At 39.0% G+C, this 144,179-nt stretch overlaps 3 protein-coding genes across 22 annotated transcripts in view; 2 read left to right on the forward strand and 1 right to left on the reverse strand.

The window, feature by feature from the left end:
* The first annotated feature begins 217 nt into the window (after positions 1-217).
* On the forward strand, positions 218-72,091 carry DDC (dopa decarboxylase). 6 transcript variants are annotated; one of them, XM_027643971.1, is made up of 15 exons: positions 218-408; positions 21,654-21,890; positions 27,174-27,287; positions 27,966-28,085; positions 32,102-32,236; positions 35,735-35,878; positions 42,289-42,355; positions 44,430-44,524; positions 46,341-46,408; positions 52,663-52,739; positions 56,456-56,475; positions 57,161-57,259; positions 63,946-64,047; positions 67,805-68,047; positions 71,188-72,091. In XM_027643971.1, exons 2-14 carry the CDS (start codon positions 21,690-21,692, stop codon positions 68,018-68,020), a joined length of 1,458 nt encoding a protein of 485 aa, XP_027499772.1. In that variant the 5' UTR covers positions 218-408; positions 21,654-21,689; the 3' UTR covers positions 68,021-68,047; positions 71,188-72,091. The 6 variants fall into 6 exon arrangements, with proteins under 6 accessions (XP_027499772.1, XP_027499769.1, XP_027499771.1 ...); XM_027643968.1 differs by lacking the exon at positions 71,188-72,091 and adding an exon at positions 690-784 and having other exon boundaries at positions 67,805-69,341; XM_027643970.1 differs by lacking the exon at positions 71,188-72,091 and adding an exon at positions 68,229-69,341.
* A 2,006-nt stretch (positions 72,092-74,097) lies between these two features.
* On the forward strand, positions 74,098-79,747 carry FIGNL1 (fidgetin like 1). Of its 5 annotated transcripts, none has more exons than XM_027644038.1 (3): positions 74,098-74,182; positions 75,817-75,926; positions 77,055-79,747. In XM_027644038.1, the coding sequence occupies exon 3, from the start codon at positions 77,063-77,065 to the stop codon at positions 79,136-79,138; it is 2,076 nt and encodes a 691-aa protein (XP_027499839.1). In that variant the 5' UTR covers positions 74,098-74,182; positions 75,817-75,926; positions 77,055-77,062; the 3' UTR covers positions 79,139-79,747. The 5 variants fall into 5 exon arrangements, with proteins under 5 accessions (XP_027499839.1, XP_027499840.1, XP_027499838.1 ...); XM_027644037.1 differs by lacking the exon at positions 74,098-74,182 and adding an exon at positions 74,238-74,350; XM_027644039.1 differs by lacking the exon at positions 75,817-75,926 and having other exon boundaries at positions 74,118-74,182.
* An 18,126-nt stretch (positions 79,748-97,873) lies between these two features.
* The window catches only part of IKZF1 (IKAROS family zinc finger 1), a 109,374-nt gene continuing 63,068 nt past the window's right edge, over positions 97,874-144,179 (reverse strand). For 7 of the 11 annotated variants that reach the window (XM_027643990.1, XM_027643996.1, XM_027643997.1 and 4 more), the window contains 6 exons: positions 118,076-118,135; positions 115,770-116,030; positions 110,195-110,362; positions 108,190-108,315; positions 103,733-103,867; positions 97,874-99,682 (listed from right to left, as the gene is read on the reverse strand). In XM_027643990.1, coding sequence (XP_027499791.1) covers positions 98,979-99,682; positions 103,733-103,867; positions 108,190-108,315; positions 110,195-110,362; positions 115,770-116,030; positions 118,076-118,135 — 1,454 coding nt within the window. In that variant the 3' untranslated portion in view covers positions 97,874-98,978. Of the gene's footprint in view, positions 99,683-103,732; positions 103,868-108,189; positions 108,316-110,194; positions 110,363-115,769; positions 116,031-118,075; positions 118,136-120,183; positions 120,238-144,179 lie in introns of all 11 variants that reach the window. The other 4 variants (XM_027644001.1, XM_027643991.1, XM_027643993.1 and 1 more) reach the window with 4 other exon arrangements.

Here is a 144,179-nt window from a genome sequence, read left to right on the forward strand (position 1 = left end):
GGCGGTATCTGCCGGCGGTCTTGGCTCGCTCTGTCCCTCGCATCGTTGGATTTTACACTTGAGGCTCTGAGAGTAAGTGAAAAGTCCCATGTTCCTACCATCCCACTGCACGTGAAATGCCGCTGAATGAGCTCACAGGTTTCCTGGTTTTCCCTTGTTGAGAAAGAACGGCAGATAAAGCTGAAGAACACAGTGCTGCACGTGGTTAATGGTTAACGAAAGAGTGCAGAGTGAGCACAGCAGAAGTGAAGACCAGATAGTCACTGGAAAATCCTTATAAATTTCTTGAGGTTAAAATTCCTTAGCCACTTCTGGTAACGTCTTCCTCACAGGGTGGGAGACTATAAGAGAACCACAGAAAATACCTGCTTCCAAGGTACCTGGAAAAGGAGTGAAATCTCTTAACAGGTAAGGATAAATTCGGTAATGTCTGAAAGTCGAGTTGCCTCTGCACTTTCACCAAATAATCTGATCCAATGAGTCCACATAATGTGTTAAGTATTAAACTAGTCAGCATTTAGAAGTGCAGCATAATATGCTAGATGTAAATCTATTTTAATTGACATGTGCTTTAAGCCAATTTTGTTGAAACTTCATGAATTCTTGACTATATTTTGAAATCAAAACTCTGCAATTCACAACATTTTTAAGGGAGTCTCTTCTTAACTGCTTCTAAAAATTGACTTGAGGTCACTGCTGGTAAAGTGAAGAAGCCTGAACGGGTGGCAGTAGATCTAAGTGATGGTATACTGGGCAGTCTTGGAGCTGAATCCCAGTTGACAAGGTAATTTTATTAACCTTTTCAAACTTGATCAGAAAAAAAGTTATTATTTGTTTGAAAATTTAGTTCTCCTAGTCCTGTAGCTTTATTTCATTGTAATAGCGTCACATTAGTCTTGTCCCCTTGTAGAGGTCCTGTTTATGACACAGGGACTGGAGCCATCCCCATAAATTTACACTACAATTTTACGTGGGCTAAATGTGAAACAGCAAAAATTACTTCAACGCTGGTAGGGTTCAGAGAGCAAGAAGATAATGAAATTGGAACTACCATTCATAAATATAAAATTGGAAAAGGAAAGGTGGAATAAAATGACAGTTTTTACCAATTACCATTTACATTACAGAAATTTTCTGTTGTGTCAATGGTAAATTAAAGGGGAAAAAAAAGATATTCCAATAAAAGTGTGATGAAAAACAAGTTTCCCATATAACTGTGATACATGCTGAAAGGTTTCCTTGGGTGCGTGACCCTTGATGGAAGAGCATTCTGGCATTCGAAGTGTGGATCCCCCACCAGTGCATCTCCAATTCCAGTGAGGAAACTGGAATTTCTTGCAATTTTGCATGAATAGGGGATTTACTGAGACTAAGGGTGTGGACTGTGGATTTTTAATTATACAGCTGTGTCCTTGCTGCACACATGGTGGGGTAAAACTGTTGTTTCACTGGTAAAATGGAGACTGTCATCTCTCCTGTGTGTCTTGTACTGTGAAGACAGTAGCATGAAATACCAGGACTCGCGTAGGTAGAAGTTTAGAAGATATTATGGAAGTTCTGATAACAAAGAGGTTGCTGAAACCTCATATTTGAGAGTAAGGAGATGGAACAGGGCAGTTCTCAAAGGTTGCTGCAAGCTGGCACATCGTTCACAAGATTATAGTCTTGTGAAAGTGTGGAAAACTTGAGATATATTTTGCCTTGCCCCATTGCCAATCAGCTGGCTTCTGCTGAGCACATGGGAAGTGTGCAGAGCCAAGACAAGCTGGTGAGGGGATGGGTAACGGTGGCTGAGATGGTGTGTTGTTTCACCGTAATGAAAAGAAAATTGCTAAATGTTGTTTAAAGCTGTCAGAGAGTTTCTTTGAATGGTCAGTTGATACGTATCCATGGGAAATTTCTGTGTTGCTTCAGCCGTCCCTTTAGTGTATGTTTCTTACTCTGTTTCTTCCATTATACATTAAAAAGTGGTCACTTCATTCTTCTGAGGCACAAAAAATTATATATTTTTCAATCAGAGGTAATACATTGTGTAATCAGCAAAATATATGGCCAACAGTATTTCATAATTCCATCACTGGTAAGTGAAAAAAAAATTAGTCCAACCTGTACAAAAAACCTTAACGTACTTCGAGCATATCCTAATCACAATCCTGTTATTCATCTCAACTAATTCTGTTGCCTCTGCATATATGCAGTCCTCCAGTGTTTCTCTGTCCCTATCTAGCTAATGTTCGTGCTGCTTACATATTTTATCTTCTGGCAAAGATGTATTACCTGTAGCAAACATTTGGAATGCAGCAACTGTCTTGTTGTACATTTTTCACCTTCTTTCTTGATCCTGTGTAAATTGTATCTTCGTCTATTCAAAACCAAATAACTAAATAGGAGAAGAAATGTTATGATAAATAGTCATTACTTGAAAGGTAAATTGGGATTTTAGTATTGGGTTCTTAGAGAGCTGGCAAGAGCATTGTACACTTAAAAGATTGTTCTTACAGTTTACTATTAAATAATAACATTTTTCTCCCATCTTGTCTTTGAAAGGAACATTTGGTTTGAAAATTGAGGGAAAGTTTGTTAAGCTTTGTCAAGATGTAGTAGAAATTAGTTTTATCCTTCCTGGTTGTGTGTTTTCAAAGGAATTAGATGGTTTCTAGGGAGTCAAATGTAGTTTAATGCTGCTGTTCTTATATTATGTCAGATGTATTACTTTATTCCTGAATATATTCTTTACAATTTCAAAGGCAGACGGTGAGAGAGATTCTGTCTCTAAGAAGATGATGACTGATGTGAGGATTAATGGCAGCACATGATATTTTTTTCATTGATTCTTTATCAGTGAAATGCCATGCCGTAAGTCTCAGTGTAGGAACATGGGATGATTTGAAGGCAAAGATGTGATACCAGTGCTGTGTAACCTATCAAACAGTCCCTATAGAGGATGTTATCTCCCCCCTGTTACATACAGCCTATCTCTACAAGCCTTGGTATGAAGTAGAGAAGTTAGGAAGATTCTGAAGTGATTTGAACAAAGATAACATGGAAAGGTTTCTGTCACTGAAAGGAGGATAAGGAGAGAGGACATGGTACTCTTCTGATCTTAACACTGGAGACAATGGAAGCCATAATAGCAGCAACTGTGCATTTCAGTAGAAGCTGCAATCATAATAATCCTAAGCTAGCGTTATTATTAGCATTTCAGAGTTTCAAGCCAATGGTGCCAGACTTAGGTTTGTGACATTCCTTATGCTTCAGAAAATTCTTTTTTTTTTTATACCGAGTACCGTCTGACTGCTAGGGTTATGTCAATCTCTGGTGTCAGTGTTACTGTCATATAATTTGGAGTTCAAGGGCTAGAGCAGCACGTTGAAATACATAGAAGGAAACTGCAAAAAGGAAGGGAATAATCTCTTCCTGCTTAGTGGACAGGATGTAAATAACAGAGTAAATCTGGGGGAAATAGACATCCTAGAAAAAAAAATGCGCTGGAGTGTATTGTTTAGGGAAGCTATAAATTCAACATCAGTGTAGTGCTCCTGTTAAGTTGCTTATAACACTCCCCTCTGTTTTGGCCTCATTTGTACTCAGTTGTGCTGTTGACAGATTGTTTCATTTAGATGAAAAAGACTTCACAGTTTTAGATTTTTTCTCTGACACATGACAGTGCAGGTACAGTTAACATGATGTAACATAAAAAGAAACAAGCATCATTACTGTGACTACTTAGTCATGTAAAAAAGCAAGATGGGAAATTACAGAGATACTGCATATGGTGCTTTCTGCTTTTAAAAACAATCTGAGCTCATAAAAATAGAAAGCATCCAGCTAATTGTAGAACCAGGTATATAAATTTCAAGGCGTATATACGTTTCCAGATACATGGGACACTCTGAAGGCTGCTGAAATGCCAGCATGCTGGGGAGATGGCTGGCAGACACCTTTTCATCTCGGACAATACCCTAAACAAAGTGATCTTTCAATGGGGCTGATATTGTCCCTTTCTGTGCTGTTTCTTTAAATGGGGGGAGAGAGAATGAATGCAAAGGATTTAGGAGGAGGTGACATTTCTTTAATGGCATCCTGTAGATGCATTATCTCACAGAGACCTTGTTCTTTGTATCTCACTCTGATTAGCACGAGTCTGTGCAGTTTTGAAATGCTTGGACAGTTTCCCTGAAGAAATACATGTGCCTTCCAGCAGCTTTAAATTGCTCTTGATATGTTTGATATCCTTGTACATCTGCAAACCCATCAGAATCTTGCTGAGTTTTTGACTGTAATTCTTTCTGTGGTAATTATATTTTCTGCAGTTTTAACCACAAATGATGTGAAAAAGTGTTTCCCTCTGTCTGTTTTTAATCTACTCTCCTTAATTTCCCTGAGTAATTTCTCTTGGGCTTTTAAAATTTGAAAAACAGAAAGAAGTTCTTTATCTTCTCCCTTTACTCTTTCATTCCCTTATCCTTTCCTTGGTTTCCCTCATGTTGTTCTGTTTTCAAAGCTATCCAGGTCCACTCATTTGAATCTTCCCTAGAGGAGGGCATAAGTGGCTTTGAAGAAAAATCTTCTCTTACACTTCAGGAGGGCAGTGAAGCAAGCGTCTTTGAAAGTGAAAATCTGAGAGAATATTGAATATTCCAGAACTGTTCCAACAATTGATCGAAAGTCCCTAGAATATTTTTCATATAATTCACTGACTTGTTCTTACTCGATCCAAAATTCTTGCTATTCTCGATCATACTACTTACTAAGCAGTTTTCATTCAACAGTGCCACCAAGATTGCTTAGACTAAGTCCATTAGTTTGACCCTTAAGATATTTTCCCCCCTTTGTATGCTGTTACTTCAGAATTAATGTTGAGCTTCCTGCAACTCTATACTGACTATTCAAGAGGTGACATTCCTAGCTCTCCTCCCCAGTTTCTATGGCTGCATCTTTATTAGGAAAAGAAAAAGAAGGGGGAGTGAGATGGGATGGTGAGATGATACCCTTTCACTGCAAGCTTTCATATCTTACTAACAAATATAAAAGCCCCCAGGTATTCCGACTTTCATGTATTTTAGGCAGCTGAGATAGAGAAGTCTAAGAGACCTCCTTGGCAGGAACTGTGATTGAGATGGGACATAGAAAGAATGGACCAGGAGGAATATTCATTGTAGTGATGGGTCGTGACAGGTCTGAGATGGAAGATGATGAATAAGCCTGTACTATAACCAGATAAACTAACATCTAAGAGAATTTGTGGGAGAGAAAGAGGAATATTGTGTGTATTTCTCTTAAAAGGACAGGCCAAGGATCTGGCTCTCAGAGGTGACTTAGAGGGGATCTCATCAATGTCTATAAGTATCTGAAGGGAGGGTTTCAAGAGGATGGAGCTCTTCTTCATGGTGCCGAGCAATAGAACAGGAGGCAACAGGCAGAAACTGAAGCACAGGAAGTTCCACCTGAACATAAGGAAGAACTTCTTTACTGTGTGCGTGACTCTACCCTGGAACAGATTGCTCAGACAGGCTCTGGAGTCTTTCTCACTGGAGATATTCAAGAACTGACAGGACACAATCCTGTGCCACATGCTCTAGGACAGCCCTGCTTCAGCAGGGAGGCTGGACCAGATGACTCACTGTGGTCCCTTCTAACCTGACCCATTCTGTGATTCTGTGGTCTGTTGCCCATGGTTACTGACACATACTGAAGGTGTTTTGTAAGATGATAATATTTTCTGCTGAAGTATAAAAGACCAGTTAATTTTACAGAATTTGCATAGGAAGTGGAAACGCCCAGGGAACAAAAAAACCTGATCTTTGAAAAGAAAGAAACGATGGCTAGAGAATATCTTTTAGAAACATCTGTCATGAAAAGTAGAAAGTAGAAAGGTGTTACAGATGTTTTCATATTAAATAGTAAAAGGTTAATAATTAAAAGCACCTCTAGAGGTGATCTTAATCTATGAGGAAGGCTCCTTCATATCACTAAGTTTCCAAAATAACCTGTAAATAAAATTTAGTATTACAATGTAGAATCAGAGAAAATACTTGATTGTGAGAGCTTGGAAACCTCTGTATGATTGTACTTAACACTATTTAGTATTAAGTAACAATGATAAACTGGTGTATACAGTCAAACTTCCTAACAAATGGAGATATGGAATTATCATTGCCCAGAAATATAAGTTCTGAGACAAAATAAATTTTTTGTTTACATTTACCTTAATTAAGCTGATTAATTCAAACTAACCAATTAAGTAATAGAAAGCATTGGTGAATAATAATAGCATAAGTATATCTTTAAGGAATTGTCTTACTCAAACAGAAAACAGCTCACAATCCAAATAGTGCCAGTACAGGCATCCCTAGGCAGTCACTACCTTAGCAGCAGGGTCGTGCTGCAGTTCTGAGTGGTTTCACCACTGGCTCTGTGGCCTGAGTCAGCAGAAAAAGCAGTAACCTCTAACTGGATGCACGTTATACATACTCCCATGGTTTTCCTTTTTTAATATTTTTTTTAGCATTTTAATCTTTTTTCTTATGGTGTAAACTTCTGTTTCTTCAGTATTCTTTTTCCTCCAAGGAAATTTATATCTAATGTTGGCATCCATCCCTAGAACCCTTCTTTTTATCATATCCTAGAGTTTATTTAATTATTTAGTCATACCTTCTTTTTTTGTTGAGGCTGATGACATACAGCCTTTATTCAGGTAAGTGTGTAAATTCATGCTTATATTTGTTAAGCTTCTGTTACAAGATCTTTCCAGACTCTACGAAGTCCTTTATTTGCTAATTGCTAACATGACAGGTGCCTCACACACTCTCTCTCCTGTTTTCTGTTGCCTTGCACATGCCAGAATTTTTTTCCTTGGCACTGCTCACTGGGGCGACGACTCGTCTCATTTGTCTGCCTTGCCAGCTTTTAAATGGGCCCATATTGTGCCATTATCTTTAGATACCTGGAGACCAGGTACAAAGGTGTTAATTCCCAAACAAGTATTGCAGGGCCACACTCTGAGGCCTGCCACACCTGCCAGGATAGGTGCCTTGTTGTGTTAGGCTACTGAAAATAACATTTATTAGAATGAAAAGTTTGAATTCAAAAAGTAAAACCCAGAGCCTTACAAATGTGTTTCGTGCTAATGAAACATAAGGCACAAAAAAATAGAATACATTATTATGATTATATGTAAGTGTAAGGATTCTCTGTAGCTGCATCAGCAGCTCAGCTAGTTATAAGGCTGATCTCAAGAATATCTGCCCACGGCACACAACTGTTGTGTGAATTCATGCCCAGGGTTGTTCTTACACCTACCTCTGCCTCCTTCTTTTCAAGGTTATTGATACATATTTCTATTGTACATCGTAATGAGTGTGTTTCTACCTTTAGGTGATTTCCATTCTAGCACTATTTGAGAATCTGAGATGCAAACCTATTTTTGTCCGTTTAATCTCCCTTTTAAAAAAAAAAAAAATTTTTTTTTTTTTTACCATTACAGTAATTTGTTACGATGTTGAATATTGTTCTGTTCAGCTCAGTAATTAATTGCGTACTAGTCCTTAAATGACTTTAAGATTGAGTGGTGAACTACTCATTTGCTACTACTGTGGGTTCCTCATGTTTCCTTCCAAGGCTAAAAAAAACCAACAAAAAATGTCATTTGTTTTTTGCTACAGTTGTTGCTTCATTTTGGAGTTCCTTTGGCAATGTTTTTCTAATTTTTCAAGAGCACATTTCTTATTCTTTTGAATATATATTTCTTAAAAATACATTGTGCCCTTTTGGAGCAACAATTTTTGACTTAATGTGTCTTTATGAGTAGTCCATTTTAAAGGTTCATAAATTTGGGTAAAATTTCATATCTGGCAGAAGGAGTTAGATATTAAAGGTTGTATTGGGAAGCCAATGTTACTAATCCTACAAAATAAAAAAATTATTACAGATCAGTAAGTACTGTCTGCTAGCACCTTCTTTCTGAACTGTTCTTAATTTTTCTACTGTTGAAAATGGCTGTTAAAAACCCACCTTTTGGTTATCGTTTTATTTAGAAAGTCATCTCTAACTTGGATGTTTCATTGATTTTGAAACTTAAAATGATCTTGATGTTCTACAGGTTCCTTGGTGGACCTATATACTTTTGCTGTTTTACTAGGAAAGGCATATTCACACATCTTTAATTTTTCTTGGCTTGTTCCTAGCATAGAGTTCCATCACAAATTCTTTTTAAGAACAAGGCTATCAAGGCTATTTGCTGCACATTGCTTTTAAGTATTTCTTTTTAGTGCATGTATGTTTGGTACATAAATTACAAAAAAAAAGTGTGTGAACAAAGGTGTGCTATTCTGAAGCTTTGAATGTTATTGCATCGTGTTACTACAACATAATTAAAATAAAAAGATTATCACATCTTATACAGCTGACCTTGCTACCAGGTTTTGATTTGTCAGCTTTTTGCAGTCTCTACTGCTCAGCACTATTCCATGTTAGAAGTGAATCCATTGCTTGTTTTCAGGAGAGGATTGTTTTTTTGAAAAAAGACAGTTCCTACAGAAAACTGGTAGTTACTTTAATAACAGAAGCCTCTGATAAGTTGTGGAAATGTTTCAAAATTACTATGATGATACATCAAAATTTGTTGTATTCAAAGCAGAATAAAACATTCTTTTGCTCCAGAAAAGTACCTGTAAAGGGAAACTGGAAGGAAAATAGAATAAATGTAGATGTAGAAGTACAATTCATTTGTCTGAAAAACAGCAGAAGGGTTATCTTTTTAACCAAATAGGAAATCTTATGAATAAAAATGGCTTATTCAATAGATATTTAACAGGACAAACAGAGAGAAGTATGAAATGGGTAGTGCTAGATAATGGAGTGTCACTGAGCTCTGAGTAGAGGAGGTTGTGTCCTCTGCTGTAATTTGTACATCATTCTCTGCTTCACTGCACAGTGCCTCTACACTACCAGTTCGATCTCAATCACAATATTCAGCTCATTTTTCCTGGGGAAAAAAAAATTAAGTTTAGATGCCTGATGAGGATGTGAATTCAGCTTCAGTGTAAGAAAACCCACAGCTCCACCTATCTCTATTCCAAATTCAACAGGCAGAGCCATAGCAAATGTTTTGATTCTTAACACAGGTTCTGGATCTCTTATTCCCCAGTCTTTTTCCACATGCTAGTTGAGGACGCTTCTGGTCACCTTGTCATCACGGTTTTACAGCTTGTCTTCCTGGGTAGCAGCAGTAGCAGCCAGCAGAGCTGTAAGCTGCAGAGCTGAAGAGAAGTGTATTGTTTTGAGGATCCAGAAATACAGTCGGGCTTTTTGTGGCAGCTTGCTATTCTAGGATTGGTAAAACCCAACTTTTCTTTGTGAGTATCCATTGAATGTATAGCACTATTTCTCATGGGGTTGTTTTCCAGTGAATAGAAAGTAAGGAGATCATGTAATTCATCTGTCGTTTCACATCACATTGAGGTATTTCCTTTATCTTAGCAATGTTGCAGGCTTAGAATGTGTTTGATATGCATTTATTCACAGCTGAAGAATCTTAAGCTTTTTTTTATATAGTAAATGAATTACTTCAGTTATTCTTGAAGATTACAGTAACATAAAATGTGGACTACTGACCTGGGTTATATGAGTTTATTATTGCATAAGATAAAGTAAATAAATCATAATTTTGGTGAAAGATTAGTGTGATTTTACATGCTGAACATACATATTAAGAAAGAAAATTAACAACCAATGTAAAATGTTAACTGCTATTAAATAATTCACTAGTCAGATACAGAAGAGTTTTCTTAAGGTTTGCTTCAGTGGGCAACAGGAATAGGTTTAGACTGGTGTGTTGTTGAAAGAGAAAAAATATCCTCTAGAATTCAGCAGAAGCTATAGGCAGGTAAGGTATCTTGTTTCAATGTATGTAACATAAAATGTGGTAGCAATTCTCCTTCCCTAAGCATATTTTTCCTCCATTCTGTATTCTCTAAACACTGAAGAAGAGTGAAAAGTTACATTTCTAAACCACTTTCTGCTGAAAAAAGTAGAGATGTAGGGGTAGAAGAGATGTCTCTTAAGACTACACAGATCAAGATCTCTCCTAAATAAAGGAGATAGGGTTTTTTTAAGAGTTGGCAGGAGGGAAAAAACCAGAAATCTCAAAATTTCCCAATTTTTCCTAGATTGTCTTTCAGAGAACAATACAGAATGTCAGACTGCTGTGAAGGCAGGTTGCTTCTGGACTGGCAACAACTGACCTCAGAACGAAGAGGTTCAAAACCTGTGCCTCTGACCGGAGACACTCTCTCAGAGTTCTGGCAGAGTTCAGTGCTGCCACTTTAAACCTGGCCTAGATTAAGGCTGTTTGGATTCCAAATTCAGCTGAAGTCAAATGTGTTAGCACAGAAAAATAAGCTGGAAGAGAACAACCCTTTCTAGCAAAAGATTTTTATGGAAAATTCATCTGAGAACTTACCCAGAATTGCACAGCATACAGCAAAGGCTTACATCTGTACTTGAAAGCAAGAACTTGAACTAAGGTCTCTGAGCATAAATGTAATGAATACATTGGACTGTCCTTCTTATTTAACTGCCTATCTCTGCCAGTCACATGTAAATCCTGCCTAAATGAGAGCCTGCCTCTCCTAGTGGTAATGTGGAAGCTGTGACTATCTGAAGTGTGGAAGGGAACAAGATCATAAGGAGAACAGATGGCAGGCAGTTCTGAGTGGGGATATGGCTGGCTGCACTTTGGTGAAGCTACCTGCAGCAGCTTAAGCTGTTATCTTTTCTGGTACACTGTTTTCCCTCCTAGCTGGAGATGATTGCCTTTCTTGTGGAGCTGGCAGGAGGGATCGTGTGAACACTTGGTGGCTCTGTCACCTAATGCCACAGGGACAGCCAGGTTCTTTTAGGGGTCTTTGGTAGAATGAGAATTGCTCCCAGGGTTTTAGATAAAATTAGACTTTTATTATTACATAAAATACATACTTTTCAACATAGTTTAGTGTTATCTACAATTTTTAGCACTTAGCATAGCTTATTGTTGCACAAAGTTTTTATGAGTTATTATCCTTTAAGCAAAATTTCTAATAATAAGTGTAATGAGTAATGAGCTTTCTTACTGTCTGGAATCTTTAATTACTTACACTTTTAGTCATTTGGACTCTCTGCAGATCGTGTCAAACTCTAAGTAACAGGTGCATGATACAATAATTGTAATCTGGACTCACACTTTACCCAAAAGAACATGAGTCACTCAGTCTTCAGAGGGAGAAAACAATGGTAGCTGCATCCCAGGCCACTGGGGGATCACAGGTTTTGCTGTCCAGCATCAGGACTTGTGACTGCTTGATTTTATGGGCAATATTTCACGTACCGTTACACTTCTGTGTTCCCTAACAGGCAACACCACATCCTGGCAGCAGTACTTGGTGGGCAGATAGTTTTTTCATAATGCTGCCAGGGAATCTGGCTGTTCTATAATGGTGGTCATCACATGTTGGTGACAACTACAGAGGAGGAGGTGACGCATGATTAGCTCACAATTTGTGGCTGTTTGTCTTAGGAAATGGTGTTGGTTATGCTAACTATATTACCTGGAGTCAGGAGCAGGGCATATACAGGTCACATGGCTCCACTGGAAAGCTGTCATCTTAGTGTAAATGTGTCTTCCTGCACAAGCGGTTTAGATGTGTACATATATCACTCCTACCTCTGAGGCAAGGACAGTAATCCACAGCAGAAGGTAGCAAACATTACTTATTGGTTCAGCTGTGAATGTGTGTCCATGACCAGAGAGACCTGTGCATGTGGAGGGTTCAGTTCCCATTCAGTTCTCTGGAGCTCTAGGTTTTTGATATGTGTGAAGTAATTTCTCTTTCTTGGAGAAAGTCCATGTATTCAGCACATTTTATATTATATAAGCATAAACTCTTCAGAAGATTTGCATTTCTTTTCTAGAAAGGTGCATGTGTTAGCACAGACTGAAGGAGAGCCAAAGACACCTTTGCGGCAAAGCTGACAGGGAGGAAGGGCAAGAAACACCAGAATGATCCCTTGCCGTAGTATTTGCTGTAATCTGAGAAAGCTAGGCACCAACATGCTCTTTATGGGGAGACTCTAGTGTTGTTCTCATCCTATAAAGAGTGACTCAAGGCTTATATGGGTGACAAATGCTCTTCGAAGCTTTTTGCAAGTAGGGCATGGTAGTGCATGGCCGTCATGACAAGGCATTAATCACGGTCAGTGACAAAATGTCTTCTCGACTGTCATGTGTTCTTTGATATCTTTGCAGACAGTGATCCAATCAAATCACTTGTGTAAGAACAAGTGCTGCATTATGTTCCCCCTGTATTTCAAGCCATCTTCTTCATGCCTCATCTGGGTCTGTCTTTTCATCCACACAATGGACTATTCCATTCATAAACTAACTGCTATAACTTTCTTTTCTAACATGAGGCCTTCATAGCAGATTTAAGCCCTGATAGCAGTTCATCTATCAGCCACAGCCCCTGTGAGGCTCACAGTAATCAATGCTTGAGAAAATTCTCTCTGCGAGCAATACATGGCTGGACGAGTGCCCTGGCAGTGCCTACGCCTCTAGGTAAGCACATCTTCTCAGCTCACAACAGAAGCTATTCCTATCTCTTTATTGGAAGAATCTGCCTACTGTGATTGCAGCCTGCTCTCACTGTCTCTGCGACTCTTCACAGCCTGTCAGTTTTTCTGTTGACACTTCTTCAGTTCATCACAACCTCTCTCTTTTTGGTAGGCTTGCTTCTGTAAGAGTAATGTACTCAGGCTGCCACGAACCAGCAAGTGGTACAGTAACTCTTCTGAAGCTGTGTGTTTCAGTCTGTGTCCATGTTCACTTTGTTAGCAGTTCCTTTTTATCCTGCTTTGGTTTACCTTCACATGTTCACACAGACAGCAATAGGAACTGAACAGGGAAAACAAGTCACACATAAAATATTCATGAAAGAGAGAATAGTTACTTTCCCAGTTTGTCATCACTGTCTGAGATTCATCTCCTGGCTAATCTGTTGCAAAGTCTACTTATGTTCTGCAGGAGACTTAGGTTTTATCCTCATACGTTGCAAGTAATCCATCTATTTGTGTCTGAAGGCTTTATTTAATTCTTACTTTCTTCCAAAGGAAATGCACCCTTTGTTTAATTTAGAAAATTATTAGTTGCACATTTTGGTTAAAACATTCTCTTCTGTCTTGTCCCATCCTTATGGCTTATGCAGATTTGGACCTTGTTTATGGAACATATAAGGACTTTTCATTCCAGTACATCTGAGTGATTTTCAAGGTTTTTTTTTTTCTTTCTTTTACCTTTTTATAGACAACTTTCTTTTTCATTACTGGTATTTTTACATTCATAGAAGAAAATATTGGGTGGAGGAAAAAAAGAGAAAAATGGGGCTCTACTACTGTTCTCTCTTTGAAGGAGCAACAGCAAGGAAAACAGGAAAAAAAGGCCTTCAGCCTCCAAATAGCGTCCCTGTGCTACAGATAAAACCAAATATTAAGCAACAAACCAGTGTTTTTTCTTATGCTTAGGCAACAGTGACTGTTCCTTTTACGCCAAATGTGGAAAACGGGCACAAACATTGTGCTAATACAATTTCTAATGAGTTGTTTCAAATTGTTTTCTCAATATCTAAAGTACTGATGATATCTGAGTCAATTAAAAGCCCTTCATGTTATAGCTTAGAACAGTATTGTTCAAATAATGTTAGGCTCAGTGAACTACAGCACAAACACACCTTGATCAAATTTAGTAACTAGAGCCATACCAGGAGGCTAACATACAATAAGTGTCAGCCTATTCAGGTGAGGGGAAAAATAAAGTTGAGTGTAAAATCATCTAATTGTGACTGGACTGAAAGCCTGGGAAAACTGCGTTTTCATTTCTAACCTTCATTGTACAGTGGTGGAAGAGGTAAAAACTATTAGAAAGCGGGTACAACTTCCTCTGCTTTGATCCATGTCTTTGCACTTGGACTGACAATGGGACTGCAAAGTCGCTGAAAACACATTGTCTGCATTGTTTTCTGGTGCTGTGCTCAAGCCTCCTGTTCAAACACATTATCTCTCCCACCTTGTTTGCAAACCAAAGGGTTCAGCAATGGTAAGAAATTGATACCATTACTGCATGGGCACAGTACCATTAGATATCATCATCAGGGTGACATACCTCCATGTGCAAAAAACATATTGAAGCTTGTCTCTTGTTAGGTGTGAATAATGCAGTCTGTTGGTTACTTACCAACAAGCCCAGGCCTTTAAACCTTCTGGGATCATCTATTATTTCTCACGCACTTCTATCTTGAATTTTGAAACAGTTTGGCAGTAAAGGGGAGATCTCTATTCACTGTGTTTCAGCAGTAAAATAAGTTATTTTCTGTGAAAAAGCCTGAAGCCCTTCAGAAGACTGAAGGATCTGGAGCAAATTCAGAGGGCCACATCAGGTCTGGCTTAGCCAGCACCTGTGATAGAAAACTTAGTGATCTTGGTTTTGTCCACTACAGAAAGATTCTGTTAAGCCAAAATTTGTGTATTTGCCAGTAGTTGATGATGAGAATTATGAAAGTAGTAGGAGTCAGAAGAATTACTAGAATTGTAGAGAGACATGGAATATGCTTTTTAGAGGTGCATTTAATTTCCCTTTTCCAGCTTGCCTGTTGTACGTCTGACACTTTATTTCCTTTTTCTTCCTGAGGAATTAAAAAAAAAAAAAAAGAAAATGTGATTATTGTCTGTTCACAGGAAGATTTACAGGTACAGCAGAAAAATAAAAACATATCAGGTGGTATTTCAACACTGATGAAACCACCATTTTAGTACTCCAATCTTATTTTTAGTTTCCATTTTTAGTTTCCTTTGAAAGTTATTTACCTTGTGCAAGCCATTTAGGTGAAACATTGAAGTGAGATTTCAATTATCTTTAAGTTTACTAGAAACGTCTTCAGTTTCTGCATCTCTTATACCCTTAAAACAAATTTTGAATTTTCAGCCTTTTTCAGTCAAATTCAAAGAGAAAGAAAAAATAAGAGAAGTATCCAAAACACTTGTTTTCTTATGGGTTCCCAGTATGTCGAGACTGTAACTGTGAACACTCAGGAGTTGATTTGCTGTGGAAAAAAGACCAAAACAACAGAGTCACTAGCAACTGACTCTGAGATTTCTTGATGCATTTTGAGATCATAGACAAATCATTACAGCACCCAGTCTGGGCAATGAGAATGCAAGTCACATCACAGAATAATATCTAGCACAACAAACGTAGTGGAACTAGCAAGTTGACGTGTGGAGTTTAGGTCCTGTTTTTATTTTGAATAGATTCTTCCAGAATTGTACCAGAGTTGTATTTGGTCTTATAACATTAGAAGAGCAAACACAGCCACGACAGTTTTAAAATATATGACAGCCAGGGCTTCTTCCTCCTTCACAAAAAGGTTGGCTGTAATACTGCAGTGTACTGGAGACTGGTGTAGGAGCAGTGACTGTCCCAAATCTACCTGGCTATAAGCTGATCAGGACTGTGAAATGCTGATAGTATTTTTTTTAATTAACTTGAACCACATAAAAATGACAGGAAGTTAGCTGGATTCATCTAGGAAAGAGAACTCCACATAAAACTTTTAGAATAGGAAAACAAATCTTGAACACTTAGTATTGCTTTTAAGTATACATTTGATGAAAGAGAGAAACTGAAAGAAGTTGGATAAAGCATATCCAGGGATGTTAATCCCACATATATACCTGTTCAGAATTAGCAGTCACCTGAGTGGTATTTCAGTCATATCTGTGTTTGTTTCCTGGAAATAATGTTTCATAAAGTGGATCAAAGCATGTGCTCTTACAGCAGCAGCCTCAGCAGAAACGTCCTGGAGTGTGTAACACAGAGCGGGTGCATGTGATCACTCACTGTTAATGAACTCAGACTTGTTAATGGAGTCCCTGGAAGAAAGCACACACCACTCCATAGTTAAGCAGGCAGTGGCCGCTTCTCGATCAGATCCGTCTGCCTTTCGGATGGGTTTTTTTGCTGAGTATATTTTGGAGGAGATGTGGGAGGAGGGAGAGATGCTGCTGCTGCATGTTCAATGCAAAGCCCTTGGCTCTGATAGGCTGAAGGGACATGGATACTCTGCCTATATATGCAGGCAACTGCATCCTCTCCGCTTTATAGCTGTGACAGAGGAGCAAAGAAAGACAGTGAGAAAGACAGAGGAGAAGGAAAAACCAGCTCTGTGTAAGTAACATTCTTTGTCCTTAAGGCTTTGTGGTTATTAAATTCAAGTAGGTACATTTGGATTAATGCAACAATTGGTTACTGAGAGTGGGAGCTCAGCTAATAAACAGCTTGTGTTATTTTAGGCATAATAATAAAAAGAAAAGCATTTATTTTTAATCTAAGTTTGCACAATGTATCGTGTACCTCTCATTTTGATTTTGCTTCTTTTTACATCTGCTGTATGTCAGCTGTAACTGCTTATATACATTTATGCAGAATCCCATGTATGCAAAAAGTTTGTATCTTGTCTTTCCAAATACAGGAGTGCTTGGAATAACCAAGTAGACCTTGGGAAATTCTCTACCAAATATTTTGAATAATAAAATTTCAAGATAAATTAAACGCATAACTTTTTAGGATGAGGTTTTCCTCAGAAATAACCCTTTCTCGTCACTATAGTAAGAACTCAGAAGGGAAAATTACGAAGTTGCAGACTGTGCCAATGACAGCAATGAATACAGTAAGCAACTTCTAACTGGAAAATGTAATTTTTTAAATAAAATATGAGGACTCTTAAGAGATAGTCCTAATTCTTGGCTTTTGCAAAGGTAGAAGCACAGAGTAAATCCAGTTCCTTTTTACTCATGATGAAATAAAATTCATCCTGCAGTCCTTTTTCAGGCAATATCCCATTGCCAATGGTGGAAGTTTAGCTTAGCAGTAGCAAAAACCTTCAGTTAGGTTCAGTAGCAAAAAGTTCTAATAGCTTCAGTGGTGTCACTGTAGCACCATGAGCCTTTAAATTACATTTTGTTCTGCAACAATCAGTTGGCAGAATAGAAAATGCACTTTTCTCATTTATTGGAAAGATACAGAGTTATTACTTTTTTTGAGCAAATACAGCTATCAGTTTTAGGTGCTATTAACGTGTCTATGTGTTCTTCCTGTCTGTATTTAATAGTAGGAGCTGCTAAAAGATTTTATTATGTTAGCTGTTTATTTTACTTTAATGAACTGGAGAACAGGCACACATAAAATTGTAATGTATCAAATATATGTCTCTCTTTTGTTATCCTTTTCCTCTTTTCCCCTTTTTTTCTCTTTTTCATCTTTTTTTTTTTTCTTCCTCATAACAAATTTCCTGGTAGCATTTAGGTATCTTTTACATTTATATTTAGTAAATACAACTCCCCCCCAAACAAACAGAATCTAAAATTATAGACCTTTTAACAGAAATATTGAAAAAGCTGAATTTATCAACATAATATTGTAACTATAAATGTACTGAGTAATTAATTGTGTGTAAACTGCTCATTTGCATGGTTCAGTTTCAAATAAAGCAGAAAACTGTTTGCAAATGAACATATGCAATCTAAAGGCTAACAACAATTTTTGGTAACTCCACTAAAAAAAGGTGTGGCCATGTTCTAATTTCAGTTCACTGAGGTAGAAGGAGTAGTTGAAACAAAGCAGCAAAGGATATGTCAACTTTAGATTGTGTAGTGCTACCCAAATCTTCGTTCGCGAAGCCTAGCCATGAATGAATGAATGAAAGTGTACTTGTCCTCTGACAAATTACAGCAAAATCAAAGATCTAAGAGTTTACATGACTAAATAATACTAAAAAAGATACATTGATATAATTTAAGGTTAACACGATTGTTCTGGTTTTTACCTGCAGTTTAGAGCAGAACTCAATCTTCTCCGGTAAAATAGGATTTGATCCGAAATATGCAGTTGTGACAATAGCCATTGATTCTTGCTGGGAACAAAAATTCTCAGACATAATATATGCTTGGTAAAGTTGTATTCTATCAGAGTGAGACTGTCAATGACTTTGCATACAGACTGTTTACAATGTGGTAGAGGTTGATAATTAGGCAGGGTGCTTCCTGAGAAGCTGCGCTCTCCTTGCTTGGGGTTCAGCAGGCAGATCCTGAATAAGCTGAAATTCATCCTGGAAGGTATGAGATCTCTGGAAGCGTGGAGCCCTCCTCACTCTTTAGGGGCCTTCAAGAAGATAGACCACTATTAAATACTTTAGGGAGAGGCTTAGTTTCTCTGAAATTTCCACTTAGTTTTGGAAACTTGGCCTTCATTATTTTGCAGTTTAAGTTCTTTTGACTTAAGTGGATATTTTGAGTGCACGCAGACTGTAACACTCATCTCTTCAGAAAATACAGATTCTCTTAAACAGTGTTTTCACTTTTAACCCTAAGGACTAAGTTGTCTGACGTATTTTGCTTCTTGGAAAATTACATTCTGTATTTTTAAAATATAGTGGCATAGAGGGAAGGTCTCTATGCATTGTGTTGTTGCATTGTACATGTGCTGAATATGCATGCAGGACGTGGAAATATTCGCTACGGGTAGAGAGGTGAAGTAATTTGTCCTTTGAGAGATTAACTGGTAAGCATTACAACTGTCTGCTGGATGTGGCTTCCAGAGCAAGTAGTAATTTCAAGCAGATGAAGTGAGGTCTGTAGTGAACAGTTCAGGAAGAGAATAAAAATAGGGATGAGAGTGTGAGTCTTGTCACTCACAGAGAAAAAATGTAAAATAGGAGGTGAAAAGGGTGACCACTGTGTTCCTGCAAGGAGTATGCCTTCACAGTTTCCCCATAAGATACATGTATTACAGTAGGTAAGGGATTTTCAGGCAAGGACTTTTAAGAAAGAAGATTCATGGATACAAAAGAAGTAGATTTTTAATTTCTCAGTGCAGCCAAAACAATGCTAGGATGAGCCAGTGGACCTCCAGTTCTTGGGAAGAAGTATAATGAGTAAATAACAAACAAGATCTCAGTGATTATCTAAAATGTGTATTTTGTCAAATTGGACTGACAAATTTCAATTCCAGTTCAGTGTTAGTTTCATTGATAGGATGAAACCACAGAATGTGTATCTAATGTTTAGATATAAATTTTATTTGCTTATCCTGATATCTGAAAAGAACTTTGTCCAAACTTCTAATAATAAAAATGACAATAAATTATATCAGCACACTGTATAGCAACAAGATGACGTATATCATATTTGCAATAGAAATCAATTTCAGACAAAAAAATCTAGGTGGAAGAAAAATGGTCACAAGCTATATAACATACCATCTCTGTTGTGGTAATATGATAAAGTAAATTTATTTTTGTCTATGTGTTTGTGAGCTGTTTTGAGCTTACACACAATGTAATTTAATTTATGCCTTTTGATTTATATTTTGGGAATAGCCCAAGCAATCCATGGAGGTTTCTATGTTAAATGATGTTAATCTATATTTGATTACTATGAAGTAAATCTAGAGGATACTGTAGTAATACTCTTACATACTCTTACCTGTCTTGACATTGTACTTGTGGTTCACTGGATCCACAGATATGGAATGAGATACTCAGATGAACTGATCCATGTGTAAAAGTCTCTCGGAATGACTATAACACTGTAGTGAGCAGCAGTAGTGCTGGAAACACCAATCCTCAAGTTCTGAGTCAGTTCAGTCTCAGGCATCTCCTACTAATTTGTCCTCATGTGTTAAATTCTTGTTTTCTCAGCTTTCATCTCTGAAACCAGAGAAAAAATAAGATTACCTTATGAAAGTTCTTTAGAACATGTTATAGCAATGAACTCATTAATGAAGTAGCATAAAAGAAATAAAACCAGCATAAGTTAAGGGTTAAGTTAGAGGTATATTGAAAAAGAAGTGCAACAGTACAATATTTAGATTTCTTCTGGCAAAAATATCTAAACCAGAGAACTGAGCCTTAGGGTGTAATTAGGTTGCTGCCACAGAGATGCACATTGATTCCTGAAGTTCATGCTGAACTGTGAACAAAGATGTGTTAAATGAAAAGGCACATAAGATTAGGGAGGTATTGAAGAAATAGAATCATACTAATTTTAAGGAGTAGAAGCAAAACTGCTCCCTTAAACAGTCTTTGAAAAGGGAGATGACACATAAAGCTGCCCACCAGAACCCTCTGAGGACCATAATGACTACTGGCAATGTGTTTGCAGCAACTTAGTAGGAAGGTCTCAGAAAGGTCCTAATACACTTTTCAGAAAAGCATAGACAGAGCCAAATAATAACTTTCATAATGGTTAGGGAGAGTAATATAACTCTAGTAAAATAGCAACAAGAACAGCTATTCTCTGCGGAGTCTTGAAGTCCCTACTGTGCAGATCCTTGCTTTCCCAAGTGGTTCGTGACCTAACAGCAGCACCCAGCCTTCTTAAATAGCGGCAGCAGCAGCTGCTCCACACAAATCCCAGATCCTCAATTTGTAGCAGCCGAGATGTCTCTAGGACAGTGTTTATCAATGATGTCTTTCTTTTGTGATGTTACAGTACTGGTTCAAATATAATAAAGTCCAGAGGGGTCTCTTTTCTCGAAGTCATGTCCTCAGTTATAAATCCTTAGCACGAATACTTGCTATCTGAAGAGTTGTGTCTTAATTACCGAATATTCACATTGTGCTTACAGTAATTATTTCTTTATAAAGTGAAGAACTTAACATATGTGAACTAAGTGTAGTAATTCTTGACACCAGCAGTGAGTGTCCTTGTTTCACTTGCTAGTTTTCTTACTAGCTCCCAAGGAACAATACCATTCAACCTGAGTCTATAAAGACTCTAGACACTTTTTAGGCACTGTGGTCTAATTCTTCACCAAGTACTCAATGCACAGACACATAGAGTAAAAAATTTGGGTGGGCCAGGGTGGCAGGAGCAGGCACCCCTAATATTGTGAATTTATGTTTGTAAAGCACTTTGCAGGCAAACTCCAGCTCATCTCAGCTTGGGTGTGCTCACACAGTCTCTGCCTATCTCAAAGCACATCTGGATCTCCAGCCCAACATCTTGGAAATATGGACAGCCCCAGAGAGAGCTTCCTCACATCCTCCTGCAAAACACAGTACAGATCAACTTGAAGTGAATTCTATTTAAAGACTCATTAAGAGATCAGGTTTAGTAGGTAACACAGCATATGCATTTATAGTGAAAGAGTAAAGGAGTTAAATCTTGAGGCAAGACAGGAGTCAAGAAGCAGATAAAATGACAGGGTGGCACAGTGGATCACTGTGATAACTGTGATTATTATAGCTTGTTATTACAGATCATAATAGAGACACACAGCATGCTATTTTCTTAGACCTCTTCTTTATAAGGCAGGAGGGAGTAGAATACGTGCCACTTAACAGTGCCACATTCTTGTATCCACCAGCAGCCATAGGGATTAAATCTGTAATTTCTGAGACTTCATCAATGTGCTTCTACTGTTCTTTTGTGCTAAAGGTGCTGGCTATCTGTATTAAGGTAATCTACATCATGACCATATGAGTCATCCTATAAATCATATGAATAAAATGTTTAAAGCTAGTAAAATTTTCTTTCAAAAATGACTTTTTTTTCCCTTTTTTTTGAAGTGTTTTTCTGATAATAAGCCCTAAACTCTGATACCCATGGATGCTGCAGAATTCCGCAAGAGAGGGAAGGAGATGGTGGACTATGTTGCAGATTACCTGGAGAAGATAGATAAAAGACAGGTCTTCCCAGATGTGGAACCAGGATACCTAAGGCCCCTCATCGCAGACTGTGCACCCCAGGAGCCTGAGAGCTTTGAGGATATCTTTAAAGACATTGAGAAGATCATTATGCCAGGGGTAAGAAAAATGGATCTGTAGTGTAATGTTCAATACTGCATTTAGGTTTTCAAAGACTTTAAAGAAAGCATGGGTTGAAGGCTGTGCAGCTAGACCTTACCAGCATAAGTACCCACACTATTAAACTTTTAGAAGGCAGGAGTCTTTACATGTTAAATATGATCTCACACTTTACACAACTAATGTTTTCTGTTCTTCCTAGAAATAATCAAATAATTCTTTTGCTTCAAGCAAGGCTTACTTTTGGAAATAATCCCCTTTCCTCCCTTGAATTGGTTAAGGCAAAGCTTTATAACTTTCAATGTCATGTGATATTTTTTCTACCCTCATAGCACAGTAAATATTTTACAAAATGGTAATTTTATTAGTCTGCTGTGCCTAAAGTGTTCTTTCAAGCTGATCTTTAAATGTTAAAATTCTCTTAGGAGACTTCTTTCTATTACAGAGTTGACTAGAAAGGATTCTCACTAATACTTGTTCTGTTGACTTGTGCTCTTTGTGCTCTAAATGTCAGCTTCTTCTAGTACCTAAAGGCAGATGGCCACTACCTAAATATTAGTCCTTGGATAGATCAGTATTGGACAACAATGCAGAACAAAGCATCTGGCACTTGTCCAGATCTGAATCTTTGTTGTTTTTCCACTCATGGTATACTTTTTTTATTTTAAATATATGCTTGTCTCCTAAGATCTCTAAGTAGCTTGAAGAGGACTGAATTATAAGTAAATGTTAATGAGGAATCTCTCCTTTGGATCTCTGCAATAACTACCTCGGGTTACTTCTCTAGATGTAGCTAGGTGATACGATTGTGATGTAAGTGGACATTGCAATCTCCAAATGTGGTTGGTCAGTGTACTATAATACCAATTCCTTTTCATTGACCAATGTAAATATTTGATATTCAAGAGGACTTTATCTTGTTTCCCTTGGAGCCAGCCCTGCTGTCTTTTAGCAGGCAAAAGCTTCACTGAAGTCAATTGAAATCTCTCCACTCTTTTCCAAGGTTTGTGGACGAAGTCTTAAATTCAACAGAGTTAAATCAGTGCAGATTAGATAAGAGAATTATATCCAACACATACAAATACTTTAATTGCTGCTCATAGACATGATTGTCTTTTCTTTTTCTTTGGAGAAAAATGGTAATGATTGTGAATTAGAACAGAAAACACTTTGCTTTGAGCACTTAAGAACATTCAATAAAATAATGCCAGATTAAAAAAATAAGAGATGACTCATTTGAGAATAGAAAGCGAGACATTGAATTCCAATTATGTCATCAATATGTCATGTTCCCTCTTAACTAAATTGATTTTTTTCTTGCAAAGAAGTTTCCTTTTACAAAATGATACATTCTGAAGAAGAAATGTTCTAACCAAAATCTTTCCACTGCTGTGAAATGTTAGTGTTAGTGACACAAAGAGCACAAGTACAAAAATCCCAGTTCTTATAGTAACTCTGATTCTACCTGTGTTGTTTATACTAAATTCTGAAGACTCGCGTGAGCACAGAATCATGAGGTCATAGTATAGTAGTGATTGGATGGTACCTCTGGAGATCATTTAGTCCACCCCCACTGCTCAAGGCTGAGTCAGTTAGAGTTAATTGTTTAGGACTATGTCCAATTGGTCATGGAATATCTCCAAGGATGAACTCTTCGCAATCTGTTGTCCTATTCCGAGGTTGGAACTGTCTCACAGTAAAAAAGCTTTTGCTTATGTTTAAGTAGAATTTTCTGTATTTCCATTTGTACACATTTCTTGTTGTCTTGTCACTGGATACTGCTGAAAAGAATCTGGCTTCACCTTCCTCACACCCTCCCATGAGGTGTGTAAAGAAGGTTAACACATTACCAAGATACCCCCTGAGCTTCCTACAAGCTGAACAATCCCAGCTGGAATTAATCATCTCCATGGCCTTTCACTGGAATCACTCCAGTATGACCATGTCTTTCTTTCTTGTACTGAAGAACCCAGAACTGGACACAGTGAGGTGTGGCCTCACTAGTGCTGCGAAGAAGGATTACCTCTTTTAACCTGTTGGCAACAATTTTCCCAATGTGGCCCAACAATGCTGCTGGCATTGTTTGCTGCAAGAGCACATTGCTGGCTTATGTTTAGCTTGTCCACCAGGACTGCCCGGCCCATTTCTTCAGAGTTGCTTGCCAGCCAGTCGATCCCTGGCATATACTGGTGCAAGGGGTTATTCCTCCCCTGGTATGGGATTTTGCATTTCTCTGTCGGACTTTATGGGATTCCTGTTGGCCCATTTCTGCAGCCTGTTAGTGTCCCTTTGAATTGCAGCATGACCATACCGTATATCAAACACTCCTCCCAGTTTTATGTCTTCTGCAACACTGCTAAGGGTGCACTCTATCACATCATCCTGGTCTTTAATGAAGATGTTAAACAGTATTAGCCTTTCCCATTCACAAAGCTTTGCTGCCTAGCCCAAATAACCTTCTTGTCCCATGTTTGGAAATACCTTAAAGGTTCTTTCATCTTCCCTGATATTGAGGTGAGGCCTGTAGTTTCAAAGATCATACTTCTAGCCTTTCCTGAAGATAGGAGTGACATTTGCTTTTTTCCCAGTCTTCTGGAACATTTCCAGTTGTTGTAACCTTTCGAAGATGTTCGAGAGAGGTCTCAGTGACACCCTTTAGCTCCTGCAGCGCTTGTGAGTGCATCCCGTTAAGCTTCATGGACTTACGTATATCCAGTTTATTCAAATGTGTCCTAACTTGATCCTCCTCCAGGTAAGGTCTTCCTTGCTCAAGTCTTTTCCCATGCATTTCAGGAGCCTGGGATTCCTGATTGGATGATGGAAAATGTAAAAATGGTGTTCCTTCAGAGGAGCAATGATCAATTAATAGTGTGAAGCAATTATGCAGTATCCATTGCTGTCTTTACCCCATAGGAGAACAATCATTCATAAGTGGTGAAACTTCTTCATGGTGACTTATTGTGAAATGTAATGTAAACCTCCAAAGGGCAGTCCACCAAATGATGATGACAATAATGGTGGTAAATTCCTGATATTTACACAGGGACAGAGGGAACAACCAGTGAACTCTGATCTCCACAGCAGGAAGGCAACATGGAAAGGATCTGCCTGTAAAAATATCAGTGGGAGTCACTTCCCTCTCTCAGATTTGCTTTGTTCTTTTGAAATGTATCTCCTCATTTTTCAGAGCCAAAGAGGAGTGTAGTCGTAACTGCAAATATCAGTACTGAAGATGCTACTTTTCCTCACATTGGATCTATTAATGTATGAACTTTCAGCTGAAGTACCTATCTTTAGTGTGTGGTAAGGGAAGACTGTTTCTTAGACTAAAGAAGCCAGAGAAAGACATCCTTAGAAGAAATACTGGAAATCACATGTTTCTGAGAAGCATTAGAGTGGTAATTAAAGTGAACCCAAGACACTTGTGTATCATTATTTATCAGCAGCAGGCTGAAAAAACAAGCATCAATTATGCTATCTTTGAAATATTTGACTAAGTGTGTCTGTTCCAACATGGTGAAAAAAAAAAGAATTTTACAGCTGCTTCAAGAGGAGGGGGAAGGGGAGGCAGGAGGAAGAACCACAGCTGCACTTGCCCTAGGGCTTTTAGCATTTTTGCTTTATGTGAGTAGTGCAACTGAAATCTGCTGTGTTTCATCAAATAAATGGCTCCCAGCAAGCAGTCAGTTTAACTTGATTAACCCAAGATGAATGTCACAAGTCTTACAGATCACAGAGAATTAAAGCTGGGGAGATGCACAGTGGCAGTCCTGGCGTGTTATGGACGTCAGTGAAAGTGTGATGTGTTCTATCAGGGACCACTGTTTCTTGAATATTTTATTGTTTTCTTGTGAAGAACCAAGTCCCATACAATTTCTTTCTGATTTGTGAAGGAAAGTGTTTGCCACAAGTGCTCTAAACTTTGTTACAGCAAAGAAGGAGATCCTGACCAAATATGAGATGCAGCTGGAAATGTTCACAGTGGCTTGTCTTTGGATAGCTGATTTGACAGGTTTGGACCTAGTGATGAGAAAAAGGAAATCTTGAACATACCAGGTACGGGCCTAGTTTATACAGTGAAAAATTGTAATAGATAGGAGCTGTTTTCATATGAAAGAGATAGGAACATCTGAAATTTTATATATGGTATACTACAGCAGGAGAAGTGATGCCTGACTCATTGTGTATGCAAGAGTTAAGACAGTTTCCCCTTAGCATGAAGCATGTCCTTTCAGGAAGAGCTGGTGGTTGGCATGAAGAAGGTTAGAAGAGGAAGAAAAGGGATATTTGCAGAATGCAGAACAGTGCAGTAGAGTGATTCCTGAGTTAGCTCCAGAATCAGAAACCTTATCACAGACTGGGAGAGAGGAGTGTAAAAGGTAAAATTCTTGAGATGGGAATGCAGAACAAAACAGCAAGGAAACACTGAACTCAGGTAAGAGAGAATGTGTATTCTTTCTCCCCTCTGGTTGTAACAGAAGAATTCCAGTATTAAAAAAGAGGAAACAAAATGATGTAAGAAAAGGCTAGCCTTCAAAAATCTCATCAGCCTCTGAATTACCCCCAAGAAAAAAATCTTATACATGTTCTGCTGAATTATCACTTATAGTTCATCTAATCCTCTAGAAACACTTCTTAGAAAATATGCCTTTTACCTTGAATGTGAAAGTTGTTTTTGCCAAACATAGCACATTATCATATCACATTATGTCTCATGATCATTGCAATGTGGCTGTACATTTCCTGGTTTTGAATTTTATTAGATTGGAGTTGTGGAGCATTATCAAGTATCTCACAGATCCTTAAAATTGCTTAGATATTACATTAGGTGCTTGAATGTTAACAAATAACACCAGAGTGTGGGCAAGAAAGTTCTGTGGACCTCTGCTGCACTGAAGACACTATTGCTAAGGCAGTTTCATGACAGAGATGGAAGAACAAAATACCAGGGAGTCCCTGATAGCAGAGGCTCAAGAATAGTGTCCTGTGCAGAAGCTTAGGCTGCCCCAGCCCACCTAATTCTTGTCTTCTAGGCAGACAAATGGAGAACTCTGATTTTGGAACTGTTGGGAAGTGAGGGTGAGAACCGATTTATTTTTGAGTAAAAGGTAGATAAGACATTGTAAAAAAACAAGGTAAGTTCTTCTAAAAAATGGGATCTTCTGTTACAGCCAGGTAGTTAAGCACCGTTGGCTTGTCTCAAACTCCAACCTTCTAATTTTGTGACAATTTATTTCTGCTTCCTGCGTTAGTTAAAAGTTACTATTGTCCCCCTTAATACAGGTGACTCATTGGCACAGTCCGTACTTTTTTGCCTACTTCCCTGCAGCCTCTTCCTTCCCAGCTCTTCTTGCAGATATGTTGTGTGGTGGAATAGGATGTGTGGGCTTCTCTTGGGTAAGTTTACTCCAGTGTGTACTGCTGTGTGGTAATGATGCTTCACCTTGCCAAGATTTTAAGCATTTCAGTAACATTCTACAGTGAAATTATTGATTAATAGCAATGAAGTCACAGGACTCTTTTTGCAGGTAAATTTCCTTAACTAATTAAGTGTTTTCACACAGACACCCTGAATAACTCGAGGAATAAAAGGCTATTTCCTCTTAAAAGTTTTGACCTTGAAAAATCACCAGCATTTAGAATTAGTAGTAGCAGTGCAAACTCCCTGGTAATTCAATAAGTATATGACTACTGTCTATCACCCAGTGTTGTTATTTCTCATTTCATCTGGATGAATGGAAAACTGTGTTAAAAACCTCACATTCATATGAGGTGGACTCTTATCAAAAGAGGCTGGTATTGGATGTTGAAAAAAAAAAGCAAGATGCAAATCTTAGCTTTGACATTTGATAGTTAAAGTTCTGTGTAAGGCCTATTTTTATATTCTTTTTAATAAGTATTAGAAACAGCATGCAAAAAGTGGTCTTCAGGTCCCTAATTTGGCTGGTAACATTAGTCATCTAGTCTCTTCCTCCATAGTGAAAAGACAGAGAAAGAATTATTCTTGCTCTGGTAGATCTTATTTCTCTTCATGGTGTAGTGAGGTTATTCCCTATGTTCTGGTTTTCAACACAGGCTGCAAGTCCAGCTTGCACAGAGCTGGAGACTGTCATGCTGGATTGGCTAGGGAAGATGATTAATTTGCCTCAAGAATTTTTAGCTGGGAAGGATGGCCAAGGTGGAGGAGTGATTCAGGTAAGAGGGGACCTGAAAAAAGAATACCAATTGAGTTTGTGAATTGATGATTTTGTAAAATCTTTATACTAAGACACTAATAAAGGGAATAATTTTTTTTTCTGCCACATGGGTTCCTTTCTAATTTTCAGAAAGATTGATGCTCTGTGAGAAGGTCAATATGTGGGTAGGATCATTCACGAACGTAATGACATGAATGTTTTGATTTTAGAGCAGCTGATTTCTGAAACACTTCTCTGTGAAGAATTACTAGTAGTTCAATTTAAAAGCACAGTTTAGGCTTAAAATTCAAATCAGAATAATTTAATTTGTTGATCAATGAATTGAACTCATACTTACCAACAATGTGCGGCAATGTCTCATAGCTGAAATTAGAAAAAATCTTCTAAAATAGAAATATATCTGAGGATTTGAGTAGAGCAGCATGAAAAGTGCTTACAAAGGCTTCCCTGAAGTCCACCTTATGGATGTGCAATTGTTTACTTCAGTCAATTTTCAAAAGAGCCTTCCTGTTTTTTTCTTTTTTAGGAGAAAAAGTGTCAGAGATCAAGCAATGGATAACAGCATAGGAGATAATCTTCAATACATAGAAATAGCAGAATGTTGTAGAAAGTCTGTCACTCTTTGCCAAAGAAGTTGAAATTATTTTAAGAAATATTGGAATATTACAATAAAATGAAGAGCTGCTTAAAAGTTGAACCTAAGCAGTACTATCAGTAGATAATACCATTTTCAGACTACACTGCATCTTCAAAATAGAACAAAACCTCAAACTTTGACATTGACTGCTTAATGAAACCTACAATGTCTGAACAGATAGCATGAACAATAATGAGTATGTCATCAATGGGCAAACTTGCCTGTATAATAATGCTATATTATTTGTCAGCCATAGCTCCACTAGCACATGGTCATTCTGCAAATGCAGCTCTGGTCACAGCTATTAATCTATTTAAATAGATCTCTACTGTGAAAAAGACTAAACTTTAAATAATTGTTCTGTGCTCCTTTGATAGTCTCTGTAGTCTGGTCATTGGAGGCCAGGGCACAATCCATTTTATCCCAAGACAGACTTCTAATATACATCTGTATTAGAGGCTAGAATCAGAGGCTTCTTTCTTTGATCTCAGCTGCAAATGCCTACAGCATATTCCAGTGAATTCCTCCCAACATCTTCCAAGGCAAGAATGAATTTAACCCAACTGTTTTGATTCTCCTAGGTGGAGCTGCACCTACACCAGTGCATTTACAGTATAGTTCTTTATTCATCTCCTTGCCCTGTTAGTATCTTTATCATTACGATTGCTAGGGAGGGGGTTACATTCAAGAAATCAAGCTTTCGTCATGCATCTTAGTAGCATCTCTTTTGTACCAGTGAAAGCAAGCAATTATGCCTGATTGTTATCAGCAGGAAATATTGCCCTTCCAGGCTGACAGTGCCATATTGCCCATAATTTTCATCAGAAACCAGTCAGTTTTAAAAATCGAAAGTGGGTTGTGTTCCTGCTTACAATGCAGTCATTTGGGCTGCATATCTTCCTCTTGCTCCTGAAACAATAATGATACAAATAAGAGGCAAAGTGTGAGGCAAAGACAACAGGAGTGTGTGAAAGTGCCAGTCATTCTCTTGGTAAATGCCAAGTAATTATTGTGGTATTGGGTAAAACCGAGCCTGCGAAAATTGGCTCTTAATTACATTTGAAAGTCTATGTCAATATGAAGCACTTTGTTGTTGTGTGCAGGATGACACTTCAAAATGGCAAAAGATGAAAGAAAATTTCAGTTCAGAGCTCTGGTGGACATGAACATCAGCTCTTGCTGATATTTCTTCCGCCTCTTGAGCCTGCTTGCCATGGCAACCTTTGTTTGCTTGTGGTAAAAGGAAAGGTATCATCATCCTTCACTTAATGTAGAATACAGCATTCAAGAAGGGGAAAAAACAGCTTTTAAAAATAAATGAGAAAGCAACTTTTTTCCTGAAGTTTGTATCCTGCTGTTCATTCTAGATAAATTGCTGGAAAGTGAATTTTAAAGAGGTTTTTTTGCTCAGCAAAGTATTTTAGGGGTGAGACAAAAATATCGTTGGCCTGGCAAGGAACACTGCTGATTTATCTTGCTTGTCAGTTAGCCAAGTAGTTCAAGAACCAAGGGGGGTTTTTTCCTTAAAAATATTTAGTGCAAGACATTGGTGCAAAGTGTTTAGAACAGCCTTGGAAACCAGGTTCTGCAAACACTGTAAGCTTCAGTATAAAAAAAGTGACTCAGTATAAAAAAGGTGATTTATGGAAACTGAGGCAAGGTGAAAAAGCCTGTGTCTATTGTGAGACATCCAAAAGCATCCCCAAGTTGCTGGATTCAGGTGTCTTTATTTAGGCTATGGCCCAGCTGTATATCAGAAGGCAAGACTCAGCTGGGCAGCAGGCCCTTTCTTTTTCATCCATGTTTCTGTATAAGGAAATTCGTAAAAGAACTGTTGTATACATTGACTATGCACCAGTCTGGATGAACAGCCAGGATATCTTGTGGAACTCCTCCGAAAGCTGAGGCTCTTCTTCAGCCTAAGTCATTCACCCACCCAGCCAGGCTGTCACCTGAATAGTGCAGGCCTAAATTTCCAGATCTCAAATTAATGCCTTAACCGTTCGAATTTCTTACAGCCATTTTCTTTCATATATATGTGCACATTTTTTTAATATGCATATTCCTTACATGTCCTGGAAATACACTAACAGTATAAACAGTTATTTTATTTCAGATATTTTGACTTCTTAGACAGAAAAAGTAGGATGATTTTACCATGTGTAAAAGGCACCTTTGTCTTATAAAAATAGCTCAGCTAATTTCAGTATAGGAGAAACTCTGAATTCACTGGAATCATTTTCACATATGAAATCTGTCAGATCAGGCCCATCTTCAGGGAAGAAAAAAGACTTCTCAAGTATTTAAACATTTGTTGTAATTACTTAGTATTCATAGGTCTTCAACATAGAGAGGATAGAATTTTGCTACAGGACAAAAAACATCACTCCAAAATTAGTTTGTTGACACTTGGGATATTTCAGAGACCTACATATTAATTTAATCAACTGTATTCATTGCACTGTTATGATTCACATGATGATTGATTAACTTTTAAAGTACCTAAAATCTTGTTCTTGCATAAGACACCCCAGTACACTGAAATTGATGAACATATGTTTACAAACTGTTACTTGTGTTTTGAAAGAGCAGTTTAGAGCATGTCTCTTCTGCCTATTCTAGATGAAAACTGTAAAAAGAATTTTTGGAAAGTTGTATTCTGTGAAATCTACTGAGAAATTGATACAAAAAAAATTCCCCCTTTTGTTGTCACAAAGTATCCAAGGCACATTTTAAACTGATGTTTTGTGAGTCAAAGTGCAATTTAGAAATAGCGTGTAACTGTTCTTTTCATCTGTGTGTTTGTGAAAGAAAACATACATAACTAATACTTTGAAATGCAATTAGCTATAATCAATCAGCATTTTTTGGTTTTCAGTGTTTTTTCTCTTTTAGACACAATAATTGACTTACACAGGGTAATTCTAATGTCAGAGAAGAGATATAATTAGGCATGTTGCTTGATAGAAGTGAGAGCTGATGTTCAGATCCTGATGGAACTTAAATGAGCAGAAATCCAGAGTTAGAACAGAAATCAGCAGTTAGCCTGCCATTGTTACTGGTTAACAACTGATTAGTGCCTGATTTGAGAGCCTTTTCAAGTACATTTAAGTCTGTGAGTCCATCTTTCTAGCACTGACTGCAAGGCTGGTGCCTAAGATGAACAGCATAGAGATTAAAGAAAACAGGCAGAGGCATCAACAAGGAGGAGACAAAGATTAAACACAGGTTCTGCCCTTGCTGTCAGACATATTTTTAAAAGTAGTTTCTCATCTGCAGTTTCTGTTAACAGCTTTGCAGATTCATGCAGAAGAAAACGTTGCTTTTCTTCTTCTAGAATGTTTTCATTTTGAACCTTCTCTCAATTTGTCCCACAGGGAAGTGCAAGTGAGGCCACCCTGATTTCACTGCTTGCTGCTAGAACAAAAACTATCAGACGTGTGCAGTCAGAAAAACCTGAGCTAACAGAAGCAGAGATCATGGGCAGGCTGGTGGCTTATGCTTCTGATCAGGTGAGTACCTCTCACTAACATGGAAACATGGCATCTAATACTTAACAATTTCAGCCGTCTGAATGGGCAGGTGAATTAGGCATAAACTTCTTGGATTGGTCACTATTTGGTTTTGGTTGTTTAAATCTTACTGTACATCATAAGTGTATCCCTCAGGGGTCCATACTGGGACCAGTATTATTTAATATCTTCATTAAGGACATAGATGAAGGGATGGAGTGTACCCTCAAGAAATTTACAGATGACATTAAGCTGAGTGGTGCGGTTGATAAACCTGAAGGATGGGATGGCACCCAGAGGGACCTGGACAAGCTCAAGCCCATGGGAATCTCATAAGGTTTAACAAGACCAAGTGCAAGGTGCTGCACCTGGGTCAGGGTAACCCCTAGTATCAATACAGGCTGGGGGATGAAGGGATTGAGAGCAAGCTGGGCCCAGAAGGACTTGGGGGTGCTGGTGGATGAGTGGCTGGACATGAGCCAATGATGTGCACTCACAGCCTAGAAAGCCAATTGTATCCTGAGCTGTATCAAAAGCAGTGTGGCCAGCAGGTTGGGGGGGGGGGGGATTCTGCAACTCTGCTCTGGTCAGACCCCACCCCCATGGTTTTAAACTGAGAGAGAGTAGGTCTAGAATAGATATTAAGAAGACATTCTTTACTGTGAGGGTGGCAATGCACTGGAACAGGTTGCCCAGAGTGGTTGTGGATGCCCCATCCCTGGAAGTGTCAAAGCCAGGTTGGATAGAGCTCTTGAGCAGTCTGGTCTAGTGGAAGGTGTCCCTGCCCATGGCATGGGGATTGGCACTAAGTGATCTTTGAGGTCCCTGCCAACGCAGGACAGTCTATGATTCTGTGATAAGTGGGCTGGAATCTCATGTGTGCTACCATAATACAAAGGGTAAATATCCAAACGTCAGTGTTGCATAAGTATTGCTTCTTTATAAAAAGAGCTCATTTGAAGTAAATAAAGATAATTAAATAAGGTGTTAATTTTAGTTATGTTGAGTCATTCTAGACCATCTTTTGTTGCATCCAAGCTTGTATGTCCATCTATGCGCGCATGTACATACACATGTGCAAACAAACACACATACATCATCCCCCTATATGCCTGCATGGGTGCAGGTGCAGGTACACAGACAAACCTAATGCATGAATATAAAACAAATTCATCACAGTACTTGAAGAAGCTCAAAACATTTTTTGTTTGTTTTTAGAGAAGAAAAATTCTAAGATCTCCATCTGTCAATCCAACTAAGAAATCTTTTAAGGAAACAGAAAATATAATCCTTGATTTCTGACTGTGAGTGGTATTTAGCAGACTGAGTTATGCTAAATGCTCAGCAGGCCATGAGAATGAGACATTTTTACTATTAATGAGAACAAATTGTACTCTTATGAGTTCTGCTACTGCTACCTTTCTGACACACTAATACTACTGAAGGGCTAAGCACTGTTGTTTCTCAATAGCTGTAATGTTTTCTTACCTACAGGTCAATGAGACAGAAAAAAAAAAAACCTTCCTTAGTACCTAACATTTTTTTAAGTAATATTTGATTATGCAGAATAAAATGGCCAGGTTTCAGCCTTACTTTGATTTACTACTAAGGGTATGTTAAAAAGCACTGTAGAAGAAGTTAAAAGTACACTTGCTCTTTGCTGGTGGCAAGAGGGACTACACTTGCATGGTAAGAAGATTCAAGAAAATATGAGGAAAGATAACTGCTTTCAAAAGGCACAAAGGATATTTGTCCTTTTTTTTGCCCAAGACCCTAAGGTCAGTATTGCGCAGACCACCAGTCCCAGAGCTCTGACTGACCCAGTGATGCACAAAGCCTTTTACTTGTTTTGATTTTTTATCCCATGTAAGTGGCTCACCTGAAATGAGGACTGACAGGCCTTCCTGCCTACTGAAGGTCAGAGGATCTTGTGTTTACAAAAGGATTTGCCTTAAGACACTGTTGACCTTTCAAAGCGGGTTGTTGCAGAGCTCACTGTTCCTTCTGCATTAAGAACAGACCTGTGTGACTCACAGGTAATAATCCACAAAAGAAAGTTAAATGTAAGCCATTCTGTGGGAGTGAAAACCATTCACTGGCAGAGTCCAACAATGCAAGAATGCATTTGGAAGAGAATCTTGCTACAATTTTTAAGTCTTGATGAAGCAATTTAGAGGTTCTGACTGGCTAAAAACCTCAGTGTATTATTATAGTTTGCTTATTTGCAATTCTTGTATATATAAGTTATAAAACATATTTTTCCATTGTACACTTGAATGAAGTATGGTATTGCTATGCCACACATTGTTTCCACTTCAAAAGTTATATTTCAAGTCTAGGCTTCCAAATTTTCTCAAATTGGTGCCTAATTAGTTTACCAAAGCATTTTAAAAAAGAGGCACTGCTGAGATAAAAGTTAATGATACATCTGCCTTTAAAACATGTAATTCCAGGGATATGTGAAGTTGAAAGGCAAAATCTTGATCTTCATCTAGTCAGTTTAACTGAAGTTTTGGATTATTATTTTTGTGATTATATGCTAAATTAAAGTAGAATTAATAAGCGCTCTTGTACGCTCTGGCAAGATTCAGCAAGGGTAAGATGGAGATGTGAGTGAGAACAGTCATGATATAAAAAGGTGAGGAATTTTTCTCTTTCAAGTTAATGATGATTAATGAAACTGTAGAAGGTGAGAGGTAAAATAGGTTTTTCTTTTGTTTTAGTCATGTAAATGAGAGTATTTTGTGGCTAAATGTATCTTTCGTTGTCAATAGTTATTCTAGTTATTATTCTATTGTACTTCATAATTTTACAAGAATTTCTTAGTGATATATTTGTTTTTATTACTGATATGTGCTTTATGCTCTAAAAAATATTATTTCTGGAGAATTCAAATGAGGTGGGTTGTAAATAAAATAAAATAACATATTGGGAATGATCCTTACTTGCCTAACAAAATGAATGAATGATTGAACCACAGTTTAGTCAGCACATCATCTAAAAAAAATGGTAATGTAAGAAAGTATCTCGGTTTTTATCATACCATGACGTGTATTATTTTAGAGGTCACCAAAGCTGTATACTATAAAAATACGCTAGTGAGCAACTGAATCATTATCAGGCATGCTGATTATCTGCACATCTTTTGGTTGATTTAGAGCCAAAACCTCAAGCTCTCCATCAGTCTTACCATGTTAATTAAAGATCTCACTAAGGTTAATTGAACTCCGGTCTGAATTGTGTCATGACAATGATCTCAAGGATATTTTAGGGTTTCTATCAGTTAATTGTGTGTGTAGGTATATATATTTATGTGTGTCCATCTGTCTGTCTATCTGTATGAAAGAGACAGAGGTATGTATCTTTTACATACCATCAACAGTCCCAGGATCTCAAGTATTGCTTTACTTGAAAGAAATTAATTTTTTTTTTTAAATTCAAATGAACTCACATTCCAATAAAAGGTGTCAGTCTTAAAACTTCCCCATTTCCTTGTAGGCTCATTCATCTGTGGAAAGGGCTGCATTAATCGGTGCTGTGAAGATTAAAAACGTTCCTTCAGATGATACATTCAGTGTTTGTGGTTCAGCCCTGAAGAAGGTTCTGGATGAAGACAAAGCTGCTGGTCTTATACCGTTCTTTGTGAGTGCTGGATTTTAATTAATCAGTGGATTTTTTGCTTCTGATAAGCTACTTCTGACAAGAGTAGATGGTCTGATATGTAAGAGAGGCACTGACAGGCAGCTGAGCTTCCATGAGAGCTCAGCAGGAGAGGTTCCATGAGTCTTCTTCACATGCCTTTCTGTGCAGGAGGAGAAACTAATTGGAGCAGACGATTGCATTTCTCAGCAAAATGATGTTTTAAAAGGACTTAAAGTTATATTAGACTGTTGAATAAATAGGGGCCCATTTTGTAGTTGCAGGTAGTTTTGTAGTGTTATAATCTCCCAACCCTTGAACTCTGAACCGTTTACCTTTATTTTTCAGTTTCTAACTTACTTACACTTAAAATAAACTTAAAAGAAATAAATTAAATAATGCTCCCTCAAGCTTAAGTATCTTCAAGAAACAAGTTTCCCCTCCTCAGTATCTTAGCAAACAAATGAACCTCCATAATATACCCCAAATATCATCAATATCAGGCATTGTCAGTTGGGTATTTGTGAGTACATAACTAATCTCTAACACGTGAGCTATAGGGAATGTGGCTGTGGAAGCTTCAAGTGTCATAATTTTTTGTTATCTGTCCACTTTCTTTTCCAGAGATTCCTGCTTTTACAACAGTCTAGCAAAATCTCCCAATTTTTGACATAGAACAGTGTTAGATTAGATAAAATTCTAAAGTTGTCTTCTACTATAAGTACCTGATCAAAAAGAATATTTGCTTATTTGTCAGATCTACTCCTCCTGCCGGTTCAGAGCACCATCTTATTATTTCAAGTTAAAACGAGATTTTACCATTTGACTTTGCCCATGAAGTTAGTAACTTCTGCTGTGGTTTTGTACATCACCAACAAAATTTTTTGCTTGTTTCCAAGCATTATGTCTCTGCAAAACTTGATATTGACCATGGGCTGTGTAGATCTATTAAGGGGTATAATATGCTACAAGGAATATGTTTTTACTGGCCTCCACTGAAGAAAAAAACCCCACCGACAACTAATTTAGAAACTGAGAACTTCAGAAACTGATTTTTCAAGAGATTGAAAAATGTGTCACAATGTTTTCAGAAAAGTCATGTCTGATGAGTTTTTTTCTTTTTCATGTGGTAACATTTTGAAAAGGGCTAATGTGAACTTCAATTTCTATGAACTGTTTTTAGAAGAATTAGCCGATTAAGCTTTCTTACACTCATGAATAAGTGCCAAATGAGACTAAGAAGCTTAAATTTCACCAAGCTCTTTTGAAAATATAATCTTTTTACTGTTCTTGTTACTAACCTTTAAAGTTTGTTTTTATGTAATATGAGGATGACTAGAGTGAAAAGCGGTTTTATATGTGCAGAATGATGCTAATTTCTAGGCTGCCTAGAATGACTGAGTCCTTGGAATGACCAAGCGCATCCTATCAATTGCTTCCCAGTATAATAAGACTATGACTGAGAAACAAAGCATCTCTAGGTCTTCCAAAATGAACTTTTTTCTGTGGGCTGCACCTATTGAGGTGAAGAACATGCCACAAGGCATGTTTTATTTCTCTGTTATGTGATCCCAGCTCATAATACCTTAAACAGGATCCTACTTTTGTATCTTACTGTTAATTTTAAACAATTACAAGTACAGCACTGTATAATGTCTTTATGCACTAACTGCCAAGTTCATGTGTTTTTTTCCTCAACTTTTGTCCATTAACAAAAAAAGAGGCAACTTGCCCTTCATAAATATTCATTCCTTATTAATTTTTCTATGTGTAACAAGGAAATAAAAAAATATGGTTTATGTGTTCAGTGACACCTTTACAACAGATGATTTAACTGTTGTTTATCTTCCTCTGTTTGTTTACCTGTGCAAAACAGGCTTTCAAAGACAGCAGAGGCTCCATCTGAGTTAATATGGCCTGTACTGGATCTTCCATTTATTTGTATGCATAAAACATGTCATCTTAGATTAAAGTAGATTTCATTATCCTTATGGTTGGCTACTTAAAAGGTGTGCTAATTCTCTGCCATGCTGAGCAGCAGTCTATGGACCGTATTAGTGCTCCCTTTTCTGGCTTGAAGATTTCAAAAGCATTTCCATTTCTTTTGTTCTTGAGTAATTTGGTGCTATTTTATTTTGTTCTGACAACAAAGATATGCACATTACCAAGGAAACACCTTATGCCACTTGATTCCTTGTCTCCCTGTACTCACTGATCCTTCAATAAGGGGAGTGATTCAACATCAAAGCAACAAGTTTGACAGAAGAAATTCTGCCTGAAGAGACTTGTGAGAGCAGACAGATCATTTCTAATGAAGATGTCTTGTTTGCATCCAAGCTGTTTCAGTCTCCCTTATCAGCAAGAAGTTTTGTAAGGGATTAAAAAGAAAATTCAACTAAATTACAATGCCTTATAGGCATGATTCTCCTCTTATACTTAATGAATAAATGAGGAATCATTATACTGAACTTCATAGAAATGCTTTCCCTGTAGAGGTGAGTGGAGAGTCAGGGCCAGGTTTTGTTGATGTGAAAGAGGTTCTGTCATTACAGCAGTACGGTAGTTATAGGTTTACTTTTCACATACATAGGATTTTTTCAGTCAGCCTTTTTTTGGGGAGAGGCATTGTCTTTAAAAGGAGTCTTTGCATTCCTATCCACCATCAGTATCTTTTAGCATTAGTAATGTGTATATCTTTCTGTTCAGTGAAGGCTATTGCCAGTAGGTACCCAGATCTCTACTTTTGTTTTCATTTTTTTATTTCTAAATTCAGACTTGTGTTAATTTGTCTGTTTCAAAATACTTTTGCAGAAATTGAAACAGGGGTATTTTCATATAGTAAAGCAAGCAGACTGTGCAAACAATGCACTTAACCATGTCAGGTGTCGAGACTAGTTGCCCCAATTTACCAAGGAGCAATTTCCCAATGTGGATGATACGCAGCCCTTCATCTGGCCACCATTAAAGGGTGAGCTTTAAAGCATATGCTGAAGTCATGTCCATTTTATTAATTATAAACACACACTGGTGGTTAAACATGTGGTAAATGCCTTTCTCAGCTGGGCCCTATGGTCCCAGTTTGAGACAGGCCTCTGCCTTCGCTGAATGTTGACTGGGATGCTCAAATTTGGAGACCACTAAGTTAAGCACTTCTAAGTTCAGATGTAGTGTCCACTGCATTCAAGCCCAGTTCACTTGAATGCGTGTAAGTGGCCTGTGAGCTTTATGCTGGCTTTCATAAATCAACACTGATAGGTTGCAGCGGCATATATATAGTACAATTCACTTCAACAGCTTATCCAGTATAAAGCTCCTATGACATGGTTACCTTGCTGCCCAGCGTGAAGTCTCTCTGATTCTAGCTGCAATGACTTTTCTGAATGATGATCTGCAGGATATTAAGAAGCAGGCTGTTTATATCCAGACTCACTTGGGAAACAATAAATCAGAATCAGACTGACAGAGGAGCCATCTTTTCAGTAGAAATCAACACTTAGATCCTGACCACAGATTTCCATTTGGAAGAAGCATTCTGGAGACATGTACAGATGCCTAGGGTGATGTTTCTTAACCCACAGTTTATGAATGATTGCTGTTTTCTAAAATAGCGAACAGTGGTTTAGAGAACTATTGCAGTTTTCTTCAGGTCACAGAATTGTCGTAAGTGCAAGCCAGCAAAGAACTGAGTAGGAGAAAATAAAAACAGTAAGGGAACATTGAAAGTCCTGCCTCATTTTAGTTAGTTGCAAATGAAAAGCTTGGTGATGAAACCATGCAAAATGTGTCCATGTCTTTTGCAAAAGCTATAGGAGGTTCTTCCAGTTGAAAAGATTGAGAGTAATTGCTCTCAGGCATCATAAATGTTCATGGATGTTTCCTGATATAGCTCCTCCTTTCAGGAAACTAATACATGAGATGACTGATGCAAGCTTTTTAACTGTTTTGTATTCACAGCCAGGGCTGAGTCAAATTTGAAGTGCACAACCTGAAAAGGATAAGGCCTGCAGGCTATACTGAGCCATCAGTCCCATTTCTGTGATGTAGCCTGTTCCCTGCCCTTTGCACAAATGTGATTTTTCTGGTGTTACATAGGCTACAAATTGAGTTAGATTCATTCTGTAGTACTGAGGCGGGGTAATGAGAGTCCTGACAAGAGCAGATGCTGTCACTTTAAGTGGTTTCTGAGAATTAAGGCAAGTAGCTTTGAGGCTTAGACACTTGCAGAGAGAAAAACAAAATTATTTTAGAAAATGAGGTATACTTTACAGAATAAGCCATTATTTAAACAACTAAGAATATGTTTGAACTCATACAATCTCTCATTGAAAAAACATACTCCTTATCCTGATTAGAAGGAGAATACCTTAACTGCAGTACAATGCTAACAACAATAATGTGTAACTTTCTGTTGTGAAATCTTCCTCATTATTTTAATTGCTGGACTAACCAAAATAGTTTCACTCTAATCTTGTCAGAAAATTCATAGCATATTGTCAAAAAATATAGGTGTAAAATCAGTGTTAAGTCTATAGTGCACTCTTTTATTTATTTCCCAGTCTAATGGGTTAACCCCTATCCTTTATGTATATAGAAAAATTGGAATTTTCATCATGGAATCCTCCAATTCTTATGATCCAATGTGTAGATCTTCAGCCAAAAACGAAATGCAGGTTTCTCCTGATTGTGGAAACATCTTAGGTAGATGACAATATGATAAATATATTTTCACTCCATACATGCATGCCCTCTTAGTAAAAATAGGGACCAAATTTATTCCTATTTCAAAAGATACCCTGCAATCTTTTCAAAGCAACCTCCTTCAAATGGTGATTGGTCTTCCAGAGAAGTCGTAAATGTACCTCAAAGCACTTTAATTTTTTTGTTCTTCTCATGTGACTCAGGAATATAGGAAGGCCCAGTACGGATAAAGATTAGATTATTTTGAGGGGAAAATATGTTAGCACACAATTTTACCAACTATATATACAGTATGATTCTCATTTTCAGAACTGTATTTGTTTCAAACTCAGGTTCTTAGTAGCTTGATACAGAAAAAATACTGTATTTTCCCTTTATTATTTTAATAATTACTTTTTGCAAGTTTTGCTATGACATTATGTTTGTTTCTGGAAAGGTCTAGTGGATGGCCAAGTATCATCTAGGTTTTTCCTTTTTCTTCTTATTGGTCTCATCATGAATTCACTGAGGGACATATGCATGCATACACACAGAAAAATGTGGCTAGTTGCTGATATATAGGGAAAAAACTGTAAAAGCAAAAGATACTGCATTGACAGTGTACTTGGCAGAAAAAGTACATAGAAATAATAAAATAAAAAAGAGCAAAATTCTGGATTTGGCATTTTTATAGTCATCTCTTGGCTGTACTGTAGTCTGTGTGTGACCGTGGATAAATTATCTAATGCTTTTGTACTTCAGTACTCTGACTAAAACCCAGCTTACTTTATTTATCTATTTAAACTGCAAAGCATCTTTTATTATGTAAAAAACCCAGTACAAGACAAAAACCAGACCCAGCCTTTATTAGTGCTTTCAGGTTTAAAACGTAAATAAAATAATGTCAGTTTAAATGCACTTGGTATTCGGGATTTTTTGGTAAAAATTCTACCTGCATATTCCCAGTAAATTATGATAGCTCATTTTCTCCTAATTATATTCTCTTTCTACTGTGAAATTTAAGCATTTATGTTAGCTCTGCTTTTGACCCACTGATCACACAGAAGGGTACATTAAATGAGACATTACAAGAATGAAGGAGAAATAGTTCCAGTATTTTAGGATGAATTTCTAAGAAGTTTATCTGGGAAAAAATCTTGCAAGTCTAATAGTAAACATATGCTACTAGTGAACAGCTTCCAGGCTGCAGATCCATTGAGCATAAATCAGTTACAAATCTCTGTTGCAGAGCTCCAGTTGAGGCAGCAGCATTTGTGACCTATTCTGTCAACAAGAATGCCAGCACCATAGTTGCTCAAGTTCAGAACTTGCTTATATACCATGAACTGCAAATTATTTTGATGGCAATTGCATATGTGAGGTTAGTATTTGGCCACATGGTAAGCATGTGGAACACATAGAAATTATACAAATTATAGAAATAGCATAATGCTGTGAATATATTGCAGTACTTATCAGTCAATTTTATACTGATATTTGATTTTATGCATCTGTTTCAATGGAAGCTTATGGGAGCTTTGGAAAAAACCCACCTACGTTCTCAAAAGTTCCACTAAGGATTGGTAATGGCTAACATCAATTTATTTTGCCCTAAACCACAATAGTCCTATATCATTTATCATTTATTCTTTTTGTTTATTGTTGCTTTTGCAGACAGTTTTTTTAATTTGATAATTTTCTGTGCTATAACACTTTTTTTTTTGTTGTTTCTGCAGTTCTGTGCAACTCTTGGAACCACACCTTGCTGCTCCTTTGACAAACTGTTAGAACTGGGTCCTATTTGTAAGTCTTTGCTGCTTCTTTCTAAAATTGCAGATAGCAGTTTAAGCCACACTGAGTCATTTCCAGGACATTGTGCTGTGTCAGTGTTCCAATTCAATAAAACTACTTATAGATGAGACCTTCAATTACAGTTTTATTTCTAATATTAGTCAAGCAGCACAAGTGCATTCTCAAACTCTTAAAAAGCATAGAGGACATTACCTCAAGGGATTTTTCCTGAGGCAGTCATGTTTTGGAACACTGTTAGTTAAAAATTACTGTAAATGCTTCAGTTTGTAACATTTTTCTTCAAGCCCTTCTACCTGCAAGTGCATCTACAGCAATGGTGAATATCAGGAGAAAGTTGAACTCCCATTCTCGTCTGCACCAAGTGTTTTGTTTCTGCGTGGTTGTAACAACTATGAAAAGTAGGGAAATATGCAGAAAAAATCCACGTGTTCTTAATCCTTTCTCTACCTTTCCTGATTTTCTTCATCTTTCAAGAAAATAGAACAAGTGCTAGGGTGTTTAATGCAGTGATTGAGTCATGGACTCATCATAAATATTTCTGTGTGATGGTTTGTTTTTTCAAGCTTTGATCTGCAGCAGGGTTTGGTCAAAAGCCCACGCTTCCTGGCTGATGAAAATGCAAAGTGCACCATATCTATTCAAGTGTACATTTAGAACAGGAAATTTACAGCTATAAGAATTGGAAGCAGCTTCACAGAAACTGCATTTGATGTTCTGGTAATTCATTCAGTGGGGTTTAAAACTTTGGGGCATATGTGGTGGTCACTTGCTCTGTGAAGTTTCTTGCTCTTCAGCACAAGCCCCAGAGACTCAGTTTCTCTCAATCCTCCTTTCCAAACAGGTTTCTAGCAGTCTGCTAAGCAGCTACAGATTATTTTGCTGTTTGAGTTATTCCTATAGATCTGACCTAATAAAACAGTGGCACCAATACTTTTAGGTATAGCAGCCAATCATGTGTATTTCACCTCAGTGATTCCCTGTTTGTGCAGCAGAGATGAGAAGGATTTCACACCACTGAAATCAGAAGTCTCGTGCTAGCTTTTCTGCCTAATTTTCCTCTTAGTATACGTGAACATATTTAAAAATAATTAATCAGTAGAACTTTCAACATGTTTTCAAATAAACCTCAGTTGTGGATTTTGTGAATAATATTGTATTAGCTTTTCACAGACTTTTACGGGAAAGGAAAATGTAGTTCACAAGAATGAAAATTTCAGCTTGAACTTGGTGCCCAAATGCAGATCTCAATGGATATACCTCTGTATGTGGAAATAACCATCAGAATTGTCTGGTGACCAGTGTAAAAATGTTATGTGGGCTTTAGCCATCAACTCATATACCAGAATTGTTACCAAATGCATTAATACTGTGATCTATAATATAATGTGAATACTAAATTACAGAGAATACATGAGCTGCTCATATGACAAAATATTTCTGCAGAAACCATTCAGTCACTAATCAAAACTAGCATTTTCTTAACACTTCAGTGCTTGCTTTTGCAGAAGTATCTCCATCCTTGTAATAAATAGTTTGCTGCTGGCAGTTCAAAAGCATGTGCCTGCATATATATAAATATGTAAAGAATACCGTATAGAGACGTGTTTGTGATTCATGAGTTAGAAGTGGGGAGCACAGCTAATATTCTAGCTCTTCCTGCTAAAGCAGTTTTATTACCATAAAAATTATAGCTAAATATCTAGATATATCTTTTTTTAAAGTGTATTTTTTAATGGTTCTTGAATCAAAATCACATACTATTTTGTGTTACTTAATATTAGTAAGATAAGACATGATGATCCTGTGAGTCCCTTCCAACTCAGTATATTCTATGATTCTATTACTTTGTTCCAGGAGAAGTAGGATGGAAAAATAATATGTTATGTATACATCTTTATATATAAATGAAAACCCAGATGGTAGAAACATTTAATCTCTTAATTTAATTTTAAATTGGGAAAATAATGACATCAAAGAAAAACCTCTCAGGTACTTGGTTTCCTGCAAATTAATGGGGCTTTTTAATCTGCTGTTTAATTTATTTCCCCTTCAATTATTTTTTTAGGTAATAAGGAAAATATCTGGATGCATATTGATGCAGCCTACGCTGGGAGTGCATTCATCTGCCCTGAATTCAGGCATCTTTTAAATGGAGTGGAGGTGAATGGTGTTTTTTCTCTAGAAGTCTGCTAAAACCTTGCTCTTTCATAGAATTTGTTTGTTGTTTATGCATCCAAGCTTAATGGCTCTTCCAGAATCTCCAAGTAAGCTGCTCCTCAAATCCCTGTACATTCTATTACGTTACTTAAGTTTATATAATTTTTACTGGTTTATACTGGAGTATGCAAGTTACCTCACTATGTAGAAGTTTCTCATTCAGAACAGCAAATAGTAGTGAATCAACAAAGTGTCTTGCAAAATAGAAAAGTGGAACTTTTCCCCAAATATCCCAAATGACACATTTATAGAAGCCTAATTCTACCTTACATACACACACAAAATTATTCTAAAAAAAAAAGTTATGTCTTATTATGTCATTATATCTGATGTTTTTCTTGCGCCCTGAAAGTTATCTAGGATATAGCCAGTAGCTCTATCTCAAACAGACAGGGTTTAATAACCAAGAGAGCTAAATGATATATTCCCCCAACAGCACTCCTGTTCCTTTTTCCTCCCCTTGCTGAGCAACTTGGCATTCAGTTGCTTAGATAAGAATACTTCAATTTCCTGCTGCTCCCCTCAGACGGTCAGATAAGTCCTTGTCTTCCACGTCAGTGGAGAAAATATTACTGTTTGGTAAAGCCAGAAGTTTAAACACAGCACTGATAGCTAGTGACTAATGAAGAAGAAGAGGGAAAACCCCCTCACAAATAAAGCATTTCTTTCTGTCTCTTTTTTTATCAGCAAATGAAGCTTGTTGTAATTTCCTGTGTGGGAATATTTTTAAAATTATTGTTATTGGTTTCCAAAGGAAATGAAACAGCGTCCCTTGTCTGGGCCAGCATTTGTCACAGGAGTAAATATTTAACAACCATGAATAAGTTTCCTACCTTACCTAGTACAGGGTGATAGCTAGATAGATATATAGATAGATAGACAGATAATCTTCTCTTATTAGAGTAATTGTTAATTGTTTACAGGTGACAGGGAAGGTTATGAGAAGCAAATGAGAACAGAAGAGTGCTATAACGTGCTACCAGGCCCCTATCTCTCTTTTTTAAGGCTGATGAGTTCTGCCTTTGTTAAAACAGAAAGCATGGATGAAGCCTTTCCCACATGATGTCCATCTTACCTACCTGGGTTTCTTCTGACACCACGCCTAAACATATCTCTAGAAAACTGGCCTGGCACATTATGTGTATAAACATGTATTGCCAGTCCTTATCTTTGGTGGCATTTCTTTTGACTCTAGATGAAAAACTTGATTTCTACTGAAACAAAATACCCTATCAGTAAAAAACAAAACAAAAACCCAAACATTTCCTAGTCAGTTGTAATTTTATGAATGAATGTGAGGTGCAGATTCTGAATTAAATAAATCATTTGTCTTTGTATATTTCGATTTTTTGTTTATATGTTTAATGCTCTTGAAAATAGAAAGCTTATTGGAAAATGTGATATAAACCACCAGTAAACGTTTCTGAATATACAGATTTATTTATTTTTTTAGTTTACAATGAGATATGTACTTTTCTGTAACATATATATTTTAAAAGTATAATTTTTAACAAATGCTCAAAATGTTGATAATACTAATAGCCTAACTGCACACCTAACATGAATTCCATTCCCAAAATGAATGAAGATTTAACTAAAACGGTTACTAACTGAGGTGGTATTAGTATGAACATAATAAAGACTGAATTCAGTAATTAATTTGTAGTTAAAGTGTACAGAGACAATTTGACAGGGTTATATCATTAGCACATGGATCCTTTTCTCTTTCATAATTCTGTTTTTATTTATCCATTTTCAGTTTGCAGATTCTTTTAACTTTAATCCTCACAAATGGCTCCTAGTGAATTTTGACTGCTCTGCTATGTGGTAAGTATTACAGTAAAAGGAAACATTGCAAGGGAAAAAAATCACATTCTAATAGTCTGCCTTTCTACCAGTAAACATTTATTTATATTTCTCTATTGAAATGAGGAGCACGGAATAGCTTCAAGTCTTGTAAATTATTTACAAAATTCCCTTGTTTCAAAAATATGAAATTTAGTTTCAAAAGTGTGAAATTTAGAAATAGGCCTGAGCTCTGCATTATGTTTCAGAAAGAGAGAGAGAAGTCCCAAAAAGTCTGCAGATTCATACCTGCTCCATTTTGGGACTGTTTAAAACATAAAGGAAAACCTTAATTTAGGGATATCTGTGCAACGAACAATATGCTCAACAGAGCTTTTTGTTTTCCATAAAATTTTTTTTTTGTTTAAGCTTCTGTCTTTTAAAAGCCTTTCTAAAAATGTTTGAGATTTGGCTGATGAAAAGCAGCTGATTTCAAAAGGGACTATTTATATAATTTTGTACTGACTTTCAGTTTCCCCAGATGACAGCAGACGACATTTTGATATAAAAAGATGCCAAAATAGAAACCCATAGACATACTTTCAAACAAACCAAAGTATCATAGCAGTAATAATAGCATGGTTTTGTTAAAAACATTCCAAAAGAGATGATCCTATTGTGTCCCAAACTAGATGTTTACCAGCATCACAACTAATGATACTTTTTAGCAAAACAGCTATTCGGTAAATACAGACTATTTATCAAAATAAATTAAAACATTAATTTCAGTGATAATGGAACAAAATTTGCAAAAATGAGAAAAAGGAAGGAAAAACTGAATGTTAAAAAGAAGACTCCAAAACATCATGCAGAGATAGGTCACCTTATTTAAAAGAAGAATAAATGTGGGACAGTAGTCACTGAGTTGCTTTTGGTTAACCTTTGGCTCTTTTAATATCGCAAGCAAAGCTGACTTTTCAGGTGATATATAACATTTTTTATGTAAATATTTTAGCTGATATAGGCATTTCAAATATTCCAAGCCATTGTGGTCTTTTTTTTTCTTTTCCTTAGTGTAAATGGTTTACATTTTGACCCTACTTCATCAGTAGTGGCATCAGTGCGATTAACCCAACACTCCAGTTTATAAGTACCTCATAACATGCTGTGTCTCTGTATTTGGAAATAGGAAAACAATGAAACAAACTCCTAGTTTCTCCCATCTTTTTCTCATTAGTCAAAGACATTGTTAAAAAAAATAGCCACCTGCAAATAAGACAGTACACTATCATTCTCTTCAGTGTTTGTAGAACAATTAGGGGCCAGAGTCTAGTCCCTAAAGTTTAATTTCTCATTAATTCTGCTTTCCCTAAAAACCCTGTGGAACTATGTTAAAAGTGTTTTACATGGCTTTTCAGGAAAACAAGGAGGTATATCCAATCCCACTGTGAGTTCTATCTCGGGTGATTTTAGCTTCTTCCTAGCAAAGCTTAGACTTCAGACTTAGGAAAGTATTTGTCTCCATTTTGTTTCTTGCTGTTTTCTCCGTTTTTGTTTTTTTTGTTTTTTTTTTTTTTAGGGGTTTTGTTTTGTTTTTTAAATAAGGCATTGCATAAAACGTTTGTTTTCATAGATAGGAAGATTCCATTACAAGGAATCTCAAGAGACTTTACAACATCTCCTTACCCAAAGTGAAAGTTCCACAACTACAGCCATACAAACTTCATTTCAGCAAGGCATTTATGTATAGATGTTATTCACTTAATAAAGAATGAAATGTACACTTAAACTCTTTGACTCGAAGCCAGATGCATTGTCCAGCTAACTCTAAGACTCATGTCCAAAATTTACCTCTCTTACCAACTAAAAAGGTGAAATTTGATAAGAAAGGATGAAGGAACATGGTGAGAAAAAATAATTGTGATGGATACATAGTCCTCTTAGGATCCATGGGAAGTATTAAGTATGATGTTGTGGTGATATGGAAAGAGTTCAGTAAATACTGATCATCATTTCAGAATGAAAGTAATCTGAGTTCCTTTGATGGGCAGGCTTCTAAATAACCCAGGCTCTTCAGCACTTTCCCCAGTAAACACATTTTCTTTTGCTGCAATCTGATTAAGATAATTTAGCCCTTAGATCTGTAATGTAATTATTTAACTACTCAGTGCAATATGTGGCACTGATATAATTTTGGATTTGGGGGCAATTTCATTATAAACCTTTTGTAAAATATTCTTAGACTTCTTGATGTACAGAAAAGAGCAGTCAATTTCCTAGAAAAAGAAATTTAATATAGCCATTCCAAGAAGTGAATATTTTTTATATTGAAATGCTAGAGTCGTTTAGAGACTTTGCCCTGAAACTACCAGTCAGTTTTGCCTGACTTGTTCAATTGCTGCTCTGGAATATCATAAAATGGGAAGAAGTGTCTTCATTCAGAGAGTGTGAAAATAATAATCTTTCAGAGTCTTGGTATTCTTGGTTTTTTGTTACTCTTCTCAGGGCTTAAGTGTTAACTTTTAGTTGGGAAGGTGTTTTAGTATTTGGAAGGAAGGTGCTTACAAGAAATGCTTATCTGTAGATCATAAGAGCACAGAATGACTCAGGTTGGAGGGGAACTTAAAGATCATCTAAGTCCAACCAAGTGTATGGTTTCAAAGCCATGTATCTCTCTCTGTTTCAGTCTCTCTAATACTGCTTAGCCTAATAACTGTGTCCTGTAATTCAGCCACCTGCTGCAACAGGTAAAATCAACCTGGGCACACTTTGTGCAGGTACCAGCCTTTTCTCCAGTAGAAGTATCTGGGCATCCATTGCAAACTGACACGTGTACTGATTTACCTTCCTTACCAGTTCTGTCTGGGTTTGAGCAGCACTCTTCTCAGGGGCTGTCTCAGTAGACACACTGGGTTTGGCTCTGAGGTGAGTGCCCACCATTATGGCAGAGACCTACAGCACTCAGCCCTCTGGTGTGGACCTCCTGAGCACTCAGTACTTACGTGAGGTGTGGAACTGCTTGTGGATTGCAGCACCCTTCCTGCATTCCCTGCCTATGTGAACTGCCACACAAACTGCCATGTCACATCCTTCTGCCGTGATCCTTCATTCGGCCAGGTGTATTTGCAAAGAAAGTTAAGAACACCACTCCTGTCACAGAATCACAGAATATGCCAAGTTGGAAGGGACCCACAAGGATCATCGAGTCCAACCCTTAGCCCTGCACAGGACCATCCCAAGAGTCACACCATGTGCCTGAGAGTATCATCTAAATGCTCCCTGACCTCTTTCAGTTTTAGTGCTGTGACCACTTCCCTGGGGAGCCTGTTTCAGGACCCAACCACCTTCTGGGGAAAGAACCTTTTTCTAATATCCAACCTAAACCTCCCCTGAAACAACTTCGGGCCATTCCCTCAGGTGCTGTCACTGGTCAGCAGAGAGAAAAGATCAGCGCCTGCCCCTCCTCTTTCCCTCACAAGGAAGTTCTAGACTGCCATGAGGTCTCCCCTCAGTCTACTCCAGGCTGAACAGTCCAAGTGATCTCAGCCACTCCTCATACGGCTTTCCCTCAAGGCCCTTCACCATCCTTGTTGCCCTCCTTTGGATACTTTCTAGAGCTTAATATCTTTCTTATATTGCGGTGCCCAAATCTGCACACAATATTCAAGGTGAGGCCACAGCAGTGCAGAGCAGAGCAGGAAAATCCCCTCCCTCAACCGGCTGGCGATGCTTTGCCTGATGCCCCCCAGGACATGGTTGGCCCTCCTGGCTGCCAGGGCACTACTGACTCACATTCAACTTGCAATCGACCAGGACCCCCAGGTCCCTTTCCATGGCACTGCTTTCCAGCATCTCATTCCCCAGTCTGCAGGAACATCTGGGGTTGCCCCATCCCAGGTGAAGAATCCAGCACTTTTCCTTGTACTTCATATAGTTGGTGATTGCCCAGTCCTCTGATTTGTTAAGGTCTCTCTGCAGGACCTCAACAGCTCCTTCTGGTTTTGTATCATCTGCAGACTTGTTTAGTATGCCTTCCAGTCTTGTGTCCAAGCCATTTATGAACATGTTGAAGAGCACAGAGCCCAAGATGGAGCCCTGTGGAACCCCGTTAGTGACAGGTTGCCAGTCTGATGTCACCCCATTCACTATTACCCTCTGTGCTTGACCCGTGAGCCAATTGCTCAACTACCACATGATGTGCTTGTTCAGCTCTTTTTCCCGTCTGAGATAGGTGCATCCTGTCAGGTGTCAGTGGACCAGGTGTTGAGTAGATCATCCCGTTTGTGGTCAAAAACTACAGAATTTTTCTGATTACACCAACCTCAGAGCCACTCATTGACCTGATGGATCTGCCTATTCCTATCAATATTATTCCTCGTTACTCGAAGAATTGAAGAAACTGTTCACTACCTGTGGTCCTGATCCCTCTACAATTGTCTCAGGGCCCCGAAATCTCTTTTGATTGCCCTTGGACTTCTCTTTGTTATTTCACTGCTGCCAGTTCAAACAACCAATGTCAGACAGTAATCAGAGGGCCTTACTAAACTGGAGAGTTTGCCAGTAATGTCCCTTGTCCAGACCACACAAGCACTTACTGCAAAGTTTAAATACACAGGGCAAAATCTAGGCATGGTGTACAGAGGTGCAACTCATGTGGTTCGTACACATTAATGTCCAGGCTTTGGATTTATTTTAGTAATCCTTTTAGATAGTTTTTCATGGTTGCCAGATTAAGACCTGTGAAATCTCCTTTTAAAAAAGCAGTGACATCACCAAGGAAGTACGAGATGGCAGCATTTTTATGTCTTCTAAGATAGATGTTCCTGCAGAGTAGTTATCTGTTCCACTGTTAAACAGAGAAGAAATTAAGCTGTCACAAAACAACTAAGTACATTGCTTGTAACTTGTATTAGTTGCATACAGAATGAACTACTGAAACATGAATATATCAAAGTAATCAAACATATCAAATAAACTACAGTAGAACAACTTAAGGTTTGTTAAAAATATTTACCCTAATTGAACCTGCTTTCAGTTAATAGTTCCTTCCTTCTCTCCACAGGACATTTCCAGCACACAAATAAGTTATTAATTGTTTTTACTGAGAGCATTCTGGAAGTTTGTTGCTGTTTTTCATGTGCATAAGCTTACTTATCTTCAGCTCTGTACTTTCCATACCTAAAGGAAAGCACTTTGCTGTTAACCTTGGTACTTCCCTGGCCATTAGTCATAGAGAGGCTTTTTGTTTGTTTGAGTAAGATGTTTTATGACCACAGCCTAGATGTGAATGAGAGCTGGGAGTGTGTACTGTCCTGTGTATTTATAAATACACTGTAAAATATTGGAAATTAGATTTTTCTGTAGAAATTTACAATTTTACATTTAAACATTAAAACTCAGGAAAAAAAAGGTTTGGACTTTGGTCATTTAGAGTATTCCCATGTTGATACAACTTTTGCTTACTTTGTAATATATTTATAGGCCTAATATAATGATGTAGCAGTCTTTCCCTTTTTCGATTTATGGTTTCTTCTTCTTCTGCCTCTGTAAACCCCAACATTTGTGGAGGTGAGTCAGTCTTACACAGCGTGACGCATGAATGAGAAAAATCTTGTTATTAACCATTGGCAAAACATAGCTTATTCTCTCTAAAAGGGACACACTGGCTTTTGAACCTCAGTCCAGTCACACCACCCCCTAGCTGGCAATAGTAAGGTATGCTTCTCAGTGTTACATCGTGCTGTAGCATGTCTGTCAGTAATTGTGTATTGGATCCAGCTAAGGGCAGGGTGGTACCAGAGGGAAATCTGAGTCTGGACCGGGTGGCTTGTCCCTCCCAGTGGCTGCAGCATGGAGACACAGCGGCCAGCATCCACAAAGCCTCCCCGTGGCTGTGCATGGTGTTTAGGAAGCAACAGCTCTTCCCACGCAGCTTTGTACTGCAGTAATTTCAAGACAACTTCTGTTGACTGCAAACATTAACATTGCTTCAGCTAGTCTCACATTCTGGTGTGAGTGTCTATCACCATAAAAAGATCCTCTATGTCTGTTTCTTGTCTGTTTTTAAATATGCAGTCGTGCAGTCATGCTGCCCGTTCCTGCTGAGCTTTACACTTAACTACTTGTAAGTACAGTACTGATATGACTGTGAAAAAGCACTGAAAATGGCACAGGCTGTGCTCAGGAAATATGCCAGTTTAAACACATTCAATTTGACTTCACTTCTGTGGAAATATAATCCCTTAAATTTCTATTCTTAAATTTCTCAATTTGATTTCTTTCTTTTTTTTATACAGGGTGAAAAAAAGATCAGATTTAATAGGTGCCTTTAAATTAGAACCTCTTTACCTGCAGCATCACCATCAGGAGTCTGGTAATTTTACAGTTAAATGAGATTATTATTATTTTGTTTGCACACTGATATTTAATGGAAAAAAAAGAACTTAAGATGAAAACTGAAATTCTTAAAACAACCTAAGTTGTTTAGGAGCCTATTTCCATTTTCTGAGTGCCTGAGGGAGTTAAGCTTATTAAAGTGCGAGTATTTGTTAATGAGATTTTAGTTAGTTAAAAGCAATAGAAGGACAGTAATTTTATAAAGCATTATATTATTTTTTTTGTATTGGGATTTCCCCAGTTCCAGACTTACCACTAATTCTTTATAGGAGTGTTGAGGAAATTCTTTATGATCTTTTGGCTGTCAGATAAACATATGACTGGGTGCTGTGTATCAAGTTCCTTAACCTGCCTTCCCCAACATATCATTCTCCAGAATGGTTTCAGGATCTGATTTGGTTTTAGAGTTGCTAAAGTCTGTGACTTTTTTCTTAGCTATTTGTGTAATCTCTGATTCAAATTTTTCAAAAACCCATGTAAGGAGCAAAAACTCCCAGAAGCCACAAAAAAGATGCTGTCTCTGCTATATTTTTGAGTGATAGCTTTCTGTGGCATTATCCTGTAGCTTTCATGTTCTTACAGTGGCTGTAGAGAAAAGCAGTAAGAGCGGAAAGAGCGGACTGTCTGTCTTGAACAAAATGCTCATGAAAGCTCTTCACAAAATGCTTACAAAGAACTTACGAATCTTAGGCTCTGTACAAAGCTCCTTAATGGATTAGTGCTGCTCCTGCACATACCTCGCAACTGCAGAGTGATATTTGCCATCTTGAAGCCCATTTTTACACATTTGGTTATTAACTGAATAATTGTGAAGAAGGTCACAGCAGTGCCGTGTCAATGTGGTGGAAGTTCTCTCATAACTTTCTCAAGAGGGTGAATCATATGTGGATGCTCTTACCATGTACTCGATCTCCTATTTTTCCTGGAATTGCTGGTGCTGATCTGTGTTCAGAAGTGTATCCTGAGTACTTTTATCTTCTCTCTGTTATGGCTGTGAACTCCTTGACATTTAAATTAATACCATCCAGAATTCCACCATTCACTAAAAAGCCCTAGGAAAAATGGATTCCCATGCCTTAATCCTGAACTGGCATAAATCTTGCATTTTATTCCTTTCATCCATTTCTAAGCAATGCAGGTTCACCCTCTAAAGGCTAGAATTGCTAAGAAAAAAGTATGTACTTTTTTTTGCCTTTTTGAATGAAAAATACAAGTTACAGCAAATACATTTAAGGCACAAGCTTTTACTTTACATACATAAAAATATTTCTCTTCAGAAGAAAAAAAATCCAACCTTAACTAAAGTGAAAATATGTTCTTGTGACAACTGATAGTGCTGATACAAGAGACTTCAGCCTTCCCCAGGTTAAATAACACCAGAAGAAAACCAAGCCTTTCTTAAAAGTAGGTGATATTAGTAAGGCCACCTAGTTGACCTGAAAACTTTATCACCCCAGTTATATAAAAAGTTGTTCAGCCTTCATCTTGCCTTCAGAAGCAGTGAGAGCATGTTATATGATCTGACATAATGATTTCAAAGAGATCAGCTGATTAATAGCAATCTAGTAATGCTAATTTTTTTCTATTCTTTATTCTCATTTAGTATCAATTTTTGCAAAGAGTTGGACAACACTTTTCAAATGCAAATGCCTCTAGTTAAACTTCCAACCCACGCTTATGCCTTGATTAAACATAGTCAAATTTGCTACAAATTTACTACACAAAGGTGCTACACTCCCTATTGATCCCTGTGTGATTTATGAGATGTCAGCACTCCTGGAAGTATGATTTGTCTAATGGAGGGTCTTATTTTCTGAGTATGTCTCAGGTCTGAGAATTCCTATCATGGTTTACAAAGCAAATGAAGTAGTATTTTTGAATTCACTTATCTCTCACTCAAGAATTTAAATGAGCAGAAAAATATCTCTATCTGTGAGCAATTACTCTTAATAACCATATGGCAATTATGCATGTCCCCAAGGGGAAAGTCTTTATTTTGTCATTAATTATAATTTTATGTGATTTGCATCATCACACCAGGAAGATTATACTAGCTTGTCTGACAGCCCAGGATATAGGTCAAATCCTAATGGCAGTGTTAGAAGAATGCAGCTTTATACTTCATTGTGAATACCACATGTGCTCCCACAATGCAATTCCTCCTGCTTAAATACAGATGTAAGACTAAGGCTCATAATCAAGGAATCAAGGACTAAGCATTGATTACATTCTGCTTCACAGCTTGTGAAAGGCGTTGTTGTGCATCATTAGACATAGCCCCTTGCAGGAGCGTAGGATTATTTATCTGTCACCAGTTGCTTTCCTCTCTTTGCTACCAGCCTTTCAGCTTTCAAACAGAAATGGCTGCTACAATGCAGAAGAATATGAATGTTATCAGTTTACCTCATTACTAAGCTGACACAACCACATTCATTTCCTGAAGTCTGGGAACAGGTTAATGATTGTTGGTTGTTGTGTGGGTTTGTTTTCTTTTACCACCTGGAAACCAACACAGTAACAGGTTAAAGAATCCAATGACTGTCTGTTATGGGGAAAGAAGGACCATGTTTTTTCCTATGTTTTGGCTGCATAGATGAAAGAACATCAGCAAGAGAGCTTGTAATACAGGAAATAGTCCTTTTTTTCTGTTTTTTTTTATTATCTCCTAGGAAACATAAAGCCTGAACATTATGTAAATGACATAGACTGGTCAAATTCAGAAGCTACAGTTCTATATAGTACCTTGCAGTTCACAGTTCGAGGAGCACTTAGAATTTTCCCTAGGAATTCAACTACATATATTCCCATGAAGTTTATACTCCACTGCAGAGTAATAAAGCAGAATAAGGAAGCTAAGCAGATGTTTCCTAAAGAAATGCTTTAAATTTTACATCTGTTAAATTTCTGTCACTGACTTACAGCAAGTAACTAACCATGTTACAATTTCCTTTACTATGAAATCAGTTTAATTACCTTATTACAATAAAAGGTAGATGTGTCTTGACACTGCGTGTTTATATAAAGGATAATTAATAATGCCCTCTGTTTGCCTCTCTGGACTGCTTTGTGGCTTGGTCAATCTGTGTTTGTAATGGGCTCTCACTACAACAGATGAAAAGCCATAAAAAGTACAAAATACTATTGTCCAAGCAGGAAGAGGTCAAATTCTGAGTCAGGTTTTCCAGTCACTTATTAGACATGCTGAAGAATTAGCAACAAATATATGTATGAGTATAAAAGGTAGTTAGAAGTGGATTATTTTAAGAAGTGTTACCAGTTCACTAGAGTAAAGGTGATGACATTTCACAGCAGAGAATGAGTGATGAAGTGAGTCTGGGGATTCTGCAAATTGTTTTCTGTACAAGAAGAAAATAAAAATAGTATTTGGTCTGTCATCTCCACAGCATCTGCAGTATAAAAGAAAGGAAAACTGTGTTTCTTCTCTAAAAGGGCTTAATTTGTTAGTGGCATATTCTGAATAGCTGAGGAATGAAGGTTATTACAAGCACCTTAATTTAGCATGCTGCCAACTATCCTACTAGTTATTTAGTGGTCCTGCTGATACTGATGATGCTGAAATTTGTAGTGGATGTAAACTATAGCTAAGACACAGCTTTTTAATTAACATTGGAATGATTGAAGGCTTTGGCTATTGTGATGATGCAACGTGAACATTTTTTCTTTGATTTCTAGGTCTTGTAACAGATTATCGGGTAAGTACAGCATCAGAGTAATAATTAATACTATTACTTGTATAAACTGGTATTTTCATGACTTTTATTTTCCATTACTATCATAAATCTCAAAAATTTATGTTTCTTTCCAAGAACAATGCAGCTTGCTAAATTTTCAACATTCCTCAAACTGAAATTTTAAACTCTGGTTTTTGAAAAACAAATTGTTTAAAGGCAGAAATTGTCTTCATGTGCAATATCTCAAAGTTCAGGCAGTAGAAAGAAATGTCCTAAAGTTGTGGGTTTTTTTTTCTTTAACATAGTGAATATCACAATTTAAAAATAAAATTAAAAGCATATGCATTTTAACCCTTAACCCATGGAAGCATTGTTGCTTTGAAATGGAAAATGGGCCTGCCATTATAGATGCTAGCCCCACAACTGCAAACAAGGCAACGTAACAAGCTTCTAAGATACTTATTTTTCTAAAGCCTTTGAGGAGAATTCAGAATGCACAAATGAAATTTGATTTGCCATGTGACCCTTCCATTCTGACACCGTGGCATTAAAACAGACACAGATATTTCTCTTATTATTTGACCCACCTCTAGGAACTGCCTGTGGCAACGGGGTTCACTTCAAAACTGGTATAGAATGTCGTTTCTGCTGTCACACCACAATGGTGGCTCCTAACACAGGTGCCCTCTCTTCTCGTTGGTTGCAGCACTGGCAAATCCCCCTGGGCAGGAGGTTCCGCTCCCTGAAGCTTTGGTTCGTGCTGAGGATGTACGGGGTCAAGGGGCTGCAGGAGCACATCCGCAAGGTGATTTGCTTTTTTGGGTAACTTGTGGTGGGAAGGCAAAGGAAAGTGAACTGGCCGCCTGCCTGTCTTCTTTCCATGACTTCTGTACACATCAGAAAGCACAGGCAATGGTCTGAGGCAACTCAGTTCAACAGCTGGGGCTGCTTGTTTGCCCCATGTAAGGTCACAATTCCATATCATGGCAGGGTCAAAGCTGTCATCTATTTTATGTTAATCTTTAGGGAAGACAAGTCTAGGAATTTGGAATTTCTACAATATGGGACCATAGTTCCCTCGTGATTAAGCCGGAGCACATTCATGGTTTTATTGTGGAAACACGTGTATATTCATTACTTCTTTATCTTATTAATGTACATGCATTGATAGCATATCATAGATTATGATTAAGGGATATGGTGACTTATTTGGCATGTCTACTGCTGCTGCTGCTTTTTTCCTGTTTAAAATGCATATTTTATTAAAAAAAAGAATGTGTACAATTTACAGTTTGTTAACATTGTTATAAGTACTAAGTTTATTCTTGATGTAAAAAGAAGGGGTTTTTAATCACTAAAAGAAACATCTGGCGCCAGTCTAAATTATATATATACTTCCTCTGTAGCAGTAAAGTCAAATTCAAGCATACCTTTCATCTTTATGAAGTTTAGGGAAACTTCTAGTTAGGGGAGATCCATGACTTGGCTCTAAATATTTACAAAAATATCCATTAGCTAAAGGTCTGGTCTAGCATACCAGTGTCCCTGCAGACATGAATTTAGTACTACATATTGGAGTACTAAGCAGAAGAATGCCTAAAAAAGACTTTTTCTGCTCTTGTAAAATCATTGTGTGGGGAAGTCTCTTTTGATTTGGAAAGGTTCTGGGATGGAGGGTACTCTCTTATTTTAATCACATTATAATTTTCAACGGACTTTTCAAATATCAAAATTAGATTTTTATTGTTAATGAGGCTTTCAGAAATAAATTTTGGCAGCTATGGAATCCTGATGTACAGTCATCCTTATGTCAATCTGATATGTATCCTCCTGATGAAAAATTGATATGAGGTTTGTTATCACTTTATTTTTCTATCATTACCATTCCCTCTCAGGTTAGATTCTGAAGACTGGGATTCTCTCTCAGGTTAGATTTCTGAAGACTGCAATTCTTTCAGTATGTTACCAAGTTTTTAAGTAGGGCTAAATCTCTCAGTGGGAAAATGGGCTTGGAAGCCTCATATCAATTGCATGGCCTTCTGGTTTCCACAGGTCAGTATTTACATTCAACAAATTCCCTCTTTCCCTGTCTCTCAGATATTTCTCTGACTGTCCAGCCATATAATCACAGCTGAAGACCAAGTTTTGATATTTGAACAATACAGTTCAGGAAGGTTAAGCAAATCAATCTTTTCTTAAAAATATTAACTCCAAAATAAAACCTTATTTGTGAAGGTAATTTAGATAACTAGATTTCCAAGGGCTTGTAGAACTAAGTGTGTATGTTTTATATTTCATTAAGGACTACATTGTTCTCCAGTGTAGATATAAAAATAAGTTATGATAATTAAGTGCAGAATTTGACTTACTGTATACTTCTTCAAACTGGAACCATTAGTTTCTCCTCACCCCCTCCTCATTCCGCCCAATGAATGCTGGTTTGATTCAGTGGGATCCAGAGCATCTTTTTTTAAAAAAAACCAGTAATTTCTATCTCGAGCAAGCCTCTTTGAACTTAAATTTCAATAAATTATTGCATTTCATTTGCTCCCTGCTCTAACAGAATTTAAGATATCTCTTGTGATTTTTCAGACATGATGGTAAAGTTATATCAGTAGCTGCAAAATAAAAATTAGAAATGTGTTTCATATCTTGCACATTTTACTCTCAGGAATTATCATGAGCTCCAGATACACTGTGATGGCTTTACTTTGGATAGAGTAGTAATGAAGTATGTAAACCAGTCTGACACTGGTTTATATTTTCAAACCCATATATAAATTTCCAAATAAAAAGTAAAGGCCAGTGCCTGGCCTTGAAAAATTGCTTTCTTTTAAACATGTTGTAGCTGACCTTTTAAAAATCCCAACATAAATGCTGTGATCACCTAGGGGAAAAAAAAAAAGGACACTTGAGTTCCTAAGTTGTGGAAGACTGTGGGAAGATCTATGCAGTGTTTATAGATTTCTAGTTAGGCTTCTTTTGCGCAGCCAGGTAATACTTACAAAGTGATTTGAGATTTCAAATAGTGATGAGCTTCAGACATGATATAGAGGGAAAAAGCACTTGTATGTCCTTAAGAAGCCACCGTATTCGTTGTGTAATTAGCAAGTTTCTATATGGAAAACCAAAGACATCTGCAACAGTCTCTTCATAACCTTTTTGTTTCCTGGATCACAAAAGTTATTTGTCTCTTTCTGTCTTATTTTCTTCCCCTCTTTTATTAGTATGTTTTAAGAAAAAGATGTTTGTTATCTTTGCAGCCTTAAGGTTTACATCAGATGACTCAATAACCACTGCAACCTGGCATTTGCTTGAGGATGGCATTTAGGAACCAAAATATTCCTGGGACATGAGAATGTGTGACTTGGATTTAGATACAGTAATTTTTTTGTTTTCCAAACATTTGTTATGCACTCCTCTCGCACACAGCATGTAATATTAACCTATTGCAAAGTATAGGTTTCAAAGCAGTGATAAAGTGGAGGGCAGTCATCTCTGAAGGATGTGGGGAGAGACAAATACAAATTTTGGAGGTAAGTCTCAAAGCCACAGAGAAGATGTACAAACAGGGTGAAACCAACAACAATAATGGTTTTCTGGACTGATTCCAACCACTCCCAAGTCAGTATAAATGTAAAACTCAAATGGCCCATTTGTAAATGTCCCATTTGCAAACTGCTTGACCATGTATTACTCCTTTGTTGGTTTAAGTCCTCTCCAAGAGCTCAGAAGTAATCTGAGAAATTTAGGAGTTAGCGTGCTTTTGCATGCAACCTCTATGAACATTATGACTCAGCTGAATTCTCCTTAGGACCAGAAGTCAGCAGATTACACATGCTTCTTTCTTCACCAAGGATAATGAATTCCATTAAAAATTAACAGCAGAGTCCAAGAAACTGGAACTGTAAAGAACAGCAGTGCTAGACATAGCATTTCAACAGGGGAGTGGCACAGTTCAAGTGGCTATTGAGAAGACTCTTTTGACAGCACTTTCCTTCAGAGTGTAGTGGGATGCAAGCTAAGGCAGGCAAAGAGGTGAAATCTGTAGGAGGAAAAGTATGAAGTGATCACGACTAGGCTGGTGTGCTCATTTGCATGTACACAGTAGTGTACCTTATGCTTCAGAGAAGCTCCCTGCAATTAAAAACTTTTTTGGCTCTTGAAGGCTTTGCCCAAAAATTAAAATTCAGTTTAAACATTTCAGTGGAGAAGGATTCATATTTATATTCACAAATACACATACAGAAATACAGATTTTTAAAATAGGAACCACAGCTTAATGCCTCACAAGTTTTCTGCTCCTATTATTGATTATGTAAGACATTTCCCTTAATCGTAAATAACCAAATTCATTAGATCTCTCTGTTGTTTCCATTCTCACTGAAGAAGAGCAAGGGTTATTTACCTGAGATAATAGTGACACATAAAAATTCCTTACAAGTTTATTTTCTTCAATCAGGTAACTTTCACTGTGAAGACCAGGGCTGATATTCTGTTCCTGTATAGCAAGACATTTCAGGACACTAACACTGTCCATGTGATTCCACTTTGAGAACCCACGTGCTGAAGGGATTGTCCAAATCTCTAAATCATAGAATCATAGAATCATAGAATCATAGAATGGCTTGGCTTGGGAGCAACCTTAAAGATCATCTAGCTCCAACTCCCCTGCCATGGGCAGGGACACCATCCACTAGACCAGTTTGCTCAGATGATACTGCTAGAAACAGTACATGAGTTGGTTTGTGTACATCCACTTTTTTTCTCAAGTACATGACAGTGTTAAATAAAATAAATTTGAAAGATTAAATAATATTTGAATGCCAGCTTTAAGTTAATGGTGCTAGGGACACAGCCTGACACAGATGTCAAAATCAGAAGCACTTGAAGGGTTAAAATATCCAGGCTTGGTATGTACACACTCAGCAGAAAATTGAGAACAGCCTATCAGTTTTTTACCTCTTCTTCCCTCCTATCCTTAGTTGCAGTGCCTGCAGTTCTACAAACAGGACTTTATTTTCACAGTGTTGTCTTGAAAAGTTGAAGCACTAAAGCCACGTGTCCTCCTGAGAGTTATTGCAGTGCTCATGTTCAGTGTGGGTGCAGCTTTTGGGCTCACAGAGGAAGGTGTGATACCTAAAAGACCTTTGGTTTTATAGAGTTTGAACTTCCAGGCTTAATAATATTTAACTTTACTGTTGTGGCAATCTTGGTAAGAGCAATTCAGGACAATAGCTAATAGTTCAAAGGTGCAGGGCCTTGAGTAACTGTATTTAAGCAAAGCTTTCCATGGTAAATCATCACTTTCTCTACTTCTACTTCTGTAAAATCTAAAACTCTTGGTGCCCCCCAGTGTCTTTACCAATTATTGCTACTTTTTCAGACTAGCCATGAATAAAAGTACTTGCATCCCGACATGAATCCAAAATACTTTTTCAGTTTTGTTTTGTGACTTACTGAATATTTTCTATTTTCCCTTGCTTTTATTTCTTTCAAATCCCTGAAAAATCCTTTAGTGCGAAAAGTGGGCATAAATACCAGCTATTGAATGTACAGGATGGGTCCAGAGCTTTCTTGTACAAACTTCTCGCAGTAAGCCAAATCTTAAATTTTTATTTTATTCAGTTCTTACCCAGATAAATTTTGATGAAACACAGTTGATTACGTTCAGCTGAACAGTTATGAAATTCTCATCTCATTGAACATGATCTGTTTTATGGCTTTGATTTCCAAGACATAGTATATGCAGTGTGGAATTTTGCAGAGTCTTTTTTTAACATACTTGGTTAAAGCTATATAACATGAGGATAGGAGGAGACAGTGAAAGACCATTACAACGCAGATGCCTATTTAACATATGTTTTCCATGCATTTATGCATACAAGTATCTATATGTATACAGATACTTCTTGTTGGTTTTCATAGCTGTAAACTTATGCTCTTCATATTAGCAGAACATTCAAATGCCCTGAAAAGGACTGGGCATTTTATTGGTCTCATTCCTGGCTCAAAGAGCTTTTAGGCTAATTTTAGAGGGAGATGTTAAATGAATGTAACAAACAGCAGAGAGGAAGTGGTAACAACAGGAAGATTGGCTGGTTGTGTAGGGTACCAGTATGCCCAGTGTGAAGGTTTTGAAGCAATATTTTGATTCAATATAAACTCTGTTTTTCTATTTGAAGAAATAAAAAACCATCAGAAAGCTATGATTAAGATTGCAAAATGTGTTGGTTTCTTTTTCTTTTTTCTTTTCTGTAATTTCTGTTTTGCTTTATTCTTGTCCTTTTGGAAGAAGTTCCTGTGAGATGAAACATTCCACATTTAACCCTGGCCCAAAGTGAAATATTTCATTTTGGTTTGATATCTGTCCTTGAAATTGCAAAATGTCAAAGTGCAAAAGCAAGAAAAGACATGGGCTTAGTTGTTTATTTTTGTAAATTTTTTTGCAATAATAAATATATCAAAGCTAAAGAACCTTTTAACATATTGTTTAGATGTTTCAGATAAGTTGGTGTAGACAGGCTATTGCATGAAGACAACTGTTATTTTAATAGCTGGTTGCTGTTGCTGTCTTTTTTTTTTTTTTTTTTTTTAGGGTAGTGAGGACTAAGCTGGTATTATAGCCAGTGACAGGGGAACTGGATAGGTACTGCAGGTACCTGATGAGGATATAGGTTCTTTTCTCTCAAGTAGTTTTGAATTCATTTTCTGTTTGGAAAAAAGCAAAGCCAATATGATATGAGCAAGTATCACTGACTGATGTTCAGAATTCTCAGCTGGTTGGTACCATGCCTGTTGATATTTTTCCTATTTATTTGACTTTGGAAGAGCACTGGTTTCCTATGCTTCAAAATACTTCCTCTGGCTTGGTGCCCAATGTCATTCTTTTTCCCCCAGTAACTTATCAACAGGTTTACTGAGATTTGCTATTAATTTTCTTGATTATACCGCCATCACCTTTCTTTTCAACTGAAGCTGAGCACCCAGGTCAGAAGACTGAGCAAGTTCTCCCCTTCTTCACAGATATCCTTTAAGTTAACTATTCTAAAAAGTGTATCTTTCCAGCTTAATTTGCACTGGAACTGTGACAATTTTTTCTCTCTGTATCTGTGCGTTTCCCCTTTCCCCTCTAAAGTCTTTTGGACTCTAGCCATTCCCAGCCCAAACTGACAGTGGTAGAAAACCTAAAGGAGAATTATTAAAATTATTTACTATGAATATGGTATCATACGAAATTGTGCTGAAATGTCTCATTAAGAAATAGGCTAGTACTGCCTAAGATAGTCTGAGCTAATGATATAGTAATGGCTCAGTATGGTCTCTGGAAGTCATAAATGGGATGTAACTTAACATAAACAGATGGTGATATGCGAATATTATCACATATCAGAAGAAGGAACAGAGAAAAGGAATGGAAAATACTTTAGCAAACCTTTTCTCTTGATGAATCAAATTTATACAACATAGATACCTTCTTTCTCTTCTCAGCACGTCAGGTTGTCACATCAATTTGAACACTTAGTCCTTCAGGATGGAAGATTTGAGATCTGTGCTGAGGTTGTCTTGGGACTAGTCTGTTTTCGGCTGAAGGTAAGACCTATTTCTTCTGTCATGTTTTGTAGCAACACCATAACATGCAATTGAATATAATCTTTGTAATTCATATACTTGATTATTTTTTAAGGAAAGCAAAGGGAGTTCATGTAGAACAAAGCAGATTAAAAGCTTAAGACAATTTTGTTAAAACATGGAAAATTGAAGCAAGATATGTATAAGAACAGGTTACATGGGAGGCCACCTTCCCAAGTGCCCTTGGCCCTGGTCTGCTTTTTATTGCTGAACATGATCCTTTTGCCCCGCTTGGCCTTTTATACTCCAGAATCTCTCAAAGTACCAAGTTCATTGATGTGGAGACCTTGCCTGACAGAAACTAGAAAAATCTCACTCTGTATTCAAAGCATAAAAGCTGCAGTAACTGGGAGGGCTCATTGTTTAATCAGACACTAGAAGGGGATCAGTGTCTTATTTTAGGTAATGAACTCATTTCATATAGGAGCTTGCAACTAAAGCCTTTGTAAAGGACTGGATTGGGACACTGAATCTGACTACCAAGCAACAATAATAACAGCACTAGTGTTTTCTAGTTCACATGATACCTAAATTAGCTTTTAGCTTTTCTGAAGCAAGCACATTTTGGCTCCTTCTGGGTAGTGTAGTATTACTATTTGTCACAAATTCTTTCACCAGTCATTCAGTTGCCCCAGTTACCCGAGTTTGATGCAACTGGCTGAAGAAGCTAGCAAATCTTTAACAATGAAGTAATGGTGAATTCATCTGGAATTGGAAAATTGTTTGTTTTGAATTTATATTGTTCAAAATAAAAGGAAAAAAAGAACTGTCCCTACAGGATGAACAGACTACAGAATGTGGAGTTTTTCAGTAAATGGAAACATGAATATAATCTCTTTCTTAACAAGAATTTTAGAAGATTTTGAGGAATAGGTTCTGTGGCTTTTATTGTGCAATAACAAGATGTTGGTTGCAGTCTGCTCTCTCACATGGAACAAGCAAACACTAGTTTTGCAGATCCAGAGACAGCTGTTAGTCAGTGCTCTACATTTACTTTAAAGGAACAGTCCTGGTGAAATAGAGCATAGCAACACAGGAATTGTCACTTTTGATCAGACGAGTAGCTCATCTACATCTGTTCTCCTGTCCCTGATGAGGAAGAAATTACATCTACAGGGAAAGACAATTTTCAGTAGGAGGTAAATATTGAACCCCTAGCTAAGAAGGTTTTGGAAAAATTGTAGAATAAAGGCCTGATTCTACTGAAAACCAGTGTTGAAAGAGCAGTGTTTTCATTGCTTGCCTAACTGGTCGAGAAAAAGAAAACAAAACTAACAAGCTTTTAAATAAAGATGTTTTTATGGCTATTTTTGCACCTTTATTTCCTTTTTTATATCACTCCTTCAAAAATCTTCCTGTGATTTTTATAATTCTTATTAAAATGCATTTTAGAAGCAGAATATTTGTAACTTTTATGTAATTACAGTAGGACTATGGGTCAGGAGACTTGAACTATATAATACTGCATAGCTGTAAAATTATGAAATATTTTTTCTTCATTCTTTTGTTCTTGAGAAACCCTTTTTTATATATTTTTGCCTAGCTGTAACTTTCAATTTTTTGCTTTTCACACTGTGGGGCAAATGGACTCATTACCTATGACTTTCATATTATAATTATTTCATCAAATGTATCATGCCAAAGGGTTAGTTTTTGGCCTCCTTGTCATGACTGCAAATGAATACAAGTCAAGCTAGTAATTTCTCCAAGGGAGTGAGACTGCTGTCTTATTGAAGCTCACAGACTCAATCAAAGCTGGCTTCTCAAAGCTCTGGGAGAGGATTAGTCACTACTAACTTCAATTTGACGTGACACTTGAGTGTCACAGCAGCCCTAAGGTGGAGCTGTGAGAGTAGAACAGAAGAAAGATATACATGAATCTTTCTCCTTCCTCCCCTCACACCTGCCAGCTTAACATCGTGTAACTGCTGGTATTGCCTAAAAGTCAGTGCTGTGCATTTCATATTAAAGGCAAGGATTGTAATTTCAATAATGTATTACCTTTGGTAAGAAAGCAGGACATCATTGTCAACAGTGACTGACCTGTAATAAATGGGGACTTGCAAAACACCGAAGTTGTTCCATTTGCTTAGTTAGGAGCATTCCAGTTGCATAAATATCTCGTAGAAGAGTAAGGCTAAGCCATGAATTTCAGGATGACATACAAAATTCCAAAGAACTTGTGCTAAGTCAGAACAAGGTTTTGACTTCAGTCCAACTCTATCTCTTAATATGATCCAAAACCATGAAAATTATACATTTATCCTTACTGCCAATGGGAAACCGTCTGCCTTATGCTTTGGTTTTACATGGAAAAGGCTAAGCAGGAGTCACAACTGCCCAGATTTGAGAGGTGTTTTCTGATACAGATGTTTTCAAGAAGACCTATGCTGCTATAGTGACAAAATTGCTGCTGAACAGATGGATTGGTCCATTTGTGCTCTTTTACCTCAGTGTTCAGTAAAGAACACTGCACGAAAAGCGCAGATGCTCCCAGAATCTCTTGCAATTCCATTACTTCAAATGTAATAGAAAGAGTAAAGGTTGTGCAATAGCTAAGATACTTCCCCAAAGAATAAAATTATAGCACTCCAGATCAACCTGATATATCCTACACTATTATAGCAAACTGTCCAGCAAAGCTGGAGCCATCTCTCAGTCTACTGATAAAAAAAGTAGACAGACAGGTTCCTTTAATTTGGCTAACAAAGACTGTCAAAGATATGTGGCTAGCACTTCACCCTGTGATGTTAAATCTGACAAAAATCCCAAGATTTTGGGGATGTCTTCATTCATTCTTTTCATTTTAAGTGATTTACTACTGTTTTTGAAAATCTGATGACATCTTTTGTTTTATTTCCAAATGCTGATGGACATGATCAGGAAAACCATTGATTCAACATTAGCTGGACCTGTAAAAGAACCAGTAGTCCTCACCTTCACTGTTTGTGCATAAGGAAAATTAAGTACATTAGAAGGAGATGAAATTCAATAGTGCATGCACGTAGAGTCTTTCTGACCTTCTCCAAGACATTTAACATTTATAACTTTGTTTCTTGAATGCAGAAGACTATTTACTTCCAGTGTGTGGGTCAGTTTACCACATTTCTAAATTCCTTCACACAAAAAAAACGCTCTGTAGGATTCTGTGGTGGACACTTCCTATAGAATTTCAGGCAAATGCCTTTTTAGGGCTTCCACTGATTGTACGAAACTTATTTATGCCAGGGACACATTACCTTAACAATTTCTCAATTAAGGGTAAGATTTCCATATTCAAATTCAAAAGACTCTTACAGCAGCCATGCTTAAGGGAAGACTGAAAAGTTTGTTTTACCAAAGTTAGTATAGCTCATTGCAAAACTTCCTCCCATGTTTGTTTGATTCGATCCAAGAAGAGTGTAATGACATGGATACAATAATGAATGCTTTTACATAGCACATGACCTTAGGTCGCAAAAAAGCACTCAGCTATAACAAATGCCCCAGTGTGAACACTGCTTCTAAACCCAAGGTAATCCATAAATCTCTTTGTAACTCAAAAATTATCTCTTACACTGTCATCTTTTTGTAATGCTTTGATAGCAAAGCACTGAGAGAAGAGAAAATGGCTGTTTGTTACTGGTGGTACTTGGGCTTGGCTGCTTGGTAGGATTTACATATTCCAGACTTGCTTCTGAAATTCACCCGCATATTTATTGAATTACAATGATTTCAGGGCTCAAATAAACTAAACGAGGCACTTCTTAAAAGCATTAATGAGGCCAAGAAGATTCATCTGGTCCCATGCCATCTGCGAGAGAAGTTTGTGCTACGTTTTGCTATTTGTTCCCGCACAGTGGAATCCACCCACATCAAGTTTGCCTGGCAGCACATCTCACAGCTGGCAACTGATCTTCTGAAAACATGGGAGCAAAACCACCAACAGGAGTAACAGCAGTGAAGTACAAGTGGAGATGAGGTAATTAACTGGCTTTCTCTGTGTTGCCAAGTTTTATTTTAGGGGCAGGTGGGAAAGTAAAATTAAGAAGGAAAAAGATACAAAAACTGTTGTTACATAGCCCAGCTGCAGTAGCAAAATCCTTGCCAGCAAGTTGCGTTGTAATCTTTATTTACTGTAGTTTCATCTTGCCTGTTTCCAGGATGCCCATAGCCAAGGAGACTCGAGCTGTCATTTCTTACCAGTTTGTAATCAAGAGCATTTATTCAACCAGGCAATGGAAACAGAAGGGTTAGTGCTCCCTCTGTTGTCCCCACACTCCTCTAGCACACCCACTCCTTCCTTCACAGATGAAACTGAGAGGTCTTATAACCAATGAATTTAACGTTACTATGGCTTCAGAAGAAATCCGGGTTGGGGAAGTTCAGTAACCTGTTTGGGTCCTATCTAAATAGGCACGCACAGATGTCATTGTTAGAATTTGGGGCACTGTCATGTCATGACACATTGCAGTAATTTTGTAAATGAACAAAGGACAAAGGACTTCAAGACTTCCTTCATTGCATAGCCACATTGAGGAGAGTGACCACTAAGTGAACACTAACCATCCTTCTGGCAGGTTCTCTACTTTCCCCTAAAGGGTTTGGTTTTAAAACAGCCATTTTGTCAAATATCAGCAAAGAGGTTATGCCCGCTTTTGGTCTCCACTTTGATCATTCATAATGAGGCCTCTTAAAAACTCCCGATGAAGAATTTTGTCAAAAGCCGTATGCTACCTGGCATTCTGTATTTTTAACCAGGTTACTATAAGCAGTGATTACTTGAAAATAATCTGTAAGATATGTTCTGTGAAATTAAGTTATGACTACTTTTTATGGCTACTGTTCTGCTTAGTTCATTATGTAATAAATCTTTGAGAAAATGTGCTAAGAAATGTGATGGCAAAAAATGTTACTTTTCATTTCTCAAATTAGCTAACAAACGAGTAAAAAAATGACAATAAAAATAGAAATTAAGAGAACTAACACTCAAAATATGCAGTGGTTCCCCCTTCAGTGGTTTTCATCCATTAAATTGATGTGTGGAATATGAAAATACTGGAAAACAACTTTCAGAAAGTCAAATCACGTGTACTTGACACAAACCATTGATATGTCATCCTGTTGAAGGCAGGTACAGTAAGGACGTAAAATGAAAGTCAGAGGTAAAATGGAAGTCAGAACAATATTTGACTTTAAGAAGTACTTTTGCTGTTTTTAAAACATGGATTCCAAACAGTTATTTCTATGCAAATAAAAACAACCTACTTAGCTACTCCAAGAAAAATAATATGTAGGATTAATTTCTACATTTGCATTTTAATCTTCCTTTTACTGCTCATATTAACATCTAAAACATCTTGAACAACTTGCACAATTATTCAGCTTTCTTCCTCCATGCCTTGCGAATATACTTCCTACGGCTGGGAAGTCGCAAGTACACCATGAAACATGGAATGGGACAGTTAATTTGGCACATGGTCTGCTCCTACCCACTGTCTTTCCAGAAGGGATTGACTAAGTTGAACATGGACTGTGTGGATTTTTCTGTTGATTCTTAATCTCTCACATCTGAGGTCCAAACTAGGAAGGACTACTATTTCTTTAAGGAATTGATTTCCCAGAATGGGATGACAAATCAATCTAGCAAAACCCTGTAATATTTGAGGTGGTGACTCGGCCATTTCACAAGACACTCCTCTCATCTACAGTATCAGAAATTTTGATAGCATCATTCTATTTAGCAGAACCAATATGAAATTAAGCTTTTCTGTAGTAGCACAATGCAATAGACTGGCAAACTGAAGAGAGTGGAAAATGCTGGCAGTTGTTTCCTGCCACGGCCCGAGGGGAATAGGGAATAGGGACGCGGCACTGCAATAAGGGTTCGGACACAGAAGAGGGTTCGGGAAGCAATGCCACTTTACTCAGGGAGAGCAGGGACTTAAATAGGGTAGGTCTGAGGGTAGGATTCAGAACTGGGGAGGAGCATGAGACTGACAACTCAGGGTGAGACAGGACTGGGAGACAGGGAAAAGGTAGGTGGAACTCTTGAGTCTCTAGGGGAAAGGGCCAATGGTAGCTCTCTCTGCTCTGCAGCAAACTGTAGCCAATCAGTCACAGAGGAGCGGGAAAGCAGGGGAGAACAGGGTGGTAAACAAGTTTTGGCGGGAAAATGTGAGGGAGAAAGGGGAACAATACGGGGGTACATTAAAACTTCATAAAAATCCAACAGTGAACTGGGATATAACTGTCAGTCCAGTAGGTGGAAGGTCCATTCAATTGCCATAAATGTCTCTGTAAGCCTTATATCTCTCCCAGTCAGATTTTTCGTCCTCCACAGTTTCCTTTCTCTGTTAGTCTTTTTTAAAACAACATTCCTTCATTGTCATGACCTGGAAAACAATGTTCATCCATAGCACATATGGTCCACACTGATACAATTTTACAACTTTTACATTATGAAAACTCTAAAACCTTGGAGCCAGAGAGGAATTACACCTTGTCTATGAGACAGACCAGTATTTTGCATGTGAAATATATAACCAGGTCTGTCCAGGGATTAAAAAAAAAAAAAATCAGATTTGGATCAAAGCTATCATAGAGTAAATCCAGGATAATTCCACTGAAATGAAATGGAGTTGCTTTGGTGTTAAGTGACTGTAATTGAGATTAAAATGTGACTATTAAGTATTGGAAAAGAAAGGCATAAGGTAAGGCAACATTAAATTAAACTTAAGAAGATTTTGGTGGAAATCCTCTCCATGGAAACCAGAGCAGAGGTGGGTGATGCACACCTGTGTGAGCCTCAAACTGCTGTAAAACTGGGATGCAGGCAGGCTGCACGTCCAAACTCAGGAGGAGTAAAATGTTCCCAACAGCCCAGAAATTAGATATAGATCCCTCTAGACATTTGTGGGAAAATCCTGCCAAAATCAACATTCAGTTAAGCATTTTTCAGTATATGGGCATCAGTTTTAGAAAAGGCTGTTGTCTAGATACCAAAACTCCTGTTGGCAAAGAATTTAGGATAAAGGCTAATTTAAAATATAAATCCAGTAAAAGTTAATTTATTTAATAGAAGTGACATGGGATAATTCCTTTGTAAACTATTAATGTTAGATCATCTGAAAAGGAAATCTGGGCTATGTAATCAACTCAAGAACAAGTGTTGAAAAGAACATTTTGAAAGAAGAACATAACTGCTGTTTCTGTTCTGTAACTTTGCAACATATCTGTAAGTGAGAAACACTGTATTTATGAATAGTTGGTATGTTAACCTGCATTTATGGTGCCTTTTGTGCAAAAGCTAATACAGTCTGTGCCAATTAATACTGTTCGATATTAAAAACAATTACAAAATCTCAGAATTGTACTTTAGTAGAATACCCACAAGGACAACTGCGGCTATCAGAGAAGGGAGAAAAAAATCTAACTTTTCAGTAACCACAATTTATTTTTTTTAAAAGTAGCAGAGTACTAGTACAGTATTTACATTCTTAATGACAGATTATATTTTATTACTGATGGTGAAATATTGAAAAGATATGTATTTATGAAAGTGTTGGTAATATATTATACTCTGAACTGCATTATAAATATTAAATTTCTAATTTACTCTTGCCTTTACATATAAGATTCTGCTCATGGTTGTTGTTTTGTTGTTGTTATTGTTTCCTGTAAGGATAACATATGTGATGAGTAGTACTCACACTGCAGTTGCCTTACAGTAGTAGTCTGAACCTTGAGAGGTATAAACTTCAATTGCTCAAAGACAGAATGAGAAATAAAACTGAGAACTCTGATGACCCGGGTGGTTGGTGGGGGCAGATTAATTAACCATCAATAGATAATATCTACGTAGCATATGTAGAGTTTGTGTGACTTAAATGGAAAAACAATCAAATGCTTAATGCTCTAATTGTAATTTGTGAGCTGTTGACTTCCTTTAAAATCTGTGTCCAAACCATGCTGAACAGACATGTATTTTTTAATTGGCAACATTAATAAATAGAAACAAATCTATGATTATGGTCTGTCTTTGTTCTTAAACAAGCTTTTCCCATCTTATTCACGCCAGATGTGCTGTAAGAGGTCCAACTTTCCCACTAATATCAAGTCAGTGCCCTGATTTTCACCATCGATCACTTTTTCTCAATGTGTCCTTCAAATGAATTACTTTGCAAATGGGAGTTTGCAAACTTTCCTGAGGTTAGTTCCTCCTCAGCAACATGCATCTGAAAAATACATGGATATAACCAGGGCCGTGTCGTTCCTTCTGTAAAGTTCTGCACAGTCCTGCAGCTGGATCTGACACTGGAACCAGCTGCCCAGCTTTGGCTCTGATTTGCAGCTCCGGAGCCATCAGGTAGGACAGGGAAGGGGCCCATGTCATTAGTCCTGCCTATGTCCCCAGGGGCAGCTTGCAGCTGCAGGCTCCTTCGCTCCCTGCCCATGTGCAACCCAAGGGAAATTGGGGAAGCATGCCTTGGGAAAAAATTGATGGCAGCAGTGTCACAAACTCTAAATGTTGGGTTTAGAGCCCAATTAGGTTAGCCCAGTTGGGTCTGAGATGATAGCTCGCATACTAGCCCAGACAGTTTAATATGCTGTCTGCACCAATGGTGTAAAACAAGCTTAATGTATAACAAAAACCTGACAGTAACTGCTAGAAATGTTTCTCATGGGAAATTAAATGTCCACCCACACACAAGTGTCTATGTTAATACCGGAGGTGTAACTGCAGCTTAGTGTGCTAATTTGCATCTAGTTTGATGTGCTAATTTGGATGTGGGTTGGTGTGATCCAGCTAGGGACTCCACAATCAGATTCAGCACATGGCATACATCCACCTGGGCCACCATCTTTTGCCCTGCAAGGCATTGTGCCATTCATCGTGTCCCTCTGCCACAAAGTCCAGTTACTGCTGCTCAGACCTTCAGCAGAGTTGTTTTCCCAAAAAGGTCTGTCCAGCAGCTGTTGTTTCCAGGAGTGTTCGACAGCACCACTTTCTGACACTGCTGTGGTGGCCGTGCAACAGTGCCACAGGAGTGGAGATGGAACAGGTGGCTGTGGAGGTTGAGTGCTGCGTGTGAGGAAGGGTCAGGTGCCCATTGCAGACACCCAAGTCACGACATGGGCCAGGGCTTTGTCTGGGACCATCTTCCCTGGAACTTGCCTCTCGTGGAGCTTGTCCTGCTCAGAGTGAGTTTGCCAAGGACTGAGCCCAGGACCCAACTGCATGGACACCTCTGAGGAGAGCGAAGGGTACCCAGGGGGTCTTCTTACTGGGAGGAGAGGAAGGAACACTGGGTAACTGGAGCGTGTGGATGGGAGGTTGCCACCCTGCCATTTTGAGCAGCCAGAGTCGAGTTTGGCACAGAAAGAGCCGCAGCAATTCTGCTCCTTTGGTCACCGAACTGTGCATGAAGGCAAGGGCCTCCTCTGCCTCGCAGGAACAGTGCATCTCCGTGTTGCCATTTCCCACTGCTACTGAAAATGGGCTGGACAGGCAATAAACGTGACATTCTCCAGCCTCTCCCTTTTAGGCCGCTCTAACTTCCAGCCGAGGAACCAAGCCTTCCTTTATAAGGAAAGTTTTTGCGAGGCGCGTGGCAAGGGCTGGCAGGCCGCCAAAGCCGCCCTGGGCAAGCCACGGCAGCCGGAACACCGACTGGCACACGCCTGCCAGGACGAGACGGGCGCGCCCCGGCCCGCCAGCGGAGGATTTAGTGGGGAGGGCGCGTGTGGGACGGGGAGAGCGACGGGAAGAAGCTGGGCGGCGGACACGGGACACACGCGCGCGCATCCGCCCGCGCTGAAGGCGGGGCGAGCGCGGCCCCGCCCCCAAGGCACGGACCCCGCGCCCATTGGAGGGCGCGCGCTTCCGGCGCAGCCAATGGGGACCGCCCGCCCGCCCCGCCGCGCGCCTTCCCACCCAGCGCCTCGGCGAGCCCGTTGACGTCACGAACCGAGCCCGCCCCTCTCCCCCTCGCCCTCCCTTCCGCTCTCTGATTGGCTGCGTCTCGCGGAGCCCTGTTACTGGATTGGCGGGTGGGACGGGGGCGGGGCTGGAAACAGCGCGAGCGCGCGCGCTGCGCGGAGGCGGCGGCGGCCGGTGGGTGCGGGGGGCGCGCGTGGCGCGGGGCGGGAGCGGCGGAGCTGCGGGAATTCCCGGGTCCCGCGCAGCCCGTCTGGGGCCTGGGGAGGGGAATGCCTTCGTCCCTGTGGAGGGGCCAGTGCCACCGAGGAGCCCTCAAGGCTCCGGGCTCGGCTTCCCGGCGTGGTAAGAGGGGACCCCTCCGCAACCGGACCCGCGAGGGCCCCTGGGCTGAGGAGCCCCGGGCTGAAGGGTCGTGGCTGCCGGCGGGGCCGCATCGTCCTGTGCGCGCTGGGCTCAGCCGATCCCGGGCAGCTTCCCGCCGGGATTGCTGGCCTGCGGGCTATGAATGGGGGGGTGTGCCCCTGTGCTTCCCGGTGGTTCCCTGACCTGCAGGCGGGCGTGCCCCTGGTGCGTCCTGATGTGCCTCTGTGTGCCAGAAATACATTCGTGTCAGCGCTTGAATAAACCTCCTCCCAACTTCAGGCACTCAGAGGGAAGTACGATGTCCTTGTCTGGGAACAGCTCCGGCTGAACGTGTGCGCGTTTGGCTGTCTCCTAGGGGAGAAATAGTGAGGCTGTGAGGACAAGTAACAGGAATTAGAATAGGGGGAGAGAATATGATACTAGGAGATACCTCAGAAGTATATAAGTGTCTAAAAGGAGGGTATGAAGAGAATGGAACCAGGCTCTTCTCGGTGGTGACAAGAGGCAACTTATGCCCAGGAAGTTCCACCTAACTTGAGGTGACCGAGCACTGGAACAGATTGCCCAGAGAGATTGTGGAGTCTCCCTCACTGGAGATATTCAAGAGCTGTGTGGACACGGTCACAACGCACGCAGTAATGTGTTTTGGGATGACCTTGCTTGAGCAGGGAGGTTGGATCAGATAACCCACTGTGTGCCCTGGCAACCTGACCCATTCTCTGATTCAGTGAAAAACCAAACTGAAATTTTAAACTGACTACCACTGTTCACTTCTTATGACCTTCCCTCAGTGCTGTGAAGGTGATTGCTAAATCCTTAAGGGAGTGGTAGTGACCTTGAGGTTTTATTTTCTGAATCATGGAAGTTATGGGAATATTTCATGGGAGCAAATGCATGCTATTAAACTTTTTCTGAACTTAGCTTTTATGGTGCATAAGATATTTTTGATTCAACAGTTACAAAAAAGTTATGTGCACAGTGACAGCTGTTTAGTAGTTGTTTAGAGAAGTCTTTCATCTCCTGTTCAGTCACCTGTCACTCAGCTACAGATGGATTATGATGTGAATTTACCCTGGATTCGGTAGGCAGAAGTGAGACTTCTTATGGTGCAAAAGATGGCAGTAATTTTTCAGAGAGAAAGTCTTATTTTTATGGAGTTATTTTGTTTGTTTTCATTGGATTTGGTTGTAAAGGCACCAGATTTGCAGGTAAAATGTATTTTGACTTTTCTAAACAACTCTACAAAGTTGGACTGAAGTCAAAAAAAAATTTGAAAGAGAATGGTTTACCTACTCATTATTTATTATGTGTGTAAACCATATAATCATATGCACAATAATCATCTGTGCTCTCTGTTGTCTAATGCTGATGCAAGACTTTTAAAAAATAATTAGAGAGGAATGACCCCACACCCTGTATCCCTGTGTTCTGTTCTGTCTTCCCAGTCTTGTATGAACATTGCACCCGTGCCTTCATCTGCACTTGTACATAGTCTGTAGCTGATTCAGAAGAAGACTGCAAGTTGACTCATCCTCTGTTGGAAGAGATGCAGAATGTATGGACCTACTCTTTAATAGTTTTTGTTTTAAGTATTCCCTGTCTGGAACGTGCTTGTACATACTGAAGTTAATAAAAAAATCCTATTAACTTACTGAAGTAACAAAACCCTGGAAATTATATCCCTTATGGACAGATAAGGAGATCAAAATTACTACATTAAGAGCTTTCTGCAAACCCTGTTGAGGCAGTGGTAGGTTTCTCTTAATTTTTTTTTGTTCCAATGTCCTCTGAAATGATGCATTCTTGGTGTTGCTTGCAATGTCTCTGCACATGATGCTTTGCAGAGGAAGAAGATACATCATAAACATGAACAAATCATATCAGGTCTTAAAAAAATGCTTCTTCTGATCCAAATGTCATCTTTACTATTTCTTTAAGTAAAAAATCATTAAATTTAAATTCCTCTTTTTAAAACTGAGAAATAAGCATTACTTTAAATATGCAAGAACTTTGTTTCTCTAAAGTGTAAAATGGGGACATTTTAGTGCATTCTAAATGAAATAGTTTTGAACTTGCTGTGAATCTGTAAATATTATCTTACTCTGAAAGTTTACCACACTCAGACTTATTCATTCTGCTTTTACCTCCCCTCGGAGACTTTGTGTATAATTTTGTGTATTAGCTTCATTGTTTCCTTTTTATTACCATCACTGTAATAAACAGTCATTCTGACAGCAATGTATAATCTGTCCTCCTCTGCACTGTGCCTTATTCTGTCAAATAAGAGTGAAAGCACTGGTGATTTCATTTAACAAGGCCAGTTTTTGCTTAGCCATCTGTTACCATTCTTTGCAGTCTACTTACCTCCCCAGGAGACCTCTGGTTAGCAGCACACTCCCTGCTTTTTTCTTCACCCCTCCCTTTTTTTCTTCTTCTTTTCTTTTTTCAAACAGGGTAGAAAAGAGAACCTCAATCTGTATACCTTTACACCACAAACTGGTTGCTTTTTGAAAATGGCAAAGTGTCGGGACTGTCTGAGTATCTTGCAACATCTGCTGCGCTGTTTCTCTAATTGAAATGTTATGTTATGTGTTTCATGGGCATGTATTTAGGAAAGGGGAGAAGTAACCTGTGCAAATGGCTGTGAAGTGCATTTTGTAACTGCAGGTATTTTCTGTTCCAGCATCAGTGATGGAGACCCCCACCCCCAGCTCCGTGCACCTGAGTGACTGGCAGAGAAGTTACTTTGCTATTACCTCTGACACCTGCACACCTGCACAGAAGGCAGATGAGTACCGTGCCAAAATCCTGCGTATTCAGTATGCATGGGCAAACTCTGAGATCTCCCAGGCCTGTGCTGCCAACCTGTTCAAAAAGTACGCGGAGAAATACTCTGCAGTTATTGACTCTGGCAACATGGAGACTGGCTTGAATAACTATGCGGAAAACATTTTGACTTTGGCAAAGTGTCAGCAGAATGACAGTGACAAGTGGCAATCTGCCTTGACAACAGATAATGTATTTGAATTAAAGTGTGTGCAAGAGAGGATGCAGGCTGGCAAAATTTTCCAGAGCTCTCAGATGGCACCAACAGATGCCTGTGTACAAGCTGATAAAGGGGTCAGTGCCTCCGCTGCTCCAGCTCTTTCTAAACTCGGTGTCTTAGGCAGTGCCAGAGAGACTGAGCTCTGTGCTGGCTCAGCAAAATGTGCAAGTCAGGGACCAGATCTCCTGCAGCATCCCTCATCTTCAAAGTCTCTTCAAAGCTGTGTGCCCCCTGTGACCAAAACTTCAGATACATTGCTTGCTGCTTCAGCCTCCTTAAGCAAAAAGGTTCAACCAGTTTTCCAGGCAACTCCACTGTTTGGAAGTAAAGAAGCCACAAGTAGTAGTTCTCTGAAAATGTCAGGTAACTGTTGTGATGGGCAAAATTTGTCTGTTTTTAACCAGTCAGCTGCACCTGCTTGGTCTGCAAGTTCTGGGAAAAGAAAAGCATTCTATGGTCTGGCTGATGAAAGCAGCACAGTTGTTCCTAGTCTTGCTCCATGCCAGCCTCTCATTAGCACAGAAACCAGTAGTTTTTCAGGGCTTAGAAACAGAAATGAAGAGAGCAGTGCTCCAGGTTTTAAAACTGCAAAAGAACAGCTGTGGGTGGATCAGCAAAAGAAATCTCAAAACCAACCCCAGCGTGCACCAGTCTCATCATATGGAGGTGTAAAAAAATCCCTGGGTGCAGGCAGGTCTCGGGGTCCATTTGGCAAGTTTGTTCCTCCAGTTCCAAAGCAAGATGGAAGTGAAAATGGAGGAGCACAGAGTAAACCTCACACAAGAGAACCAACAGATTCATTGTTGCCTGTAGATGAACGGCTGAAAAACATAGAACCAAAAATGGTTGAGCTCATTATGCATGAGATCATGGACCACGGGCCCCCGGTCAACTGGGATGACATCGCCGGGGTTGAGTTTGCTAAAGCTACTATAAAGGAAATAGTGGTCTGGCCTATGCTGAGGCCAGACATCTTCACTGGGTTGCGTGGTCCTCCTAAAGGAATTCTGCTCTTTGGCCCCCCTGGGACTGGCAAGACTCTCATAGGCAAGTGCATTGCATGCCAGTCTGGAGCAACTTTTTTTAGCATCAGTGCCTCTTCTTTGACTTCCAAATGGGTGGGTGAGGGGGAAAAGATGGTCCGTGCGCTGTTTGCTGTGGCACGATGTCAACAGCCAGCAGTGATTTTCATTGATGAAATTGATTCTCTTCTGTCTCAGCGTGGGGAGGGGGAGCATGAGTCATCGAGAAGAATAAAAACTGAATTTCTGGTCCAGTTAGATGGGGCAACAACCTCCTCTGAAGATCGTATTCTAGTGGTTGGGGCAACAAATCGACCCCAAGAGATCGATGAAGCTGCCCGAAGGAGACTGGTGAAGAGACTGTACATCCCTCTTCCAGAGGCCTCAGCCAGGAAGCAGATTGTTACTCGTCTCATGTCCAAGGAGCACTGCTCCCTAAATGAAGAGGAAATTGAACTTATAGTTAAGAAATCCGATGGGTTTTCTGGGGCAGACATGACACAGCTCTGCCGGGAAGCGTCTCTGGGCCCCATCCGCAGTCTGCAGTCCATGGACATTGCAACCATCCTGCCAGAGCAAGTACGGCCCATCGCTTTCCTGGATTTTGAGAGTGCCTTCAGAACTGTGCGGCCCAGCGTCTCCTCCAAGGACCTGGAGCTCTATGAAACCTGGAACCAGACATTTGGCTGTGGTAGATGAACTGCATCCTAACTGTTACACAGGACCATTCCTTTAATACTACCACGTATTAAACGTGGTAATTTAGAGTTGTCTGCACTTCTTTTTGTTTCTGTCTGGGAATTAAACCTTCTTACATTATGCAGGCTCTGGCCTGAGGTTTTGCTAGCTGAAAAGCCCGTGAGGAACTACTGGTCACAAGATGAAAAATTGCTGAACACCAGTAACAGTGAGAAGCTGACAAAATTTACAGATAGCTGCTGTGAAAGATGGACAAATTTCACTGATGTTTAAGGGAAGGTGGTCAAAGCTCACATATAATTGAAGGGAATACTGGGGGGAATCTTGCAAAGCCCACCATGTTGTACTGGAAGGGGATCCAAGTAATACCAGAAATAGCAGTTTTGGGTAGAGATGTAGCAAAACTGAGATTAATGGGGAAAAGTAGTTAGAAACGCATTTTTTGGGAGGAGACAGGAGCAGAGGGAGAAAGGGCCAAGGTGGATGTGGAGTTGCATGGAAAAATAAAAGGGGGAATAAAAGGGGAAAGTCTTGAGCAGTGCTGTTGTCAGCCTTGTGACACATCACTGCAGTCTATCCCAACTTCTTATTAAAAACTTTTTCTGATGATCTTCTGCCTGACCATGCTTTCTGTGCTGTATCAGCATGTGCAGATGTGTTTTATCGGGAGGTCTGGACACCTGCAACTGGAGAAGAGGCCATGAGTCATAGGGGCTTTAGGACCTGGGGCCAGCCCAGTGTGTGTTGTGCATAGATGATTATTGTGCATATGATTATATGGTGCTGTAGGGATCCCTGTTGTGTGTGCAAACTTCATTAACAAAACTGACTGGCAAACTTGAGGCTGGACTAGCTGGCAAGGAGGAAAACAGCATTTGGAAAGAGCCCAGGTATAAGCCAGTGGCAGGGCAAGGAGGCTTAGGATCTGGGAATGGGTATTTGATGAACTTAAATTCCAAGGGCTCCATGGGCATGGTGTCCTTGTGAAGCTGGAGAGTGAGGGGTTTGTGTCGCACACTGGTGAGCTTCGGTCCCGTTTGGCTGGAGATGAGGGACAGGATGGGGCTGTTGTTGGATTTGTGTGAGTGCTTTTGCTGCGCGTGTGTGTATGTGTGTGCTCGTAAAGGCACTGCTTGCTCTGCGCCCTTGTTTCCGTGTGTGTGCGTGCTCCCAAATGTTTGGATTAGGGGCTCAGCCTTGCTCCTGGTTGGACCCACAAGCAGAAAAAACAGCAGCTGCATCCATCAAACCAAGATGGAAGATGCCTTACTCCAAGAGTGCTGGGTTCTAGTGATAAGGAAGGAGAAATCTTGTGTCTCAACATTGACTGAGTTCCACTGCTCCTTAAAAAATCTTGATACAACAATGGTAAAATTTCTGACTAGCTTGTATTTGGCATTTCTTACCTAAGGTATGAAAGAATGCGTGGCATTTTGTTCACATAATCTGTCCTTGCCCACTGGCTGGACAGACCTGCCCTTGAAGGGAAAAATAAACGAAAAGCTTTCCTTTGGATTCGTTTGTTAGTGTGGCAGAGCTGGCTGTTGTGGTATCCATGCTTCATTTTCAGTTCCTCTAAGGCACTTTTTCTCCTATTCGGGAAAAAGCAGAGCTTAAAAGCTAGTTTTACTTAGTTTTTTCTGAAAATGGATAAATGCTGTTTAGCTAGCATTTTTTTAAAGCCATCTGGGAGCTTCAGGGCCCAAGAGCCTTCAGTGAGCCTTGAATCTAGAATAATTTGGAAGACTTTGAATTTCTTAGAGCTCATCCTGATTTAAACACAAAAATCAGTTTTATTCCTAGCTCATGTTTCTGGTAAAGTCTGGTATGTATTAGAAATTGTTTTGCAGAGATGTAAAAGTTTAGGTATGGGAATTTATCTTCAGTTTTGAAATAGTGATCGTAGAATAATTAGATTATTTTGTAAGGATAAATGTGTGATGTGGTCCAAACTGATTGACTTTTGTGCCACTTGGGTAAAGATTATGAGATTAAGTGTGCTCTTACAAGTTCAATATTGGAGAACTATAAACATCTATTAGGTGAGATTTTTACACTCTCCCAGTATTTCTTTAAAATCATTACTCAGGCAAGTGAATGAAACACCAGAGAATTTTACTTGTTTAGCAAAACCTAAGGGTTGCTCCAGGGTAATAAATCCCTTAAGTATGGATAAATAATTGCCTTATTTATGCTGGGAATTACTCTGGTATGCTATGTGAGCGTTGTGTGGTCATCTATGTGTCTGAATATTCACATTTTAATAGAAATGGCTCTACAGAAGGACCAGTGAGAATGCACATGGTGATAGACAATAACATTCCCCCTAAGATGACTAGGACTGGGACAAAAGTGCTGTGCTGCTGTACGAGTCTCCTGGAAAGTGGAACCTGTGAAAGAGATAAAAGGTAGAACCACAACACTAGACAAAAGTGTTCTTCCTCCTACTTCTTATGTTACTCATTACTTAGCCCTCTCTTGAATTACGTGAACGTGCCTTTTTTTTTTATTTTATTTTTAGGAAACACATAGAAATACTGAAAGGATACTGTTTTAATAATGATGCAGGTAATACAGCAATCTCTTCAGCCATGTAGCATTATTCAGGGTTTGCTGCAGGGCTCACGAGTCAGCAGGACTTCCAATGTTACCCCAATATGTGCTTCATAACCCACTATAACAGAACCACCACACAAGCCATTAGATTGCAGTAACATAATTTCCCAAAATATAGAAAATTGCACAGAAGTGGGGCATGATTGTAATTTAAGGGAAATGGTGCAGATAAATCCACCTTAATGGATCTGTTTAGTGTATGCAGAAACCTGTGTACTTCATTATTTATTCTTTTTGGCTGGCTGAACTTTGGAAGAAGAAATGCAGGACTCTCCTCTGGTTTTATAGTTCGGCAGCACTTGATGCACAATCTCTTAGTTTCTTTTAAAGGTAAATAATTGCAGTCCTGGAAAAGTCAGGTCTCATTAATAAACAAAGCAATTCGGAATCTCCATTTTCTCAGTGCATCTTGTATTTGAGTTAGCTAAATTGTCTCAGAACAGTATGAAATCCCCAGGGGAATTTTCATTTACAGAAAACTGTGCCAACACAAGTAGGGGAAAAGCTGATGAGGCAGCAATGATCATCACCTGCTAAGGTGAGTGGATAGACTGGCCTCACTGAGATTGTCCTCTTGAAATAAGACAGTTTCTTTCTAACAGGAATTATGGAACTACTCACAAGCTAACGTGCCATTGGAAAACAACCCACCAAATAAGCAAAAATTACTATTAAAGTGATAATTTTGATGGCAGTGAGAGTTCGGTCTTAGTGAGCACTTAGATTAATTAGGACTTAAAAGATACTTGGAACTGTAAGATACACAAGGAATGTTTGCACTTGTCTTCAAACTTATGAATGGGCATTCCTTTGAAATTTAAATGAAAGGACAGACTTGGGAGAGTTTTGAAAGAAGGCTCCTGAGTAGTTTTCATACCTGAAGAGGTACTCTGGCAGTCTAACCTTGGCTAACAGCCAGGTGCCCACCCAGCCCGTCAGTCACTCTCACTCCTCAGTGGGACACGGGGGAGAAAATAGGGTGAGAGGGCTTGTGAACTGAGGTAAAGACAGGGAGATCACTCACCAGTTACCACTGTGGGCAAAACTCACTCGGGATGGGGCTAATTAACTTATTGCCAATTAAAATACATTAAAACATTGAAACAATACCTTTACTCCCTTTGTTTACTACCTTTGTTGTTTCAAGCTCAGCTTCATTCCCAGCTCTTCTGCCCTGGTACCGCTGGGCGTAGGTGGGTGGGATGTTGCAGTCGGTTTCTCACTGCAGCTCCTTCCTCCTCATGTTTTTCTTCTGCACTGCTACAGGTACTCTGTATATTTAGGAATATCCATCTGCTCTGACATGGGCTGTCTCATGGGCTGCAGTGTAGATATCTGCTCCACCATGGGTCTGTTGGAAACCAGATGTTTCCAGTGCAGGGCAACCCCTGGCCTTTCTCCACAGAGGCCACCCCTGCAACCCTCCACTATCCAAACCTTCACATCCACTCCCAACACAGATGCCTTCAGCAGAACAACTCACATAACTGCCATTCTTAGTGAAGATACTGACACAAAATTCCCAAAGTCTAGATTTCTTAGCCTTGCTTTTTAATATTTTATTACCATTCTTTATGTTATCTGCAGAAAAGCAATCATTTAAAGTGCTGTAGCTATAAGCAGCTGTAGTACTAATAGGTCTCTAGTACTTGGTTTTGTCCCATTAGGTCAGAAACATCATATAATCTTGGCTCATAGATGCGAAGCCAAAATAGCATTATCACAGAGTTATGGGTCTGAAAAGGACTCCAAGAAATCATCAAATTCCCACTTCATCTAGGGTGAATTAGTTTTTGTGATTCCTGATGCATGTTTTGCCTAAGTTGTTCTTTAAAATCTGTTACTGAATGTTCATTGCCATACCAGTGATATGATCACACTCGGGACTTGATGTATTCAGTATATGCGGCTATGCAAACAGAGTGTGGTAAATGTTTGATGTTAGCCATTAATAAAGTGGCTTTCTTGCCTGAATTCTTCTTTACCAAGATGGAAGATGAGTAAAATTCTTCCCAGTGTCTCATCTCCGTTGCTGGGATGTAAACGTTTCGTACCTTATCCTGTCCATATTGCTCACAGACACCGGGAAATGTTTAATCATCCCCTTTGTAGCAGGTGCTTAGAGCAGTTGAGATTTGTTGTCATTCAGCATTACAATACTACCTGTGCTACAGAAATGTCCCTCTTCCACTCTCTTGGAGTGTCCTGTTGGTTAGACTTCTGATCACTTCTGTTCATGTCTCTTTGGCACTGAAATGCCCTGAACAGGACAGGGCCTGTCAGTGATAACAGGTGAAACTGGAGCAGAGTAGGACTGAATGTGAGTGTAGGGTGAAAGATACATGAACTGTTTATTGGGGCATGATGCTTGTGGTTTCAGTTTATAGCTCATTGTCAGCAAAGTTTTTATGTAGTTGCTGTGTTTTCCCATCTTTCCCAGCTTGGTTTCAACAGCAAAGTTATGCAGCGGAGGCTCCCTTTTCCATCACGTAGTCACTAATGAATACATTGTCACTGGTATGGGAAAGACCCATGTGAAATCTCTGATATACCTTGTTGTTTGTATCAGTTTTTTGAAAGCATCACAAACAGTTTATTAACGGGAGGTAGCTGTGCCAAAATTCCTCTTGACTTTGAGAACATTAGGTTGCTAACGGATATAAAAACCCATTCCCAAATTGTTTAGCAGCAGAAAATAGTGTCTTAGAGAGCTGTATTCCCTTGACTGTACAGATTTGTTCCTTGCAACTGGCAGCATAACTATCTGGATTTTATTTTCCCTCTGTTGCCCTAGAGTACTGCACTTTGATTATGGTTTTACTAATGGTGTTACAATAATTTAATAATTTCTATTTTCAGAAAATATCACACAAGAACACTCACATCGGGTATGTCCTGTGTTCATGTTCCCATATTGCCAAAGTAGGTTACTTGTTCTAGAGAAATACTGGGTTGTTTTCTTGTGGAGAAGATAGAACAGCAAGAAAAAGGCAATATTGTTCTCTTCCTGAAGCTGAGGGTCAAGGAGAGTGAATGAAAGCTTCAGGGATGCTGTAAAGATACCAAATCTGCTTTTTTGGCTGGCAGAGAGATGATGCAGTGCTTCCTCACTGTAGGTTACTGGGGATAAGGGGAAGAACTGCCCTTTCTTCACCCGGGCATGACCAGAGCTGTTAGGTGGTCAGGGAAGGGAGGGAACAGAAAAGGGGAACCTTCAGGTGTGTGAGTACAAGCAGGGGCAAGGTTGCCCATGATGTGGTTTGGTTGTAGCGTTACAACCATGTAGTTCATCCTGCCTTGCATGTGTGCATGTGTGTATACTTTCAAGTTATTTTGTCAGTGATAAGTATATTTGTCAATACCTGTCAATCGCTTAATGTTATATGAAAGCATACATTTAGTGGTGATAGCACAAAACAGAAAAAGAAAAACACTTTCAAGAAGGTCACAGAACCTCTGGACTAGTATAGCTACAACAGGAGAGAAAGAAGAGGCAGAAAATAACAATAGAGATAGTGAGTCTGTTATTTTCTGAATGTCCCTTGTGGGGTTTTTTTCAGTGATTTTAATGCTAAATTTAAAGGTTTTACCCTGCTTAATGTGGTGCCTTAGTGTCATATGACAGTGAGTCTTAGAGTTGACTGAAAAAAAGTAAATGTGATAATAAAAACATTGTGATATCAGAAGTCATTCCAAAACCAGAAGTTTTGCACCAAAGAAATGCAAGATCAAATTTTCAGCGACTTTTGGTGTCATCTGCTGAAAATACACACTAACGCCCTGTCTGTAAATGTCTCAGAAGGGACAAGGCTGAGCTCACTGGGGAGTGCTCCATTGTGGTTTCATTTATGAAAACTATTTTTCATGTGCTTTTAAAAATAGTTATGGTACTGCAGTGCCCGAAATAGTTACAACAGTACAACTCCCTCCTCTAGTCACCCCAGAGTAGGGGCAATTCATACCAGGGAATGTTACCTTTTGTCTGTAGAACATAATCCCCATAAAAATTCCATCTTTTAAGAGTCTTTATTGCCCTTACATCAGTGGAAAAGTAGTGCCACCTTATTTATATTGCCACAGAGGGATATAGGTATTGTCCACGGGTGAGTCCTAATATCCTGGACACATATGCCTGCAAATGGAGGTGGCAAAGGCACTGCTACTCCTCATCATCCACAGCCTGGGATGTCTTTCACAAAGCACTGTCAACAGGAAAATTTGTACCATGAGATATGTGAGCCAGATGAGCTCAAATGCTTTAGGTATGCATGCACTTAGGACAGGCTCAGAAAGCCTAAAAGATGCCTTGCTCATTCTATCCTATATAAGGCTTAAAAAATCACAGAGAAATAATTATCCATGCAAATCCTCTCCATTTCCAGAAACAGCAGTCTTTTCCAGGGAGATGAACCCTGCTGTAGTGCTGAGTTGATCTTTTTTATAGCCTACCACCAGATGGAGTTCTTTTCCCAAAGAAGTCCATCCAATTTCTTAAGGAAACCCCAAAGGTAGTCAGTGTTCTGTTTCCTTGTTTTGTTACTTAAAGTCATTCAGTGTTAATGACTTGTTACTGGAATTAATTATTATATTTATTGTTTTTTCGTTGGATGGACTTCGATTTTTAAAGATTTGTTTAGGGTGCTGTGAATAGCAGCCTCACATCTTTAAAACTTCCTTTTTAACAGAGAGGGTTCTAAAAGATTAATTTTACTTTGTGTCTCGGGTCAACTAAGGCTGGGAAAAGAGCTGAAAATCCTGATACAGTACTTTTGTGTTGAAAACTGATCCTTGATCTTAGGAATTTTAATAACAGAGTAAATGAGCAGATATGAGCAGTATCCCAGGCTGAAGATCCTGAAAATGCATTGAAATGTAGATACACAGCAGGTAGGTAACAGGTTCTGAGTCCAATTAATTAAACAGTCTCAATTCATTTGAGTTTTGGTTGATAGTAAATGGCATTTGTCGCTCTCTCAGTATCGCCTCAAAAATAAAAATCACTAGTTCTATTGCAATAGGGTCAAACGCCTGGCACCACTCTCACCCCAGCGGTGCAGGGACCTGCCTGACAGAACTGTGTGCTGGGTAATTAGTTAACTTTTTGGGTGATCCCTCTGCTAACGTTCTGCTGAACTGTCTGGGCAGTGCCAGGCATGCCCACCTGTGGCCTGTAGTATGGAGTTTTCATGACTGAAGAAACCACTTGACTGATTTTTCAGGCGAAATAATTCTCTGGAGCTGCTAAAGACTTCAGCCTCTTGAGCGCATTTCAGGTGAAAATCACCAATGCCATCCTTGATCATTGATAAAGAATATTAAAACTCCATGTATATTTAGATATAGGTGGCTAATATTGCTCTATCTTCCTGAGTCCTACAGTTTCTCACTTCCCTGCTTTGAGGGTCAGATGCTCTGCAGCCAATTTACATCAATTCCTGGCACTGTTTTTAAAGGAAGCAAGGGGGAACAGCGTGAAGTCTCACTTTCTGCCAACAACAGGAAGCGTACGCTCTTTGAGTCAGGCAGCTTGTTTCAGCCATCCCTTTGGTTGAACCAACAAGTTACTGGACTACAGATTTGATCTTCAACACAGCACTGCTCAACAAATCCTTGGAAAGGCAATGTCACTGAGTGGCAGCATGGATGGTCAGGGGGAAAGCTGTACTCTGCTGCAATTCCCTTTTTCAAAGGGAGCATTTGCTTTAAAGAGCAATTGTCTGAGGGAAGAGAAAGGAAATGGTGATAACATCCTTCTCTTGTTCAGTCCTATAGGTCTGAACATGCTGCTACTGAAATCTTGCTGGAGGGTGATGGCTGGAGGAGTCTCCTGTTGGCCTCTGAGATAATGCGTGTAGCATAACTGCCCTGCCTACTGAGGCAAGGTGAAGAGATGCACTCTTGGGTCCTGTACTTAATTTTGTGCCTAAAGGAGGCCAAGGTACTCTGTAGGGTCTGGGAATTTCTTATGTAGTTTTCTGAGACTTCCATAAGTCAGTCTGAAATCCCTTTTTTTTTTTTCCCTGGTATATAGTTAAAACTGAAACTAATATGAGGCTACTGTAAAAATAGATAAATCCTTATTCTGCAGTATGCATCTTTGGGATAGCCCACTTAGCCAGGCTCACTTTTGTATGCTGACCATACGTGGCATTTTTCCTTTTATTTATATATATTTTTTTTTTCCTTATCACCGCAGTAATACTTTTGGAAAGCTAACTGCAAAATGCAGTGATTTTTACATCTACCTTAATTCCTCCCAGTGTTTTTCTGATGCAGAGGCAGACTTAGCTTACTCTAAAGAAGCCAAGTACAAGAAAAGTGTATATTCTGAAGAAGTTATTTCAATTTTTACTGCCCCCCAAATATCTTTTAATATTGTGTAAATTTGCTTCCCCCTCTCTATTGCCACCAAACCTCCACGTGTTTGTTTCTTGTAGGTATTTTTTTTTCTAACTACAGGCTAGCAAACTTGTCAAGGTGTGCTGTGGGGCTGAATGCAACCGTCATGAGGAAATGGGATTTCTCAAGGTGCCAAGTTAAGATTAGAGGCAGATGAACGCCCCTGAGGGGGTTGTCTGCTGGCCAAGGACCAGGGCTGACCTGGGGTGCTGCCTGCTTTCCTCCTGTGTAGACCCCATGCACTTGCTGCACCTTTAATGCTGGAGGAGCTGATGGACCCCAGCAGGGCCCATCCCAGGCTGGCAGTACCGGGCGTGCACATGTTGGGGAAGGGCCCTGACTGATGTGTTGTCAGGTGGCAGTGGCATTGGGACAACTTAGAAAGCCAGACCTGTCTACCCGCCTATGACAAAGCCTTTATTCTTCTTTTCTGGAGAAACAACTCCTAGGATGACCTCAGGAAACACTGAGAAAGATGAGCTGTGTAACTTCCCGTGTTGGCATGGTGTGAAACAGCAAAGGGACTTGGCCCTCTGTCCCTGCGTGCCTTTTGGAGAGGCTCTGCTGGGAGGCACTGAATGGCATCAACCTCCCTCTTCCCACTGCACTGGAGACTTTATCTTGCTTCATATTAGTGCAGTCGAGGGCTTGAGAAGTAAGATCCAGATGCAATATTCATAATATAAAATTATGGAAGTAGCCAGAGACTTAGTAGCAAAAGTACACAGCACAGTAGGATGTTGAAATGATGGGTTTTGGGTTGAATATTTCTCTAATTGCAGAGGAAATTAGGCAAGCAGTTTATACAGGAGAAGCAGAACCAAAAGGAAAGCTCTCAGTTTTCCCCCTTGGCACATGCTGTTTCTCCAGAGAAGCTGTGGTGATCCTGCAAAGTTTGACAAGGAGGGTGTAACAAGTTCTTCCCTATTTTCTGGAAATCCCACCCTCTTTCCACAGCTTATCTAAGTTTCTATTTTGCATGTTGGTATTTGTACAAAGTTTTCACTGAGCTTCATGTTTTCTGTTGCAAATGAACCTGTAACTAAAGCCATTATAGGTTGCTACTTTTTTTTTTTTTTTTTTTTTTTCATTATGTTTTCACATGGCTATTGCCCTGTTGAGTTTTTGGGGTTTTGTTCAATTGATTGGCTGAGTTTTTTTCCTGATATAGTTCGGAGGGTAAATAGTGTGATTTTGTGTTGTGTTTTTAAGGCTTAGAAAAGCATCCCAATTTGTTAAATTGGTTGGTCACCATAAAACTGATATTTGAGCAGAACATTATATATCCATAGAAAAACTGAGAGGGCCTACAGTGCTGTACACCAGACAGAGGGCCTCTCTCCCAGTATTGTTTTCCTTTTTATCTGTACCTCATTTAAAGACATTTGCAAGGCAGAAGCCGTCTAGCTTCAACAACTAATCATGGAAGAGAATATGTATCTTTATATGTTTGGTCAAAATATTCTGTGAATTTAGGCAACATAGGATGTTTTCAGTAACGCAGATGTGGAAGGAAAACTGGCAGCTCTTAGTTAAAAACTTATAAATTATGGAATATTTTGAATTAGACAAACATATAGTATGCACACCCACCCACACACCCACTTTGATGTAATCTAAACACTGAATTCTTAGACCTGTGGTCTTTTTTTCAATTCTTAGGTGTTAGTGCAAGGGTTTGCAAATGGGGATTCTTAAGTTTAGTGCCCACCAAAGACCAAACCCAGTCCAAAGCTGGACATAAGTTTTAGGAGGCCTGGCTCCCAGTCCTGATTTTGTCAAAAACTTATTGCGTGATCTTGCGTAAGGAATTCAGGTTTTTTTTTTGTTCTACAATTTCCCTTTCAGGGAAGGGGAAGGATGTAATTGTTTCACAGTAGTGCTGCTGTTTACCAGCTTTTCAGAAAATGTATCTTGAACTTTGGAAACTATAGAATAAATTCAAAGATGATAGGAAGAAATTGTATTACTTTTTGGTTCAAAGTAATTTCCACTTATTGTAATTTTGCACACATACACATATACCACATCCCCAAGTCAACAGAGCTACACATCTACTGTATTTGAAACAAAAATAAATATTCTCCAGAACTATGTATCTCTGGAGGCCGGGTTATTAAGAAAAGAGAAATTTTGTTTAACATTAATGAGAGCATGAAAGGAATTGTTGAAAAGGATTTACACTGTGTGATTCTCTGCTTTGTCAGGTATTGAAGAAAAAAAAGGAAGTGTGACTGTATAGTGAGAACACCTGCATTGGCTGTCTGGATTTGGCAGGGGTAGGAGGTTAGGGTTTCATCAATAAGATCCAAATAAAAAAATAGTTTTAGCTCACAAGTTGATTTCAGGTTAAAGGATAATCAAGAGAAGAGGATAACTCTCCCATAGTATAACGGACACTATAGTAGGCATAAAACTATTGAGAAAGGTAGAATATTTTTAATTTCCCTGAAATGCACTGGGTTTGACTTTTCTTAATTCTGTGGTAATAACCCTTATGGTAGAGAGTAGTTTCTTCACTGCTGAACTCGATGTGTTAATTTTTCCACCCAATCTTCTACCACCCTTCATTTCCCTTCTGGTCTGCCTATCACTTCTGGTACATTTGCTCCTACCTTCAATGACCAATGGATAAGCTATCAGGAACTAGTTAATGAAATTCTGGCATATGCCTATAGTCTCCTTCTCCTGGCTTGGGCTTTGGAATTTTGTTGAAAATGCTTAATTTTAGAAGACTTATTCTACTAATTAATGCGTTTCATTGTTTTCCTAAAACCACTCCAGCTTTTCTTCTTGTGTTTGTCTACTCTTTCTGTTGATCCCGTCTTTGTAGAAAGGTCAGTTTAACATGATGTAGTTGTGACTCAGGGAGAAGCAGCTGGACGTGCACAGACTGCAGTGTGTGTTGGTAGTGTGTGTTCTTCAGCAGCTTGAGTATTTTCACTTATTCAGGTTTACCCTGGTTCCTGCAGTAGAAATTCTCTTGTCAGGTACTGTCATAAAATCAGTGTCAGACCTTATAAAACTAGTTTGTGTCTCAGCCTTATTTACAAAGAGAGGGTGAGACAGATGTTTCCAAAGCAGAAGTAATCATTCTAATTTGTACCAATATCTAATGAGTCCAAAAAAACCCCTACATCCGTATGTGTGTTAGGCGCAATCCCCATGTGCATTTGCTAGACTATGCAAATAAAATACTATATATAATATTAACCTAGAACTAAGGGACTGGATGCAATGCAAAAAGAAAGAGTTTGTGAATTTTTCAGAGATGGACTTGGGGAGGTAAATTGCATTTGTGCTTTGCTAAAAAAAAAGTAAAATTCATGTAACAAGCTTTGGTTACTGCCCACAAGTATGTTTTTAGCAAGTATTTACACCCTCTTCTTTTTCTTCAACACAATGGAGAATGAGTGTATATTCTCTCCTGTGGCTGCACTCAGGAATCTTTGTAAGATGATAAAGGTACATTTTTGTTCCCTACAACTGCCAACAAAACAAACCTGGAGTGTTTGAATGCAGATTTGAACATACCCTAATGTTAAGAGCTCTTTGGATCTCTGTTTTAATTTATACAATGATTAAAGCTGTCGTGTATTTAATTCTTGTAAATGCAACAGGGACACTATAAAGTAAAAGCTGCAGTCAAATTGACGCGTCCTTTGAAATAAAATAGGGAGGAGTAAAAAAAGAGAAACTCCTCTTTAACTTGTAGTACATTATATCTATGTATTAAACTGTCCCCTCAATACTCATGCTCTTGTCCCAGTTTTTTTCGTAAAGTGCATGCATGGCTAGCAGGTGCAAAGGCTCTGACAGGTTGCTGAAGTTTTGCAGCCAGAGGCCCCCATCCCTGCTTCCCAGGGCAGTGGGGAGAGATGCTGGGCTTCTCTGGGGCCCTTGGGTCTGCTCTTGGTAGTAAGGAGTTTACAAGGGACATTAGCCCAGCCTCTGTGAATTTTGGTGCATGCAAATGGAGGATAATAGCTCAAGCTCTGGTTTGCTGCTTGTTCATAAGTTTATGAACTTTAAATTGAAAAATCAGAGCATGCTTGAAATTAGTCACTAAAATGTGAAGTGATTGAACAGAGATCAGGGTTTTCGCCCCAAAAACTTCAGCAGAGACCTGCCTGTATCATAGATTTCCCTAGAAGATAGCTGAGAGCAACCCCAGGCCAACAGTAAGGTCAAATTTAAAATTTAATCTGGTTGAACCTTGAGTGGGAAACAAGAAGTGAAAACTGTCAACTGTGCCCAGATCCATTCAGATCACTTCTAGGGACAGTTTTGATACCAAATTATCCTTGTTATGCAAAGTTCCTCACCAACCGGCTGGTTCCCAGTTATGCATGGGGAGAAGCGGTGGCCACATCTGCTTCCCGTTTTGCCCTTTCGGAGACGAGCCATCTGTTTGGCCTCATCCCGAACAGCCTGCTCAGGGCTGATTAACTTCCTCACCCCCATCAGCCCCAGGCTCACTGTCTGCTGCAAGGTGTAGATTTTTTTCTACTTTTTTTTTTTTCTTCTTTTTTCTTCCCTAACTGCTCATAAACCAGAACCTTCACTTCTCTCCCAAGGGACAGGAAGGCGTTGGTTTGTGTGATTTGCAGCCGTCACCAGTGGTAGCAACAGCAGCAGCTACCCTCTATCATTCACGTTTCATACGTGTGGTCAGGACAGATAAAACCAGGAATTGTTCTATGTCCTGGGATGGTCTTTAAAGCAGTGGCACCTTCCTTTATACAAAAAGAAAAAAAAAAGTTGTAATGTTAAATGCAGGAGAAGTCTCACTGCAGTTAAGAGGGATCTGTTCATTTAGCAAAAGTCATGCTCACTGCAGCCTTTTTTTTGTTTAAATGTGATGAACTCCTGCCATCTGAAGCCTGGCTTTGGATTTCTCACTCCCGTTTTCAGTGAAACTCTACAAAAGTTTGTCCCTCCTGTTTCCTGCATAACCGTGTTTTGGCCGTTATAGCAGGATTTCACAAACGCTGCATGTCTGACTGTGTCAGTGACTTCAGTCAGAATTGCATGTTCAGCAGCCCTGAAAAGTCAAAGTCTGTGGGCCCAAAATAAAGATGCATCAAAATTAAAATTTAGAAACTGGAATAATGGACCTCCTGTTAAGATTAACATTTCTGTTGCCTTCCACAGGTCAGATTTGAGGAATTTTTGTCTTCCATGATGCATTTGGACCAGAATTTGTTCTCATGTACCATTTTCCTTCCAGGAAAGAAGCTTCCTGTGTTTCATGCTGGTGGACACTACCTGGCTTGGCCCATAACTGGGAAGGATGCCCTGGAGTTCCAACCCACAAGACAGGCATGAACAGTTTTTTCAGAAATAAGACATTTTTGTCTTCCAGTTGCCACGTTTTCAGCTTTCAAACTGTTAGTACCGCTGCTGAAACTTGAAGCTCTCAGTGAAAGCTTTTCCTTTATTTTTGACCATCTCACAAGCTGCCAAAAGCAGTGCAATATCTTCAGTACACTGGCAAAGTCAGGAGCATTTCTAACCCCTTTTCCCCAAATAAGATGTTGAATGATTCACACACACATCAAAAAAAATAGGAAATTGTGACATTATCAGGTCTGCATGCTCCAGATCTGGCTCTGAGTTCTCGTTTTGGTATCTACTAAAAGGATCATGTATGTTTTAGTATATTTCTTGATTTCAAAAGCATTGGTTGTTGAGCACACATTAACACTATTTTGCTGTTTAGATGCTTATGTATGGACTGGGAAGCCTTTCTGGGGACTTGAGGCTGAAAATAATCACCCCCGCTCATTGTAGGTTTTGTCTGTGTAACAATTTGTATCGTGGTACCTACAACAGTTTCTGATGTAATATAATCAAGCTCTTGGAAAGTATAAAGGAAAAAGTATAAATACGATGATTTGAAGGAAGTCTTTGAAACATAATAGACAGATGCCCAGAATAGATTTTGAGGTACACGATCTTGCATTTAAATCTGTGGATGTCTCTACTTTGGTTCAAGAAGAGTCACCTGCTGACACAGAAATTTGTAATTTGTTTCATTTACTTAGAACTAGTTATGATGGGGAACAAAGGAATTAGGATGTTAGTTCCTTCTTGCAGACAACTAGTCATAATTTATGACAAAATCATATCACATAAACTTAAGGAAAATTTAGATTTTGGAAACCTGTAAAGAATTAATTGCAATACCATTGGAGTTTGTTTTGGGTTTCTTTTCCTATTTTTTAAAATCTCATTTTGTTCATAATAATACAGTTTTACAAATGGAAATATTTTTAAAACTATATAAATGGTACTTTTTTAAGCAGAACGCTGATTCTTGTTTGCATTAAATATCTGATGTGAAATTTACTGTGCTGGAATCTGAAGGGACTCCCACAGAGAAATCACCTTTGTTATGGCAAATAGTAGAAATAATTTCTCTGTATTTTATTTTGAATTACCATGATTCTACATGCAGAGGTAATTGTGTTCTGTAATGACTTTGTCTGGTTGGTGGGAGGGAAGGGTAAGAGGAGAGGGCTGGAGAGGAAGCAACCATCTCAAAGTCGGCTGCTCACAGGAGCTGCATGTGTTTTTTGGACTGGGACACTCGAGGTAGCAGGTAGCCAGTTTAGGACTTGATCTTCAGCTGGATAAGCAAGGCTGCCTTATGTAGGTGGTGAGCAAGGGGTGATGACAGAGCCTGGCTTTTTCTGGCCCCAAAGGATGGGTTGTGAGGACAGCATGGATGGACTCCCCATGGAGCGGGGTGTGGGTGCAGCAGCGGTGGCTGAGGCCCCGCTCAAGGCTCAGTGCTCCCTGAGCCCAGAGAGCTCTGTGTGCCTGCACCTCACCTTACATTGTGCCTCCCCCCACAGTCACCACCCCACAGACACAGGGCCTCCTGCTGTGCCCAACGACTTCACCACCCACAAGCAGAGTGAGAAAAGGATTCAGCGGTTTGGGTTTTTTTACCTTGTTCTTTTGTCTTAAAGGATGCATCTCATTTTGCAGACATAATTTAATAACATTTCCAATTTTTATGAAATTTGCTTTTTTTTTTAAATACAATATTCTCAAAGAAAAATGAAGTTACAATATAAAACCACAGCAAAAAAAAAAAGGTGTAAATACAACTTTTCTATTAGAAAAGGCAGTGCATGGGGAAGGACTGGGAAGCAGTCATTTTTTACTTTTTAAAAACATACATAAACTTAAAGCCACTCACACATTTACTCCTTTTAAATTTCAGCTAAGCTATATCAGGGTATTGCACCGTAGCAAAAAAAGAGAAAAAGGGAGGTTACACTAAACTAGTTTTCTGAGGGCGCAGTTTGTTTCGATGTACACAGACACAACATCCTATTTTCATGCCATCCTTTCATATGTTCATAAATAAAATTACTGAACCACTTGTTTCAAAACCAATTGAAGATGATTTTGTGCAAAAGAAAAAAGCACTGGAAAAAACCAAACCTAAGAAAGCCCTTTTGTGAACAGAGAATGCCACTTGCTCCTACCTTTAGACTATGCCCTCTCATACACTGTGCCTTAATATACTTATTTATACTACTGTACTGTTTAATATACAACATCAACATATTCTCTTATAGTATAAATAAGAAAACTCCAGAGCCAGGAAACAAACCCACTGTGACTGACAGTGCATCATCATGTCAAATAAACCATTTTAGATCTATCTACAAATACATATGTATATAAAATATTAATGATACACAAAGCCACAGACAGGGCACGTGCATGTCAGCAAGAGAAGTGACACAGAGACTCCGACACGTGCATGTGTGCACAGAGATGTTGTGAAGGCAGCAAACCTATCCAGTAATTAGAAATCACATTTCAAAGCCATGTTTGAGGCAGTCTTAAACTCCACTGGAGCTGTGCTTGTTTACATGGTTCATGAACGTGGCATTACTTGTGTTAGATTTTGGTAAAAGCAAAGAAACAAAACCACCTGAGTAAGCTTTTGTCTCCCTCCCCTTTACAGCCTGGGGTCTCTTAAAATAAGGGGTTAAAAAAATTATGGCATGGGGTATATATAGTGACCTAAATCTTAGAAGAGCAAGAAAGAGGTGTAAGAGCAGTAAAAGCAGAAAATTTCTGTACAGCCAATGTCTGATCTCACACAGGGCGTTGCAGCAGGGCTAGGAAATTACTTTGTCCCCTCTTGGTTGGTATTGATCAAACTTGGAGAGGAGTAAGAACAGCTGAATATATCCCTACTAGTTATGAAAAACAAATCTGTTTCAACTGTATTTAAATAGAAAAAATTATTAATGGGAACTCATTGAGTAAGCCCCCCCCCTTAAAGGTTCTCTTCAGGTTATTTCTATACAAAATATTTGATAATACCTCTTTGCCAGGTACAGTCTGTCTTGAAGCTGAATGTGTAGCAGGCATTGATGACAAAACCATATCTAGGGCATGAAAGGGACCAGCAATGCCTTGTGCCCACCCCCTTCACAGCATCTTGGGCTGGAAGGCAACAAGAATAAAGTCTCAGCTGAGTTATAATGTGGGAGTGGAGGAGGACCAATAAAGTCTCTCAAGGCAACCGAGGTATAGTGTAGGAATGGAGGGGATCACCTTTCGGTCTGTAGTTTATACCACTCATTTTTGGGAGATTGTTGGCCACCCTGTATGTATGAGCCCACCTAACGTGCTAGTGATGTGTTCTCACTGCTGTGGGTACATGCACCAGGTCTGGGGACATTCAGACACAGCATTCACATCTGGTGACAAAGCTGCTGAACTGTCAGTGACACATTCATTGTAAGAACACTGCTGTGCCCACGTGTCAGGTGAAGCAAGCTGGCATGAGCTGGCACGAAAAGCTAAGGCGTGTATAGCATGCCTTATATAGCATATAGAAGCATATATTTGTAATTTGTTATTTCATCAGTATCTTTGCTCTAGCTTCAGTGTTGTTGCTCCTGACTTACACCTGCAAAAGTGAAAGCAGAAGAGGGAACTCTGTGTGCCTGTAATAGTATGTGCATATAGGAAATGTGCATCAAATATAGCTACAAGTATCAGGCCACTCTGGCCTAGATGCAAGCAGTTCATGGTCCCATCAAATCTTTTTTATAATGAACGGATGTACTTGCATGCACTTATGCATGGAAAATGTGTAAATGTATGACAAAACTGCTAGTCTTGTAGGTTATTTGATTGTGTTTATTGCAAAATATCCAGCTATTATCAGAGTGGAAGTTACTAAGATGGGTTATTTTTATGGATGTTGCCCAGGAAGTATTGTAGCACTGATGATAGATTTTTATGCAGCTGCAAAAATTTCTTTTTTGCCCAGTCTTAAATTACGAGGGTGTTCAGGGAAAGAAAAGAAATATTTGGAAGAGGAAGCTAAGTAGTAGCTTTAAAAAAAAAAGTATTTTTTAAATATCAGCTGTGTTTGGAGTTAAAATCTATTTGTCATAGAAATTTTGATTATAACTGAAGGTAACAGTATCTGCAGCAGAACCCACCACGGAGAAAGCTTTTGGTGGACCTTGCTGCACTCTGCAAAGTGCTGCAGTCTCTGGTCTCTCTTCTGCAAAACCCACCATTTTTTTAACCTTAAGATTAGTTCCCTGAAGTAAAAGTAACTCAAAGCAGGTAGTGAAATGACTAAGTGAATAGGAAGTCAAGGTTCTCAGCACCTTTGTGGGGCTTGGTCCCTCATGAAATGGCAAATGCCAAGAAAAAAGAAGGCAGTTGCAAATTTTGACTGGCTGGTTTAATTCATCTGAGTGCTTTAAAAATAATTAAGTTCAACACTTATGAGTAAAGCCACAAAATCTACAAGAGGACATCTTCTGTGCAAGCAAAATGGGATTTTTTTCATATGTAAGAGAGGGATATTTGGGTATTTTCCAGACAGTTTAAAAAGATGAAAAATGTGCATAAAGAGACTTTCCCCACACATATATCTATCTAGTGCTTCTTTCAACTGTACATCATACTTTTCTAAATAACTGAAACTTTAAAAAGAAAGAAAAATTAAATACATTGTAACTTGTTTATGCAGAGAGAGGAGGGGTTACTTAACAAAAAGTGGGGTTTTATTGTATAGGAAGGGAAAATATTTATTCAAAGAAGAGCCAACAATACCCTTTTTCTATACATTAAATGCAATTTATACTTCACAGAGTATATTACAAGGGTGTTTCTTCTTTCTTTCACATTCCTGCCCACCTGCCTAGTGACACAAAGAGTATGTTGTGATGTCAATACCAGTAGCACCCTTGCAGGTGAAAATGTTCTACTTTTTACCACCAAAGCAACTCAGAATCTTATGGCTGGGGCTTCCGTCCCACCCCATCTGAAATCATCTGAGATGGGCCCCTCCTTCTTTAGTTGAGTTCAATCTTCCCAAAAGAGTCAAATAATACCAGGAAGTCAAAAACCATACATCTGGTAGAAGAGCCCAACGCTCAGGGTGTTAAGAGAGAAAGCTTGGCCACTCCTGCCTGTTGTGTCCTCGTTGTGTGGTGCATCCTTGGCGTGGTTAACAGTTCTGGCAAGGGAGGTTTGCAAGAAGCATCAGTTAAGGGAAGGGCTTTTAGCTATGTGACTACAAAAGCTGCTACTTACATTACTAAAGGTTTTTGGTGATCAAACATTTTCAGTAAAAACTCATTTTAGAAAACTGAGTTGCAATGCATGCTACCAAAACGAAATCTCTTTTCTTGTGAGAAAAAATTGCTGAACTTCTGATTCTCTTGTTACTTTTACTGTCCAGCTGACTTGTGCTTTGTTGCTGTCATGGCTCATGCAGCTCCAGTAACACAGCTGTTGAGGCTAGATCTGTGCCAGAGGAGTTCTAACTCATGTGGAAACGGTGCTCCCCTCGAGTTATGTGGGAAGAGAATTCATACCTGTCCTGGCTATGATAGCCACACATGTTGCACTCAAAAGGATCACGGAACCCGTGGCAACCCATATGGATTGTATACATCACATGATCCAAGAAAAGGACTCGACAGTGTTCACACTTGTAAACTTTCACTTGCTCCCCATTGCTGCTGATCACTTTGAAAGCATCCTGGGAATTGTCAGTACCTGCTCTCAAGACATCATATTGCCTGTTTTCTTCTTTTATAGAGATGCCATTTCTTGCATGGGGACCTATATGGTTTGTCAGGTAGATCAAACCACTGCGCTCCTCATTATTGCTCTCTGTATCTGTTGAGTCTTGGCAGCTGTTGCTGGGAGAGGCGTCTCGTTCGGAGGAGACAGATTTGGCTTTGGAAAGCAACAACAAGTTTTCCACTGCACTGTCCTGAGGAAGGTTGGAGCGAACCTGACTGTCCCCAAGAGGTTTGTGGAGCTGATACATGGGGCTGATGACAGGCACCACCTCAGAACCCCCTGGTGGTGTCTGGACAAGGGGACGCAAGGACTCTGCCCCCAGGTAACTGATGGCATTATTAATGGCCTGGTCGATAACGTGCGTCTGCATAATCTCGTTCTCTTTCTCATAGTTGGTGGTGGCATCGTATGGAAGGTCAGGCAAACACTTTTCACCTGCAGTGAAAAACAGTGAGAAGTCAGATGGTTGATTTCTACAAAATTAAGGAACTGCACATCATGGATTAATAAAACATGGAAGAAGAGAGTTGACCAAATCCACCTCTGAAATCCACCTGAGGTATTCACAGTTCTCTAATATAGCCAGGTAGAAAAATGTTGGGTTGGTGGGGCTTTTTTAGCCTGCTAAATAATCTGAGGGCTTTGGAAAAGCAAATGGATGAAAAACAGATTCTGGAAATAATTATATGGGACTCAGGGGCGCTACAGACCAAGTGCTTCATCCTCTCTTTCTCATTTCTAACTGGAGTCCCTACAGTGAGCTGAGGCATTGTCTTCGTGGTTAGTAAAGCCAGTGTACCAGCACAGTCACAGTGAACCTGGCCTCCATGCTTCAGAGCATGAAGCACATTATCAATATTTTTCCCTAAAGTATTGCATTCTTAGACTGAAAATTGTATGTTTTAGTTTTAGTTTTAGACCTTCAGTTTCTTAGAAATAACCCACATTGCAATGTGGTCACATGTCATTTTAAAGAAAAAAACAACAAAACCTTTACATTTTGTACTGCCACCACCCCTCCACACCTTGTTTTTAAATAAACCATGTTAGACGCATTACCCTATCTAGAGCAAGATTACTTGTTACATGTAACTTTGACTCTGTTTGGATGCCAAAATTAAAATTAAAATTAAAATTTAATTTTTTTAAAATCAGACTGCACTTATGTATCTCTAGCTGGATACCCTAGTATTGAACACAAGTTTCACCACAATTTCCCCCAAATTCCTGGACAGACAGGACTAAGCAAAACATAGTGGAGTGGAAGAAACTACTGAAATGCACAGATACTGATTTTATGAACTTAAGCAGTCTTCTCAAACAGTGTAAACCATCAATGTTATTATCAGGCCTCTAATAAATTTATGCAAATGAAAAGGGGTAAAAGATTTCCACAGATTCCTGTAGTCTACTAATAAGAGAATGTTTGTAGTCTGGATGGATTTTCTAGCTCTGCAGATCTTGGGAAACACTGAAAGCCACAAACATCTCTATGTGCTGTAATTATTTCCTGATCAATATGAAATTTGCTGGTAGGTCTCACAGAGTCCTAATTTGTCGCAGAGGCATGGAAAATTTACCAGAAAGTCTGCACATTATTTTATCAATAATTTCCCACCCAGTTTCTACTCAAATTGACTATCCAAGGTCAGCTAAGAGCACAGAAACCTTCTAGCATGACACTATTGCAAAGATGGGGACCAAAGTGTAGGAAGTCCTTCTGTCCATATTTCCCACATGATATGGTTTCATACTAGTTTGTCCATGCTCTGCAGGCAGAGAAAGAAACACTCTTAACATTGTGTAAGTTCCTATAGGGGATGTAGGGTACAGACACCTTCTAGCTGTGCTGCATAAGCTTCCCGTTCCTCTTGTTTTCTTTCCCAATCATTCTGCCAATTTGAGAAGCCCTTTACTGGACTGTATTCTTTTTTCTTCAAGATTTATCCTTGATAATGCTACAGTTTTCAGGCAGAATGTAATGCTTAAGATTCAAAATAGGCATTGTGAAAGACTCTTGAATTAAATACAGAAAACCCTTCCTAATATGAATTTATACACTTGATTCAAGGAGGATAAAATGAGGCCAATATCGTTTATATTCCATGGGCACTGCACACCACTGAAAAGTGGGACTGGTCTTCATTATACATGCAATTTTGGGCATCCAGAAGGCATGATTTTAATATATGTTTCTTGGGTAGTATTTGCTTTATGTAGCATAACTAGTTGGTAGTTGGCCTGAGAGGATCAAGTCTCATGAGAAAAATTTGTTTCCAAGCGAAGTGTCTGAAACAGACACAAACCTAAGGTAGGCAGGTACCATTTCTATATCTGGGCAATGCAGGTAATACTTGCACTCATTAAAAATAATAGCTCATTTCTGTGGTTATTAGAGCATAAGTAAATTAAACTGCTAATGGTTTGATGTGCTTCAAGTTTTGCACTGCTCAGGATTCTGAAGTAAGTACTTAAAAGGTAAAAATGCATTCAGTGCACATGGACACCATTTTTCTTAGTATTTTTTAATCCCTCTCTTTTCTTAGCTGCTTATTTTTTAAAACACGATAACCATGTGTCAAGCTTTCACGCAGTTCTGATTTGGGTTTGGATGACCCAGTTCTGCTTTTGGGTCTGGGAGCTATTCCATTTTGGAATACAGAGAGAATTTTACAGGTAACTGGCTGAATTTGGTGAACAATCTCCTTTTGAAAGGTAATGAATTCAGTCTTGAGAAAAAACTAGCAAAGCAGAAGAAAGTCCTTCCCTTATGTGAAGGATGCCCTTTGCTCCTTCTCCCTGGGATTGGGATGACACAATAATCTGCAGGAGCAATAAACATGACGTACTACCCAAAAACTCTACTGACCAGCTGGCCCAACCTTGAATTAATCATAAATGTACCTATTACATGAAGCAGCAGGTGAGGACTGGAAAGGAAAGGATTTGGGGGCATTTTCTTGTCAGGAAAGTTTGCCCTTTTGAAGGTTAGCAAATTTCCATAAATATCTGCTGTCAGTAGGTTGTCTTCCCACACTGCACGCTGAATAACTAACTGACAGGAAACTCTGCCCTTCTAAAACTCACAGTTAAACTGGCTTTCTTTACTGTTTCTTGGGGTAAAGAGAGAAAAGGAGAATGATACAGCTAGTCCACACCCACAGATACATTGCATATAGGATACTTGCTAGTACCTTTTAAAGTTTAACACTTCTGTTCTTCCTGGAACTTTCACAGAATTAGTATTTTGCCTGATGCAATCAGTTACTAGAGTGTCTAAACTAATATGGTTTGCCTCACACAGTTGACATATTTTGGTAACTACCTCTACTACAACTTTTGTCCTTTTATAAGTGTTTTTTATCCTTGACTACCTCCTGGAATTGTTGCCTTTGGACTTGAAAAAAAAATTGGACTTTATTTTAAAACTTTTTGTTGCACCTCTTGATGTAGCTGAGATTCCCTTTTCCTTGTCTAGAAAACACTAATTTTCCTTTCAGCCTTGTGTCCTTGTTGAATAAAGTGTATCTGCATTTTCTGTCCCACAAACTGGTCTTTTTTTGTGCCTTGACTTTTGACTGAAGACTTTCTCAATGTGTGTTTTGTTTCAAAGACTTGAGTTTTATCTGATTGTCTCCTATAGAATAATATTATAAAAGAATGTGCAGAGAATTATGAAAGAATCTAACTGGGTATGAGTATACGATGTCCTCTGATTTCCCATGTTTTTATTTATTTAAGACTAACCCTCCATAGCTGACAAAATCTTGTCCGTGGGTCTCACAAAACTGGTGTAACCACTACTTAATAAACAGAACAATATATGTGGAGCCTTCATTCTTATAGGCATGACATCAAATTTTTCACTGTTAAGACAGGAACTACTAGGTGCAAATGGGCATGAAGATTTTGCATCATTCATAAAAGTATCCAAAGATTTTTTCATTTAGGTATTTTTCTCAGACATATCCATGATCATTTTGGGCTTTAGAAGTATACAGACTTTATCAAAGGGTGAAGAATATTCACCACTCTATGTTCAACTATTAACAAACACTTTCAGAAACACCAATATGCCCAGACCTGAATGTCATCCAAGAATTCAATAAAATAACTCTGAAAGTGTGGTCAAATGCTATCCCAACAGGAAACTTCTATTCCTATCTTTGGCTTCTTAAGGCAACTTTAAGAGCCTGTCCAAATCTTGTAATGATCTGGTTCATAAACTTCTAAAAAGGCAGAAAAAAGATTTAAATTTGATCTCCAGATGTGGAAAACTAAACATGCAGAAATGTATGCTGGAGATATTTATTTGTTGGTTTTTTTTCCCCCCCAAACAAATCTCTGTATCTGATTCTGTAGAGATACATACTATTAATTTATTAAACCAAGTAAAACCATAAAGCAAAAGTAAAAATCTTGTAATATTTTTGGGGGGTTTGTTTTGTTTTACTTTTTAGGAGACAGCAAACGTTTAACTCTTACCAACAAATTTCTGAGGCATAGAGCTCTTACGTTTGGCGACGTTACTTGCTAGTCTATCCAGCACGAGGGCTCTTTCTGACCCTATCTTGCACAGGTCTTCAGCCATTTCACTCTGGTTAGTTTCCTCTTTTATGACTGAAATCAAATGACATCAGAAGGGTTAGGCAGGCTTGTTCCATTTTAATGGAACTGTTGTCTTCAGGTTATTGTTTGTCAGTCCATGTCTTTTAGCTCCCAAGCAGATAGATGAAGGAGCTCACCATATCAGACACAGGACAGTTCTGACTCTTGGTAACAAAGTCCCTCATACTGATTAATCTACATACATATTCACGTTTCCCTCATTGAGGATACAGAAATGAGATAGCAACTGTAAGGTTTCTGCCTGTATGTCATGCAATCACTCCACCCTTGTTCTACAGCCACTCTGCATTTCTGTGAATAAATGAGGCCCTAACTTTACACTGGACATGAAGCAGCATATTGTTTCACCCTTCCGCTGACACCCCCCACTGTCCCTCTGCACCTCTCCGAGTGAAACCACTTGTCTTCTTTAGCAGGAAAAATGGATAACTTCTCAACTACAGCAGTGGAATATATATTTGCAAGCTACACCAACCCTTCTCTCCAGCCCCTTTTTCCCCTAGCAAATATTTAGATACTTCCTTGATGCAATTTATATTTTAAATAACCATTTAAATTGATAAAATCACACCTACAGTGAAACACTGATTTCCAATACTCAAACCTGTTTCCCAACCTCCTGCTGCTGGCTGAGACACTGTAGAATTAGGAGCTTAGCTGTGAGGCTCTAGGAAAAGAAGACTATTTCACTTTCACTATATTTTACTTCAGTATTTTCCTGCAGAAACAAAAGGGATGTATGAAAATGCACTGTCAAAACAATGACTATGAAAAATGCATGGAAAAGTATTTCTGAGTTTGAGCATCTAAAGGGAAGGTGATATGCAGTGAAATCAGAGCACAGCTGTTTTGTTGGGGTTTGTTTTTTGCTTTTTGTTTGGTTGGGTTTTTGTTTTGTTCTTGTTGTTGTTTGTCAAGGCAGAAAGAGGGGTTAATTTTACTTTTACCTGCTACTAAGATATGGACATTTTTCCTGAACTTGTGAGTTTCTATTAAAGGAAGAAGCAAAAGATGATTTTTAGGCTTTGATTTTTTAAGCTGTTTCAATTAGGTACCCCGCTCTGCTACATTTTGCCTTCTGTGCCTGCTGAGAATTCCTTTTATCACTGGATTTACTGGTTCACAGAACCCACTACTCTGGTACCTAGGTGTTTCTCAATAGTTGAGAACACATTTTCTAATGTGACGTTATTCTGACAATATACCACAACCATAAAAGGATGATTGTGAAAATTTCACTGTCCCTGAAATATATGAAATCAGGGTCTGGTGGATAACTGTGAGAAGCAGGTGAAGTGTACCAGACAACACCACCCTGCAATACCAAACTGAAGAGTACACAAGTGGTTCTTGAGTCACTGCTGCAGCAGAACATACTACAGTGATAGTGACAATGACAGTGACAGGGAGTCTCACAGAATTATGCCCCAGTCCCATAAGACACTAAAGGTTGTGATCAATGTAAGAAACGAGCAGAATTTGGTCATGAAGCTGCAGAAGAATAAAGGGTGTTGATGGTATATAGTCATCATCGAATAAGCACACACCAGAATCTTGTGCTGACCAAGGTTTCAAAGTACCACCTCAAGAGGAGACTTACAGAGAATGTTTTAAAGCTGATGTTTAACAGGGAAACAAAGACTGGTTCTTTAGTTAAATGTTGAAATGATCAAGAAATATTTGTTTAGAATATAATAACATTACATTTCTAATCAGTTCAAGAAAGGATGAATCATGTATTCAATAGTCAAACTTTCAAACTTTTAAAACTGCTATTAAAAAAAAGGGCAAATTGTATTATGTACTAATATCCAGCATTTGCAACTGAAACCCCCTGAAATTTGCTACCATCTGGTAAACTATTTCTCTGTAATTCGGTATCTGTGAACTGAAAAAAGTAAATAATTTTATCTTTTCAAATTAATATTCCCAAGTGACTGAAGAACCACAATTGACCTTTTTTAAACTTCATAAACTATTTCTTCTGTTATTTTACATAAGCCTGGTAAGACTTTAGCACACTTCCACTCAACTCAAATGCAAAACTCCAGATAATAACTCTAAGAGATGAACTTCACATGGACAGTGAGATTCTAGTCCTCTAAAATAAGAATTTTACCATTAAATTCATCAGGTTCCAATTTTGTGATGCATTTCCTTCTCTTAAAGAAAGAAAAGACAAGTTAAAATATAAACACAGTCTCTTGTTCCCCTTTTTACTCCTTTTTGCTCGATCTTTATTTAATTTCTTTCTCAACTGTATTTTTAGATTCATAAGCTGATGGAAAACTTCTACTAGTTTGGGTCCTTTCAACTGTCATTTTAATCTATGTATACTACAAAAGTTGTTTTAAAATGCTGTTAAAAGCAATCCTGCTGTGGCAGAATGTCAAATCGGACACTCTAGCAGATTGTTGTATGAACTTCTTTCAGTCTGGGGGAAAAAATGGCCTGAATAATGGCTCTAATAGATCCACATCACACCTTGAAATATTGTAAGAATGGTGGCAGTATAGCTACTTGCTTTTCTAGATATAACTTGGAATACACTAGAAGTCCAAGAAAGACACCCAGTCATTCTCTACTTTTTCTTGTATATTTTCTTCATGCAAAATACTAGGAAAAATGCAGGAAAGTTTCATGTTCTAGAAATGTAAAGAACTGATTCATTAACTGAGTACTAAATTTTTTTTAAGAGTAAAGTCCTTCACTGGATATAAGGTCTAAAACTGGAAGTTAATACTTTAATTTTTTTTCTAATTTGCAAAAGCAGTCATATTACATCAAATACAGATTTACAAGACACAAGAAAGAAGTGATTCTTTCAAAGCATTAATGAATTCCTCAAGTTTTCATCCCACTGAGATATTAGATATTTAGCTGTAAGCTACTGCAAGCTCTCCTGTCATGATTTGATATAAGCAAAGGTCCATCTCTAAAACTATTAAAGTTTGTGATTCCTGACACCAGTTTCATCTGGGCATTTTTCCTACTAAGACTTTAGTAGTAGTTCAGCTACTCATTTTCCTGTTCTGTGTGCAGGCATTCAAATCCATGTGCCAGACACTGAAGACTGAAATCCTAAAACAAAGTATTTGCTTCTAAATCATGTCACCTCTTTGAGGAGTAAGTATTGCTGCCTACTGTATATTACACTGAGCTTTTCTATTTATACATTCTCCAGCCCCTCAATAAAATTAGAAGGGGCGCTGCTCTAACATGCTGTCTGCCAAAAGCATCTCAGCTGTATTCACTGCTATTATTATGTGCATATACTTTACATTATCTGATAGCATGTAAAAACATATTCAGGTTCTGTCCAGATATAAAATATTAAATGAGGCATAATTGCAAATAAGGCAGAGAGAACCTTCCATTTTTGTCATTTGACAAACCAAATAACATATACTGACAGGATCAAAAGAGTATGCAGGAAACGGAACTTACTTAAACTCCACCACAGAAGCTGGATCTTCTCTATCTAAAACTGCACTTATGAGGGGATTTTGTAATTACTTGGAAGGATCCCATACAGATCTCTAGGATCTTTGTTAAAAAATATAATCCAAGCCCCAATATCTGCTTGCTCTATTTCTGGGCATAGTTCTAGAGTTGATATTTTCCAAGAAATGGACTTTACCTTCACCATAAAACTAGTCTCACAGAGAAGAACAACAGGGCCTCACCTCCCCTCAGTTTTCTTTTAAAGGGGAGGTTGGGAAGAAGGCTGTCAACAGATTATTAACATTTCTGGACTGGTTCAAGTCAAACTGCCTAAATTAAATGCCTCTGGCTTCATGTCCTCTTGCTTGGAAGAGTGAGATCAAAGACAGATTTCTCACCCTTGTTAGATGAGTTGGTCTTAGTGGTCAAGTGAGCCCTTTAAGCCATGCCTGGAAAGGGAAGGAGATGTGCAATGCAGAAGATTCTGCAACCCTACCTAGAACACTGGCATTAAGTTTCTATTAAAAATATATCCACAAGCGTATTGCAATATAGGACTCCAAGCAAAAGTGGTGAGGTGATGTAGTCACACTGTTTTGAGATGACGAACTGATGTTTTCCAGGTCTTGTAAGGGTTTTGCTACGTTTGAATTGTACTTTGACTTTTTATTTGAGCTAAAAAAAGTGAGACAACAGCTAAATATTTCTCAAAAAAAGAATAAATCCAGATGCAATATCATACATATTGGGGGGGTGGTGTGCCTCCACAATGCCAAAGTTGCCACAAATGGTATTGCTGTTCCTTTTGCACTCCTTTTTCTGCACTCGTGACAGGATAGCGTTATTCCCCAGATGGACACAGTTATTACCTGGATAAATGCTGCTTGAGAGATTCATCGTTTGCAGGTAGTTATGGCAGCGTTCTTTATGTTCTTCCAAAGAGCTGCGCTGCTTATAACTGCGACCACAGTATCCACACTTATGGGGTTTGCCAACTGGAGGAAACACAATCAATTATGAGATTCAGATGAGGTATCAAAAATGGTAATGACAACAGGAAAAAAGCCCACTCCTAAAATAAAGCCATGCTGTGGTGAACTGAAGAAGGATTTCATCAGTGTAAAAAAAATCTAAATGAAAACAGAACTAATGGAAAATTAGTGATATATCTTTACATCAACAGGCCAATTCTGTGGGTGCTGCAAGCTGATTTTAGATGATCCACATCAGATAAAGACTGCAACACTAAATCTTTAAAAGCAGCAACTACACAAGTTAGAAACGGAGATACCTTCAAATGTCTGACAGTATTTGCTTTATTGTCTATACCCACAGAGACTGCCAGTTGGGGGTGTAGGTAGCGACTTGCCCACAGATGGATGTCAATTCTGATGTAAAGAGAACCAGCCCAACCCTTTTAAGACAACTTTAGATTTTGCATGTTTTCTGTTTCTGGAAATTCAAGAGAAATGGCATGAAAATTTATTTTTTGTATTACACCAATCCAGGTCTAGCTAATTCTAGGAATTTCACACCAGTACTTTTTTTGTGTACTTTTGGACTTGAATTTTCTGTCTTAATGTGACAAGGCTGTCACCTTACACCTGATTTCACAACTTTAGATGGTTGCACAGTTTAATTTTTGAATTTTATTTACAAATTCTTAGGTGAAAATCTGATTCAGACATCCAACTTGTTTTATAATGTATTGATGTCAATTTACCAATTGCAGGAAATAATCACTATCTACAGTTTATGCATTGTCTCTTCAACTACAGAATCCTCATAGTTTGCTAGAAGTGTCTAGGTGCAATGTCATATATATATATATATATGTGAAGAATTATGTTTCAAACTGTGCATCCGTGAAATCAGTAACAGCAAAGGAGAGGGAGGCAAAGTCTGTGCTTTCCTCAATCAGGCTGGGACCAAACCAGAGAAGTGGAAATTATTTTGGACATCTGGGATTAACACTAAGGATTTTATTATGTTATTTAATATGTGTGCTAGAAAAGAATTTCCTTAGTGGTGTGCAGAACAAAAACACCACTTTGAGAGCTCTCCTTTTGCCACCCAGAACTTGGTCCCAAAGCCAACTTTCACAAGTAACATTACCAGCGTCAATTCCAGCAATGTGTATTGGAGGTCTCCCATCCAAATAACAATTTGCATTTGCAGCTTAGCTTGGGAAACTAGATGAGACTGCAGTCTGCTTTTAAAGGCACTTAAATGTGCTAAATTGGTTTTACTTCACAAAAGGTATGTGACTATGGCTTCTGTCAAACAATGACAGGTTCCTGGTAATGGAAAAGTGCAGCTATTTACTCATATCCATATTACTGTTGAGACAAGACACTAAAAAACTCCATCATAGTCCCCTTTTGTGGAAGATTATTATCTTTTTTTCTCCCACCCTCTCCCTTCTCCACACTCTTTCTCCTTAAAAGTATGTGTGATAACAAGGTGCAACAAATAATGCTGTAGGTTGTGTTCATTCCTTAGGTTGAGGATGACTACCAGACTGTGTTTCAACTTATATATTATCTCTTACCCTAAAACGTTCATCAGCTCTAACTCATGTTCGTACTTCCATGAAATGGATTACTCACATAAGTCTTATAAGATGAAACCCTAATACAGAAACTTTGAATCATCCAAGAAGTATGGGAAAAAAACCAGTTCTTCTGGTGAAGGGTCATGAAGATGTGTTTAGTCATTTCTTTGCTGCTAACACACTGTGGCCAGCTCACAGCTTGGTTAACCTCAAGATGGGGCTCCGTGCCTCTGCAGGATGAGAAGACCTTAGCGGCCACCCTTATCACCTCGACAGGGGTGCTGATGAGCACCCCTGGTTAGTCCCATACCTTCACTTACCTGAGTGAGTCCTCAGGTGTCCCGTAAGGGCATCCCTGCGACGGCAAGCATAGTTACACAGGTGACACTTGAAGGGCTTTTCACCTGAGTGCAACTTTATGTGGCGCAGAAGGTTGCCCTTCTGTGTAAAGGAGGCTCCGCACTGATTGCACTGGAAAGGGCGTTCTCCTATGGGGAGAAGAGGAAAATACATGAGAACAAAAAAAGTCTTACACGGTAACAAGAGAAAGATTTCAGTGAGAAAGTTGTTTTCTCACTGCTGCTCTGTGACTTCCACCGGCTGCAGGTTTGATATAACATGAGGCTTTCAGACTAAACCTGCCAGTTTCTTAATGCTTCACTGGCTGGGTCAATTTGATCTGAAAATCTAATTTTTTTTTTCTAAATCAGAATGGCACATCACAATGCAAATTCAAACTCATTTAAATAAAGTGACTGCAACATTTTGTGTTGAAGAGCCACTCTTCCTGATCAGCAGTTTTGGAATAAACCAATATCCAATTTTGCATGTTGTGGCATTTGGTGGGGTTTTTAATGTGGCTTTTTTCAAAGGGTCTTTAAAATATGCCACTGAAGCAGCAAAATAAAAAGGAAACTCATTAAAAATGCATTTCAGGATCACAAGTTCATTTCAGCGTTACATTCTTATATTTAAATGAAAGGCACTTCATTATAACAGTTATAATAACTTCTTTTCATTTACATTTTCCCTGTATTTTCCCTTTCAATTTCTTCTCCATTACCTGTCTGTCCCTAAGCAGCCAAATCAGGAAAGAGACAGAGAAAAGAGAGAAAGAGAGAGAGCAAAATCACAGAAGTTAAGACAGTGCAAAGGAAGCCCTGTACTTCCATGTCGAAGTCCCAATCCTTCTCTAGGTAAGGTATGAACAGAGGAGCTGCACAAATAGGCTCTGATGATCCACACTTTGGACAGACATGGGGAAAAACTCGAAGAGACACAGCCTTGATTTTTCTAAATTGGTGCCTGTTATAAAGGAAATGAATCAATGCCTTTGCAAAAATTAACATGGCTGTTGTTTGCTTTTTAGTGCTGTTAAAAATCAATATGTTCATTTATTAGTTTTTTGGTGGGGTTTTTTTTTGTTTTCTTTCTGGTTGTTTTTTTTTTTTTTAATTTAAGATGAATGAAGCCTTTGCTGAAATGAGTGGGAAATAAAATATATTTCCAGTTATACCAGACAGAATCTGCTTCTGCATGCCTGTTTCTCCATAGCCCTCAACTAAGTCAAATCAGGCTTTGAAACTCATTTGCTGAATTCTGTTTCTCTTAGGCATAAATTTAATCTGCTGTAGTAGTTATAACACAATAACAATACTAGAACCAGCCCAGAGATGACCTGTTTTTAGTTTTGATTTTATTTGCATAACAATAACATTGTATTTAAGATTTCACAGTTGAAGTTAAAATATATATTAAAAAAAGTTAAATTATTTCTTTCTTCTCTCTCACTTAACCATCATGTATTATTTTGCACACCTAGGATCAACTTTTATGTCCATACATGTGAATATATATGCAGTGTGATCATGTCTGACTTCTGAGTAATGCAGCAGAAGAGCTGAAGATCAGTTAGCAGCACAATCCCAACCCAAAAATCTGAAAACCCTGTCATCAGGGCTGGCAGCTTTAGCATTCAGCAAACAGTAAAATGAATCCACTTTATGACAAGATATTTTCACTGGTCAAACAGTTTCAAGCAGGAAAGCATAGTCCCCATCAACCCAAATGAGCTCACTTTCTTTGTCCATCAAGTAGCTGTAAACTATGCCCACAACTGGTTCAGCTGCCGTGGCCTACAAAAATGCCAGCATAAGCCTTACAGGACTTTGCAATGTGCTTCATAAGCCATGCACAGCAGTGGTTAGGGAAAAAGAAAACAGGTAAGTATCTCTCTGCTTTGTGTCTTAATCTTTGGGGCAGTTACTCAGCATGGAAGGTATTTTTCAGAAACAGGCTGAAACAGTAATGAAGAAGTCAGTGCATCATGGGGGACACAAATTCAGAAAAAAATGGTTAATTCTTACTAAACAGCTTTTCTAGCATTCATTTTTGCTATTTTTATTTAGAGGAGCATAAGAGGAGAAAACAAGGATTGTAAAAGTACTCCTGGAATGAAATGCAAAGCAAAGTAAGATTGAAATGTACCTCTAGACTACAGGTCTCCCAGTTACAGGCTGAAACCTTGTGTTGGGTGAACAAGACAGACAGAGCATTTAAAACAAGACTGCTGCATGCCAAATAGTTCTACAAAACTTACAGTGGGATTAAATATAAGGGAGCCTGCACTCATGCAGCTGTACAAGAGAAACAACATCACCACTGAAAGACCCTGAAGAGTTACATGTATCTTGGCTGGCCCTTGGCTGTCCTTGCTGCAACTACCAGGATGGGGGATGCCTGCCTTGTAAGCCCAGCAAAGGCTCCCTGACCTGCTAGAATGCTGACATTCACTGATGGAAGGTTACTGGGTCTGGTGACATCCCCTCAAATGAGGATGGGATATGGTGGAAAGAAAAAATATATAATGACTCTTTTTTTTTTTTTACTTTTTTTTAAAGTGAGCTTTCTGTGTAATTTTCTCACCAGTTCTGAAGAGCACATACCTATCCTGGGCAGATTTTACCATACGGTGTGTAACCATGGACAAATATGGGCCCAGGAACAAAAACTGCAATGGGACCCTGAATTGAATAATTTAATCAACCACCACTGCAGTGATTTGCAAGCCTTTGTGGGAGCACAGGCCCTGGACCACTTATTCAGTGAAGCATATTTATCATCTTAATTGAAATTTTTCTCATTTCTTAAACAATACGACAAAATCACCTGAGAGACCTGCAGAGCTCTCTAGAGCTTTCTTTTTTTTTAATGCTCATTCCTCAATGGGCATTAGTTTCCTAAATAAATTCAAGACATTCACACCCAACTAAAAAGATTTAAGTGACGTAACTGGTGACTTAAGCTACAGCACTGTACATATAAGGGGGCAACACATATACCTATGCACACACACACATATATGCACATACATACACATAAGTGCACACTGAGCAAGTGAAACCTGAACCTATACCCTGAGGTATCAGCACCACCGAGCGGGAGTTTCTTTCTCCTTTCTAGATCTCCTTTTTCCTAAACACCAAGCAAGACAACGGCAAGCTGGAGAAAATGAACATACTGAAAGGGAAGGAGAGTGAGAAGAGTTGGGCATCTGTGAGGAGGATTTGCTCTGCAGATGGAGCAACAGGTAAGGGGCTAGGAAGCAGCCAGTGCTGCACAGCTGCCTGCAGACAGGAGGGGGCAGAAATATCAGGTGCTGCTCTGCATATCTGCACTTGGCAGGTGCATTCATTAAAAGTAATTATACCTTTTATCAGGTCAGGCAGTCATTTTATTTTGGCACTTTAGTGTGCTAGAGTTTTGTTCACTTATCAAATATTTATTTAAGAAAACCTCACGGCATATGCAGGTTTTACATGAATTAGCAGCAAAGTAATTCATTTGCGAGGCTTATTCCTTCACCAGGCATGTATTGAAATGGGCTTTGGCATAGTCAGTTAAATGTCTGTAATAGTATATCCCATTTCTACTTTAATTTTCACAGTGCAGCTGAAAGGAAAAGCATTCACCACTGTTTCCTCATGACGTCCCTTTAATTTAAACTACCAGCTCCAAACTTCCACTCCCTTGCCAGCCCCTGAAAAACTACCTGAGCTCCCTCAAAGAGGCTGCTCAGGAGAGGAGCTGAGAACAAGGTCGGAGGGAAAGCAAAGGCATTCTTTCCATGGAAGTACCCAGGAACAACACTCCACATCCTTTAGTTTTACTAAGAGCAAAAGAAGGATGTCATCCTGAGCAAAGTGCCTCTTGTGGGGTGCTTTAAACAAAGGCAGCTCTGCCCACTGCCTCCCTAAAGTCAGGTGTATCCTTACACAAACCGTTCAGCCCTGGTGCAAGCACTGGCAGGGACCCTCAGGACCCAAAACAGCTCTTCTGAAGCAGCAAAAGGAGGTTATTTTTTAAATAAAAAACCAGTCTGCTTAAACAAGCATGAACACTTCTACCTCTAAGTACATTTTAAGTTGCAACATATTGTTTCAACTACTACAGCATCCCTTTCAAGCCCATGGGTCTTTTTAAAAATGTACAAATAATTTTCATACACATTTTATCAACTTCTAAATGATCATATTAACATTTAATAAAAAAAAAAAAAGGAAAACAATCAACCATCAAGCACTTTATTGTATCTAGGATGTAGGCTACAGCCTCTGTTCTGAGAACTAGCTGTGGCTTTTCCAATAAAGATAATTATCTGCTCTTCTCTGACAGAGGGATTTTTCACATGGAAGTGTAGAGTACTTGGAAGCAGGTAATGTAACAGTACTGATTCTGAAGGTGGCTAACCCACGTTACATTAGCAGATCCCACCCTTCCATAGCTTGAACAGACACAGTTACAATGAAAGACAGTAACACTGGGCGGGGAGGGGGGAGGTGGGGGGGTGGATGGACAACACTCAGGGTCTCTTCCTGGATCCTCTCCACGAAACTCCAAAAATGCTCTGCTAATCTCAAGCATTAGTAATTCTGGGGAAGTTGTTTAAGCATGACTGTGGATATGTGGAGGAAGAAAGTATCCATGTGTTTACTGGCACAATGATTTCAGTGGAATCTAACTATCAAACAGGTTGTTCTTACCTTAAAAATATTTTAAAATTCCCTCTCATTTGAATATTCATGCAAAAAATGCTAAATACTCTATTTTCAAAGTAACTTGTATGGCACAACACTAGAGTTCAGTTCTCAACTGATATTAGAGTTTAGATTAGAAGTCTAATTTTTAGACAGCTTATATATCAGGCAAGGTGAGACTCACCCTGGTCTTTAATTCTTCATTTGTTTCAGCTCTTCATTTTTGGACTCTGAGACTATTCAGAATTAGAAAATTGAGGCAAGAAATTTACAGCACTGTATAATGAAAAGCCATCCCTGTGGATGTCTTTTTTTTGTGTCTCTTTTAGCATGTCAGAGGAAACCCTTTAGTGCAGATTTGACCAGTGACAATACCTGTTTTTACTCCATGAAACATTGGACATACAATTAAACCATTCTCCTAACATGTATTTTACCAGTCACTTTCACAATCACTGATCCATAATGAGCTTTGTTGCTTTGTTGGAAACATTACAGGTGGGTCAATTTCAGAGTTAAACTCAACGAATGGGTTTGTCTTCAGCAATTCTTAGAGATTTCTTAGAAATTAAACAAGACTTACACATCTTCTTTACCTTTTTTTTTTTAATTGATTTTTTTGTAGCTTCAAACCAAAAAAACAGCACAATTTCTAGCCCAATAGATGGACTTCCATGAAGAAGTCGTCCTAATTCCTGTGCTGTCCAAAAGAGTGTACCAAAATAACTGAGTTACAAATAGACTCTAATGCTGTATTACCTTACAAGAGGCAACATGTGCATGATACAGAAAATAAGTCTTAGTTACTAATATGTGGCCAATTCTTGTCAACTAAAGGAAAAACTATGTCAGGCCTTACCAGTGTGGCTTCGTTTGTGAACCATGAGCACATTGGGACCGATGCAAATTATCCCACAGATATCACATTTTAGCTTTCCGTTAGGAAGTCGAATGCCTCCAACTCCTGACATAGCCTTGCTGCCTGGGCCATTGTGTGAGCCATTCATTTTCTCTCCTGTAGCATCAAGCATTCGTAAATCCTCTGCACATTCTTCCCCATTCATTTCACAGGCACGCCCATTCTCTTCATCACTATGAGTCTCTATTTTAATATTACCAGCTGAAAAAAAACAATACAGGATGCCACTCAGTTTTGTTACAGAACAAATATTGTGGCAAATAAACAATCACATGAAAGGGGTTAACTTCTAAACAGCATGTACAATATATCTGAACAACGAGAGCTATGAACACAACTAAAATTCTATGGGCAATGTGATGAGTTTGTAACACATGTAGCAATGAACAGTGAATATCAGTAAAACAAATACGAGGCATCCAGGTAGCTGGGAACCCAAACAACATTACAAGTTTGTCTCTAGGTCACTTTGAGATTTTTGCATTTATAGATTTCATTTTGACAATTCAGGCTAACTGGAATGAAACTTAAAATGAATCCACTTCACAGGGGTTTGTCAGAAACAATTGTGAAAGTAAGTAATCAAAGACAATGGATGAAAATGAAAAGAAAATGCAACATTCTCTGCTTGTTGGGAAGATCCCAAGTGTTGTACTGAATCCAAATATTTGGAATTCTATGGGATAAGCAAGGACAATGGGAAAGTAAAGAGTACAAACACTGATAAAGAAACCAGGGCAGAGAAGGATGGAAGGAAGAATTTAAGAGCAAGAACTAGCACTGCAGGAAATTAGAGGAGTGATAATTGTGTTTTAGGACAGAAGGATTAGGATTGATGAGTAATAGGAGAGGATTTCCACAGCCATGAGCTACTATTAATAACCAGTCAAATGAACAAAAGTGGGCAGGGGAATTGTTATGACTTTATTGGATAAATCCTTTGTGTTATAATCCCATAAGTGACAGTTGCTTGCAGCCAGAAGAAGAATTTGGGTGTGATTTTTTCATAGCCTCATATGTGGTAACACAGAGGCTATGAACACAGCAAACTTTAACATTAAGGAAAAGGGCCAAGATTCAGACTAGTTCATGGTAATATTCATTGTTCTTCTCTCCACAGGACTGTATGATGTTTTGTGTAAAAAAAAGCAATCTTTGCTGTTAATTCTGTTTTTTTTCTGATCTAGTAATTTTGGTGAAAAAATACTTCTTTAGGTTGAAAAAGGCCATTTCATTGGCCAAAGTCTTACTTTCCATACTGTAGAAAACCTCTTCCTTCACTCCACCCCACACCAAAGCTGGTCTGTTTTATCCAATAAAGTTCAGGTCTTTTCCTTCTATGGAATGGCAGTTTCATGGTAGCCTCATTCAGAAGTGGTGCTGTAATAATAATAAGCTATGGGCAATAGTTACCTCAGGGCATTAAAGACCCTGATATTCCTTTGAAAGGGACAGGTTTGACAAACTCTTCTCTGATACACCCTGCAACCTCCCACGTGTCCCAGAGGGACTGCATGGATGTGACTGACGAGTATCTAACTCAAAATCTTACTGGTAAACAGAAGCCTAAAGGTGTTCACATTTCTGAATACTGCTTGACTGGATACGTTTTAAAAAGTCTATCAATCTAGGCATTTTAATGATTTTTCTGACACTGCATTTTTAATAGAAATCATATGCAATACAGAATAAGCGCATATCATAATAAGCAGTTTTCCCTTAAAACATATGTTCTAAAAAGGGGAATAACGTAGCCATATGGAAAAAAAAAAGCAATGACCAAACAATGATTTACAAAGATGGCATAACTGGCTGAAGAGAAGCAATTCTGCAAATTTAGTGGACTACAACCCCATATTGCTGTTTTCACCATGGTAAACAGAAGCAAAAGAATTATTTGGCTTGAGCAAAATTTCCATAATTTACACATCAGTTTTTCCCTTTTAATAATAATAAATAAATAATATAATATAATATAATAATAACAACTAATAAATACACATATTTATGCAAAACAGTTATAAGCTCCTTGCCTGACAGGGATTTGGAGAAGGTGGCTTTTGAAGCAGATTTTCTATTAAGTTAAAACAAAATACATGTGAACAAAGCCAAAAGATCAGACTACTTAAGCTCTTTGGTAGTACATGCAGTACATTATTCAGAAGTGAAATGACACAAACAAAAGTCATAAAAATAGGAACTAGATGGAAATGCTCTGTAGTGAGCTGAGTTTGCAGTATACTTACTGGAAAAAGATTTGGGAATTATTGCATGAAAGTCCCTAAAGCCTTCCGCCCCGTATGCAGCTGCAATAAAGAAGGCAAACAAGAGGCTGGTTTGTGGTACTGCTAGCAGTAAATATAAAAGAAGATGGCATTATTGCTATCAGATAAATACCTAGGAGAAAGACAGAACTACCATCACAGAAGCAACACAAGTAGTTTAGGATGAAGGAGGAACAGCAGCAGGACAGCTGGCAGGGGGAATCCTGACTTGTCTAGAACAATTCCCATTTGTGAAAATGCCCTTTTCTTCCAAAGCAGCCAACAAGTTTTATCATGTTTTCTAAATGCATGTCTCTTGGGTATTCCCCTGGCTAGCATATTAATTCCTGCTGAAGTCAAGAGAAACTTTCGCTAACGTGTCTCAAAAGGGTCAATGCAGGTCCCCACAGTGCAGTTTCCTCAGAATTTATGTTTTGCCAATATGCTCTTTCTTATAAATTCTTGTTTCTAGTCTCTGTTATTAGAAAAAGTGAAACTGAATTATTTTCTTCTCACACCTGCTGGTCTTATGCAATGGAAGAAGAGGGGGTGCAATTTTACATATATATACTTTTGTGCATATTGGCATATTTTTTGTTTGTATTTCTAAGGTCTGTCCTCACAATGTATCTACAAAAAACAAATATACTATACCCTGCATATTATGAGCAGCCACATATAAATTAACATGCCATTGGGCACACTGATGCAGGTAATGATGGAGTTCATTACTTGGTATAAGCAATGATAGGGATATTGATCCAGTCAATCTTCACTAAAGTTCTCTTCAGCTGTGCCCCTGGACTGCTGCAGCCCTACTGCTCAATGAATGTCCCCACGCAGACCAGGCCGGATACCCAGGATGCCCTACAAGCACATCCATTTGGCAGTGCAGCTCATGGTAGGAGCTTGGTTCAGGTGAAGAGTTCACTTTGCCAGTGAGAGCTGATGGACAGTGAGGCCACCCAACACACCCTGGGTCCCCACTGAAATCTTACAGGTCTAATTAACAAACAAAATATCTCCATGTTCAAACTTAACACTTCTTGCAAACATGTCTGCTATGTGAAAACTAGTAAAGTGAGCCCCACTGATGCAGGAGACACAACAAGAGAGAGAAATCATTTCAATAAAAATAATAGGGACTTTTATTAAATCTGAATAAGAAATGGGAATGCAGAGCATACTTTCTTTTTCTTATTTTTTTTTTCCTAGGGACTTATATTGGAAATAACAGTGTTTTCTACTTCTTTTGTGAGAGAGATTCCTGTCCCTCTCCTGCCACAGTGGGGAGGTACAAAGATGTGATACATACCCGTGAATCATATTTTTCAGATGCACTGATCAAGAACATACTCAGCATTTGTACAGGTTTCTCAAACAGTTACTCAATACAGTCTTTGTAGAAATGATTTCTTTGCACATCTGCATCTATATACACACATGAAGACATTACTTAGTTCTATAATAAATCATGGTAATAATTTCTCACTGGCTCTTCTAACACCATTAAGAAATTACTCATTAATTAATTTACTTCAATTTGGTTGGAGGTGACCTTAAAAGGCTCTGGATTTTACTTCCTTTGTACACATTATTGCAATTCAGGGGAGTTTAACACAAACCCACTTTTCTGTGCAAGGAGTGTGGAGTGCTTTGGTGTCGCTGAACTGACAGCTCTCCCCCACTGCCTTTTCACCTATTCAGATTGTGGAAAAGTACCCAAAAGTAGGATACTCTTATGCTCTATGATGTTTACTGGAAACTTCACTCAGGATTTTCTGAAGAGCATTTGAAATTTATGTTAAAAAGACTGGTCTAAATTCTATGGCTAAAGTTGGTTTATTCAAGTCTTAGAAAAAAAAAGTGATATGTCAAAGGGGGAGGGGGAGATGATATAATTTATCACTGAAGAGCAGCGTAGCTGGCTTCACACCAGACTCAGGCTAGGACAATCAGGAAGGCAGGATGATATGCGAGGAGACAGTCACACTTCCCCGGAAAGAGCTGAGCAATGTGAAGAGGGAAGGGAGGTGTTTTGCAATGAGTGAAAGAGTCAATAGTGAGGAGAAAGGAGAAACCAAACAGACCTCCTGGAAAACTGGACGTAGAGGGTGGCTTTCGAAGGACAGAGAAATAGGCAGCTGGAAAAAAGAGGCATGTGAAGAATTAGTAATTTGTTCTCAATCTGTTGCCAATTTACCTTCTCTTCTAGCTGTGGGACTCCCTCTCAGATGTGAAATCCTTTCAGTTTTGTGAGACTTTTGCACCAGCATAGGTCTAAGTACCTGGGCCAAAATTCCATTTGGAAGGGGGCATTCACCTCACAAGTCATATTCTTCTTCAGTGGGATTTTTAAAGAGAAAAAAGCAAGAGACTTGGCTATCAAAGAAATTTAGAGAGTAACAGAGAAAGAGAAATCACACTGAAGTTTCTGTGGCATTTAAACAATAGAGAGTTCCCTTACTCCCTTTGACTTGTAGTGAGGTTTGACCCTTTATCCTAGTAGGTACTTAACTGTATCTTGTGGCATATATACCTGCCTTTAAGAAGTTATCCTTTAGCCTTCCTTTTAAAATAACCCAGATGACCTGATTTTGGCTCCATGCAATGTCTTGCTTGTACTTTGTAGCCAACAGCAGAGAAAGATCTCTCTTCAAGTTGCTGCAAACAGTTTGGGTGCATGCAATTTTTTGTTTGAATGGCCCACTTGACAAGCCAGAAGTATTTTGTTGATGTTAGTTGATGTTTGTTTAAAGGGTAGCTTTAAAGTCCGACAAGAGTTCTTATGAAGGCACTTTAACTATTCAAGCAGCAATCATACCTGACTGATATGGACAGTACATTATCACTGTTACAGTGAGAAAAAACTTTTAGCACCATCTTTCTAACAAATGATAGAAAATGTTGCTAAAAAGGCAGAATAAGATGAAAAAAAGCTTATCAGGCCAAAATAAATCACCTCAGCATATTAACATGTGTCAACAAATGCAGAGAGGATCTCTTCTCGTTTACATAGGTACAAAACTCAGAATATTGCCAGCAATTCCACTTGTTATTTCTGATATAAGAAAACATTAACAGCTATTCGGGTTTGTTACAGTGTACCTAAAGTCTAACACTTGGCTATGGACCTGCAATTCAAACCCTGCCCCTTCCTTTTTACATTGTGGTCATTTACTGTGGTATCAGCTCTGTTTTCAACACCCAAGAGCGCTGCAGCTGGAGGATGCCATTCCCAGAAATCCAAGTTGTTTGCCCACAGAATACTTAAGGAGTCATTATTCACCAGCATGATTTGACAACAACAAACCCAATTCTTTAACTTAAATTATGTTTCCATTAATAGTATCTTTCCCTTATGAGCTTCTGAAGGGACATGAAGAATCATGTGGATGCGAAAAAGGACAACAAAAGTCTGGGTAGAGGAACCATAATTAGTTATGCAGTGGCTTCAGCCTTTTCCAGTATAATTCAAAAGACACAACAGAACATAGATGGGACTGATCAAACTAACTGGTTTGAGAAAAAGCAGACATTGAGGTGCTCTTAAAATTACTTTTTTGCTCTCTCCTTTCTACAAATAGCACTACATTGCCCTATTAATCAAGCATTTGTGGTGCCTCTCTGTGTAAAATGCTGAAAGATAAAGACTTTTCAAAGGGTAACAAAAATAACAGGAAGAAGAGTAGTAGCAGGAACTGCTGGGACACACCTGCAGGTAGAGCAGACTGGTGCTGACGGATAAGGAGATCCTCCCTGCAGGGTCCATGCTGCTTCCTTTGACTCCAAGTGCCAATCAGGTCTTGGCAGCCAGTTTCTTCCCTACTCTAATTTTGGCTTTCAATCAAATGTATATTATTCCAGAAACATTGGCATGCACAGATAAGCTATCTCCCATGGGACAACTGGTGTGAGGAGCTCCACCCATGCCATCACCCACGACTGCTATTTCTCCCTGCTGCTGGCTGTGGGGAGGTGTCCACCCAGTGTGCCAGCACCAGCGCCCATCAGCATGCACAGCTCATTCTCAGCAGTAAGGAGCAGGGAACTGTGCTTCACTGCATTGCAAAGCACATCAACACCTTTTTTCCAGGGGCTGAAATGAGATCGAACTGTTCAGAACGGAAACAAGTGAACAAAACAACCAACAGAGAATGTTCTCTCTAGGTACAAAAAGTGACTTCTGCTTCATTGTGCAGACTCCCAGTAGCCTCCCATTAGTTACCTGCAGGAATCCTCTAAAGCACCAGTAAAGACAGACAGAAAGACAAAGACAGATTCAAGTAATGCCCTCAAACATACTTATACACTTGAAGTTAGGTGCCTTTTATATATCTTTCTAAATTTGTGTTTCAGCAGGAAACTATTTGTAACCAAGACAAGGGGCTGATCTAGTTCATATTTCTTGTCTTTGATGTGCTACTTGCTGGTACATTTTGTACTGGATTCAAGTTGTTTTTCCCAAGGACTGATAACTACCTGGCTGCTTGATGTTCAACATCTGAACTACAAGTAAAACTAAGTTTTAAAGGCAAGAGAAAGAGCATTATCAAAAAATGCCATGTTAAACCTGTTTTTCAAGTTCCACATGTATGTGTAACCCATGGTTCCTCTGCTCGAAGTTCTCTATATCTTTTACTGGCTGCATGATGGAGAAGCTAAGGGAACTGCTGCAGACTTGCTGGTAACAGGCTTTATTGACACTTTTCTGCTTTGAGAAGCAAGCTGGGAAGATTTTCACACTGGAGAGAAAAATTTGCTGACAAATGATGGTAAGAACAACAATTCTCATCCTTACAGTCTTTGTCTATTCTGTTTCTATCAGATTTTTTTAACATGGGCATTAAAGGATGAGGAAGTAGCAGAAGGGCCTTTAGTATGAAATTTTTAAAAAGCAAAGTAACCTTAAGTAACAAGGGAAAACACTGAGGTAAAAACACTACCATATATGAAAACATTCTCAGCTCACACAGGTGTATCTGTGTGAATACTCTTGCTTTACATGCTGAGACTGCATTCTCCAGCAACACTACAGGCACAAACATGGTGACATGCTCTTTCCCACACAGCAACAGTCACTCAAGAACAACAGAGCCTCAGATATATTCTAAAAGTTTAAGGTATCTCTCTTCTCTAATCCTTCCATAAAGCATGCTTTAGTGAAATTCATGGGTGCAACAAAATTCTATCTAAAGGCAGTTGCATGTGGCAGCTGCAAGGACGTGGGGGGAAGTGTGCACCTGCAAAGAACAGTGTTTTGGAGAAGAGGAATGACTATGTTGAGATTCAACAGGCAGACCAAAGAAGCTCCTCACAGATGGGAGAGACAGCCAGGGTATTCCATGAAGCCATGCTGTCATGGCTGGAAATTGTCCTAACCTGGGCATTACTGTGGGAATCCCTAAAAAGAGCAAAGGGCTTAAAAAAATACAGAAACTCGATTAAAAAACAGCAACACACTTAAGGTGATCATTACAAATAATTAATGTGAACTGCCATTAGAGGGGGAATTTCCAGCTTGCCTGATCAAGAGAAAGAGCCTGTGAAATCTGAACACGCAAAGATGGTGTTGGTCAGGCCTGTACCAGCTGGAGGCAACAATTGTTACCCTGCACAAGAAAACTACCACTTGGGATCAGTGAAGTGCCCTTGGTTGTGTAGTTTGGGGAAAGGCAAGGAGATGAACTGTTCTGTCTATTGCTTCAGAGCACCTACATTTGCCCTGCCCTGAACGCAAAGTTAGCCCTTCCATGCAAACTTTAATCTTTACATGTGCCAGTTCAGTGAGCTGCTTGTGTGTCTTTAATTTCATCCCTGGAATGGCTCAGGAACAGGCTCTTGCAAGTCTATCCATGTTAACAACTAATGTGCTGCGCCTTTGCTATCAGTGAAACAGCCACAGGGACTTTTCCAGGGACCATTTAGGTACCATGAAGATGCCTTGGGCAACATTTTCACAAGTGTCCGTAGTTCCTCAGCTGTCAAAGGGTCAGTAGATCTAAAATTAGACAAAGTAGCTGTGTTTAGGTTTGGGAAAGTGCCTTTGGATGCCGTGCCAAGGCTGTACATTGTCCATTGAGAGGTTGAAATGGAGAAGAACTTAGCCATTTCAGCACTTGAGAGGGAATACACTATGAAAATTTTATTATCTTGACTACTCTGACAACAAATTGCTGAGCAGAGTCTTCTGTGTCCCCCTCATCAGACACAGGGGAAAAAACCCAGGGATACTGAGTATTTTAAAGTTTATTTTAGAGCAAATCAAATATAGTCATCACTTTATGAGTGATAAAGTAGATGTTCTCTCTCAGGACTGTGTAAAGAAAATTATGCTGAGGTACAGAGCCTGTTTTAGGTCTGTTAACCCTGAGCTCTCGGTTATTTTTCTAGATGCTATTGAAGATCTTTCTTTTTGTGTTTGTATAAATATTATCCAAGGTTTTGCAATATAAAATGCTGTTTACTTGATTATAGTGTGCTCAATAGTCCAGGGAAAGGAAATCCTAATCTACGACTTCTGGGGCAGAGGCATAAATTGCTCGACATAAGTCTCAAAGAAATTCTCTCAATGTGCATATACCTGGTAGCTCCTGAGGAGAAAGATTTCAGGGCAAAATTTATTCTTTTCCACCATATATCCAGACAATGCTTTGCTACAGGGACCTGGAGTACCCTCAGGCAATCAGTCCTCTTGTGTTGAAATGGCAAGAAACTCCAAGCGGTGCTGGCAGCCTCTCAAGCACTCAGAGATTTGGATCATTCTGAAAGTCTACAAACTCAGTTTAGCACACATTTTTAAGAGACTTCTTGTCTTTCTTCATTTTTTACTATTTTCATGCTTGCTGTTTTCTTGTTTTTACCTCAGGAAAAACAAGTACACCTCCCCTTTCCCAAACAGAATTCAACCTTAGCCATATTAGTGCTATGAGAAGTTACTCCAACATTGGATGCCTCTACTGTGAGGCATCGAACAACTGCAAGGCGAATAGTGTTGTATTGGGTCTTTGAACACAATGCTAAGAGAAAAACCCAGATTTCACTAGCTTTCTGCAAAAGCTGACTCAAAAATAAGGATAGATTATTAAAAAAACTCTCAGTTTCTCTGAAGGATGTGAAGAAAAATATGACAGAGGTTCAGATTAAAGAATTTTCAATATATAAAAGATATTATATCAGGAACAGCATCCTACCTGAACTTCCTAGCTCTGCTCTGCAAGCACACCTCAATTGTGTTATGAAACTACTGAATTTAGGAGTCCCTATTCCTGTCCTGAAGTGTATCTCCAAAACCAGAAAGGAACTATGCTGCTGAAGAGAACTCCAAGCTGAAGTTTGGTTGAGTTTCTGGTGCAGGTATCATTACGCGTCCAGAGGAGAAAGACCAACATGGCAATCTGCTCAGGTGCAGCTTCCTCAAACTCTGAACAGTTCCTCAGCAACATCTTAGGCTGGTGAGCGTAAAAGGTGTTTAAAAATTACTTTACCTCTCTCTTGAATGAGTAATCTGATATTTGAAACTCACTGGAAACACAGTCAAGATCACAATCTTCAGACAGTCACAATCACCAAGGTAGGTATCACTCACTATCTTACATGAAAATGCAACCGTTTTCTTAACATGGATAGATCAACAAAGCATCCAAGTCAACATGTTGCTGGCAGAGCTTCAAGGGAAAAGGCTTTCAAAATAATAGTTGTTGAACCGAATGGTCTCCAATCGCATCACTTGAATAAATTATCATAAGGAGCCCAAAACTGACTATTATAAATGTGAGAAACCTACATAACTCAGACCACAGAAATTCTTTCATCAAAGCCTCTATTTCTGGATGAGTATAGAAGAGAATAACCTAATATGGTCTAACTAGTGTTCAAATACTGCTGAAATTTCTCTAAACTCTTTCACTCATTACAATATGCCTACCAATTACTTTAACATAAATCTTTAACAGATTTCTACAAAAGCAACTAATATTTTGAGGTTCTCCAACTTCAGACGCTAATGAAATTAGATTATAAAAAAATAGATCACCCCAGAAAATGCTGATCACTCAGAAATCAGACCACTGTCTCAAGCTCCAATCCTGGACATCCAGTCACCTCAGGAGCACCCTCTGGTTTAGCATGCATGTGTAGGCAGGCATTTGTTAGCTCCTCACAAACTCTGTTTGACACAACCTGTAAGATGATCAGTAGAGAAGCAGATAACAAAAAGGACATGTATTGCTATATTCTTATTTAAAATCTCAGAGGGGGTTCAGCTACTGTTTTCCCATCTGCAGCAGAGGGAGACTATGAAATCCTTGGTCCACTGCAACACCCCACAGGCTGGAAGCAACTGTATGGCAGTGGAGAGCAATTCTGAAGTATCTAAATTATCTTGGAGCTTAAGTCTCCTTGACTTTTATTAATATTCTGATTTTTAAGACAGGTTGAGCTTCTCAGGGGGAGGGAGGAGGAGTGGAGAAATAGCAAACACCAAAAATGCTGTGAACTTCAGTCCAGTTGCAGCCATAGCTGAGAAACATCACAGCTTCCCCCTTGTCCAGCTTAACAGGAAACCTTTATCTACTGTTCCTCTAACTCCTTCCACTAACACACAGCAGTCTGGACATATTACCCATTTCCTCCCAACCCTCAGTTGTTTATCTCCTTAGCATCTGTTATGGTCTAGAGGTTTGGAGCAACGCTGACACCAGTTGCTATGATGTAAATTTAAATCAATCAAGTTGAAAGGCTTCTAGAGACCTCAGACATCAATAAAAAAAAAATGAGGAGAGAAAGAAGGAGAGGGAAAGGGAGAAGAGAGGGAGAGGGAGAAAGAGAAGAGAGGAGATTCATCTCTAAGTAATGGGTGTCCTAGGAAGTAGCTGGAGCAAACTTCCCAGGAGTGACTTTTTCCAGCTGCCTGATATCTCAAGAAAGCTACAGCATCTTCTCATTTTTATCCAGGTCACATTCCAAAGGTTTACTTCACATCCAGAAATGGGCCCTGAGAATAATTTCTCCTTTGAGGTTCCATTATTTGTTTGTTTGTTGTTTTGAAGGGACAATGCTATGAACTGTGCACAATACAGGTGTAGAATCTGCTCAGTTTTCACATCTCTACAGGCAAGTTCAGAAACGTGTCATGGCTATATCTCATCTTTTGCAGTACTATTGTGGGAGACCCTTGACTGGCACTACCTGCATCTCTCCTTTGTGTTCAAGGACACAGTGATGGTTCAGTTTGGGATTATCTTTAACTATGCGGAAAGCCATTATCTCAAGTTACCAAGATGGAAACTTTCTGATTTTTTTGCCATTTCTCTTCCCTATTTTTAAATCTCTCCCTTCCTTCACTCAGCCTCCTACTCCTGCCTCTCCACCCTGACCTGCTTCTTTGCACTCCTGGAGGTGAAACCAAAGAGCTGCAGTTGTGACACTGCAGTTTGTGTGTCACATTGTAACATTTCCACATCCTCCTCACTCTGTTGTAAAAGTACTTTAAGAGGAAGAAAGGCAAATAATGAAATATAGGAAAGCAGGAAAAGAGGAAGCAGCCAAGAGACAGAAGCCCAACTGAAATGCTAAGAATTATGGAGAAGTGACAGAAAGGGAAGCACAGACCAGGAATTATACTTAGTGGCTTTTTAAAAAAAATTTAAAACTAGAAAAAATATAGAGACTTGGCCTTTTTAACTCTGCAGTAATCTTTCAGATTGCTATTCCTGTCTGATTTTCACTCATTTCATGTGTATTCCCTTTCCTGCCTACTTTAAGACAGTTACCAAACTGTCCCACTCTATGTGCAGCTGGACTCCTCCACACCTGAACTAACCACCAGCCCATTCCTTATCTTCATATCAACCAAGAGAAGGGACTCCTCAAAAAAATCTCTGAAAGAAAAGAGGGAGGTCAAACATGAAGAAAAGGCTTCCAAATGCTTAGCCTCAGGGTGAGAAGGCAGATTAAGCAATGGTCATTTTTGCTGGAGGCAGCTGTGGAGAACAGGGATGGAAGAGTACAGAAGGAAATTGGCTAAAGCAGAGCAGGGATTGCCTAACTGGGCAATCCTGCCTGGCTGGCAGTGGATGAAGCAGACAGCTTAGGAAGTCCTTCCACTGAGATCATGTACTGTTCTGTCCCGCTTGTTCAGAATGAAACTTGGCTGGAGCAGAAGGCGTTTGAGATTCACATGAAAAATTTTCTCTTCTCCATTTGCAGGCAAAGGAGATACAAAGCAGAACATGAACCTCTTCAAGAACACCAGCTTTTTACACTCTTCCATTTCTCAGGGACTTTTCACCAAGAATTTGTCTGATAAAGGGCTGGGTAGAAAGTACAAACTTGAGAAATGACCCTCTCTAAATATCATAACACTAACAGTTATGCATCCCTTTTGAGTCAAGCTCCAGTTTTTATCTTATCTGGTGGCTAACTGAATTTTGTAGTTTCTCACAAAGATAGTGGTGAAATCCTGCATGTAGATGAAGACAGGAGTGTTACACAAAGGTGTACTGTGGTATATTTATTTTTCATCACTGCATGAAAGCTATCTTGTTGGAAGAACACTCAAAACCATTTGTGGCTATTCCCCCACAAAGGAGGTTGTTAGGACGTGATAAGAAATGGGCATTAGTAAGGCTTCACTTCCTTTGAAATACTCTTGCACTGAGAATATCAACAGTTTCAGCTATTTTCCCTACCATTTATCTGTGAATTAAAAAGTATCTTCTGGGTCACATGATCAGTGTTTAGTTCTTCAGCTAAAATGAATGTGTGGGACAGAGGAGAGGTGACGCTACATGTGTAGGAAGGAGTTAGGAGTTTCCTCTCATGAACAGCAACAGTTCTTGAGATGGAATGACTGTTGGAGACCTCCACCGAATGTCCCACGCCACAGCTCTGATTGCTCTTCCACTTCCCTACAGATACAGCACCAATACTCTAGTTTACAAGGGCAGAGTTTATACACTGCATTATTCTTCTAAAAATGGCAGGGTGACCAAACTGTGTAATATCCAGTACATGTTTGTAAGAGGAACTATGACCATTATGATGGTTTTGTCTAGGTTGTCATATCCTACCTGGTACAGAGATGGGCTGGTGTATATTTCAGGTTTGAGGGGCATTACCTGCCTTCTTCTGGCTTTACTAGTTCTGGTCTGGTTTTCACTTCAGTGGAGCCCCTCTTGATGTAGTTCAGCATTTCAAAAGACAAAGCCAGCCATGAAGTTCAAGAAATAATGTTTTGTCAAATCAAATGAGTACTGCAAGAGAGAACTTAGATATGGATGTTCTCCACAAATGGATGTAATTTTTCTATTTGACTTTAGATGAGAAATGTCAAGCAAAAGAGGCAGAAATAGGATAATCTTCTATCAAGCCAGTCATAATGTTACTTACTGTTAAACCAGAACAGTTGGAAACAGCTAAGCATTTGCCTCCACTGCAACGCTAGCCATAAGGAAAGGCACAAGTAGTTTGGTCAAGGAGCAATACCACAAGGGGAATTTTTTGCTGATGTAAATTTGGAAAAAAGAGAACATTAAATAGGAATACAAATGGGTAATACTCGATCCAGTCCTATTCTCAGTTTCTCACCAATTATGAATAGTACTTATCCTTTAATAATTCTTGGTCTCACAAAGAGTAACCTTCTGCTTCAGCCTACAGAGAATTTGATAACAAGCAGAACTTTATGACCTCAAAGAGGGATAAGGCACTGGATGCAGACTGAGAAAATCTAGGTTTAATTCCTAGCTCAGTCACAGACTTCCTGTGTGGCCATGGGAAAGATGCTTAATCCATCATGTGCCCTTACTTCCTTATCTGCACATTTTTCAATTCTTTTTTAACAGGGATAAGACTTTTTTTTCTTTTTTTTTTTTTCCCTTTTTTCTAACAGGGGACCCAAAAGCCATTTTGCTGGTCAGAGTGATTCTTATATTCAGGTAAATGCCTCTCAAGTGTTCTAACACATAAGGCTGAAATCTGTCCATGCACTGGTCACCTTCCTGGCATGTGTCCCACAGAAGGTGACTAGGGACCATGGAGCAGCAGTTGTCCAAAAGGTTGTATCACTTAGGTATTTATGAAAATGCTTCCCACAGGCTGTGATGTGTCCTCCAGAATTATACAAAGGTAGAATTATTGTCCAGCCTAATAAACCTTTGTTACACCCATAAAATACTGGATATCAAATGTTTGGAACCCTCAGCCAGTTCTCCCTTATTCAGGATTGCTCAAGGTCAAAAGTAGACTTTTCTTCTTCAGACTCATGATGCAGAAGCAGGAAAGAAATGATCTTTTTCCTCAGCTGGCCTTTTCCCCTTTACTCTGTTCCAAGAGAGACGTAAAAATCCCAAAGGCAACTACCTCAAGAAAAAAGAAAGCATAAGCTGTTTAATATCCAAAGCAGTTTTTAATTTCCCTACACACTGAAGCCAGTATGGCATAAGTTATAAGTAGTCTGAGAAAGGAAAGAAGAAAGGGGCTCAGCCTGTACCTTTTATGTGGGAAATGACTTAGAACTGAAAACTCTGTCATCTCCAGTTCAGCTGCATAGTGCTTCTCATACATGTTCAGTTATGAGATGTGAAATGTCACTCCAGAACCAAATTGCTACAGTGGTTTTTTAAAATCCTCACAAACATCTCAGCATAAAAAAAAGCCTGGACAAGAGTATGGATTTGACACCCTACATTTGGGCTTATCTCCCCAGTTTATCCTCAGCTACTCAGCCTATCAGGACTAGCCTCACTCACTTCTCTGTCACACCAGCACTGGGCTGGAATTTCACTCATTGCACTTGCACAACTCGTCCCTGTAAAAATGAGGCACAGAGCTGGAAATTAATTCTCCCCTTTTTCCAAAACTCCAAGTGATACAGTGAATTGCTTCTCTGTACTAAAATCTAGACTAACTAGAAGTCAGGAAATCAATAATTTCCTGATTCCCCAAATGATCTAATCATCCGCTGACAATATTTATTTTATTCCCTCATGTACAATCATCAAATCCTTCCTTTATTTACATTTACCTCTTTTATATTTTTCAATCTTATTTTTCAAGACATGAGGTTTAAAACAAAGCTGAGTACTTTGAACCAAACCAATTCCACTGCACCCTGGAAGAACAAACAGACTTTTTTGCTGCAGTTATCAGAAAAATATATTTGCTCTCTGGTCTCCAGAATACTATGTACAGTTTAGATTCCACAGCACAATTGATTACATTTCATTCTGCCCTAACTCACACTTACCTTCGCTAGGACTTGTAAGGTTTAATTAATCAATTATGTATATATAGCCTTAATTAGATTGTAAACTCTTTGGGGAATGCTGTTGGTGTTTGTGCAGTGTCTAGAGCAACAGAGTTCCTTTTCCAGGAAACCTGTGCCACAACATAAATTCAGAGATTAAAAAAACCACAACAAAACAATTGAAAAAAAAGATGGCAGAAAAATCCAAAGCTTAATTCAATCCCCTTCTCAGTCTTACACCAACAGCAAGAGCTAAAATGGACAGAGGACACAATTACACACAACTAGAAAAAGGTCTGTGCTGTGAAAACTGATGTCAGGCATTCAGAGGGTGATCAAAACTTGGCCTCCCATAAGGGTTAATGATCTATTCAGTGTTGGCATTTCCTGCTATCTCAGCATTTATGGAATATTTGAAAATGTCTAGCAGGCAAAGTTTCTGTCAAACTTCCTCTCTGCTCCTAATTGCATGCCCTGGACAGTGTAAGTGCCTTTTACTTGGAATAATCCTTTTTAAAGCATCTGCCCAGCTTGTGTTTAAAGCACTTTTAAAATATTCCAAAGGAAAAGACACTGCATTGCGTTTTCACCAAACATGATGGATTCTCAGCACAGAAACACCCAAATATGTGCCCTAACATGCCATTACACATTAGGAAACCTTCTTTCCCATGAACTACCAAGCTGCAACTCCTGCAAGCCAGAGAGAGACCATCAGCACTGTTCAATCCAGGATTCATAATGCACCTAAATTTCATACTACCATCCAGACACCATGATTGGACTAAGAGAAAGACAAATGGAAAACATGAAAAACCTTCCACATTAAAATGCACAGCAGCTCTACATTAGTTGCTGCTTCTTATTAGCAAAGGTAAACTTTGGTATCTGTGCCGCGGCCATGCTGCACCGTGGAGTACAGCAAAGTCAGGAAAGGAAATTAAATCCTGCTAACTCTACCACTTAGAAACACACCCAGAAATACAGTTTGAGCTTCTAGGCTGTGCAGGTTAAGTCAGGTCATGGCCAGGTAGGTTTGTCAGAGGCTGCAGTAAGTGTATAGACTTGGTATTCAGAAAATCAACCTTTTCCTGGTAAACTGGTCAGCAACCAGGGAAAAAATGACTTTGGACTAATGAATGATGCTTTGTTCATTTAGAAGAGAGCAACTCAAGTCTGACCTGTCCAACACAAAAAGACAAAATCATAATGGCTGAGCATTTCTGAGCACATAAGACACTCTAATCCCAGTGATCCCAGTATTCTACTTGAAGGCCTTTGGACTCTTGGAAACTGTTAGACACTAGGATTGTCTCTTGCCCCAGAGCAGTTCTAAGAGCTCTCCTTGACACCAGGACAAATGAAGAATAGCTCATCCACAGCTTCAAATTCCTTTACCTCAAATTTAGGTAAAGGAGTTGCAGCACGGAGTCCCAGCAAAGGTGATGCGAACCACAGGCTTACATCTTAAGGGTAAGGTGCTTCTCAAGTGTCTGTAGAAGAGAAATGTTAAAAGTTTTGTTTTCTGTTGTCATCTTTTTTATTGAATAAATGTGCAATGGCTGTTAGTAGTGCAGGACCGTGGCATGCTGCAGCAAATCTTCCCAGCAAGTCTGGTGAAATTTGCTTCTGCTGATGCAAATGTGCTGTTTGCTAGAGCTGCCTATGGCTATCTGATGAACTCCCATCCTAGGCCTGAACATGAAAGCACAACCCGCAGCCCAGAACGTGAGGATCACTGTGTTCTCAGGAAGTAGGCAACTAATATAACCATTTGTGCTCTGTCTCACTGAGGGTAAAAAAGAGGGGTGAAAAAAATGACCATTGCACAGCAAACGCTAGTTTCCACACAAGAAGGCCAGGGACTGCATTGTGCTCAACTATCCTGGCCTTCATGAGGGGTTGTATTTTGCACTCACCTGTAGCTCCCTACGATGTGCATAAGGAGATTCCCTGAATATCACTGTCTCTTTCTGGGACAGAAGAGCAGATGTAGCATCACTACATCTGTTACAGTGGCGCTTTTAACCATGTTTTTGTATTTGTTAGCTCTGTTAGCTACTGAAACATCTCTAAGAAATTTATTGAGTTAGGCATGCACTTTTTTTCCCACTTTTAATGGAAAGCTGTATCTCAAATGAGAGATACAAGATATTATATCTGCATTTTCCACTAGGTTATTTCAATACATCAGCCATCTATCCCTCTGCTCTGAGGATCATATGTCCCCCCAAAGCTTCATTATGCAATCCTAAATTTGGTACAGGACTGTAAAAGAATCTTCTGGAAAAAAACACTTCATCAATGTTTCCCTGTCTCTCCATTACAGACCTTACCTGAATAACACTACAAGAAATTAAGTGAATAAAACACCTGAATGCAAGGAGGAATAGCACTTAAGAAGTGTGGGGGAGGGTCTTGAGAGCCCATGTACCCTTCCACTGCTGAGCTGGCAGAGGTAGGCAGGAAAGCTTCTTAAGGGCATTGCCTCTGGCAAAGAATAACTGCAGGAAGGATTGAGAGGGAGTGTGTGTTTCTCTTTCCTTACCCTGTCTTCCCCTATTTTCATGAACTCCCTGGTGGTCCTTTTAGTACCATGACCCCATCTACCTACAGAGTTGACTTAGCCCAGCAGCTTTACGCAGACTATAAAAGCCACAACGAGTACAAGCAGATCTTCCTCAGCTGCTGCCCACTTCCCAAATGGAATTTACACTTAGGTTTCTTACAGGGATACAAGCAAGTTAGCAGGAACTAACCTTTTCCTCTTTTAGATTTGAAAAAAATATTTTTATAGCATGTGTCTGATAGGTCTTAAAAAGAATGAAAAGCTCTGCTTTCAAGATAAATGCTCTTTTGCATATATGTGATGGGTTTTAGGTTTTTACATAAACATCGAGAAACCTGTTTTTGCAGGCACATAATTTTATGTGTGCTGATAGACACATATTTGTATGTACATATGTGTATATGTGTACATTTACACATGTAAAAGAGAGAACAGGGAATAAATGGCTCCTGTTGGCTGGAAAATACATTGCTATTTCAAAGGGCATATTAAAGAGAAGAAATTAATTACAAAAGGTTTTAGAAATTAAAAACATTTTTGCATTGTCTCCTTAACACCAAGGGCTGTATCATGTACTGTATAAATCAGTCTCACTGCACACAAGAAAGAGCTTATTAGCAATGTTTAAACTGTACAGCAAAAGTACAGATTCACCAATGTGCAATTGCAGAATAAACAATATCAGACTTCTCTAGTTTGTTTAGCAAGGAGAAAAAGAATTCTACTTAATGCCACAATAAGCCTATGGTAGGATACCAATTTTACTAGGATCTAGTAGCAAAGTGGTGGGAAGATTAAACAAATGTGTTACCACAACAGAGGTAATGCCTCATTACCATTATTCCTCCCTCATCTGTTTCCTGTGTTTGGCTCCAAAGCCACTGAAGTCTTTTGCTAGCATAATTATCATTTCTCATTTTTACTTCTACTTGCCATTATGTGGACAAATGGGCAGGAAGCTCAACTCCTCCCCAGAAAAGCCTAGTTCCCATTTGACTTCTAGATAAATTGTTGTAGGTCCACACCTGCAGTAGACAAAGCCCCAGTGACCACGCTGGCCATCAGGGCTTCCCCAGCTCTCCTCCAACATCCAGCCACTGGAGGTGTCAGTTACAAAATTAATTGGATTCTGGGGGGAAAAAGGACAGACAATGACTCAGAAAGGAAGGTGCCATGTCAGCGCAGAAGGGATATTCTCACCTCTTCGCTTATGGTTTCAGTCTAGGAAAACAGGAGGAGTGCTCTGCTTTGGAAAGCCAGAGACATTCACAGCCTGAATTACGAATAACAGCCAGCTGGGGGGCAGGGTACAGGTGGATCATGGACAATTTGACACTTCCCTCACATAGGTGTCACATAGGTGTTTTCCCTTTGGAAATCTGGGCAAAAAATCCAAGCAGTGGGTCCCAGTCCACCCCACAATAAGGCAAATAATTTTTTATAGTGAATTCTATAGGTGCATGTGTTGTTTTCTCCTGTACAAATTCTAATATGGAAAGAACTAAAAGAATATATCTGAAATGTAGGCTCAGCACGAGGGGTGCAGGAACAGCAGTGTTCCCCAGCTGGCAGTGGCCATTTCAGTGCTAATGAAACCATCCCGCTTCAACACCAACCACTGCCACCACTTCCGAGCATTGCAACACATATTCACAGCAGGAAAAAACAGGCTCAATAAGTCAGTCCATATAATGCTGAGGTGCACAGTACTGTGAACCAGAAGAGATCGATCTTCGTCCAAAAATCCCTTAAGCCACCGTTAAAAATCAGAACAGAAAGCTCTTAGCTTAGACAAACAAACTCAAAAACCATCAAAGATTTGGGAAGTTCAAATCCATAGTGGGGATGTTGGCTGATCACAGCTTCTTACAAATACAGGATGCTTTTAAATGATGAAATATGGAGAATAATTATTTCCTCTTCTATTAATTGCAACACAAGCTGAAAGTGTCGGCAACTTTATTTTAAATACACCTTTCCATTGCATTATGTTACTTAATCAGCAGGGAGGGCAAAATCATATGCAGATACTCTATTATATGAAGGAATTAGCAATTCTTTCTAAAGCTCTCAATTATTATTTTTTTTTAAAGGAGGGGTCAGGGAACAAGGGAGTTCTTATATCGTTCCATAAAATAATCTAGAAGTTACTCTGGTAAGAGCCACTTCCCCAGAAGTAGCATTTCCAGGGTAAAAAAAAAAAATGGCTCATGTGAAAGTTCTCCTTACTCTTCAGTTTCTTCTCTTTTTTTTTTTTTTCCCTCTTTAAACTCTGATATGTGGCTCGGAAGAGTGGAAGTTAATTCATGCTGTCATATTTCTCCACTTTTGTTACATTTATTACACTTTTGAGAGAGGAGAAACAAGGGAAATGGAATGTGAACATTAAAGAGTAAAACGTGTGCCTTAACTTTTCTTTTTGGATCAGGCCCATTTTGGTTGGAAATTGAAAGTAATTCTGTGCTTGCTCTGCCATTTTTTTTTCTGCAATCCTTCATCCAATTTTTAGGTATGGATTCTGGGATGTTAAGACTGAAATCTCACAACAAAGGAGTAGGAGTTATCCACTTCCAAAATTCCTATTTTGTGCCTGTGTTGTTACTACAGGTGATGGCGAAATGATAGATTAGATACCTTCTCAGGATCTCTTTTTATGCATATAACTTAGACACCTAAATGCTTCTGAGCAACATGACCCTAAACTGCAATGGATACAAGAACCAGGCATTATTCCTATCTTCAAAATGTGTAAAAAACAAAGAAAGTGAAGCACACACCAATGGGGTTTTTTTGGAAAACAAATTCCTTTACTAGGAGTTATGTTCCCTGCATATGCACCTTTATAACACAAAATTCACTTCCTGGGGAAGGAGGGAGGGAGAGAGCAGGAGGATGCCTCACATTGCAGGCTGCAGGTCTAGCCTGCATTTAGGCTGCTGCTCTGCTCACTTGCTTGTTCAGGAAGGTAACTGTATGATGCATGACAGTTTCCAATAAGCTGTCTCTGGAAGCCAAAATCCTGGGATTCTACCTGATCCACCTTCACAAATTAACAGCTTGCTGTGGTCACACATGTTCACCACAAATGACATGCTGAGGGTGAGCCTGCAGTGGCTGCTATGGCGTACCTACGTCCTATATGTGGGGCAAAGCTTTTTCATGAGAGATCCTCTTCTGAGTCTTCAAAAAACCTTATATAGTGAGCTCAATGAAAAAAGTTTGGGGATAAATCTCCGCCCTGCTGCAATGCATCGTGTTTGCTCCTGGTTTTAAGACTATAGCTCCAAAAAGGAGCTCTTGCATCCTCTCTCTTTGTCATAAGGGGCTTATTCTACACTGGGGAAAGCTGCAGTGGTGGTATGGCCATGCTGTAAATCCTTCCTTGCAAATCTCAAATGCGGGGGATGCAGCCACAGTGACACCGTTTTTGCACATTTCACCATGGGACAGAGCCTGGGAAGTTCACATCTGAGGGGAGAGCATCACTGCAGGTTCTCTGCAGCCAGAAACTGTCTCCTCCCAGAAGGCACCGTAACAGGACTTGAAATCACAGACATGTGAGGAGTGGCTGAACAAAACCAAAAGAGCAGCTTGTTCTGAAATGACACCTCTGTAGAGGCAGGTGGTCCCTACACTGTGCCTGACTCCAGCGGTTAAGTTTTCACTAAGGGTGCAGTTCTGAAGAGCAATTTTGGGGAATGAGAACTTGCTCAAGTGAAAAAGCAAGCCTACAACAAAGAACAAGAAATGTTTAACACAGAATAGTGGGATGACCGGTGTTGGGAAGCCAATCCAACCTTTCTATACAGTCATTCCTTTAAAATAACCTGTGGTCTAGCAAGTTGTACTTACAGAGGTCTTCCCCAGCTTAAAATATGCCCACCTTCCAGCCAAAGCCTGGTATTTCTGAGTTGTGCTGCAGCCACTGCTCAGATCCTGCTAGATAATTTTAACTCCAGAGCTAGAATGGGGCTTATCTCTGAGGCACATCTCTTCTGCTCAGATAAAGAGAACTTCCTCTCACTGCAGATTAGATCTGCAGGCTCAGCCTCAGTACCTAAAGCCACACAGCTAAACACACTGCATTTCTCCATTTCAAACAATGCTTGTCACTCAACACTGAAGAAACAAAACTTGCACAGTTCCCAGGCTTTCCCTGACTTTTGCACTGATATTCCTCCTTCTGAAAACATAGCAGTACCCAGGAGGTGCTCATGAAATTGGCTGCAGCTCCACAAGCTTCACAGCTCTGGAGAAAAAAGGGAAAAAAAATTCCTCACAAAACTAAACAGAAATCACTGGAAACATACAACTCTTTTTAGAGTCAATTCTGTTCTCAAGCAATGATTTCGTCATTGCTATAGTTGCATCAAAGGACAAATTTTTATGTGCCTGCTTACTCAGTGGCTCTGCCCTGGCTTTGAATGGGCTGAGAGGACTGCAGTAATAAAGCACAGCCTTTGCTGGGGCTGTGGTGGCTCTGTTTTTCAGGCTGGCTCACTCTCCCTTCCAGAAACAACTTCCCAGTTTGTTTTGAAAATGTTCACCTTTCATTACTTGCAGCAATCATTTTTAAATTTGATGAAGGAATCTACCTTCACTAAGCGGGCTGGTTTCCACTCTCCTTGTGAAAATTTGTGCAGGTTTTTCTAAGTCTCTGATCATTACACAGATCAGAGCTTGTCTCTGGCTTGACAGCAAATTCCCAGTGGACCCATGTACCTGGGTCTTCTGCACCTCACTCTGGCACACTGTTTCACACTTTGCACATGCAAAACAAACCTTTGAAGGCTGGTATACAACATATATCCTGTACAGCATATGTAAGGGCATTAATGAAATTTGACACACCTTTTCCTACAAAACCACCCCCATCCTCCTCTATACAAATCTCCAGATGAGTTTTGCAGACAAAATGAAAATAATCCTGACAAAAATATCTCCTGCATTCCCCTTAAAAACAGGTAAGTCATACTGGCAGGCTCTCAGAGCATGCAGTACTAGTCTATACTGGAAAATGTTACTCTGGGGTCAGAAATAGGGGCTTCAGACCAAACAAGAGGGGAGATTCCCAACTTCTCTATTTTTAAAAGTTCCTAAAATATTTTAACTATGAGTTTTTCAATTCCTTCAGAAGCCTCCTCAGTTGGACTTTCAAGCTCTGTTTCATTGAGGAGGGTTAAAGACAATTCTTAAAGCCATTAGGGCTACATCAGGTGAGACAGCAACTATCACCAATTATTTACAAAGGCTCATCAGCTTCTACCCACTTTCATACCTTTAAGCAGAAGAGATGTTCACCTGAAACCTGAACAAGTAAAAATATCACACAGCCCTCCAGGTTACTTTAGCTCTCTGAATTTAGTTCTCTGAACGTCCACATGCACACATGCCACATGTGCATTTTATTATTCACACACAATACACTGCCTTCATAGCCACTGGCTTCCCACAGGAGGAGTGTGCAAAGACATTTATCTCCACAGTCTTTTTCCTCAGGCCCTTTCCCTGCCTCACATAATTACCGGGCAGCAGTGAGCTGGACCTGTCTAAACCACAGGACCAATTTTGCAAGCCAGGGTGTGGGCACTTCTCCTTTTTTCTTTTCTCCCTTTTCCCCTCTGTCTGCAGCCTTTCCACACTTTTACTCTGTCTCCACCCAGCTGTGTGTGAGTTGCAGCAGATTTATGTAATGGCAAGCTCTTGTGGTTGCCTGGTGGCCCCTCAGCAAAGCCTGTGTCCATGCTCTCAAATGACTGAGCTCCTTTTAAGGAAATAAAGCACCAAAGCTGCTCAGAATGGGGACACTTTCCTGCACTAGTAACTGGCTACTCATGCAGGTTAACACCTCTGAATGCTCATGGCTGGGAGGGAAGATCCCTGGGTTGAAGACAATGCCAGGGTCCCAGTGATGCCAGGCACTGAAGCCTGCAGCTATAAAGGTTTCTGCTTCAAAAACTGGACTGTGGGAGGCAGGTAACATCATCACTTGATATTTCCCCCTGGAGGAGAAAAAATGTCAAAAAAGCACTTTCCTTTTACTGTCTCTTCCCATACTATTATCCTTTATTTTAAACAAATAGAATTTATAATTTCATAAAAATCTCATCTGTTTTCTATTGATGTCTAAGTTCACCTTGACTTATTACTTTGGACATTCTCTGTCAGTTGTACAAGTTTCAATCTAATTTTGTGAGATTACTTCTCCCCACCTCTTAAAAATAAGAAGATCTGTAGACATTGTATATTCCAGGTCCAGACTGTAATCTGTGACGATGGTGGTAACCCTTTACTTCTATTTTGGAAGTTTATGGTCACCTGCAGCCTCAGACAGCTGTCTGTGCAGAAACAGTGAGCCCACAGCCTCTTTTTGAGGCCACTAACACTGTGAGATGGGTTTTTGTCTTTTACCCAGTGATGGCCAGCTCTGACATGGGCAGTTATGGATAAAGAAGGTACTGCCTACCTTCCTAGGCAAATGCCACCACTGCAGCAAACGGCTCTTTCTCCGTTAAGTTGGATCCAATCTACACCCCACTGAATCATTCACTTTCCACACATGGATCAGGATACAGTCTCAGAGCACAAACAGCCCTACATTTCAACTGTCTACCACATAGAGGATGTTCAGCACCGACCATCCACAAAAGGTGCACACAATGTTTAACCTGAAACTTGAATGGAGACAGTAAGAATCATCAGACAATATTTCAAATAGGTTAGCATGGGAAATAACGTTGTCTGAAATAGACAACAAAGCACTAATTCTTAATGGAATGGAATTTCAGTGGGATGTGTATTTCTAAACAACTCAGACCAAAATTTTGAAATGTTATTTAGAAGAGATGGTAAAACACAGCCTCTAGTGCCTTAAAGAGCTGTGAAAATCAGCTGTGCTGAAAACATTCCCTGTGTTTTCTAGAGAAACTAAATGTAGAGCAGGTGGGTGAGAAGAATAAAAAGAAAATAATAAAAAAAAGTTACAGGTGCCAGATCTGGTGTGTAGAATAGGACCAAGAAGGAAGAAGATCTATTGGACAGAGCAGCACAAATTAAGCTTGCAGGAGGAAGCTGCTCAACACATAGTGGTATTCTGGGGGTTACAACATTAAAGTCATGGCAAGCTCATCAAGGAAATGAGCAGTGATCAGAACAAGTCTTTCAATGTGTTTCTGCTTTGTTATGCTACTTGAGGTTATTACTAGAAATAGCTGATGACTTTACTTCCGTAAATTACCTTCTCACACTTGCTAATCATTTTTGCATTGATCAGAAGCAACCCATGTCTTGGATGTCCCCCCTGTCTGGGGACACAAGTAAAAACATACATTTCATGAACCTCTGGATACCTCCCTCCAGTCATTTTAAGTGAGAACTCAAAAACTGAAGGCACCCAATAAAATCTGGCAAGTGAATGGAAGACTTCCAACATCATTCCCAGAGCAGGAGAGACATTTCAAACAATTCTCTCTATCAGCTCTATAGTACCATGTTCAAATCTCATTACAGGTTTGGAAGAATCATGAAAGGAGATTTCTGAAAACACATGGAGGAGCTAAGGCCTATCTTTCTTTTCTAAAAATAGCTTATTTCCCCTGATCTTTGACTTTTAAAATGTTAAATTGATGAAAAAGGTAGTTAAACTTTTGATTCCAGGGTTAAACGTTTCATGAAGTGTTACTGATAATTTGAGTAAGCAAATGGTCATTTGAAAATTTCTATCTCACAGGCTGTTTAAAATTAACAACAGAATTCTCACCTAATTGTAGTAGGATGAGGTAAACACTTACTCTTTTCATTTAATAAACTTGCAATTCCCATTGTTACCTCTACAGTACCACATGTATAAAAAAAGTCCATCAGAATGTAGAGGCTCTCCTCCATAAATGTCTGACTCAAATTCCTTGGTGCATGCTGTATGGACAGCTGATCTCTCAGGGTCTTACAGATTAAGTGAGATGTACTGAAAATCCTATGTTAAAATACATCAAAATTCATAGGGATTCCCTTTTGATGAAGGAAACATTAGGACATGGGACATTAGGAAAGTAATATAGAGAAAAACTGTTGCCTGGCCAGCCAGTTATCACAGGCCACAGTCTATCTCCCACCCACGAGATATACATCTATAATATCAGCGGGTCCTTACATTACTCTCCTGTCTATCTTTCATTCTTCAAACTACTTTTTCATCCTTTTCTACTTAAGTTTGTTGATAAATAGAGGTGAGAAACTGATCTTGGGACTTAGAGACAATAGTGTTGCACTAAACATCAAGCCTGTCTACACTGCCAAGCCACTGCCTACATAGAAGGACAGTCCCCTTCATCCCTAATGCAGCCATGGAATCATGCAGGCCAAACACCACTCCTAAGGCATTGGTTTATTCCTAAGGGATTTTCTTTTGATGAAGACTCAGAATGTGCATAGCAATCATATGGCTCCTGATATGATTGGGGCATGTGGTCAGATCCCCTTTGTAAAACCAAAGAATTAATTTTTTCAGTAAACTCTTTTCAGGAAGTTAGTTTAGGGCTAGAAAAAAGGAGCAGTAGAAATAGAGGTTGTATGCAGCTTTCCAGAAAAGACAAACATTGCAAGAAATGCAGTAGATACCTACAGATCATCCATAAAACAGAGTACTGTGTCTGTTTACTATGCTCAATAAGACATCACTACAAGATGTAACCCTTGTAAACAAAAGAGCTAAGGGATAGAGAAAGCGGCTGTAGAAAAAACGTTGAAGACAGGACATGGAAAATCTAATTTACTGCTTACTAATGAGAACAACAGATAGAACTTATCATATTTAGGACACTAAAGTTATTACAGTAACTTCTAATATGTATTTATATTGCTATATGATTGAACTGTTGAGAGAATCATGACATCATCAGCAAATAAAAACTTTGACTTTTGTGAAGTAAAGAAAATTCAATGCAATCAAAATCCTGTTTGTTTGGGTTTGAACAAAGAACTTAAAAAATTATAACTATTTTTTAAATTAAGGTTTAAATATTTTGTTGGGTTTAGTTACTGTGGGAGAAAGGAGACTTAACTCTTTTTATTGAGTTGATATGCAAGCAGTTAAGGCAAGATTTTGTCCAAAGATCTTCGGACTGAAAAACAAAGCACTAGGTAAGTGATCAGACTATTTAAAAGCATTTTTAAAAATGAATTTGTTCATAAGGTATGTCAATATACATGTAGGAGCTGAACTTTGTGCTCAGATTTTTGGTAAGAGGGGATCAAGTGCTAAATAAAGTGAAGATGCATAAGATGCTTCTCTACTAGCCATTGCTGAAGTTTGGGAGCAGGTTCTATCCCTAATGCTGACACCATCCTGCTATATTACCTTCAGTTGGCTGTTTTGCCTTCTGTGCCTCCCTTCCCACCTAACATCCTTTACTGGACTTTCTTAGACAATAAACATTTGAAGGCAATTGCAATCTTTCTACAAAAAGTCTTCCACTTTGACACTCATTCTTACAATAGGAATGTAAAAATGAGCAATACTTTTATTTGTGGACAAACTAATGTATTTTGATAGTCACCCCATTCCAGAAATATTTTTTATCATATTGGGCATTGAGCACAGCATTCTGGGAGTGAGTATGCTTTTCTTTTTTCTCCTTTTTCTTACCCCTCCTCCCACTAGTAAACAACCATGGTGCTCAAGTTATATAATTTAGTCTTTTTTAATGCACTACGTGTGAGTGGATGCATGCATTAGTCATTGCTAGTCCTTGGTGTGGAGTCTGGGATCTCTAAGAAGAATCAGCGTTTTGCACAATCATCTATGGACAATAATTTATTTTAACCCAACAGATTTTATCAATTGTGGATTTTTACCTAGTAGAGCAAAATTCAAGTGTTTTCTAAAGTACTGCCAGGCAAAAAAATCAAGGGTAACTGAAGATTCAATATTGGAATCCGAAACATACGAATACTATGTGTGTTCTAATGTGGTATTTCTGGAGGAATCTGAATAGCAGATAACATTCAAGATAACATTCAAACTAATAATAATAATGAAAATATCTGAGAGTTTAGAAAATTTTTATCAAATCTGAGTTCCAATAATTTTGACCTGGAATAACATATTTAATTCCATTTCCGAGGCAAAATGGAATATCTTTCCTGGTGAGAATTTCATACAACCAGTCATGCTTTAGAAAGAAGATAAATAGTAGGATCTTTGTAACTTCTCTGTGGATGAAGATGCCTTTCCCAAAGAAAAGGTTGCACAAAAAACACTAAGCACCTTA

The sequence above is a fragment of the Corapipo altera genome, unplaced genomic scaffold (assembly GCF_003945725.1).
Source record: "Corapipo altera isolate COAL_440 unplaced genomic scaffold, ASM394572v1 24b, whole genome shotgun sequence".
NCBI lineage: Eukaryota > Metazoa > Chordata > Aves > Passeriformes > Pipridae > Corapipo > Corapipo altera.

Bases quoted from the DNA above. Each gene is read 5' to 3' on its own strand.
- DDC (XM_027643971.1), top strand. From the start codon at position 21,690: ATGGATGCTGCAGAATTCCGCAAGAGAGGGAAGGAGATGGTGGACTAT. The intron at 42,356-44,429 runs GTAAGTCTTTGC...TTATTTTTTTAG, and splicing joins GTTAGAACTGGGTCCTATTT to GTAATAAGGAAAATATCTGG. The intron at 56,476-57,160 runs GTAAGTACAGCA...CGTTGGTTGCAG, and splicing joins GTCTTGTAACAGATTATCGG to CACTGGCAAATCCCCCTGGG.
- FIGNL1 (XM_027644038.1), top strand. From the start codon at position 77,063: ATGGAGACCCCCACCCCCAGCTCCGTGCACCTGAGTGACTGGCAGAGA.